Source organism: Chelonia mydas, chromosome 2 (assembly GCF_015237465.2).
Source record: "Chelonia mydas isolate rCheMyd1 chromosome 2, rCheMyd1.pri.v2, whole genome shotgun sequence".
In the NCBI taxonomy this organism is placed as follows: Eukaryota; Metazoa; Chordata; order Testudines; family Cheloniidae; genus Chelonia; species Chelonia mydas.
In genome coordinates this window covers 52,080,168-52,210,363 of record NC_057850.1, presented here as the reverse complement: position 1 = coordinate 52,210,363, position 130,196 = coordinate 52,080,168, and the positions used below count along the sequence as shown (strand labels likewise).

The 130,196-nt window shown below is 42.8% G+C and overlaps 1 protein-coding gene and 1 long non-coding RNA gene across 2 annotated transcripts; one reads left to right on the top strand and one right to left on the bottom strand.

The window, feature by feature from the left end:
- Positions 1-15,515: 15,515 nt before the first annotated feature.
- On the bottom strand, positions 15,516-34,051 carry IL7 (interleukin 7). The gene is given in 7 exon segments (XM_043539441.1): positions 15,516-15,813; positions 15,934-16,079; positions 18,449-18,604; positions 25,447-25,533; positions 28,089-28,228; positions 29,852-29,931; positions 33,416-34,051. Coding segments are annotated over 7 exon segments (822 nt in total). The 5' UTR covers positions 33,475-34,051; the 3' UTR covers positions 15,516-15,659.
- LOC122464445 lies at positions 32,976-127,907 on the top strand. The gene is made up of 3 exons (XR_006288475.1): positions 32,976-33,291; positions 52,084-52,139; positions 123,883-127,907. It is a non-coding gene; the product is annotated as an uncharacterized LOC122464445 (long non-coding RNA).
- The last annotated feature ends 2,289 nt before the right edge of the window (positions 127,908-130,196 follow it).

Genomic DNA, 130,196 nt, shown 5'->3' with positions numbered 1-130,196 from the left:
ATCCAAAGGAATTCATATCTTGGGTCCCTAAGTACATACAAATGTGGAGATCATGCAGTCATAGAAGATTAGGGTTGGAAAAGACCTCAGGAACAGCCTAGCTCCATCCTCTTTGGGACCCCCCTTCAGGTAGTTGAAGGCTGCTATCAAATCCCCCCTCACTCTTCTCTTCTGCAGACTAAATAAGCCCAGTTCCCTCAGCCTCTCCTCATAAGTCATGTGCCTCAGCCCCCTAATCATTTTTATTGCCCTCCACTGGGCTCTCTCCAATTTGTCCATATCCTTTCTGTAGATGAGATGAGAAGAACCTCTGCTTCTTACTAAGAGTACTCTGTTGTCCTCACCAATCAAGAGCCCAGAGGCCTAAAAATGAAAACAAGAAAACCAAGTACTTCCTTCTGAGGATCAAACACCCTCTTGCAACATATCCATAATGCTTGGGAAAGAAGACTAGTTTGACTGATTATTTCAGTGGCTTCCAATATATCAGCAAAAAGAAAAGGAGTACTTGTGGCACCTTAGAGACTAACAAATTTATTTGAGCATAAGCTTTCGTGAGCTACAGCTCACTTCATCGGATGCATTCAGTGGAAAATACAGTGGGGAGATTTATATACATAGAGAACATGTATATAAATCTCCCCACTGTATTTTCCACTGAATGCATCCGATGAAGTGAACTGTAGCTCACGAAAGCTTATGCTCAAATAAATTTGTTAGTCTCTAAGGTGCCACAAGTACTCCTTTTCTTTTTGCGAATACAGACTAACACGGCTGCTACTTTGAAACCTTCCAATATATCAGGTAAATATTTAGGTTTTATGGATATCAGGCTTTAATCTGATTAATAACATGAAGGCCACATTCTCCCATCTGGAGTGTCATCTGCTCTCTCTTCCGGAAGGACTAGGAGAAAAATTTGGGGAAAAACCTTTTCTTTTCTTGTTGGCTAAATCTTCTGTGATAAGTTGCTGCAAGAATGGTTGATCGGACTGTAAGGTTATGGAGTCTTGTTATCACAGGTCTTCGAGAGGTGTTTTCCTTAGAAATAAGTCCTGCAGTTGGTAAACCCTATCTATTTTGGTTTCCCCCCACCCTTGACCTTGAATACCAGAAACTTTGGGATCCAAAAGGAAAAACACTTAATCAGATCAGACTCCTGTGTCCTAGTTTATTGGTGTGAGAGAGCTCTGAGGCAGAGATTTGAGCAGGATTCAATATGGGATTAAATATGTGTATAGTTAACAGGAATATCCAGATTTAATCCATAAAAAACTGAAATGTCTGGTATTTCTGAGAACATAAATTCCATCGTGGATGGTAAAATTATGGTCAGGTTCTTGGATTATTCTAGTAGTAGTTACTGCTTGCTGTGGATCTTGAATTTTTCCCTTGTCTGACTCTGCTTTTCTGGAGTCCTATGTCTTTATTTGAGATTTTGTAGGGAATTTGTAGGGAATTTCCTTTTTGGAGATTAGTATGGACATTCTTACATCTTAGTCTGGGCAACTGATCTGCAAGAAGATCTTAAACTCTTGAAAAAAAAAGAAGTATTGGCTTGGAGTTAAAAGGATTTTTGAGGAGCAATTCCATTGGGATGAATCAGGAACTGACAAGTCTTTGAGTACCTTCTGCATATTTCCACTCTTGGGGATGTGCAGATCCAGTGCAGCTAGATGGTGGAACCTTCTCATAGTGGTGCTTATTAGACCTCCCTTGCCCTCCCTTTGTGTCCCTAGCACTTGTGACAGACATGGGGCTTGGCTATAAGAGTGTTGGCACTATTGCCGCCTCAATTCTTTCCAAAGGCTGCAGCATTAGGATGTGAATCACCTGCCATCTGCTTCTTTCTGCAATTAGTGCTGTAATCTAAACTCCCCAAAACACTCATATAATAAATAAATAGGATAGTGATCGTAATAATTTTATATGAGCAGTGTAGTAACTTAGTAGTTACATAATTAGTATAGTTTATAGTTTTAAAAAGAAATTTTTTCTTAATTAGATTAGATATAGATAACCGCTGTGATGGACATTAGCTTCAAGAAAAATGTGTTGTGTCCAGCAGTCTTTCCTTCCTCTGATGCGCAGATACAGTGCTTGAAATATTTGGGTGAAAATTACTCACCAGCATACTGCCAAATATGCAGCGCACTTGCCCCCGAGCCAGGAAGGGACACCCTGCCAGTGTTTCTGTTACAGGACATGTTAATTGCTATGCCTACAAGATCCAAGACTTCAAAGGGATCAGGCAGAAAAAGTAAGAGACTGGAGTCAGCTCAGTCTACTTCTGCATCCAAGAAGTCATCCGGATCCATGATAAGAGCTTCGGTGCCAGGCTCCTGTTCCAAGTCAACTGAGACTCTGTTGGTGAGATCCTCAACTTTGACCTCTGCCAAAATACAATCTACACCAACCCTGGATCCAAACAGGAGTTATCAGGATCTGTGAGTGGCTCACCAGTGGCTTCAGTGTCGGACCTGGGATTTGATCTGAGGTTGGAGTTAGAGCTGGATCTGGTATGGGTGTCAACTGGACAGTTGTTTCCTGGAAGACGTGTTCTAAGCAGGGATCCTGAATTTCCTGAGTATCCTTTGGAGACTGCTATATCAAACTGGTCAAGCTGGCAGGACTACCCTATACCTCCCCGGATGCCATGGCTGTATTGGCCACTCTTTCTCAATTTTCTTGGCATACTAGAAGATTGGACTTTGCAAGGGTAGAATAAATTCCACCATCTTCTATGGAACAGAGAGGTCAGGGATCGAAGACTGTGAGATCCTCCCCAGCCTGCAGAACAGGAGGTAACTTCAGAAGAGGAATACCAAGAGGGACTTCCATAAATTTCCTTATGATTCAGGAGAGTTGTAGAGCAGCTCATCTCCTGATGACAATGTTGGAATGACGACAGCCTTGTCTCCCGTTGAGGATGCAATTCCTTACTGTGAGTTAGTGGATAGGATTACATCGACCCTGAATTTACCATCAGTTGTTTTGGAGGAAACAGCAAATCCAATGTTCAATATTTAGGGTCAACAATGAAACTTAAAGTCTCTTTGCCCATAGTAGAAGGGTTATGGCAACTAGCTAAGTCCATTTGGTCCAAACCCTCTTCATGCCAACCAGTTTTCAAAAAGGCTGACAAGCTGCATCAAATCCCAGAATAGGGTTTCTCTTGTTTTCAAGTGCATCCTCTGTTCCCCTAAAAGCCAACCCAGGGTCACACTTTTATTAGTTTTATTACGATGCCGCTGTTGGGTCAGACAGAAAAGGGATGGAGCTTATTCATATATGCACACATTCACCGCATTCATACCCTCCTGCACCCACACACTTACACAGGCGGAGAGTTACCGAAGACAGCATGGGAAGCCAAGAAGCCAAAGCATGGTAGATCTGGTGTGTCCGCCTGCGGTCACGGATGCGGGCCGGTGAGCAGGTCAAGAAGAAGCAGGGGGCTTGTGTGCATGCCTATCGCCATGCTGGAACTGAGTGGCTCCTGTCACGTACACTGAGTTTTCCATCACCGAGAAGCATTCCCAGACCAGTTCATTTCATGCATACCAAGTTCTTATTTTCTTTACAGCACCCCATGATTGCCTTCTCAGGGAAGATTACATCAGACACACCTGTCTCCTGTTTCCAGACTCTTTTCTCCTTGCAGTTCCTCTCTGCCCAGTCCCACATTCACTCCCTTGTTCATACTCCCTTATCTCCCACACTCCCTTGTTCACACTCTCTCTGAATATTGGAAAGCTTGGAGGTTCATACAAATGGTAACTGAAAAGGTTACAAAGCTTGCAAAGGTTACAAAACTTAAAAGGCTATGCTAACAATAACAAGTTACAAAGTCTGCAAAAAGGCTGCAGAACTTAATGGTACAAGTTACAGATCTTACAATTGCATCTGAGTGGAGGCTTACGGCTTTGCATAACATCCTCAACTGAACTCCCTTGTCATAGCAGCTACAACACTTCAAAGACTGATATCTGGTTTCAACCTTCTATCCGCTGCCCTGCTCTCCCCTAGCTAAGCTACTCTCTGGAACTCTCTTGCAATAGCATTATCTCTTTGTAGACAAGCCTGGCTACATTTATCCTGTCTCCCACTAGGGACCAGGGCTAAAAAAGAAGACTTACCTTTTGAAGGAGATGGATTATTTAGCGTTCAGACAGATGATACATTGGGTAATTAAAGGAGACTCTGTCCACAGCTAGGTCTCTAGGACTTATGTCACTTTACAGAAGATCTTCTATCTCAGTGTTCCATTATCACAGGCAGTACATACCATCAACTTCGTCTGTGTGACGGAGTGGACTAGGCTCTGAGGCCTCCTCCTGGAGGCCATGTGGCCTTGCCACACCCAGCTCTAGAAAAGGACAGTAGAGAGGTCCTCCAGGCTGCCTAGAATGGCTGTGTGGGTAGCAACCAATCAGGGCCCAGCAGGCTAGTATAAGAAGAGCTGCAGGGCCAGACTGAGAGCAGTTTCTTGCTAGATCTGGAGGAGTACATAAGAACAGCCATACTGGGTCAGACCAAAGGTCCATCTAGCCCAGTATTCTGTCTTCCGACAGTGGCCAATGCCAGGTGCCCCAGAGGGAATGAACAGAACAGGTAATCATCAAGTGATCCATTTCCTGTCACCCATTACCAGCTTCTGGCAAACAGAGGCTAGGGACACCATCCCTGCCCATCCTGGCTAATAGCCATTGATGGACCTATCCTCCATGACCTTATCTAGGTTTTTTTGTTTGTTTTGTTTTTTGAACCCTGTTATAGTCTTGGCCTTCACAACATCCTCTGGCAAGAAGGTCCATAGGTTGACTCTGCATTGCATGAAAAAATACTTCCTTTTGTTTGTTTTAAACCTGCTGCCTATTAATTTCATTTGGTGACCCCAAGTTCTTGTGTTATGAGAAGGAGTAAATAACACTTCCTTATTTACTTTCTCCACACCAGTCATGATTTTATAGCCGTCTATCATATTCCCCCCTTAATTGTCTCTTTTCCAAGCTGAAAAGTCCCAGTCTTATTCATCTCTCCTCATATGTCAGCTGTTCCGTACCCCTAATAATTTTTGTTGCAATTTTCTGAACCTTTTCCAATTCTAATATATCTTTTTTGAAATGGGGCGACCACATCTGCACACAGTATTCAAGATGTGGGCATACCATGGATTTATATAGAGGCAATATGATATATTCTGTTTTATTAGCTATCCCTTTCTTAATGATTCCCAACATTTTGTTCACTTTTTTGACAGCCGCTGTACATTGAGTGGATGTTTTCTGAGAACTATCCACAGTGACTCCAAGATCTCTTTCTTGAGTGGTAACAGCTAATTTAGACCCCATCATTTTGTATCTATAGTTGGGGTTATTGTTTTCCAGTGTGAATCACTTTGCATTTATCCACATTGAATTTCATCTGCCATTTTGTCGCCCAGTCACCCAGTTTTGAGAGATCCTTTTGTAGCTCTTCGCAGTCTGCCTGGGACTTAACTATCTTGAGTAGTTTTATATCATCTGCAAACTTTGCCGCCTCACTGTTTGCCCCTTTTTCCAGATCATTTATGAATATGTTGAATAGGACTGGGCCCAGTACAGTCTCCTGGGGGACACCACTATTTACCTCTCTCCATTCTGAAAACTGACCATTTATTCCTACCATTTGTTTCCTATCTTTTAACCAGGTTTCAGAGTAGCAGCCGTGTTAGTCTGTATTCGCAAAAAGAAAAAGAGTACTAGTGGCACCTTAGAGACTAACCAATTTATTTGAGCATAAGCTTTCATGAGCTACAGCTCACTTCATCGGATGCATTCAGTGGAAAATACAGTGAGGAGATTTATATACACACAGAACAAGAAACAATGGGTGTTATCATACACACTGTAAGGAGAGTGATCACTTAAGATGAGCTATTACCAGCAGGAGAGCGTGGGGCGGGTGGTGTGTAAATGGCCCACCTTGATTATCACTACAAAAGGTTTTCTTTCCCCCCCATGCCCCGCTCTCCTGCTGGTAATAGCTCATCTTAAGTGATTACTCTCCTTACAGTGCGTATGATAACACCAAAGCATCCGATGAAGTGAGCTGTAGCTCACGAAAGCTTATGGTCAAATAAATTGGTTAGTCTCTAACGTGCCACTAGTACTCCTTTTCTTTTATCTTTTAACCAGTTACCAATCCATGAGAGGACCTTCCCTCTTATCCCATGACAGCTTACTTTGCTTAAGAGCCTTTGGTGAGGGACCATGTCAAAGGCTTTCTGAAAATCTAAGTACACTATATCGACTGGATCCCCCTTGTCCATATGCTTGTTGACCCCCTCAAAGAATTCTAGTAGATTGGTGAGGCATGATTTCCCTTTACAAAAACCATGTTGACTCTTCCTCAGCAAATTATGTTCATCTATGTGTCTGATAACTTTGTTCTATATGATAGTTTTGACAAGTTTGTCCAGTACTGAAATCAGGCTTACTGGCCTGTAATTGCCGGGATCACCTCTGGAGACCTTTTTAAAAATTGGCATCACATTAGCTATCCTCCTGTCATTTGGTACAGAAGCTGATTTAAATGATAGGTTACATACTACAGTTAGTAGTTCTGCAATTTCACATTTGAGTTCCTTCAGAACTCTTGGGTGAATACCATCTGGTCCTAGTGACTTATTACTGTTTGTTCCAAAACCTCCTCTAATGACACCTCAATCTGTGACAGTTCCTCAGCTTTGTCAACCAAAACAAATGGCTCAGGTTTGGGAATTTCCATCACATCCTCAGCCATGAAGACTGATGCAAAGAAATCATTTTGTTTCTCTGCAATGTTGTTTAGCAGGCTTCCTGCTTCTGATGTACTTAATTTTTTTTTTTTTTTGCTATTACTTTTTGAGCCTTTGGCCTTCCTAATTATATTTTTACACTTCATTTGCCAGACTTTGTGCTCCTTTCTATTTTCCTCACTAGGATTTAACTTCCACTTGTTAGAGGATGCCTTGTTGCCTCACTGCTTCTTTTACTTTGTTGATTAGCCACGGTGGCACTGTTTTGGTTCTCTTACTATGTTTTTTAGTTTGGGTTATACATTTAAGTTGAGCCTCTATTATGGTGCCTTTAAAAAGTTTCCATGCAGCTTACAGGGATTTCACTTTTGGCACTGAATCTTTTAACTTCTGTTTAACTAACTTCCTCGTTTTTGTGTAGTCCCCATTTCTGAAATTAAATACTACAGTGTTGGGCTGTTGTGGTGTTTTCCCCGCCACAGAGATGTTAAATTTTTATATTATAGTCACTATTACCAAGTGGTCCCGCTATATTCACCTCTTGGACCAGATCCTGTGCTCTACTTAGGACTAAATCAAAAATTCCTCTCCTCCTGCGGGTTCCAGGACTAGCTGCTCCAAGAAACAGTCATTTAAGGTGTCAAGAAACTTTATCTCTGCATGAGTGTGGATGGTGTGTGGCTGGCTGAGGGAGCTGCGGAACCCTGTACAGGGCAGTGCTGCCAGAAGTCAGGGAGAGCGAGAAGGATCTCTGAGCTGTTTGCTGGGACTGCATTCGGAAAAGGCCCCGAGGTAAGGGTGAAGACGCCACGGGAAAGTGGCCCAGGGAATTAGAGAAGCCATGTGACATAGTTAAAGGGACACAGCAGACAGCTGCTATCTACAGGGTCCCTGGGCTGGGACCCAGAGGAGTGGGCGGGCTGGGGTCTTCCCCAAGCCCCATAAACCACTGGGGTAAGTGGCCTGTACACTGAGGCACCCCCAGAGGGGGGAACTGAACTGCAGCGGCCCAGCTGGAGAGTTGTGGCTGGAAAGGCCCTAAGAGGGGGAAGACTGTCACCGGGGGGTGGCGGGAACCTGTGGCACTGCTCTAACCCAGAGCAGGGACAACTTGTGACAGACATTACAGGGGGCACTGAGAGAGACCCCGGTTGGACTTGTACCCTGGAAGGAGTTTTGCTTTGCTTTCCTTTCATCACACAGACAGACTGTGTGTGACTCGGCCAGAGGGCTGAGTCACCAAAGGCAGACCACAGATGGCGGGGGGACACTCGCAAGATGTGAGTGTGCCCCGTTACAGTCTGCCTCCTAGCAGAGGAGGCAACGATATCATCAGCACCAGGCCTACTTACAGACACGACAGGAAAAAACCCTTCAAACCTTGTAAGAGGACAAAGAATCCCTCAGCCACCCCTAGTTTGCCACAACTTGGACCTCAGATTTGACTAGTTAGTTAAGAGCTTTGAACCGGTCCTAGCAAACCAGTTTGGAGACACTGTGCAGATTTTATAATAGATGGACAGCTTTCACCTTGGTTCTAGGTTTTGGATATAATCAGAACTCTATACCGCCCAGTTCAGATAATTTCCCCCGTACACCCCCCCACACACATCACTCCCTCACTCTTTGGGGACCACTCTCATGAGAGACTGTTAGGAACAGAGGTACAAGCACTTCTGAACATGGGAGCTATAGAACAAGTTCCCATGACAGCCAGAAACAGAGGCCCTGAAAGCATTTCTTCCACAGATATGCAATTCAGTTATCCAAGCGGCCATAGAAAGCATGACTGCAGTTTATTATATGAACAAACAAATGGGACTCATTTGATCCACCTATGCAATGAAGTGATAGAGATATGGGATTTGGTGCATACATTACAACATTTACCTGATAGCTTTACACACTTCAGGAGAACATAACGAATTGGCGGATCGTCTCGGCAGACAATCATCAGATGCATGATTGGTCTCTAAAAACCGTGGAAATTCAGGTATCTTCAAACATTGGGGGTTCCCTACTCTAGATCTGTTTGCCACCAGTCTAAATACAAAATGCCCTTCCTTTTGCTCATGAGCAGGAGCAGACAGCCAATCTTTGACAGATGCTTTTCTCCTAAACTGTGGAATGGCTCTAAAGTATGCATTTCTCCCATTCACTTTGATTTCCAAAATTTTAAACAAAGTAAAGCAAGATTCGATCAGGATGATCTCAGTTGCTACAGAATGGACAAGACAACAGTGGAACACCAACCTACTCCACTTACCCAAGGGCAACCACTGGACTCTACCATGATTGACTGATCTTTTAAGACAGTACCAGGGGAAAGTGCTCCACCCACACCTCAAATCTCTACAATTAACAGCTTGGGCAATAGGACTTTGATGGAAGAGTTTCAGCAAATTCTTATTAATGCTAGAAGACACTCAACTAGAAGGTGTTATGTCTGCAAATGGAAAAGATTTACTATATTGGCAGGAAATAGGAATGAAAATCCAGTCTCAGCCCTGATTCAAATGATCTTAGAATATCTATTACACTTTTAAAAAGAGGGTCTATCTGAGTCATCTATTAGAATACACTTAGTGGCTATTTCATCGGTACACACGCAGCTTAGAGACAAACCCATTTTATCATATAACATGGTAAAGAAAATTTTGAAGGGTCTATTGAATCTTTATCCACCCACTAGAGATCCTGTCCCTTTGTGGAATTTAAATTTAGTATTGACTCAGTTAATTTCTGCCCCTTACGAGTCATTATGAGATTGCTCCCTTTTTCACCTTTCAGTAAAAACAGCTTTCATTATAGCAATCAATTCTGCTAGAAGAATATGTGAGTTGCATGCATTAATGGGTGATCCTCCCTATGCTATTTTTCATAGGTACAAGATGGTCCTTAGGTCATGTCCCAGATTAATTCAAAAGGTTGTCTCCAATTTTCATGTAAATCAATATATAAACCTGTATTTTTCCCAAAACCTCATATACATAAGCGAGATGCTAGATCACATTCCTTATAGGAAAAAGAGTTCTCTCATATTACCTGGATATAATGAAGGTCTTGAGATGTTCTTCTAAACTGTTTGTCTCTTTACTGGTTCTTCAAAGAGTAGGGCCCTTTCAGCTCAGTCACTATCTAGATGGGTCAGACTTGGTATTGAGGAGTGTTAAAGGTGAACTTCACTTTCCCTTCCTTCTTCTCTTAGAGCTTACAGTACTGGGGGGTGGCCATATCTACAGCATTTCGCAGACATGTTCCTATTGTGTTTTGCAAGGCCATTACGTGGGCTCAATATGTACTAGATTTAGAATTTGTGTCCAGTGCTTGTTTTGGTAGGGCAGTACTTCAATGGTTGTTAAATTAGGGCTCCACCCCTCCTTCCTTATAAAGGTACTGCTCGCCAAACTTTCCCAAGAATAGGAATATTCAGACGGCACTGGAAGAAGAAATGGAGGTTACTTGTAACTGGAGTACTTTGAGATGCACTCTGCATATTCACACTCCCTGCCCACATTCTCTACTTCTGCAAAGTCCTAATTGTATCTTTACTTGGTATTCTGCATTAGCATTTGGAAGGAACTGAGGCAGCAATGGCACCAATGCCTGTCCTGTAGCCACATCCCAGCTCTGATGCGAACTCTAGGGACAGAAAGTGAGGGGCAAGGTTTCTCTAATAGGCACTGTTACTAGAAGGTTCCACCATCCTTGCTGCACTGGATCGGCACATCCCCAAGAGTATGAATAGACAGAGTGCATCTTGAAGAACTCCAGTTACTAGTAACAGGTTTCAGAGTGGTAGCCGTGTTAGTCTGTATCAGCAAAAAGAATGAGGAGTACTTGTGGCACCTTAGAGACTAACAAATTTATTTGGGCATAAGCTTCCATGGGCTAAAACCCACTTCTCTAAGGTGCCACAAGTAACTAGTAAGTACCTTCCATTTCCTATGACCACCCTTCAAGCTGGATCAGGCTGTAGATGTGATATATCTTGATTTTAATAAGGCTTTTGACACAATTCTACAACATACTCAAAAGGAAACTTGGGAAATGTGGTCTAGGTTAAATTACTATGCTATATACTCAGTGCTTATCAGTGATTCATTGTCAAACTGGGAGGGTGTATCTAATGGGGTCACGCACAGGTCAGTCCTGGGTCTGACACTATTCAGTATTTTCATTAATGACTTGGATAATGGAGTGGAGAATATGCTTATAAAATTTACAGATGAAACCAAGTTGGGAGGAGTTGTAAGGACTTTGGAAGAGAGGATTAAAATACAAAACAATTTTAATAAATCAGACGGTCTAAAATCAACAAGATGAAATTAAATTAAGTGAAAGGAAGGAAAAATCAAAAGCATATATACAGAATGGGGAACAACTTTGTAGGCAGTAGTACTGCTGAAAAGGATCAGGGATTATAGTGGATCACAAATTGAATATGAGTCAATAATATGCTGTTGCTAAAAAGGCTAATATCATTCTGAGGTGTATTAACAGGAATGTCTTATATAGGACACAGGAGATAATTCTCCTGCACTACTTAGCTGTAAGTTTCGATTTCCAAATAGTTCTAGGTTTACAACAGCTTAATTTATAGAGCACTATGATGATTCATACTTCCTGCAATAGGCTATGAAGGCAATGTTGCCAATTATTGCCTGTATTCTGTATACATTGGCCAGATGGAAAGATTATGCTTTGGTGAAGCTGGCGCCATGGAATCCCTTCTTAGACACTCTGCAACCCTGAAAAAGTAGGAGTATCTTACAAAGCAATCAGAATAGTCCAAATTTTGCAAGTCAGTGAAGGCTCATGCAGTTTTATGGAAGTACCAGCTCTTAGTCACATATTGTGGCCTGTATAATTTTTAAAGGTGAGTTTGTAGGTGACTTATTTTTATTACATAATGAACACCCAAAAAACCTACAGTAGAAGAAGGTTAAGATTCTGAAGGCAAGCACTCAAAAGTTAAGAAATTCTGGAATGTGCATGTTTAATTCCACATGCATATGCATTATATTTGTGTTTAATGACATGATCACACACTATTTTTTCCATGGGACCCCTGCTCATCAATGAATGAGTAGTTCTACAATATTTTATGTTTATCCGCCTATTTCAAAGTGTGCCCCCAGACCTTATTTTACTGCCACCATCCCAATGCTGCCCTGAATACAGCATTATTCACTTCTTCAGGGACATTTCCATCGTCCTCTTGAAATAGGAACCGAGTGCTTCACATACAATAATGAATTTGTCTTCACATCTCCTCTGTAAGATTTGGTAATAGTATTATATCCCCATTTTATAGCTGCATAACTGAGATAAATTAAGGCCAGATGTCCTTATTGGGGATGCCCAATTTGTGGGAGACAGGGTCTAATTTTTCAAAGCCCTTAGCATTTGTATAGCACGTTACATGTTCAAAGCACAGCTCCAACTGACTTCAGTTGCAATTGTGTGTGCACTTCAGCACTTCTGTAAGCCAGATCCCAGGTGGGCCCTTAAAACAAGAAACACAACTAATGGCCAGCTGTAAAAATGTTGGTTTACTGACTTGTCCAGCATCACACAGGAACTCTGTGGCAGAGGCAGGTGTGGTGTTCAGACTGAAAATCATTCTGAGCCAAGGAATCTGACAGTGTTTCCACTTCATTCGGTGTCTGACTTCTAACTGACCAGCATTGCACATGAGCCTTCTGCATAACACAACTTGTTCCAATTAGCTCTTGCCAAACCCTCTTAAAGGTACACTTCCCCACAACAGGGATAGAATCCAGTTCTCCAGGGTGGCATTCAACTTCTATTACCATAAGACTATCCTTTCTCTTTTTACAGTCACCTGCCTCCTTCACTACATACCTTCCAACTTCTGCAACAAATGAGGCAGAGGTCCTACAGACAACAGCCTTTTTCATTACACAACCCTGATTTGTTCCTAGAGCACTATTTATCCTGTGCACTGAATGAGGCAGGGGTCCTGTGGAAAAATGTGTAATCATGTAATTAAAGACTGCATCATAATGCATATGCATAAGAAGGCTGAATTAATGTGCTCAGTCCCTGCATTCCTGGGCTGGAGCGTCCTCAGTGCAGATTGATCTTCTGATACTTTACCTGCCAAGTCTCTAATTAGGATGTGTAAACTGGAATATTTGAAGGCTTATATCTTGGATCCAATTTTCACAAGCATAACAAAAGGCACAACTCTGACCGCAGGGTGACCCACTTTGCCAAATTTCAAGCCCTTAAGAGCATAAGGGCTCCCATACTGGGTCAGACCAATGATCCATCCAGCTCAGTATCCTATCTCTGAGAATAGCCGCTACCAGAGCTTCAAGGGGAGTGTAAAGAACAGGGCAGCTGGAGTGATCCACCCTGTCTTCCCCTTCCAGCTTCTGGCAGTCAGAGGTTTAGGATTGCCCTGAGCATAGGGTTACACCCCTGACCATCTTGGCTAATAGCAATTGATGGACCTATCTTCCATGAATTTATTTAGTTCTTTTTTGAACCCAGTTATACTGTTAGCTATCACAACACCCCATGGCAATGAGTTCCACGGGTTAATTGTGCATTGTGTGAAAAATACTTCCTCTTGTTTGTATTAAACCTGCTGCTTATTAATTTCATTGGGTGACCCATGTTTTTTGTATTGTGGAAAAGAGTAAATAATACTTTTCTCTGCACCATTCATGATTTTATAGACTTCTATCATATCTCCTCTTAGTTGGGTGAACAGCCCTACACTTTTTAGTCTCTCCTTAGCTGGAAGCTGTTCCATACCTTTGATCATGTTTGTTGCCTTTCTCTGAAACTTCTCCAGTTCCACTGTATCCTTTATGGGATAGGGTGACCAGAAATGGACACAGTATTCAATGTGCGGGCACACCATGAGTTGTGGCATTATGCCATATAGTAGCATATATGTGCCATATAGTGGCATTATGATATTTTGTCTTATTTTCTATCCCTTTCCTAACAGTTCCTAACATTCTTGCTCTGGCGCATGGAATGCTAGAGTTTCTCAATGGAAAAGTTGCAATAATTTTTTTGAACAAGGGCAAAACAATGTAGGCTTCCCTAATCTTGTTCCTTGAAATAACTCAAGCTTCCAATAAATAAATATTAGCCTGAGATAGACACCTTGCATTGAAAATTTCAGCCTGAACAATGTGGAAAAGTTATAAGCAACTGAAAACAGGATCTTATAGTGGGAAGTGTGTGATGGGGTGTGCACCCTACATCAGTCCTGAAGAAACTGAATTAGGTGAGGTGGGCCCCTTCAGTCAGTTAAGCTGCAAATAGGGGAGATTTAGCTTGTGGGTAGGCCACTAATTCGAATGAAACTCACCTGTAAGGGAATAGGTGGGGCTTCTATAAAGTCAAGAAGCTGACAACGGTGTGGGAGGCTGCATGGAGGAAGCCTGTAGTCTCTCTCTCTGAGGTTTAGTGAAGTGGGGAGGATAGGAACCCTCTGAGTAAAGGATTTACTTAGTAGGCCTAAGAGAAAGGGGTCTGACTAGGAAGGCTGGAGAACAAAAAGCTTGGGAAAAGCACAGTAGGAAGTAGTCCACGGGTGAGAGTAATAAGGTTGGTGTAGCCAATTAACTGCTTGCTACAGGGCCCTGGGCTGGAACCCAGCATACAGGGTGGGCCAGGGTTCCCCTCATATCGATTGATAGAGCGGTGTTGCTTGGGGCAGTGAATGGGAAGACTGCCTGAGTCACTGCAGGATTGACATAGTCAGGGTAGTGGGCATGAGGACTGCCTGATGCTGCATGTGCAGAGACTTGGAAAGACTTCCTCTGAAGGGGAAATCGCAGTGTGGCTTGGCTGGAAGGCTGAGTCACAAAGCAGCCATGGTGTGACTCCATCAGTGGGAGGAGAACAGCAATGGTGGAAGAGAAGAAAAGGGGCACTGAACCAGGCGGAGCGAATTGCCAGAAGGAGGTGCCACACAACACTGAGTAGAACACATGTGACAGTCAGTTAACCTTAACTACAGGTGGCATTATCAGCTCTGTCTATGATATTCTCATATACCAAAAAACTAGAACAGAAGCAATGATACCAAAAGAGACACCATTTTGTAAGATATATTACAAGTGGGTTTTGTTACAAAAGGAGTAGTAATATCTAAGTAAGAAATTGTGAGGTATAAGCAACTAATAAATATTTATAAATTCATCAAAAATTAAATATGGACATATAATTAGTAAAATGCCAATATATTATTCTCTGAAAATACTCATACATATCTTAAGTCATGTCTGTTTTATGTTAAATACACTATGTAAAATATATACACTAAAGTCATCACAATTAATGTAAGCTATTCTAACTATTCCTGCAGCTAACTGTGATTACCAAATCCACAAAGCTAGTATTTTCTCCAGTCAGCTGATCTTCCTCAGGTTCAGGAGCTACCCTTTTCTGTATCCACAGGCCTTACTCTGTCTTGCCTCTAGCTACTTCAGCAGCATCTGTGCTAGATCCCTCCAAAACTGATACCTCTCCCTAGGCTGGGTAAAAATAATTCATTCCCATAGCTTTCTCTGGCAGAGACCTGGTTTCATTTTTTTGGCCTTAAAAGCAGCTTGCAGATCCCATCAGATACCAGTACTTCAAATATTATTGCATCAGCAGAACTGGCTCAGGAGCCATTCTTAACTAGCATAACTGTTAATTTTGATCCATGATGTGGCTACATAAAACATCCTATTAATTTGACATTTTTCTTTCCTTGCAGTTTCCAAGGCAGTAGGCATCGCAGTAGGCATCTAACAAGTTTCTTCTCACCTTAAAGTCATATAAAGGTACTCAAAAAAACATGACCAAGTACTTGTAGATAGCTACAGAATCTAAGTACTTTTCATTGTGTGAAGGTGGGGCTACAGCATTCTATTCTGTTTGTCTTTGCTTCCAATTGTATTGTTAGCTTCCACTTCTTGTACTTCAGCAGTTCAGTTTGTTGGTTTCCAATGGCTTTGTCCCCAGGAACAAGGTATAGGATCTTCTCATCAGGACTTTGGCAAAAAGTATTTATGTAAGCAGACAGATACACTTGAAGAATGCATGTAAAGTGCAAAGGTATGTAGCAATGGCACTTTGAAAAAACAGAAAGGACTGCATCTCAAGTTTTTTACCTAGCAATATCTTTTTCAAACTTATTCCAGCAGGATCTGAGACTAGATATAGTTTCCTTTAGTTCACATAATTCTTGGCAACATTTTTTCTTGGGGCCTTGTGCCCCTGTTGTGTCTTTGCTGGTTTGTGTAACCAATATGCAAACCTGTAAAAGAACAGTTTTTAAATTGTTAATCGAGATGAGCTTATGTTCCTTTCTGCAGAGAAATACTTTAAAACATAAAACAATCAATAAATATAATTAACCTAACTGAGCCAGAACACTGGGCTACTCACAATAAGGCCATAGAATCTTAGTCACTTGTGATCACAACCAGATCAAACCACTAGAGTAGGGCTGGGCAAACTTTTTGGCCTGAGGGCCACATTGGGGTTGTGAAACCATATGGAGGGCCGAGTAGGGAAGGCTGTGCCGCCACATACAGCCTGGCTCCCTGCCCCCTCCCACTTCCCGCCCCCTGACTGCCCCCCTCAGAACCCCTCACCCATCCAACTCCCCCTGCTTCTTGTCCCCTGACCGCCCTGAACCCCCTGCCTCTAACTGCCCTCCCAGGACCCCACCCCCTATCCAACCCCTTCTCCCTGTCTGTCCCCCTCCCGGGACCCTGCCACCCCTAACTGCCCCCCCTGCTCCCTGTCCCCTGACTGCCCCAACCCCTATCCACACCCCTGCCCCTGACAGGCCCCCCGGGACTCCCATGCCTATCCAACCCCCCCTGTTCCCCGTCCCCTGACCACCCCCACCACAGAACCTCCACCCCATCCAACCGCTCCCTGTCCCCTGGGACCCCCTGCCCCTTATCCAACCGTCCGCCGCTTACCATGCCGCTCAGATAGGCAGGACTGGAAGCTGCGCCACCCAGCCGGAGCCAGCTGCGCTGCCCACACAGCGAGCGGAGGCTGCGGGGCAGGGGGTCAGTGGGGGAGAGGCCGGGCAGGACGGTCCCACAGGCCGGATGTGGCCCATGGGCCGTAGTTTGCCCACCTCTGCACTAGAGGCACAGTGGCTCTTTACACCAAACCAGAAAACTCAGTTTTGACTCTGAAGAAAGCAAGCCACCTGCGGAACTACCAGCACACCTTCCTGTAGCATCCAGTGGTGCTCTGAAGGGTTCACATGCAAGTACTGAACTGGCCTAATCCTTGGTTAGTTAATGCATATAAAAACCCCAAATCCAATTACAGCAAAAGCTTTGTTATCCGGCATGTTGGGGGAATAGGGGGGTGCCAGTTAATCAAATATGCCGGTTAACTAAGAGTTATACATTACTAATTGTAGGGAGATGGGGTGTGGAAGGGGATATGGGCTCTGGGCTGGCGGTGTGGGGTCAGAAATTAGGGGTTCAGGGTGTGGGAGGGAGAGCCAGGCTGAGGACTGGGTGTGCGAAGGGATGAGGGCTCTGGCTGGGGGTGCAGGCTCTGGGGTGGGGCCAGGGCTGAGGGGTTTGGGCTGTAGGAGGGGGCTCCGGGCTGGGGCTATGGGGTTCAGGGTGTGGGTGGAAGAGGGGGTTGGGGTGGGGGGGCATGGGCTCTGGGAGGGAGTTTGGGTGCGGGAGGGAGCTCAGGGCAGGGGGTTGGAGCACGAGAGGGGTTTCAGGGTGCCAGATCTGTCCTGCACTCACCTGGGGCGGCTCCCCACAAGAGGCGACATGATGTCCCTGCTGCTCCTAGGCAGAGGCATGGCTGGGCGGCTATGGTAAGCACTAACACTTTTCAAAATAAGTACTGTGATAATATTTTTGAACCATAATTTTTCAGTTTCACCCTTTAATAGTACAGTAAAAGCTGAGCTATCTGGGACTTTACCCACCAGAAAGCTCTATAGATGTCTGATCGTCATTGAAAGTCTGGTTGGTATGGGGCCGTCAGGCTCCCTACCTGGCTCCGTGTAGCTCCCTGGAAGCAGAGACATGATATCCCTGCTGCTCCTAGGTGGAGGAATGGTCACAGGGACTCCGTGTGCTGCCTCCGCCCACAGCTCCTATTGGCCGCAGTTCCCAGCCAGTGGGAGCTGTGGAGCCAGCGAGTGGGCCAGGGGCAGTGCACGGAACCCCTGTGACCATTCCTCCACCTAGGAGCAGCAGGGATATCATGTCGCTGCTTCCAGGGAGCTACACGGAGCCAGGTAGGGAGCCTGACGGCCCCGCACCAACCGGACTTTCAATGATGATCAGAAATCTATAGAGCTTTCTGGTGGGTAAAGTGCCAGATAGTACAGTAAAAGCTGAGCTATTAAAGGGTGAAACTGAAAAATTAAGGTTCAAAAATATTATCAGAGTACTTATTTTGAAAAGCGTTAGTGCTTACCATAGAATCTTTCCATAGATGTCAATGGGCTTTACATCAGAGCCTTAAACTCTGTATCAAGGGGCATACTATATAGGATGAGTTTTATCATGTTTCATTTTGGTTGATGGTAGTAACCTTCTATTCTGAAGAGCCTTAGAGAGCAATGTACTTTCTTTTTTATGTAAAAATATGCAAGATAATTTGTAGGCTCTCCCAACAACTTACCTTTCTATTTTTGCTCCCCCTATCACATCTGCACTGTAGAATTTCTAATGTCATACATGAAACCACAGCAGTTTGCCATCTGAAATCTTTGTTGATCTTTTGTTTATTAAAGAACTTAAGCAAGTCACATGCCATATTCTGTAATGACCTTATTTCCTATGAAGAAAGAAATAAAGAAAAGAAGCCTTGAGTTTGAGTTCCCTTAGCTTTTACAGTTTCAGTAGGCATTAGCTTGTTTAGCTTGTTATGCTGTTCTCTTCCAATATATCATGTGACTAACCTGACTAAATTTTCAGATTCTTGTAGTGTATGAAGCATTACTAGATGTGTTGAATTCAGTCTGCAATTACAATTGACACTGGTGGGTTCTGACCTTGTCTAAAGCAAACTAATATATCAAATTTTAAAAAGTGATTCTGTGGTTATGACAATTACCTATGTGTGAATTTATAAATATTAGTATGTATAGTAATGAGATTTCCCCCCTACCCCCCATTAACAACTTTGGCTTCTACATGGGGACAATGTCTGCTACAACATTATTTTACAAATACTTCTTACTAGAAAGTGCAGATTATTTTGTAAAAGATGTCTTACATACATAGACTTAAAGATCAATATCTGAAGTGAAGGTTTAGTTGTATTGGTAACACCAGAAAAAATTCTGGTAGGAAAATAAAACAAAGCATTTGAAAGATTAACGTTTACTTGTTAGCTAACTGACACAAAGAAGGCATCCTGTTCTTCATTCCATATTGAATGAAAATATTTTTTAAAAATCAGTATTTTGATAAGTGAATATAATCTCTGTAGTATGAGATATTGGCTTCTTTGGATACAGAATTACTATTTAAAGATTCAAATAAAAATCAAGTAATTATGTGCAGTATGCATAAATTTTAGGCCCAGAAAAGATTAAAAGGAAATTATTTTATTAGCTTTTAGGAGCCCACTATGCTTGACTCTGTACAAACATGGAAAAAAAGATGGTCTCTGACCCAAAGAGTTTATAAGCTAAATATAAGAAACTGATGGAGACAGACTGACAGGGAGGAGGAGGAGTATAAGGAAACAATGAGACAATATTGGTCAATATGATAGGATGTGGCCTCAGCACACCAGCAGTCTAACCATTGCAAGTTTTAAAATGAACAGTTCTATAATACAAATTCTGAATACCAGGACTTGCTGTGATTACAACATAACAGTACCCATCAACAAAATTTGTTACACAGGGATTGGATTATACAGAAAAGAAATCTACAACACACAAGTGCAAGTAAACTCTGGGGGGAAAAAATGTACTAACCTTTCTGGAACTGTTATTCTTCGAGATGTGTTGCACATGTCCATTCCAATGTAGATGTGTGTGCACCCCGAGCACAGCTGCCAGAAATTTTTCCCTCAGTGGTATCCATCGGGTCGGCTCTGGTGTGTTCTAGGGCCATGTGTCCATAACATTGGTATACAGGGCACTGCCAACCCCATACCTCCTCAGTTCCTTCTTTCCAGCCAACTCCGATAAGATGGGTAGGAGGGTGGGTCTTGGAATGGACATGTGCAACACCTCTTGAACAAGTTACAGAAAAGTTTTCTTTTTTGAGTGATTGCACATGTCCATTCCAACATAGGAGATTCCCTAGCAGTTGTACAGGTGTCCCTAGCCTCTGTTTGCTGGAAGCTGGGAATGGACGACAGGGAACGTATCACATGATGTTTACCTATTCTGTTCATCCCTCTGGGGCACCTGGCATATGCCACTGTCAGAAGACAGGATACTGGGCTTTCTTATGCTCTTATGTAGGTGGACGGCTCAGAGTTTACTGATATGCTGACTGCAACGCAGCTTGGCTAAATCCAGCATTGTCCCTAGCCTGCTGAGTGACGGCATAATGAGAAGCAAATGTGTGCACCGATAACCAAGTTGCTGCGCTAAAAATGTCCTGAATAAGGACCTGTCCTCACAACGCTGCTGAAGACTCTTTGTGTCCTTGTTGAATGAGTGGTTAGGATGGGAACACCTGCTAGTTTGTTACACATGTGAACATGACATGATCCATAATGAAATTATCTGAGCTGAATGGAGAGACCTTTCACCCCGTTTGCAACCGCTACAAACATCTAGGTGGATTTCCGAAACTGTTTGGTCCTTTCTATGTAGAAAGCTAGTGCATACCTAACATCTAACGAGTGGAGCCTTTGCTCTTCCCTGTTTGTATGTGGCTTCGGATAGAAAACCAGTAGGAAGATAGCTTGATTGCTATGGACCCGGGAGACCACCTTTTGGAAGAAGAGCAGGGTGAGGACACAACTGCACCTTATCCTTAAAGAACACTGTGTACAGCGGCTCCAAAGTGAAGGCACAGATCTCTGAAACTCTTCTGGTTGAAGTAATGGCCACTAAGAAGGTCACCTTCCAGGAGAGGTACAGTAACAAGCAAGTTGCTCGTGGCTTGAACGGGGGACCTATAAGCTTTTATAAGACAAGGCTGAGGACTCTGGGGAGGGGGGACTGGCTGTTGCACCTGAGGGTACAACCTCTCAAAGCCCTTAAGGAAATGGTTAGAAAGATGGATCAGTCACCCAAGGGTGAAAAGCAGAGATTGCTGCCAGGCGGACTCTAATCGATGCCACGCTTAAACTCTAATCGACTGCAGTTTCAAGTGCAGTAAGTACTCTAGAATGAACGGCAGTGACGATCACATAGGCGAGACACCCTTCTGGGAAGACCAAATAGCAAACCACCTCCATTCTGCCAGGTAAGTCGCCCGGTGGAAGGCTTTCTGCTTTCTAGTACAACCTCAAGGACGTGCTTCAAGCAGGCTAGTTCTGTGGGGGTTAGCCATGGAGCATCCAGGTCATCAGGTGGAGGGACCCAAGGTTCAGGTGGAGCAGATGACCGTGGTCCTGAGAGATCAGGTCTGGATGTAGAAGTAGTGGGACTGGTGACGCCACTGAGAGGTCCAGCAGAGAGGCAAACCAATGCGGGCAGGGCCAAGCCGGAGCTATCAGAATGACCTGCACTTGGTCCCGCTTGATTTTCAACAGGACCTTGTGCACAAGTGGAATAGGAGGGAAAGTACAGAACAGGTGACCTGTCCATGGAAGAAGGAAAGCATCTGAAAGTGACTCGGGGCTGTGACGCAAAAGGGAGCAGAACTGGTGACACTTCCTGTTGTGCTTTGTAGCAAACAGATCTACTTGGGGAGTTCCCCACTGCTAGAAAATGACCCCAATATCTAGGCAAGGGATCACTCATGGTGATCGGACAAGGATCTGTTGAGGTGATCTACCAGCTCGTTTTGTGCTCCTGGTAGGTAGGAGGCTTCAAGATTAATCAAGTAGGTTATACAAAAATCCCACAACTGAACTGCCTCCCAACGCGGGGGGGAGGAAGGCATAGAACATGCCCACCATGTTGTCTGTTAGAACCAAAGCATTTTTGCCTGTAACATGAGGCAGGAATGCCCGACAAGCCACGAGGACTGCCCTGAGCTCTCTGATGTTGATGTGTAGAAAGAGCTCTTCTGGGGACCACAGGCCTTGAGTTCTCAGGGGACCCAAGTGAGTTCCCCAGCCCAGTGCTGATGATTCTGTGGCCAGGGATAGTGATGGATGGGGCCATGAAAATGAGATGCCCTTGCAAACCACCAGTGGGTCCTGCCACCGATCGAGTGAGTTGAGAACCAGGCGAGGAATTGTAAGGATCATATCCAGATGATGGCAGTTTGGTGAGTTCACCGAGGCCAGCTATGTTGGGAGAGGTCTGAGGTGTAGTCTCGCGTATGCACTACATAACTACATGTGGCCATATGACAACTCTGGGCCTCAGGCAACTCTGGGCCATCATCATTGGCCAATCCTTGAGGCATGCTATGAACTCCACGACCTTTTGAAAACACCTTTCTGGGAGGAAGGCTCTGGCCTGGACAGAGTTAAACACAGATCAGATAAACTCTATTCTCTGAAATGGGGTAAGGTTGGATCTCTGTGTATTTATAAGCAGACCCAGGTCCTGGAAAGTCAACTGGATGAGGTGGATGCTGGACTCCTCCTGAGCCCTGGTTTGGCCTCTGACCAGCCAGTCAGTGAGCTAAAGATACACCTGCACCCCTTGGATCCTCAAGAAGGCTGCTACTACTGCCATGCACTTTGTAAAAACTTGTGGGGTAGTTGACAGGCTGAACGGGAGAACTGCAAACTGGTAGTGCACATGATCCACTACCAATCTGAGGAACCTCCTATGTCCCTGAAAAGTTGGTGCGTGAAAATAGGCATCTCTCAAATCAAAGGCGATGTACCAATCCCCTAGATCCAGGGAGGGGATGGACTCCAAGGAGACCATACAGAACTTTAGCTTCTTGAGAGAACTTTTAACTGGCGCACGTCCAGGATAGGTATGAGATCCACCCCCCCCCCCCCCCCCCATATTTTTTCTGAATCCCAAAAGCCGGGAGTAGAATCCACAACCCTTAAATTCTGTGGAACCTCTTCCATGGCTCCCACCTGTAGAAGCGACTGCACCTCTTGGGCCAGAAGTTGCTTGTGAGAGGAGTCCCTGAAGAGGGATGGGGAGAGGGGTGAGGTGGGAGGGAAGAACTGAATTGAAGAGTATATCCCACTTCTATTGTGCTCAGTACCCAATGGTCTGTAGTAATATGGGACCATTGCCTGGAGGAAGTGGGACAAGCAGTCCGCAAACAAAGGGTAGGTTGGATCCAAAGTTTCTGTGACTGGTATGGTGTCCTTAAGTGCCACATCAAAAGGCCTACTTAGAGCCCCCTGAATATCTGGGAGGAGCGGGCACTGATGTTGAGGAGGACTGGGGTGAAAGCCTCTGCCTGAAGCCTTTACTCCTCTTTCTCTGAGAGTTCTGCAGGGCAGGCAGAGGGAAGAACCAGGAGGAATGTTGGGGCCTATTATGCTTCTCAAAGACACCAGGAGTGTAGAAGCCCAGGGACTTCAGAGTATCCCTGGAGTCCTTGAGATCATGAAGCTTGATGTCTGTCTGCTTTGAGAAGAGCGAAGTGCCCTCAAAGGGAAGGTCCTAGAGGGTCTACTGAACCTCATGTGGGAGGCCTGAGACTTGGAGCCAGGAACCCCTACACATGACCATTGTGGAGGCCATGGACCTGGTCTCTGAATCCTCAGCATCCAGGGCCACTTGTAAGGAAGCCCTTGCTACGAACTTCCCTTCCTCCACCAAAGAGGAGAATTCCCATTTGGTCTCTTGGGGCATCGAGTCCTTAAACTTTAACAAGGAGTCCCAAGTGTTAAAGTCACATCTGCTCAGGAGTGCTTTCGATTAGTGATCCTGAGCTGCAAACCCTCAGTTGAGTAGACTTTCCTCCCAAACAGGTCTAGGTTTTTTGTGTCTAGCTTTGGGGATCGCCCTTTGTAACCCCTGTCACTCTTGCTCATTGGCAGCAGAGACCACCAGGTATCCTGTGGAGGTGAGGTTGGGATGAGGATGCAAAAACTCATATTCTCTAGCCAGGACAAAGTACTTCTTTTTCAGCCTTCTTGGCCATGGGAAGTAGGGATACCAGGGTTTACTGTAGGGCTTTTATTGGGTCCATGATGGCTTCATTGAGGGGAAGGGTCACAAGATGTCCACCAAAGAGTGGGAGGACTCCTGAACCCCCTCCACCTGAATGCCCAGGTTTTGGGCCACTCTCTTAAGAAACTCCTGTTGGGCCTTATAGTCATCATGAGAGGGTGACATGTCAGTTCCTATCATGGCCTCATCAGGAGAAGAGGAGGAGGAGGCTTGCACTGGCAGGGAGCACTACAACTCTTTGCTTTTGGCACCAGCCAGGTCCCGTGATGTTGGCTCCTGGTACTTGGTACCAGAGCCTGGATCAGGCTCTGCTTGAAGAAGTGGCAGCACTCTACCCTCACAGGCCACTTCTTCAAGCACCTCCATCAAGGACCCTGCATAAAGGGAAATGCCAACAGGTTCCAGAAGGACCACTGTGCAGGCACCTGCCACTAGCCAGCAGGCCAAGAACTCGATGGTATGGCCTGGCCCAGGTCCATTGCAGGATAGTGCCGACTTGCCTATTGGGGCTGGCTCCTGTGGGAGATATATGACTCCACCTCCGACTCCAAGGACGAGAAGTCTCTATCCAGAGACCATGAAGGAGCAGTTCCCATCGGTGCCAGTGACCAGTGTCAAGGCAGGGAAGACTGGAACTGGGCCCTCATGGCCAGCTTCCCTTTATACAGTACCAAGGGCTATGGAGTGGCCCAGTGCAGGTCACACTCTGTTCTAGTCTCCATGCCTGGCCATTCTAGGGGTCGGGGAATGTCCTCTCTTGAGTGGCATCTTCTTTTGTTTTTTCCTCAGCACTGGAGATGCTGAATGGCGCTGACGTGCCCGGACAGCGGCAGGAGTGCTCCTCAGTGACACCAAGGTGCTTGGTGTTGAGTTTGAATGGCTTGGCTCCAGTTGAGGTCTGAGCACTGCTTCTATTAAGATGGACTTCAGCCTAGCATCCTGGTCATTTTTGATACAGGGCTTGAAGTCCTGCAACTCTTGCAGCGCTCCCAAAAGTAAGCTTCCCCTAAGCACTTAAGGCAACTGGAATGTGGGTAGGCCAGAGGCACAGCCTTGCTGCAGGAGCCACAAGGCTTGAAGCCCAGCCACCAAAGCATGCCTCAGTACCGGGAGCAGAGGAAACTAACTCTAACAACTACAAGAGAAACTATGAACAAAACTATATGTATATAAAGAGAGGAAACAAAGTCCACTGAGGAAGACTTGAAAGAGAAGGACAGAGCATTTCCAGCGACCGTCACAGGTGGTAAAAAGGAACTGAGAGGACGTGGTCAGCAGTGCCCTATATACCAACACTATGGATGTGTAGCACTACAGGGCACCAGAGCTGACTTGACAGATACCGATGAGGGAGTATTTTCTGGTGACAGTGCTCAGGGCGCGCACACACCTACATTGCAACGGACATATTCAATCATTCAAAGAAGTTGTCTTTTACCTGAGTATCATTGCAGAAAATTGCACTGGGGTTTTCATGTCTTTTATTCCTGCAGCACCTGTCACGATACTCTTCAGACATATTTTCCTATAATAGATCATATGTTAAATAATGTAACAGTGTTCTAATCAAGTTGCCTTGGTTTCTCTTTCAACAGTTCATGAGCTTTACTCCTTACACTGCTTTTTGGGATGGCATCAAAAGTAGCAGTGGAAATAGAGTGCTGAATTTTTTCTTGGCAAGTAAGCTAAGGAGGAAATAATTTAACTATAGTTTGCAAGGGTAGCTGTTTATAATTTTGAAACTACAGATTCCACTTAATTACTTGATTCTTAACAGTGGTTTTTTTGTTTTGTTTTTGTTTAAAGTTTATTCTCTTAAGAAATATATATAGGTTGAGATTTTCCAAGGCATCTAATGGGATTTTGGCATGCATCTTCTATTAACATGAAAAAAAAGTTGTGTCTAAATCCTCTAAATGTCTTCAGCAGTAAGTCTTTCCCCTTTGCTCCACCACTGTTTGTTCCCTTTGTTTCCTTCTTCATGTCACCCAGATGCTTGTAATACCTCTGGATCCCAATGGAAACACATTCTCTCTCACTCTTCTTTCTAACCCCCCTCTAAAGTCTCTCTGTACCTTGCAGAAGAAATGAGTTAATTCATATCAATAGTATGTCATCCTGTATTTTAAAAAATACAAGAAAGGTTTACTCATCTCCATCCTTTGGGTTTCCCTTTGTATTTTTGTTGTAACTTTGTCAGTGTTTCAGAAGCACATCTGAGCAAAACTGACTTCAAACTTTTGAAACAGTAGAAGTAGATTGTGTAAACAGGGAGGTACTCAACACAAAGCCCTGAAGAGTCAAATAGTCAAAGACATAAAACAATTAAGAGAGCATCAAACAGCTTTGTTTGCTGAAGTGCTGGAATTCCATTCTAGACAGAAGCCTCCGCCAGTCAGCAGCTCTGCCTGCCTTTTTTCAAATAGCTTCACAGTAATTGCTCTGGTTGGTAAGTAGGTAGGTATGGATGAAACCCTAGCCCCACTGGAATCCATGGCAAAACTCCCCTAGACTTCAAGGGGGCCAGGATATAACCCACTAGCTGCCTGTAGTTAATGTCTCCAGTCACCAGATATGGAACAAAATCACAATGAGCATTGCCACATATAACCTCTAATAGAAATCATAATTTACTCTTGCCATTCTTTTAAGCTCACCCATAATCTGGGGGGGAATGATCATGGGAACCTTGGTCCTTGAGAATTTAAGAAACACATACCATAGTTTGGGCGAGAAATCAACATTATTCTCTCTGTGGGGTGACATTGCTTATTGACAGTCAAAGTTTTTATTTTATTCTTTAATATTTTTGCTCTATGAACCACTGCATTTATAGAAATCTAGATCAAAGTTAGCCTTGAGCATAACCTTGCAAATCCTGCTCTGAGTCAGACTAGACAGAGATTAGTAACTAAAAGGAAAGTAACAATATCTTACACACACTTCAGCAGCATGGTACTTATCAGAAGTATTAATTATGGTGGCTTGGTGAGGATAAGGGGGTAAAGATCCTTCTGCCTCTAGATTCCAGGTTCAAACCAGAACATAGGTTTTGTAGTAATGGAAAGTTATTTGCTATCACTCTATGATCTCAGGCAAGAGGCCAGTGGACACCTTGTACCACACAAACAGTATTACTAACAGTTATTGCTGGTAATCTAAACAGACAGACAAGCACTGATTAGACATGGAGACTGAACTAACCTCTCCAGAGCTGGGGTAACACACATTGGCTGGGAAATGAGGGAATCTGCTTAATAGGTGCTCGTGCTACCCCTATTCTGTGAGATTTCAATATTCACAGTCCCATACCTTTCATGAGCACTAAATTCACAGCTCCTTAAATACAAGTTAAATAGCAAATACTTTAATTTTTCCCAGTCTCCTGTGGAATTCTAACAACTAGGAATGATTCACTTGATGTAGAGAGCTGTTGACTTCAGCATTCTATTTAATGTGCTGGCACAAAGATATAAAATACTAGGTTAATGGTCTGGGTATGTCAGTCTTCTGGACTGACTTTCACATGGCTTTCAAATATGATTATTATTTCCAAATGGGATCATTGTCAGCAATGAGAGGTAGAGATCAAGACTGAGGGCCAGTTTTTTAAATGTTGACTCCGGTTTGCGAATATATTCAACAGAGGGCATAAAACTTCAGGCAAAGGTATAAAGAGATGCAAATTATGGGTCAGATTATGTAGCTTCTATTCATATTGAATAGCATTTACAAACACAAGTAGTCTCAGTGACTTCACCACAACTATTGCATAAGTGCTCTCCAATGGGATTAGGTGTTACACAATCTAAACCTAAATGGTTTATATCTCTAACTATCTGTTGCAAGGACACAATCATCTGAGTCGTATCATTCGCACCTGCAAATAACTGCATCCATAGCTAGGTGTGAGTGCAAAATTAGAGGCTGCATCGTTATATCCCGTAAAAAGAACTGCACACCCATTTTAATGTGTGCCTTTAAATGTGACATTTAGCATGAATTAACCTTAAAATTATTCACAAAAAGAAGACTTTTACTTTTTAAAAAAATTTAAAACAAAAGAATATGACTACCTACCAGCAAATCAATATCGTGGCTTAGGATATTCTCATACTTTTCACGTATTACAGTTGTATTTTCCATCACACAAGTAGATGAATTTACTGGCAACAGAACTATGAACAGTGGCAGAATCCCAAACACAGACCTAAAAAAAACTAGATTACAACAACATCAATTAAGTATATATTTAATACTACGGAGTATGCTCGATTAACTGTTATATAATGAAGTCTCTTATAGTAGTTTATCTGGGATTTATTGTTCATCTCTACCAAATAACTGGTACATTACAGTCCATTTTGGGTATGAAATGTGAAAATGTCTTTAAACATACCTTGTCAGAAAAGTATCTTTTAAATGCGTTTTCAGAGTATGTTGCCCTTGGGGTATTAACATAAACTTCATTAATGCTAACAAAAACAATAACTATGTTGAGCGGACAATAATATCCTTTAGTGTATTGTTAGAAATCCTGAAGTACTACAGTATACAGCAGATGAAGTATACAAGTTTGAAAGTATAATTTTACTTTTAAAATATTTTGATTTGTGGGGGCGTTTTTTAAAGTAAAGTTAGTGCTCATGAAAGACACTGTCCTATTTGTCCTCGGTTGGGAAGGTTGGGCCCCTCAGAGTCATGCAGGCTGCCAGTCCTAGAAACTAAAATAGCCTCCATGTGCCAAATTTGCTTTGCATGAAGTCAATGCAGAAATCCAACTGAATTCAATGGGAATAGAGTTACAGCCATAGTCCATGTAACAGCTATTCTGCAACATACGTTTCGCCACAGCTCCCTGCCAATGGACCTTAATGCTGTCTTGGAAGGATTACCTCTAGGAATAAGAATATAGTTCAGTCTTCACGCCCCCTCAATCCCTCTCTGCTGATATTGTCAATTGTGTAGTGTTGATTGAGGATACTATAGAGTAGACAGCTACCCTGTAGAAACTGAATTGAGAAACTCTTTTCATCGCTGTTAGTCAAATTTCACAGTCTTTTCTTGGGCAAATTTCCCTTTGACTTTTAATGAGAGTTTTGCTTGAGTAACAGGCAAATTCTTTATCCCTGTCTTAGGTATTTCCAGGGCACCCATCACCAAAATCATAAGCCACTGAAGAGCCATCCAAGGGAAATAATTTATGGCCACTAACAGTCAGGGCTGGATTTAAACAAGCCAAATAAAGGTGACAGGCTCAATATCTCATGACACGTTCCCTGACCTAGTCAGGTCCTAAGAACGTATATACAAGAGCACATATAACACACATTGTAAAGGAAGCCTGGGCACCTAATTTAGGGCTGTGGATTACACTAGCTGGCAGGGTGCCTAAAAGTTAGGCATTGCAATACTGAGTCTAAGTCTCTTCAGTAGATCTAGCCCTAGGCACCTTTCTGCATCTTTAGGCTCCTAACTAACTTAGTCCAAAAGACCTGGTCCAAAGAGCTTTGTAATCCCTTGAGAGTAAAGACGTAAATATAAGGCTGTCAAAGCCTATAATTTATTAAGGCTGTACCTGCCATCTATGTATCACATAATATGTCCCTGATCCTGCACTTAAACCTCTGACTTCTACAGAGTCATAGAGTTTAAGGTCAGAGGGACCACTAAATCATCTAGTCTAACCTCCTGAATATCACAGGCCACCAACACTGCCCCACACTCTATTCTAAATTTGGTTGTAAGGCTTGAAGTTTTATAGCCCATAGGAAATTAGATGATTAGTATGCACCATTGGCAAAAGCCTTGTAATGGCAGGGAAATGATTAAGTGAGATGTACCCAGATAACCCTGGCAAGTGACTGGCACCCAGACTCTGCAGAGGAAGACAAAGGAAACACAAGGTTGCTACCAATCTGACCTGGGGAAAAATTCAGTTAGACTCTGAGCATGTGAGCAAGAACCAGCCAGGCAAGCACCCGAGAAACAGAATGCTCAGTGACACCCCAGAGCCCTGGCCCACTCCGTCCAGTGTCCAATCTCCAGCTGTAGCCATCTCTGATGCTTCAGAGGAAAGCGACCAAAACAGAATGAAAAGCCGCAGCAGGTGGCCAGCTGAAGCCCTGAAGCATGTGCTCTTAGGAACATGAGACATAAACTGGAAGTGAGCCCCAGGGCTGCTGAACCCTACCCCATCATACAATCACACTCACACATTGTCCAGCTCTCTCCTCAAACTAATTAAGTTGTTTGCTCCCACAACTCCTACTGAGAGGCTGTTCCAGAACTTCATCCCTCTGATGGTTAGAAACCTTCTCCTAATTTCCAGCCTCAATTTGTTCATGGCCAGTTTATATCCATTTGTTCTTGTGCCAACACTGTCCTAAAAAGCTCTTTACCTGCCTTAGTGTTTACCCCCCCTCTCCTCCCAATGTATTTATAGAGAGCAATCATATCCCCTCTTAGCCTTCTTTTTGCTAGGCCAAATGAGTCAAGCTCTTCCAGTCTTCTCTCATATGATAAGCCCTCCATTCCGTTCATCCTAGTAAATCTTCTCTGCACCCATTCCAGTTTGAATTCAACTTTCTTGAACATGTATGACAAGAACTGTACACCATATTCCAAATGAGGTCTTAATAGTACCTTATATGATATTAATACTTTTCTAGCTCTACCAGAATATATCCAAGGATTGCAGTTGCCTGTTTCAGGGCTGCATCACATTGCTGGCTCATAGTCATCCTGTGATCAAGGAACACAGCCAGGTCTCTCTCCTCATCTGTCACTTCCAACTAACGAACCCTCAGCTTGTAGCAGAAATTATTATTAGACCTTAGGTACATGACCCTTGCACTTTGTACTATTGAATTCCATCCCATTTCCGTTATTCTAGTCTTCAAGGTCATCCAAATCTTCCTGTATAATATTCCGATCTTCCTCTGTACTGACGTTGCCTCCCAACTTTGTATCCCCATCCAATTTCATTAGCATACCCCTACTTTCTGTGCCATGATCAGTAATAAAAATATTGAGTAAGATTAGTCCTAAAACCAATCCTTGAGGAATGCTACTAGTAACCTCCTTCCAGTCACTTTTTGGCACAATCTGTTACATTCTCCCCCTTTAACCAGTTCCTTATCCACCTTACAATTCTTATACTAATCCCCAGCTTCTCTAATATAACTAACAATTTCCCAGTTGTTTTATATTTCAAAAGACAAATAACAATGGTTTAAGTCTGTCATCTGTGCAACAAATTTCATCAGTAACCCCAAACAAGAATGGTTTCAGAGTGGTAGCCGTGTTAGTCTGTATCAGCAAAAACAACAAGGAGTCCTTGTGGCACCTCAGAGACTAACAAATTTATTTGGGCATAAGCTTTCGTGGGATAGAACCCACCCACGAAAGCTTATGCCCAAATAAATTTGTTAGTCTCTAAGGTGCCACAAGGACGCCTCACTTTTTTTTATTAAACAAGGATGAATCACATCCCTTACACATATCAGTATATGGCAACAACACTGTAGCCATAGACCCACTTAATCTAGCAGTTTGTGATTAAAGATAACCTGCAAAGGAAAAAGAGTTGGGCCTATACCATTATTATTATTATTTGCTTCTCTATGATCTATAAAGAAGGCCTGAAAGGTTTGTTGGGGTGTGTGTGTTTTTTTACATTAGTAAATTAGGTCCTAATAAACCCATAATACTGATACTATGAGAAGAGCTAAGAGAGAGCCAGATGATTGAGAAGGGAAAGGATTTTCTGTCAGATTGTTTATAATTAAAAAAAGTGAACATCTATTTATCTGCACTGACTCATTGCTACGCTGAAGGAAACAAAACTTTTAACAAAGTGAACATTCTGCTCTTCCAGTGAAAGTATATGAGTTCATAAATCCCAGTTCCCGAAATCCCCAGCCAGCAAGAGTTAACATTCATTGGAGTTTCAGGCAGAGGAAAAAGCCCGTATTTATCAAAAGCAAGCTTTAGTCCCTTCAGGGTACAAGAAGGGAGCCAGGCTGGCACACTATCAGTGTTATACCACCCAGGAGTAGGAGATCGCTTCTTATAATCACAATGTTATACCACCCTTGCAATATCTGTGGATTAAGCGACAGTAATGGAAAGCTACCAGGTTGTAGCATCCTTACATGCTATGCATCCGATGAAGTGAGCTGTAGCTCACGAAAGCTCATGCTCAAATAAACTGGTTAGTCTCTAAGGTGCCACAAGTACTCCCATCCTTACAGGGTTTCAATGCTTCCAAAAGCCTCCAATGGAGGCTGTTCAGAAGCACCAGCAGGTCCAGTCTGGGCTTTCCCTGCTGTGGCTCAGAGCACTGGGCTGTCAGGGTCAGCTGTGTCCCTCAGCCCCCCAAGCCATGGAAATGCCCCATTGGCCTGAAGGAGAGAAGAGCGTGTTACCTTTCTGCACCCAAAGCTTCCCAAAGCAGGAGCATGCGTGGGGGGGGGGGGGGCAAGCAGGGGCACTGCCCCCCTAATCAGTGGGGGCACAGTGGGGGGAGGGAAACAGCTCCTCTGGCCGCGCAGGGCAGTGCCCTTCCAAAAGCAGCCGAATTTTTATTCTTGCGCAGGCCCCTGCCCCAGAGCAGGAGTCTGCCAGAGCCTGCAAACCCAGGAGGCTTAATACATCTCCCTCCCCCTCGGCTGAGGTAGGGTGACCAGACAGCAAGTGTGAAAAATCGGGATACTTTTTTCCCCGGGGGATAGCTGCCTATATAAGACGAACCCCCTAATATTGGGACAGCTGGTCACCCTACGGCTGAGGAGCCGCTGGCCGGGCGCGTGGGGACCCTCCGAGACACCTGTTTGGTGCCTGCCTCAGCTTTGAGCGGGGGTCGGTGCAGCGTGCCTGCTTGCCCCCGGCTTGGCACGGCACGCCGCGGGCGAGGCGCACGCCGCGGGGAGGGGCGGCTATTCCCTGCAGGAGCCGAGGGGGGACGGGTGGCAGCGGACCACTCCCGGGAGGCCAGCCGCTGCCTGGGGGAGCCGGTTTCCCTGCGGGGCGTCCGCGGGCAGGGGTCTGCACCGGCCTTGAGAGGGGCGGCGGCGGCGCTCCCTTGCCCGCTCCCCAACTCCTGCAGTTCCCACCAACGCAATCCTGATTTCCCGACACCGGGCGGGCTGGGAACCGGGCGCTTCCACTTTCGCTCTGAAAAGCTGGGAAATTCCCGGCCGGGACAGGGGGGATAAAAGCACCGTCGCGGGCGCCGCTGCTCCACTGCGGGCGGTAGCTGCCAGGGAACCAGCGGAGCCGGGTGAGACGCGCGCCGCGGGGCAGCCTGGGCTGAGGTGCAAAATCCGCAGGGGCTGCGCGCCGGGAGGGCTGCAGAGTCGCCGGCTCCGGGGAGGGAGGGTCCCGCGCGCGCGCGCGCCCCTTACCATGGAACATTGTCCGCAGGGGGAGGTGGAGAGCGCTGCGCTGGTGGCTTCTCGGTCATGGTGGTGGCAGAGGCTTGTGCATGGTGCGAGGCTGGTGCAGAGCGCGAGGGGAGGCTCTGGGAGCGCAGAATCCGCCGGGCCAGGCTGCGCCACGCGCTGCTGTGCGAAGGAGCGGGAGTTCCCGGACTCACCAGCCCTCTGGCCGCATCTTCCTTGGGGGAGACCCGCTGGCTCCGCGGGGCTCTGCTTTTCCCATGGGACTTCCGCGTGCACAAGTTACTTTCACTTTCTGCTCTGCCTGTGTGGCCCCTGCTCTCTAGCCAAGGCTGCGGACTCAATGGCTGCACCGCGGCCAGGGGCCGAACGCGGGGCTGGGCAGGCGCTCGCGCGGGAGATTCCCCTCCCGGGCGCTCCGCCACGGAGCAGGTGGGACAGCGAAGTTAGCCCGCTTCCCCGCCCTCCGCGCAGAGAAGCGCCCCGCGCCCCGAAACCTGCCCAGTCAGGGGATCAGTCCGCGAGTCCACGGCGATAGCTAGAGCCTGCGGCTAGCGCGCGGCTGGGGGGGGGGGAGGGGGCGCCGAAGGGGGGAAAAGGCAGCGCGGCACTCCAAAGGCCAGAGCCCCACACAGAAGTGACAGCTGGAGGCGCTGCTTGTGGGGCTTGTCCCGGTCCGGGGAAGAGGAGGTGGGATCACACATGCCTTCCACGCCCAGTCCTTCAGAGATCCCACTGTGCGGGCAGAGGCAGAAGGATGTACCTTGGCAAGGCGCATGGAAAGAACCATTCATTAGGAATCAGAACATTGTGAAAGACTGGTTTTTGTTGTTGTTTGCTTGGGGTGGCCTTTTTATTTTTTTTGGTATGTTTGGGGTGGGTGGGCGTGCTGCCCGATCCCTGTGAGAGCCCCCCACCCACCTCGGGGGCTGCACCCACCCACTTTGCATCCAAAAGCATGTGATTGAAATATGGAACGTGCCGCCGGGTGGAGAATATCTGGGGACTTCCTTGACTCATTTTCAACGCTCCTGAAAGAGCGCGGGCCAATCTTTAGTTCAATTGAGTCTCCCGGGAAATTATCCACTAGTTTATCTGGGGGGGCGGGGGGTAAAGTTCACATGGTAGTAATGACTGGAGAGTAATTGCAACGTGGGGAAAACAGTACGGCAGGGGGGAATACACTCTGATCGATGTGAAAGGGTTTGAAATGTTACGTATCCATAAGCAATATCTCGGCCAGCCAGTCTGCTTTAGCAGAAAGGCCCGCCCAGGTCGTGCAAAGCGCTGTGCGTGCGTGGACTCTCACGGACATCTATGGAGCGTTGCCCAGTTCCAAACCTCAGCGGTCTGTTCACGTGGATCTCCATGCAGGATCGGGGCCTAACTTTGGTCGCTAGTTACATGGGTCTTGAATGTGAATGAGAATTTTGCCTAAAACTTCCAATATTTGGTCCTTAATTTGATCTGTTCATGAGGCTGCTGAATTCATCAACCGCTTTTTATTGGTTCTACTGGGCAAGCATGCCTTCCACCCCACCTATATCGAAATCTGCCATCCCCTTTGGTCTAAAGAAGCCTGACTTGGTTGATATTCAATTTAAGGCATGCTGCAGGGCTTCTTGATGGGGGGAAGCAGCTTGTAGGGGGGTTTTAGGAGGTTTAGTACAGGGCATGATTTAGGGTGTTACCTGGCCTGGCTGTATTTGAAGGGGGTGGGGATTACCTTGTTCATGATTTGTGATTCATTTTAAAGAACTGGGAACCCTTGGGTGGATGAAAACTTTTGCATTGTAAGGCCGGAGTCCTCCAAACACTTGTGCATGTGCTGAACTTTACTTACTGAAGTAGTCCTATTGACCTATGGTGGTACTACTTCTATGAGTCAAGGTAGGCATCTTTGTAAGTAAGTGATTGCAAAATCACAGCGAAAAGTTATACCAAAGTCATGTATGCATATGCTAGCAAACAGTTAGTATGTAAAACTTACAGGAGTACTTTATTTAGCTGGCTTTAGATGTTCTGGATAAAAACAACTAGAAAATCAGCATATCAAAAAGACACAGATATAAAATATAATAATTATTATTAATAAAACTTTCCGTAGTGTGACTCATTTAGTTACTGGGCTGTGTTCCTTTAATAGCCATTCTGAAACTGAGGGTTAAATCCTGAAGTCAAAGGGCATTTGGCTTATATGGCTCAATGTTTTTTTCTGTAGTCAGAGTGACAAGCAAACTAATAGCTTAGTCTGATCATTTTGGCGAGGGTCTTGCAATTAGATTCACGGGTATGCAACGGTTTACCAGTGTTGAAGGCCTTCCCAAGTAAAATATGAACAAATAAATACTTGAATGCCATCATCCACGGACATTATTTCACAAATGCTGCTTAATATGAAAACATCTCTCCGTAGTAGAAAAGCATCAAAAGTGTAAAGAAGTTTGGTTCCCAATGCATGTATATTTATTCAAAGTAGACTAGACAATGTAAACTTGTTTAATGGTCATGTAAAAAATATATGCAGTACTTCTTTCATCTCTGTAGTAGCTTCTCGTTTTTTAATATGGTCAAGTCATCTGTTAAAATTACTCAGATTATCCAAAGAGAAATAAGACTATTGTGAAATTAACTACTGTTTTATGACAGATTTATTCAGCAATAAAGCAGTCCGAATGTTAAAAGCAGCAGGGATTGAAAATTATGGTTGCGAAGACTAAATGTAAATCAACTCCATGTATTATGGGAATATCTCAGCATTCATGAGTTCTGGATGAAAGAATCATTGGAGGATCAATGATATTAAAAAGGCTAACTGATTTGACCCTAAACTAGTTTAATTAACTGATAAAAGAAGAGGAGTACTTGTAGCACCTTAGAGACTGACAAATTTATTTGAGCATAAGCTTTCGTGAGCTACAGCTCACTCCATCGGACGCATTCAGTGGAGTGAGCTGTAGCTTATGAAAGCTTATGCTCAAATAAATTTGTTAGTCTCTAAGGTGCCACAAGTACTCCTTTTCTTTTTGCGAATACAGACTAACATGGCTACTACTCTGAAATCTCTAATTAACTGATATCATTTTTCAAATTTTAGGAAACATGTTTGATATATAGGGCCCAACAGTGCTCTGAGTGAAGTCAATAGCAAAACTTATTCACTGGAATGGGACCAGGCTACGGTTAAACAGAAAAAATCTGAGGTCTTGATTCTGTCGTCTTTACTTGGGGGAAAACTTTAATTGACATCAGTGAAAATGTTGCCTGAGAAGTACTATAGGATTGGACACATTTATTGTATTGCCATACTAGACAGCTCCAAAAAAATCAAATATTTCAGTTTATTATTTATAATTTGACTAACTAAGCAAGAGTGGAGAATAGGTGGCTTTCCGAAAGATTTAGGTGATTCTTTCTGTACATATAGAATTTTTTGTCCGTTCCTGTCTGTAAATGCATATGTTTCCTGTGTTCATTCACTGATATATAACCTTGATTTCTTTCAAGCTTTGAAAAATAAGCAGAAATAACTTTGAAAAACAGAGAAAGCATTGAAGTTTGTATAGCAAAGAGTTACAAGATACCAGTAACATTCTCAATTTATGCATGATCATACTCCATGAGTTTAGTATATGAATTTGTGAAGATAAGTGCTGTTCATCTAAATTACCTTCAGTAGGTATTACTAGAATGACAGACTAGATTACTTTTTTTAAAGTAGACCTGATAATGTCCTAACTTTCTGCAACGATTAAAAATAAATAGCTAATAGGCAGCAATTACTGCAACATATTAGTTGGAAAAACATTTAAGGGCCCAGTCCTTCAAGCTTTCTCTTTAGCGGGACTATTCATGTGACTAATGCTGTGCTCATGCTGAAGTAGTTTTTAGGGTTGGGACTTAAAATATAACATGTAATTGCAATAACTGCTTTTCAGTCAATGATAACATCTTGTGTACATAAATGCATAAATTTAGATTATGGCCTATTATGTAAATCATATTTCTGCAGTATTGGTGAATGCTTAATTTAAAAAACTATGGTGTACTATCAAAATACATATGTAGCAGAAGAGCTCTTTTTAATTTTGTGGTAAAAAAGCTAAATGTTGTAGCTGAGATACATACTGACAGAATCCAATAAATTGGGGTTTCTGTTATTCATATCCTTATATTTTAAGTATAAATATGTGACTGGTGATAGACTTAATTGAATTTTCTCATTCTCCGCTTGTTGCAATTTAATGTTAAATATTCTAGGGGTTTTCTGTACATTACAAAAAGTCTTTGCTTACTTGGGATTCAATGTCAAATGCATGGGGCACCCAGAACTCCCATTGACATGGAGGTTTGGCCTTATTTTATAGTGCAGCTAGAACTAGGGTTCCAATCCTACAGTTACACCAAAACGTTCATTGACTTCTGTTGATGGATGATAGATACTTTTTTTCCCTGCATACAGTGATTGTGCTCTTTAGAGTTGTATGTTATAGGACAACAGGTGAAATGCCTGTTTTTTAAAATGCACTACTGCTCTAATTGAATGAAATGTATATTTTTATGTAAGAACTCCAGCATAGTCTATCTTCCCCCCTCCATCCCGCACCTTTGGAACTTGATCCTGTATTCCTTTTGCACCCCCAAATAGATTTCATTGGGCATTTAGCATTTAAGAGAAATTCAGGGCCTTTAGAATGGCCTTTTTTTCTTTCTCCCTGTCACCCACAAATGCTAGCTTTGAAAGAGTCTCTGAAGAAAATTTGTATTTTCATTATAGCCATAGTTGGACTTTAAAGCATAATTAAAAGAAAAAACAAAATAGTTGCTGTGGTGGTTTTTCATGGATCAAGCTAACTACACAGGACATAAACTATTACAAATTGCCATGCTAACATTCTGAATTGAATTAAATAGGGTTCCCTTTTAGTGGACACATTGTTTGGAACTACCTCTGCGTTTCAGAAGAGTAGGTACTTATATTATGTCTGCTGTCATTGTAATCTGAAAAAAGAAAATATATGCATTTCTTGTTTTTGTTTTTAAGTTGGAAGCATTTATATTTACTCAACTTGCATAGAAATATTTAAGTAAGAAAATCTGAAGGCTGTAGGATTGAGCCCTTTTGTGTTTTGGAAGGGGGAAAACAAGAATTTGTTTCTTATGAGCTTTTTTTGTTGGAATATTCTGCAACTGTGATGCATTTTGTAGTATGCAAAAGAAAATATATATGTTTAAAACTTTGTCAAAGTTCATTTTAAGAATATCTAAAAATAGGGTTTTGGAGACCTAATTAGGAGAAAAACTGTAAGGATAAAGAAACAAAACAATAGACGTAAACAACTTTCTTCAGGATTGTTACTGCTTTGACATTATGGAATATATTTTTTTATTAAAGCTATCTACATTTTGAAGTTCCTGTAATTCACATGTCCCTGAAGTCGTTAAAGTAATAAACTTTTTTTGAATTTTGGAACATGCCTAGATTTCTAAATCTTACGAGGAATGCCCTATATTGACTTTTTTATAAAAACTGTTGTGGCGAACAAAACATACATACTTATAGACTGTGTGTTGATATCATTTGGAGTTGACTGGACAAATCAGAACTCTTTCATAATGTCACATTTCTTATAAAAACATCAGGGTATAAGTACTATAACACTTCAAAGGCCAGAATAAACCTCACTTGTTAGTTGTACACAGCATAATTGTGCGGAAAGGATTGAGTTAGGACTGAAAAAAGTAGTGACCAAGCTTTTTAAAAACACGTGTTTTATTTTAAACTGGATTATTTGTGGAATATGAATTCTGACTAAAATCTTACTAATAACTTTCTGAAAAGGATCAAGCATGCCTTATTTGACTCTTCCTTTAGTGCATGACATAAAGGATACTGCAGCTTTATAATGAAAAGATATATTAAGTGTTTGCCCAGTTTTTTTAAATATTTTTTCAGTGAGCTCTCCATTGAACTCTGAAATTCATGCTTTACTGAAATATTTTCAGATAGGTTTTCTTTCCTGATTTGTATTTATTTCCTTTCCTATTCTCTAGAAGAAGTTTCCCGGAAAAGTGTATCATAATTTGTAAGGAGAGAAACTTCCCACATATTCTGTTAGACACAGAATGTATACGTACTTGGAAGTTGGGTCACAATTAATTGATTCAGCCAACTATTTCAAGTTGTTGATGGTGAGAAGCTTTATCTGATTTGTTTTGTCAACAGAACTGAAGTTTTAAAGAAGCACAAAAAGCATGTTTTTCTGTCAGATGGTGTTGGGTGCCTTACTCAAAACTGTCAGATGTGGTAGAAAATAGTATCTGAATATTCCAAAAGACACTTTCTGTGAAAACTCTGCAGCATGTTAAATTACTTTTACACTTCTTTTCCTAAAGTAACTATGTAGAAAAGTGTGTGTTCTTTGAACATGACTGATCTCATCTTTTTATGTACATTTCTCTGACTTTTTATTTGATTTAATTACTGACCTTCGGTAGTATTGGCACTTCCCTTCGTGCATGCACGCATGTTTCTTCTCATTTGGTTGTTTTTATGAAAGAGTCACTGCCTTCTGGTTTGGGGTCTTTTTTGCAAATTTTAAAAATTCTAAATGCCCTTCTACAACTTGTATTTCTACACTGTTGGTTGTAAAAATACATGATAGTGGTTATTTATGTTTTAAAATTGTTTGCCATCAGAGAATGATAGAATCAAGGGCTTGGCGAATAATAGCTGTAATATAGAAATGCTGGAACAGCCTGTTTTGAGGGAAGATCTTGTTTTTTAAACTGGGGGTTTATTCCCCTTCCTCACGGTTGTCTGCCCTAAGAAATATGGATACTTTATTTGTATTGACCTACAGTTACATTCTTTCTTAGTCCCTGATCCTGCAAAGACATGCAAGTTACTTAACTTTATACACTGGGTGAACTCCAGACTCCACTGAAATGTTGGAAGTTCTGCCAGGATTCCACTCTGAACAGTCTCACTGAAGTCACTGGGACAACTCAGTGTGTAAAGGTAAACATGTATGTACGCCTTTGTATGATCAGGGCCTGTAGGTCTTAAGTACTGTCAGCTCTTAAATCTTGTTGGTTTTTTGCTGTGTGGTCTCTTGCAATTTTCTGTAAACATGCACTATTACATCATTTATTGAGCGTAAAAAATGTATTCAAAAGCAATTTTGTATGAAATTTCAGCAAGCTTTAACTATAGGGGAAGATTTTGAAGTCGCTGTTATTGGGTTATTTAAAGTCATTCAGGACGAAAAGACTCCTGACAAAGGGTGTTAAATTTCTTGAGGGACCTATTTTTTAAATTAACGTTCACCTTATAAACTAAAAGATTTACCGAGTAAGTATTGTAATTTTGGGGAGGATAAGCAGTGTCTTTCATACATAACAAAGAGGGTGAATATCTGCTTTTGGTGCAAAATCAAACTCAACCTTACCTGTGCAACTACTATAATTTTGTAAATTTTAATTAGTTTAGTAAATTTGTCCTTTTTTTCCATTTTAACAATTTCTATTTGACTTGTCAAATTAATGGGCCAATCTTATATGTATCAAAACAGAAGCAAAAAGGGTCCATAAATGCAGCATTTTACTGGAGTGTAATAAATTGTCTTGAATAAAAAAACACATTTCTTCACCTTCTGGTAGATGTGAGTAAAAGCCAGTGTCACAGCAAGTCAGCCATTTTGAACTTAAAATTTAAAAATTATGGATCTGATCCTACCAACATTTAAATGCTTAACTTTACCTTTGACTTGAATGGGACTACTTATGTGTTTAAAGTTAAGGACGTCCATTAGTGTTCACAGATTTGGACTGGTGGGTAACTGCACTGAAAAGATGGACCATCTCTATTGTGACACTTTGATTTATTTTACTAAGTTTCCTAAGTGGTCCTTTTATTCTAAACCAAATATTTTATCTTCCTTTTTCTATGCAGTCTCATTTTAAAAGTCCTGGCTGTAAATCTTTAGTGCACTGGGGTGGCATTAACATAGACAGCTTTTTCCTTTCTCTACTCTGGTTTTGTTCTCCTTTCCATGATTGTTTTAATAATCAAAACATACTATATCAATAAAACTTACTGATATAAACATGAACTCCCCAAACCACATTGTGCAGTTACCAAATAATTAGATCTTGGTATGCACTAGTGCACAAAGGCCTAAAGTTTAAATACTTGAAGGTCTAACAATAAGGGCAAGATTGCAGTTAATACCCCAAAAAGATTTGTGAAACTTAAAAATGTGTTAGAATAAATAATCAGTAGTATCTAAGGTGTTGATTCTGCAATCTGATCCCACTGAAGTTAGTGAGGCTTTGTATGGGCATGGGAGTTCAGCTGTGTGAAACTTGCTGCAGAAATGGAGCATGAATTAGCTCAATTCATGCTGTGTCTGTCTTTTTTGGCATATTGGCATCATGTAAATCTAAAAGAAGTACTCTTCTGGTGTATAGCTTAATGAGGGGGAAAAAACCCAACTCTCCTATAATACAGGTTTGGTTTTTGTTTTTGTTTGACTTTTGGCTGAGATCTGCACCCCAGCTCTGGTCCCTTTATTCTGGGTCAATAAGCTGGAACCATGTAAAGAGCCCCTAAAAGTCCTGGCTGTGACCAGGGCAAGATACCTCTGGCACTGTGGAAGATAGCCGTAAGACTGCCTCCGGAGGACCCCATTACAAGCCCTTGCATATGGAGTGTGCCAGGGGATGGGGTGTGTTCGAGGTAGGTCTACAGCACTGTGGACATTCTGAGCAGGGCTGCAGCCCAAAGAGACACCTTTATCTTAGGTGTATCTTAGGGTATGTCCATCCTGCAGCTGAGAGTTGTAATTCCGAGCTCCAGCAGATGTACATGCATTAGCTTTGCTGAGTTAGCTCACTAAAAGTAGTGCTCTGGCTGTGGTGGTTCAGACGAGCCACCCAAGTGTGTTCCCATGGATTTGGGCAGCTGGCCAAGGCCATCACCAGCCTAGCTGCGACTATGCTGCTACTTTTGGCATGCTAGCTCAATCAAAGCGAGCACGTGTAAGTCTACCTAGGCCAGAAACCAGCGGCAGTGTAGTTTCTAAGATTGTATTGGGAAAAAGACGGGGGCAATGGAAAATCTTAACCTTTGGGTCAAACTGTTTTTGGTAAAGTCTTCTAAAATGAGGGTGAAAATACAAACTCACTGGAGTTCTTATTAAAGATAATATTCTGCTGTCTTGTAAAACAGAAACTCTGGAGAATATTGCAGCTACTAGAAAATGGTACCAGAGAGCATTCACTCAATTTTCCGTTATTCGTAGAAGAGATTTTGCATCAATAATTTGAGACACTTTAATACGTTTTAATATTATGTAATTACTTTTTAGATCTTGCCCCCAAGTTGCTCATTCTGACTCTCCACAACCTGAGAATCCATATTGTCATCTTCATATTTGATGCAAAAAGGAACATAAGGGTGCTTGGAGATGTGAAGGAGATCTTAAATATATACATGCTTTATTAAGGTTTTAGTCACTCCTGCAAAATCTGCTCATCTATACAAAAAGAAACTTGACTTCATAATCACAGTGAGACACCATGATGCATTTTTAGGAGGCACAGCCCAGAGCTCACAGTGCAGTAGACATCTAAGGTTGCTTTAATCCACCCTTGTACCTTCCTGACCACGGACTGCTCTGGCTTTTGCGAAGCACCTAGCATTGCCCCCATCTTCTTTCCAATACAATCTTAGAAACTAGTGAATCAAACCTTGATTTAAAGAAGTCAGTGAGGTTTGGAAATGTTCTGCAGAAAACACTGCTTTGAGTGACATATCCAGTCATTTTTTAAAGGAAGGCTTATAAAGAGATATCTTTAATCTGAAGGAACAGCAGTGTGAGCAGCTGCACGCAACTAATGCAGTCTGGGGAATGGAAGGACAGACCACCAAATCTTCCTCCCACGCAACATTTTCCTCTCATAGAAATTTCTGAAGTAACATACTGTAGCCAATGATTTTAGTTTATTATCCATTTATTGTGTGATGTTATGATTAATCATCTATTATATATATTCATTGTATGTTAATTAGAATGAATTTGTAGGATTATAAAAGTATAAGATTGATCAGTATTTAGAGGAACCAAGTATGAGGCATGAGTAAGACAAGCTGAAACAGAAGAACCTGTAGGTTGAGGCCTGCAAGACTTTAGTTTAGCTATTTTAGGCCTTGGAGACAAGAAATGATGATATAAGTGACCAGAAAATAATCCGATACACTAAGATTATGGAAAAAGAGGCACCAACTGGTAAAATAGCAAAAAATTACCCAGAAGATTAATATTAGATCATAAAAATAATGTAAAGGCGCATCTGTCTCCAACATGTGTCTTAAACACAGGATACTGGTTATGTGTCAATGCTAATGACAATAAAGGGAACTTACATAGCCTATAGAAAATTTAGGTCCCTTAAGTTTCCAGGGGACACAGACCAATAAGAGAAAAGAGAGTTGACATTTTTATGGACGTGCAGAATGTAGATATAGACAGAATCACATTATAAAAGGGGGATGCCCAGAACAGGAAAATTGAGCTCCATATGGGATACTCCAGCAGGAACCATCTCTCTACCGATGATCAAGCCATGAGAGGCCGATTAGACCTTAACACTATTGTTAAGAATGTGAATATAACTAAATTTGTTACTTGTGCATAGGTCTGTATAGAATTTCTATATGCTTGGGTAATCATAACTTTAATTGTAACTTTAATAAAACTCGTAAAACAGTCTAGACCAGTGGTTCTCAACCTATTTACGATTGTGGGCCGCATATGCAGCTCTCTGTGTTTTGTGGGCTGCATCCACACAATATATATACTACCTGTATGGCCCTGAGGATGTCACATGGGCCACAGCTGTGTGCTGATTGGGCTGCAAGCAGGCTGCGGGTTGAGGACCACTGGTCTAGACCTTGTACTTGTGAATGTATGTATAGTCACTACCTTTGGTCTTTATGTGTTCCCAGAGACTAACTCTGAAGCAAGTAGCAGAGGTGACTTTTACTCTGTTAAGCTTGAAACTGTAGCCACCAGAGCCGAACCCACTGTGGTGTAATACCATATTACAAAATTCACTTTAAATAAAATAAAAGGCTACAATACTGTTCTTCTCTGAGTCTGTCTCCTGCTTATTCTGTTGACTTCTCTTGGGAGACAACTTCTGAAAGAGGAAAAAATATTAAAGTAATAAAACATATAACATAAGTCCCTATCCAATTCACTAGAATGTTACTTAAAAAATACCATGCACACATAACAGCTGTTTATATAGTAGTAATTGCATCTTGTCCAACCCCAAAAGATTCTTAAGTGTGGTGTGCCACAGGTTTCCATGTTGCCAGACCTGTTATTTGGTTTTTATACAGGCCATGAGAAGTCATGAGGTGTGGAATTCTCAGTATGTGTGACATCCAGCATTGTCCCTTATCTCCTCAACCCACAGGATGAAGTTGAGTGCTTTGCCAATGCCGTGAGATTAGGGTGTACTTGTGAGTAAGCTAGCTAAAGGTCAGTCCAGGCAAAACTGAGATGGTGATGATCATTGGGGAAGCAGCTGCAGAGATAGCAGAGATAAGATTGGCCTCTTTGAGAGTAAATCCAGTATGAGCCTCCAAGTTCCTAACGTAAGGGTAATGTTAGATATACACTTGCTTTTAGACAATCATATGGCAGTGACCAGAATAACTTCCTCCCCGAACCTATTTGCATCTGGCCGGGAGATTGTGCCCTCTTCACTGGTTGCAGATCTTGCTTCACTACTGCAGTCCACTCTATTTGGGAGAGCTCAGAGGCACAATGTGAGCACATGATTGGATGCACAGAGCTTCTGACTTATTATCCTGGTTCTGAATCTGACTCCTGCTGGGCACTGGGGAAAATCACTCAACATCTTTGCCTCAACTTCTCCAGTTTTGAAAGTGGGATAATACTCATCTACTCAAAGGTGTTATAAGGATTATCAAATTTGTAAACAGCATTGAAGATGAGCTGTGCTATATAAATGCTAAGTATTTTATTTAAAAAAAATTATCTTTTTGGTTAGCTACAGATGCTACTCACAAAACTATCCAGTCCTCTTCAAAAAACAAAAATTCCACATTTGCTGGTAGGTTGCTCTGGTATAATTATAAAGACCAACACAGGATAAAGCCTGACTGTAAGGGCTTATCTACAGGGTGTGACAAAGTGTGCCAACGGAGTGTGATTTGTAAAGTGCTCTAAATGCTCCACAAAGACCTTGCTAGAATGCCCTAAAAGGTACATAGTTCACATGGATGCTAAATTAACTAGGTACCTTTTAGATCATGCCAGCAAGAAGAACATGCCTACCTGTGGGACAGTTAGAGTACAACATAGTAGAATACTTCACAAATTGCATCCCTCCAATGCGGTTTGCCAGCTCTGTGTAGACAAGCCATAAGCCCCACCTTTCAGATCCTTCTTTCTCCAATCCATTAATGCTTCAGTTTAGCTGGTGGTTTGTTTAATGTCTGGTTTTCTTTTCCTTATAGTACCTCTTCATCCTTGCTCCTCTTCATCAGATTTTGAGACTCACCTCTCTAGATCAGATACGTATTTTGGTTAACTTTATTGTTCATTCGAGATCAAATTGATGTTGATGTGGTGGCTTTCTCTTTAGAGTTAGTAGCTTTTCCTTTTTTATTCCCTTTTTAGGTCATCTAATCCCTTTTTATTGGCTACAAGACCAAAGGATTTCCAGCTGAGGTATGGAATTGGTAACCTGTAGTATGTACTTGCAGCATATATTGCAACTAATTAACTCAGGCATATTTCAGAATTCTAAATTGTATGTGCTTGTTTTGTATTTAACAAACTGAAGTGTTTCTTAAAAATAGAGCAGTGAAATAATCAATATAAAAGCAATATTTAACTGCAACACTTACACGGAGAGAACATAGAAATGAAGTTAAGCAAACCATAAGTGTCCTGTCCCGGAGATTCCTAATCACATAGCACATGTGCACTCAAAGGCTCTCTCCACACCAGGAGCATAATTGTGGTACCTGCAAAGTTGACTAAATCTGTTTATTGGTAGGATGCTAGCCTGGTTTTCCTGAGGATCACCTTGGGGCATTACTACCTAACGGCTTAAGGAACAGTGATAGAAACCTGCCAGCAATTATTTTGTTTTACCACAGTTGTAACTAACTGTATTCTGATTCTAGTGTGGACCAAGCCTAACGCACTCATCTTAAGAACTTATTGTTCGTTGATACAGCAATAGTGCTAAGACCCACATAAGCTGAAGAATTACAAAGGGTAGGAGAAAGGAAGAGTCATCCCCATTTTATAGTTGGGGTACAGAGTTATTAAATGACTTGGCCAGGCTCTCACAGGTAGTGTATAGAAGAGCTAGGAATTGAACATAGGTCTTGAAATCCCTATGCAGTGCCATTACTACAAGACCATCTTTCCTCTGATCTGTTATTCCTATGATATTTTACTCCAAACACTGGCATGACAACCACTTCTGTATTTTAAATATTCCCTTGTTTATTTTTAAAAAAAGCTTATAGAACAACTTTAGCTAATTTCTGAATCCTGCATTGAATGACCCAAGCTGTAATGTTACTGTAAAATACTGAAGGATGTTTTGAAAAATCTATCTAGGATTCACAGTATGTAGTAACTCTGTTGGAGACAACTATAACTTCATAATTAATTCTTCTCTTAGCCATTACTTTATGTAAACTCGTAAATAAAATCCTTTTATTATACTTATAACAGTTTTTGTCTTTGGTGCAAACTATTGTACTATATTTATAGAAATTCCATGAACACTTCCATTTTCCTCACATTTTGGACCCCCAGTGAGCAAGGGCACCCCAATTTCTTGGTGGAATCCAAGATATCCTAGGTTCTTTTGTGTGCTCCCATTCCCAAATACATTCATATAAATGCAGATTTGTAGTAAGGCAAGAATGCAGTAGCATTGGTAAAACTAGTAATTTCTAACAGTATTTCAGTCAGGAGTGATATGGGATACAAGATAGCTTTGGAGAAAAGGCATTTTTCTCTTCCTTTTTGTGCCATATGAAGTTCATTTTGCTTAGCCTGACCTTCTGGTTGCTTTTAACTTCTTAGATCTTCGTTTTCATGCTGAAATTTGGCATATTTGTTCTCAGTCTGGAAATAAATTTGTAAAGTTGAATAAATACAGTCATGTAATTTTTTTGAGAATTAAAACAATCAAAGGCTGCAGGGAGAGGAATACTTGTCTTATTACATTTAAATGTAACTTGTGAATAGCTGTAGTGCACGAGTGGTAGCAGTTTGGAAGGAGCATAGCCCCTAAATCACAGATATATTATTAATGTTCTGGTGAAAACTGGGTGTGATCTGTCAATGTTAGTAAATATATTTAGTAAATTAACACTTTTTTTGTGAATCAACTCACATTGGCTCTGCACATGCAGACCGACTGGCTAAGCAGCAGTTCTGCAGAAAAGGACCTGGGGATTACAGTGGACGAGAAGCTGGATATGAGTCAGCAGTGTGCCCTCGTTGCGAAGAAGGCCAACAGCATATTGGGCTGTATTAGAAGGAGCATTGCCAGCAGATCGAAGGAAGTGATTATTCCCCTCTATTCGACACTGGTGAGGGCACACCTGGAGTATTGCATCCAGTTTTGATCTCCCCACTACAGAAGGGATATGGACACATTGGAGAGAGTCCAGTGGAGAGCAACAAAAATGATTAGGGGGCTGGGGCACATGACTTACAAGGAGAGGCTGAGGGAACTGGAGTTATTTAGTCTGCAGAAGAGAAGAGTGAGGGGGGATTTGATAGCAGCCTTCAACTACCTGAAGGGGGGTTCCAAAGAGGATGGAGCTTGGCTGTTCTCAGTGGTGGCAGATGACAGAACAAGAAGCAATGGTCTCAAGTTGCAGTGGGGGAGGTCTAGGTTGGGTATTAGGAAACACTATTTCACTAGGAGGGTGGTGAAGAACTGGAGTGGGTTACCTAGGGAGGTAGTGGAATCTCCATCCTTAGAGGTTTTTAAGGCCCAGCTTCACAAAGCCTTGGCTGGGATGATTTAGTTGGTGTTGGTCCTGCTTTGAGCAGGGGATTGGACTAGATGGCCTCCTGAGGTCTCTTCCAACCCTAATCTTCTATGATTCTATGCATGCAAATGTTAAGAAGGTCTGTAGAGTCCTGTGTCCTTCCATATGACACTTGAAGCTGTGTAGGGAAAGGAAGTGCAGAAGGACCCCTGCCTGCATCCACACAATGAGAGGAGGTGGGTAGGAAATGAGATAGCTTTGAGCATCGGCCTGCTAAACCCAGGGTTATGAGGGGGCCATTTAGGGATCTAGTACAAAAAGTGGGGATTGGTCCTGCTTTGAGCAGGGGGTTGGACTAGATGACCTCCTGAGGTCCCTTCCAACCCTTGGATTCTATGATTTTCTTGCCATGCTGTATTAGGAGGAGAACATCACCCGACAGACATTTAAATTGTTTTATTTAACTAAAACAACAACGTTATGTATTCTGGATTTTTTTCTTCAACAGCAAACATATAATATTTTAACAAAAACAAGCATATCAATTTTTGAATTTAGTTAAACATTCAAGTTTTTTAAAATCAGGTTTGTTTTTGTTAAAATTGTTTTTAACTAAAATAGTTAAATGAAATACTTTAAAAAAAAACAAAAATTAAATTGACTATGTCAGCTAGGTCAACATGAGAAACTTAAAATATTGGCTTCAGTCGTCTTCACCTTCATTTTCCTGTTTGTTCATAATCTGGAAAAGAAAAACAAGCTTTCCTGCTTTTTCAGGTCCCAAATGATTTCTGTAGAAACCAACGTGGCAAGAGCTAGAAAACCAGGCCCCTGGAGTAGATGGGGTTACTGCCTGGACTCAGCTCTGCACTCTCCATTGTGTGCTGTGACTTTTTAAGCCCTGCCACTTGGTGCTAGGGACTCGCTGATGGGGAAACCAAGGTCAGTGGCTGGTTCCCAGAGGCAGTTTTAACGGGGCCTGGCTGTTCCTTCATGTGATCCAGAGGCTGATCTGATCTGTCCTCTGGCAGGTGATCTCCTCCGTCATTCCCAATGATGAATACATCAGATTTGAGCCTCTCAGGCCACAGAGACAGGGCTTTTACGAACCCAGTGTCAACGCTGTGCGGGCTTCAAAATGGATTCCTTGAGGACCTGCTCCATGATTTTGCCAGGGACTGAAGTGAGACTTCAAAAACAGACTCCAACGAGAGACTGCTGAATTGGAATTAATTTGCAAACTGGATACAATTAACTTAGGCTTGAGTAAAGACTGGGAGTGGATGAGTCATTACACAAAGTAAAACTATTTCCCCATGTTTATTCTCCCGCTTCCCCCCCCCCACTGTTCCTCAGATGTTCTTGTCAACTGCTAGAAATGGCCCACCTTGATTATCACTACAAAAGATTTCCCCCCACCCCCCGCTGTCCTGCTGGTAATAGCTCACCTTACCTGATCACTCTCATTACAGTGTGTATGGTAACACCCATTGTTTCATGTTCTCTGTGTATATAAATCTCCCCACTGTATTTTCCACTGAATGCATCCAATGAAGTGAGCTGTAGCTCACGAAAGCTTATGCTCAAATAAATTTGTTAGTCTCTAAGGTGCCACAAGTCCTCCTTTTATATTTTGTTTGTGACCTCAAATTGTACAGCTATCTTCAGCGTTGCTGACTCTTCTGATATTTTGGGTTTTCCTTAAAGCTCCAGTTTTTGGAGTCAGATATAATTATGTGAGAATATCGGCCTTAATTATTTTTTAAAAAGTTTCTAGTTTCCTTATGGCTGTGGAGAAAAGCTGAAAATGTGAATCCTAAAGGTTCACAGAGCCAATAAATAGAAACCAAAATTCATTATTGTTTCTTCTTCAGCTCTGTGTAAGCTCAAAAGTTTCTCTCTCTCACCAACAGAAGCTGGTCCAGTAAAAGATATTACCTCACCCACCTTGTCTCTCTAATATCCTGGGACTGACACAGCTACACCTACACTGCATATAACAACAACTACATCAGGGTCTCTGTCTGTACAATGTTGTTGTAGCTGTGTAGATCCCAGGATATTAGAGAGTCAAGGTGGGTGAGGTAATATCTTTTATTGGACCAACTTCTCTTGGTGAGAGAGAGACAAGCTTCTCTCTTACCAACAGAAGTTGGTTCAATAAAAGATATTACCTCACCCATAATTGTTGTTGTCAGTTAAAACGACTACATTTGTCACTGAAGAGTACTCCTGTTGAAATATTTGATTTCCTTGGCAGTCTGTTGGTTGCTCTGTAGGCTTCAGTGTTAGTTTAAAAATCTTATGTGTGTTAAGAAAATATGTACACTGTAGATGCAAATAGTCTATTTATTAATTAGATCACTGGCTCCCAAACTTCACAGCCACGGATTTAAGGTGCATTTGCTGATGGTCTGCAAAAAGCTGGTTGGTAACTTATTGGCAGCCCTCTTCCTTGTTTCCAGCTACTACATAACATTTGAGACAGCTAAACATTACATGAAGTGCTGTCCTACTATTGCATTTCCGTATAAGCAATTCTGTAGTTGCCACAGAGATGCCTTATAACTGTCTCACCAGCTACCTCCACTCCCATTTGCAGTCTCTCTATGGAGATACAAGCCATGTGATAAAAATGTTTTTGAGAACTCCTGAAATACAGTTAGGCATTGGATAGAAGGTTGAGTTTTAAAATCAATCAACTGACATGTTCAGTATGTCTGTAGTATGAAGCTATTTTTGAATGGAAATTTGACCCAATAACTAGTGTGGCAAGGCACCTCCTTTGCCTCATCTGCCTCAGTGATTCTTAGTGGTGGGGGGCCTAGAGTAAATCAGTCCTACTCTGGAGGTTTTTAATTCTTCACGGTTGTTTATTTTTCAGTATTTACAAGATGGGTCTCAGTGTAGGCCCAAGTAGTTCTCTTAAGCAAAACAAAACTCCCTAAACAAGAAATACCTTTCCCTGCCCCCTCTCCGGCGCGTTGCATTAGGATGCTGGTTTCTGATCACCACTCCTTCCCCACACATCTGTTAACTTGGTTGTTTCCCCTATAGGGAGGAGAGGAGCCTTCCACCCAGGCAAAACTTTTCTCTCTGCTGCAGCTTGTGTCTCATCTCTCTTCCCGCTCTCTCACTGGAAGAGGAGTTTTTAAAGGTCACTCGCCATTAATGCTGGAACGAGGGGCATTGGGGGTGCTGCTGCACCCCCTGGCTTGAAGTGGTTTTCATCATATACAGGGTTTACAGTGTGGTTCAATGGTTCTCAGCACCCCCGCCATACAAATTGTTCCAGCACCCTGTCACCAGCAGCCCTTAATTGGACTCAGGTGTCTCTAGTTAACCTGAGGTAACCTCTTTAACTCACAGGGAGAAGGGCTTTTACCATTCTAGGGCTGATATACCTGCCTTCCACCTGTCAGCTGTCAGGCCTCTCTTTGTCACATATTTCCCCCATCTCCCTCCACTCAACATGGTGGTGTTGGGCTAAGAAATGGTGTACCCTTAACAGGTCACCAGCGCTGACATATGTTGCACCCTGAAGTGGAAGGGTTGTAGTGACAGGAACCATCTTGTTATCTTTGCATTTTTTTCTTTGTTCCAGTGCATCAACTTCCGGGCGCCGTGGTCTGTAAGGAGGGTAAAGCGCCATCTGAGCAGGTAATACCAGCGGCTTTCCTTGGCCCATTTTACTGCAAGGCATTCCTTCTCCACTATGGTGTACTTTTGTTCTCTGGGAAGGCGTTTCCTACTGAGGTGCAAGACTGGGTGTTCTTCGTCTCCTACCATTTGAGAAAGTAGAGCTCCCAACCCTGCTTTGGAGGCATCTGTTTGTAGTATGAACTTTCACAAAGTCTGGGGCTACTAACACTGGATTACTGCAAAGGGCTGTCCTCAGATCTGCAAAAGCTTCTTCAGCTGCATCTGTACATTTTACTATGTTTGGGCCTCTGGCCTCAGATTCATCAAACGGTATGTTCAGGTGGCGAACGAACACAGCAGAAAGCAAGCTCTTGGCCAGATGGGGAATGAACTGCCTGTAATACCCCACTATCCCCAGAAATGCTCTGACCTGTTTCTTCCTGATTAATGAAGGCCAACTTGGTATCACCCTCTATCTTGTTCAGTTGGGGTTTCACTACACCTCTCCCCATGATGTACCAGAGATTTTTGGCTTCCACTAGTCCTATTGCATCTTTGGATGGATTAGTGGTGAGGCCTGCTTTCTCATATTCCACCTTTTCTAGGTGTCTCCCAGTCTTGGCTGTGTATGACCACATCATCCAAGTAAGTGGCTGCATACTTGGCACGTGGGTGTAATAGCTTATTGATGAGTTGTTAGAAGGTTGCTGGAGCCCCATGTAATCCAAAAGAGAGGATGGTATACTAGTGCAAGCTTTTTGGTGTAGAAAAGGCAGTCTTCTTTTTGGCCTCCTTTGCCAATACCCTTTGATCAGGTCAAGAATATACAAGAATCTTACTTTTACGAAATGGCCAGTCAGTTTGTCTATCCAAGGTATGGGATATGCATTGAATTGTGACACCTTGTTTAGTTTTCGGAAGTCACTGCAGAACCTCGTGGTACTGTCTGGTTTAGATACCAGAACGATTGGGCTGGATCATTGATTAATGGAATTCTTCAATGACTCCCAGCTTCAGAATTGTCTTAACTTCTGTACTGATCTCCTTCTTTTTAACCTACAGGATCCAACATGGTTTAATCTTCACCTGTACTCCAGGATTTATGATGATGGGGTGATGAGCTTCTGTGGTTCAGCTTGGCTTCTCTGAGAACACATCATGGTTCCATTCAATCATTTTGATGACCTCTCTAAATTGTGCAGGGGTCAATTCGGGAAATATTTTTACTTGTCCCTGAGGTCTATTTTCTTTGGGTGGTGTCTTTTGGGTGACTGTTGCTCCAGCTTTTGGCTATAAAATTGTGGAATTCGTAGAATCATAGAATCATAGAATATCAGGGTTGGAAGGGACCTCAGGAGGTCATCTAGTCCAACCCCCTGCTCAAAGCAGGACCAATCCCCAACTAAATCATCCCAGCCAGGGCTTTGTCAAGCCTGACCTTAAAAACTTCTAAGGAAGGAGATTCCACCACCTCCCTAAGTAACGCATTCCAGTGTTTCACCACCCTCCTAGTGAAAAAGTTTTTCCTAATATCCAACTAAACCTCCTCCACTGCAACTTGAGACCATTACTCCTCGTTCTGTCATCTGCTACCACTGAGAACAGTCTAGATCCATCCTGTTTGGAACCCCCTTTCAGGTAGTTGAAAGCAGCTATCAAACCCCCCCTCATTCTTCTCTTCCACAGACTAAACAATCCCAGTTCCCTCAGCCTCTCCTCATAAGTCATGTGTTCCAGTCCCCTAATCATTTTTGTTGCCCTCCGCTGGACGTTTTCCAATTTTTCCACATCCTTCTTGTAGTGTGGGGCCCAAAACTGGACACAGTACTCCAGATGAGGCCTCACCAATGTCGAATAGAGGGGAACGATCACGTCCCTCGATCTGCTGGCAATGCCCCTACTTACACATCCCAAAATGCCATTGGCCTTCTTGGCAACAACGGCACACTGTTGACTCATATCCAGCTTCTCGTCCACTGTAACCCCTAGGTCCTTTTCTGCAGAACTGCTACTGAGCCATTTGGTCCCTAGTCTGTAGCGGTGCATGGGATTCTTCCGTCCTAAGTGCAGGACTCTGCACTTGTCCTTGTTGAACCTCATCAGATTTCTTTTGGCCCAATCCTCTAATTTGTCTAGGTCCCTCTGTATCCTATCCCTACCCTCCAGCATATCTACCTCTCCTCCCAGTTTAGTGTCATCTGGAAACTTGCTGAGTGTGCAATCCACACCATCCTCCAGATCATTTGTGAAGATATTGAACAAAACCGGCCCCAGGACCGACCCTTGGGGCACTCCACTTGATACCGGCTGCCAACTAGACATGGAGCCATTGATCACTACCCGTTGAGCCCGACAATCTAGCCAACTTTCTATCCACCTTATAGTCCATTCATCCAGTCCATACTTCTTTAACTTGCTGGCAAGAATACTGTGGGAGACCGTGTCAAAAGCTTTGCTAAAGTCAAGGAACAACACATTCACTGCTTTCCCCTCATCCACAGAGCCAGTTATCTCGTCACAGAAGGCAATTAGATTAGTCAGGCGTGACTTGCCCTTGGTGAATCCATGCTGACTATTCCTGATCACTTTCCTCTCCTCTAAGTGCTTCAGAATTGATTCCTTGAGGACCTGCTCCATGATTTTTCCAGGGACTGAGGTGAGGCTGACTGGCCTGAAGTTCCCAGGATCCTCCTTCTTCCCTTTTTTAAAAATGGGCACTACATTAGCCTTTTTCCAGTCGTCTGGGACTTCCCCCGATCGCCGTGAGTTTTCAAAGATAATGGCCAATGGCTCTGCAATCACATCCGCCAACTCCTTTAGCACTCTCGGATGCAGCGCATCCGGCCCCATGGACTTGTGCTTGTCCAGCTTTTCTAAATAGTCCCAAACCACTTCTTTCTCCACAGAGGGCTGGTCACCTCCTCCCCATGCTGTGCTGCGCAGTGCAGTAGTCTGGGAGCTGACCTTGTTCGTGAAGGCAGAGACAAAAAAAGCATTGAGTACATTAGCTTTTTCCACATCCTCTGTCACTAGGTTGCCTCCCTCATTCAGTAAGGGGCCCACACTTTCCTTGACTTTCTTCTTGTTGCTAACATACCTGAAGAAACCCTTCTTGTTACTCTTAACATCTCTTGCTAGCTGCAACTCCAGGTGTGATTTGGCCTTCCTGATTTCACTCCTGCATGCCCGAGCAATATTTTTATACTCTTCCCTGGTCATTTGTCCAATCTTCCACTTCTTGTAAGCTTCTTTTTTGTGTTTAAGATCAGCAAGGATTTCACTGTTAAGCCAAGCTGGTCGCCTGCCATATATACTATTCTTTCTACGCATCGGGATGGTTTGTCCCTGTAACTTCAATAAGGATTCTTTAAAATACAGCCAGCTCTCCTGGTCTCCTTTCCCCCTCATGTTATTCTCCCAGGGGATCCTGCCCATCAGTTCTCTGAGGGAGTCAAAGTCTGCTTTTCTGAAGTCCAGGGTCCGTATTCTGCTGCTCTCCTTTCTTCCTTGTGTCAGGATCCTGAACTCGACCATCTCATGGTCACTGCCTCCCAGGTTCCCTTCCACTTTTGCTTCCCCTACTAATTCTTACCGGTTTGTGAGCAGCAGGTCAAGAAGAGCTCTGCCCCTAGTTGGTTCCTGCAGCACTTGCACCACGAAATTGTCCCCTACACTTTCCAAAAACTTCCTGGATTGTCTGTGCACCGCTGTATTGCTCTCCCAGCAGATATCAGGGTGATTGAAGTCTCCCATGAGAACCAGGGCCTGCGATCTAGTAACTTCCATGAGTTGCTGGAAGAAAGGCTCGTCCACCTCATCCCCCTGGTCCGGTGGTCTATAGCAGACTACCACCACGACATCACCCTTGTTGCTCACACTTCTAAACTTAATCCAGAGACTCTCAGGTTTTTCTGCAGTTTCATACTTGAGCTCTGAGCAGTCATACTGCTCCCTTACATACAATGCAACTCCCCCACCTTTTCTGCCCTGCCTGTCCTTCCTGAACAGTTTATATCCATCCATGACAGTACTCCAGTCATGTGAGTCATCCCACCAAGTCTCTGTTACTCCAATCACGTCATAATTCCTTGACTGTGCCAGGACTTCCAGTTCTCCCTGCTTGTTTCCCAGGCTTGCATTTGTGTATAGGCACTTGAGATAACTCGCTGATCGTCCCTCTTTCTCAGTATGAGGCAGGAGCCCTCCCCTCTCGCGTGCTCCTGCCCGTGCTTCCTCCTGGTATCCCACTTCCCCACTTACCTCAGGGCTTTGGTCTCCTTCCCCCGGTGAACCTAGTTTAAAGCCCTCCTCACTAGCTGCTCTAACAGCTTCTAATACTTCATATAGCCCCTGCCATCTGGCCAAGAGCTTGCTTTCTGCTGTGGGCATCAGCACCATTACCCAGTCCCCTGTCTGGAATTTCCAAACCTTTGCTTGACGATTGTAATAGGTCTTGTACTCTTTCCATGTATTCCCATACTATGGGGGTGACTTGAGCTGTATCACATATTCAATGACATTCCTTCCCTGGTTAGGCTGTTTTTCCTAATCCTCCTTGTATGGGCAGCGGGTGAACCCCCACTTTGGGGAGGCTAGCCTGCTGGCCCCTCCACTTCTGCCTGAAGCCCCACCCCCCTGCACACCGGAGCCTCCCCGCATGCCGAAGCCCCAGAACCTGCCCCCTCATAACAGAAGGAGCCCTGAGGGCCCCCTACCCATGACCAGAGGAGCCGCGGCTCACCACCCTAGCCTCCCTGGGCCAGCCCCTGCAGTACTGGGCTGAGCGCTGTGTCAGGCCGCTTCAAGCGCTGGACCAAGCGCCACGCCTGGCCGCTCCCCGGCCCGAGTGCCATGCCTGGCCTCAGTGCCTGGCTGATCTGCCTCACTCCCTCGCCCCCAACAGCAAGATATACTGGTGATATCATACACTTTGGCACTGACTTTCTTAGGCTGACATCTGCTCCTTGTCTGAAGACTTCAGTGGTGCACAGGCCCTTTGCCCAGGGGTGAATTTCCTTTAGATTTCAGTGGACTACAAGCCTTGACTAGATGTGCTTGTTAGGGCTGCTCTATGCACAAACTTGCCCCAACTGTGTCACTTTTATTCACACCTCTGGTTAACTGGGTGCAAGTCTGATTTTGGACACTTTTGGTTTGGAAGAAAAGCCTGGGACAAAGAAAATCAAATTAGAATACTTATTCCCAAATAAGAGATTTGCACTGAATCGGTGTGAATTAAAACTGATTTAGTTACTTTGGTGCAAGTTTGTGTGTAGAGCAGCCCTTAGGTGTTTAAAAGTGTTAGAGTTTCGGAAAAGTCTCTTTCTAGCCTGACTTTGTAAGTTCTATGAGGCAGGCTACCCTGGTTGGTGGTTGCATGGGCTGTAAGGCCTCTCTTCGGCCTCTGATTTTAGTGGAGATACTCGGTGGGTTTTTTGGATGTGGGTTGACTGATGGGGATGCAGTATTTTAAAGAGGGGTGTATGTGATTACCTTCATTCAGAAAACTGAGATGGGGGTAGGGAAAACAAAAGCAAGTGCCACAGAAGCATACTGATAAAATGGTTATTTTCTTCTATGAACTGTTAGTGTAAGCCTTATGTCATAATGTGCAATGTTCCTGTACCATGTTTCTCTTTTTGTTCCATGTTTCTTTTCACAGTCTCCATTATTGTATTAAAGGCTTGTGTGTACAGTGAATGGATCAAGAGACGCAGTATTACTCATTAGTTAAAAATGTATTTGTTAATTTTGGCTACATGCCTTTGGCTGACCTGTAGTGCAAACATAACAAACTTCTGTAGTCTATAACATTCAGGTATTCTTCCCTACAAAGTCAAGATCCATTTAGACTGAATAGCAAAGTCCCCTGTGCTTTCAGAGCCTCCATGCTGAAGACTATGGTAGTTTACTACAAAACATACCTTCAGATTCTGAAAACACAAACTAGAACCACTAGCCAAGTTTGGCTCCCATAACAACTTACCATGCAAACTCATCTACATTCAGCTGGTCTGCTTTTTAAAAAAAGGGCAGGGGAGAATGGTTTTAAGAACCATGGTAGGAATCTGAATGACAACAAGATCCATTTCTATATACCCTCATTCCCTGGACTCAACAACACCAGTGGTACAAACAAGCCTACACCAAACTGAAAAATACCCAAGATGCTAGATCAGCACTTAGAACTTCAATGCATGAAGCACTGTGAAGAACAAAGCAAAGACATAAGCAAGTTAGAATCCTGCAGATCCCTGCACAGAACTATTGTATTAGGAGACTCCCTTACTATGGCAAACATGTCCTGTAGTAGGGACCAATTTGAGAGATTTGACATGGGTAGCAGAAGTTGGGGCAGTGCATAATGGCAAATGTGTTAATAGGCTTTTCCAGACCAAAGTGCAGAGGCCCATTCCTCACCTCTCTCCAAACCTAGCATCTCTTCCTCTAGCACTTTGAGTCTTTAAATTCATGGGGGATTTAAATGGAAGATTACCAAAACCCGTACCGGATAATGGATCAACATGTGAGTGAAAGAGTACAATAAAAAGGTGCTCTCTTGTCTTCTTACCATCCAAATGCCTTTTTAGCTTTTATTCAAAGGGTCCAGGAACCCTTGAGAAGTTGTCAGTTTACTTTGCTTTCATTTCTTTTTTTAAAAACACCTGTGTGGGGGAAAGAGTTCCTTCCTGGGGCTGGGCTATTTGGGATCCCTGAATGAGGACCAGACTTCGCCGGGGCGCTGATTTGGGGCAGATTTTTTCCTGCACTGTATGGAGCTGGAGGAAACTGCATTGTGCTGAGCCTCCTGTTCCTCTCCTCCCCTTTTCAGAGGACAGATGGGCCTCTCAGGGAGAGTACAGAACAGCGGAAGAATCCATGGTTGATTTTGAAGAAGCAAGTGTGTCCCTGGAGCCAGTATAATTTTCATGAGAGGGAGGGGAACGGTAGTGGGCCCTGAACTAGTGTGCTCTTTAGTCTGTGGTTTTGTCTTCTTTCCCTTCACTGGTTCCTTCTCACTCTGTCTCTCTTCCTCCTCCCCTCCTTCCCTTGCCATTTATGTCATCCTCTTTTCAGACATCTGGAATATTTCTCCAGTCCTGACCCCACCCCCACATGTCTCCTCTAGATTGTGCTCTTACATAAAGGGCAGTATCTCCCTCCCTCCAATTGGGTTCCTACTGTCCCCTTCCCAGGTCAACCTCTCTCTGTCCTCTTCATTTCTTGACTTCACTCCCACTCAGTGATAAATTAAGGGCTCCAAGAGACAGGCTGAACTGCTACTGCTATGGGCTTGCAGCCTCATTAAGACACTGTTCCTTCTTTCCCTGTCCTCTCCTTCCAGCTCCTCTGCTCACATTTTCTAGTAGTGACAATCTACAGTCATTGTTCAGAGGGAGTGAGGGGAAGAGATCCTGACCCAGTGATCAACAGCACTAGCTGAGGCCATTAGTGCAGTGAGAAAGAAAGCTGGGTAAAGAAGAAGGCCACAGTAGCTGAGGGATTACTGGAATCAAGGTATCTAAGCGCCCCTCCCCGTGGCTCCTTTGTATTGTCTCACCATTCCTAGCACTGCGGATGTGGGACTTCAGCCCCTGCTGTCAGTGAACAAGTCACTTAATTCCCCCACCCACGTGCACACACGCCCATGAGTGCAATAGAAATGTCTGTAAGCAAAAAACTATTTTTAAAAGTGTGTGTCCTGACACCCTTCTCATTTACTCTAACCTGAGAAGTGTTTCATAAAGTTCTCTGATCTGGAGAAAAGATGTAAGGATCTGTAATAATAGGTGACTCCTAATTTAAGATCTTGACATGGACTATTCTCTAACAAGTTGAAAATTCTAATAAAACTTGCCAAAAATAGTGACTAATTGATCACAAATTTCAAGGTATAAAATTAATATTAGTTCACAGTAGACCCACGCACTTCAAGTCATTTTGTTGTGCTACTTTCTCACCTCTTGTATATCTGCAACCACAGATCTATAAAATACCTCTGAGGTCACTATTAAATCTCATGTAGAAGAATACGTATCTAATAATCTCTTTGCACTGAGAGTATTCTGAGAATCTAAGTTCTTTACAAACACAACTAACCCTCTTTAAACCCTTTGAGGTAGGTGATGTTATGCCCATTTTACAGACAGGTAAACTGAAAAGATTACGTGCCTTGTCACATAGTGAGGCAACTGCAGAGTTAGGAATAGAAGCCGGGAGACCTAAGGCACAGTCCCTTGTTCTAACTAGATATCACTGTATCTCAAACTATTATAATGTAAATGTGATAGAAAGCTTGTCTTCATTAAATCCATAATGAGTGGGAGCAACTGAAAGTTTATTTTTCAAAGGTGCTGAGCACTAGTTTTATTTCAACGTAAGTTGTGAGTGCTCAGCAGTGACCAAAAATAGCCACCTTAAAACAAAGTATTGTTTAATCTTAACAGTAGGAACAAAGCATAACATAACAGAAAAGGATTGTTAAAACAACAACGGATTTAGATGCATTGCTCTCTTACCTAGGGTCCTAGGCAGGTCTATCTTACCCCTAGATCCTTACCTTTGGAGTCTGGATCTTAGTTTGTTCCCCTTAGCTCTCCCAGGGCCTGTTTTTAAATCCAGCCAAACTTTTTTGTTCTCTTGGCTCACATGCTTCAACCTGCTGCCCAAAACCAGTTTGATGAGCTCTGCAGAGGCTCAGAGCCAAAGCATTAAAGTAAATGGCTCTTACCTTGTCTCCAAAGTGTTTGCTGGGAAATGTATATCTGATTCTTCCTCTTTCCTGCTCTCCCCCACCCCACAACTTCCTGGATGCATTTCCTAACAATCCGGCTACTGAAATAACTTATTGTGATGTCTACTGGATGCATATATTATCTACATCAGTGCATAATATTCAAAAATTATTACAGGCAACTTCAAATCCCTCATAACACCACAAATCACATTCTTTTATTGCATCCTCATTCAATTCCAGATAATCTCCTTGAAGATATTAAGTTACTCATATGTTGTCTTTGTAATAAAATCCTGACATAAAAATGACAGTCTCTGTTCTTGGGAGAATTTGAGTCCACAAATATTTACATTTCTCACAAAAAGTTTGTACAAGGGTAAAATATTCAATGTAGTGCAGAGTATAACTGTAAATAGTTAGGAACTGAAGAAAAATTGACTGACCATTGAATATATTTTCCTCTTTGAAACTTTTGTCTTATAATGAAACAAACCATTTGGTAGAGGAACATATCTGGTCCTTATGTTAGTGGAGCATTTAAGATCACTGTAACATAAGTTAAAATCACATCCATGTAGAACAGGATCACAATGGTCTGAAGAGAGTGTTTTGTAGAGTAACTGAGTCATGTCAAACATCAAAATTAGTGATACCATTCAGCAAATGGGTTTCACGTCTTTTGTGGATACATTTTAACAGCAGGTCCACCAATCAGAATAGAAATCAAAGGGAGGGGATAATATTAGGGTAAGATTTTCAGAAGTGTCTAAGTGACTTAGGTACCCCAGTCCCTTTTGAAACTGGAATGTAGGTGCTTTGGAAAATTTTACACTAGTCTACTCCAGCCATTTGTTAAGGAGAGGAACTCCAGTCCACCCGGCACGGGCTTTTCTCTGACATCCACACTTTGATATATGGTATCTTTAAATTTAATTATGAAGAAGGATTGAATTAACACCCCATCACTGTATTCTTCCTTGAACAACTTTTCATGCCCTGAGGAAGAGAATGTGATTCTTAGAAAAATTTGACCCACTTGTTTTAGGGAATTCACTACAAGGGATCATCAACATGCTTTTTAGTTTTACTTTATTCTTTGCCTCTCAGAATTGATTACTGAACTAAAAATTGATGGTTGCCTAGATACTAATGATCATAATAGAATTTCATTTGTTATGTGCAAATAGCATATCATCCTGACTAGTAATATATAAAAATACTTAAGCCTGGATCCACAAAGGTGCTTGGGTACCTAACTCCCAGCTTTAGGTGCTGCTGCAATCCACAGAAATCTAGCTCAGCTGCAGCTTAACCATGCAGGCACCTAAGACTTTGCTGTAAAATTTCTTTAGGCACCTCTGTTTCTGCCTCTGGACATGCACACTGCTGCCTCACTCTGTCCGGGCACCCATAGGCGCTGACTCCATGGATGCTCCAAGGCTGGAGCATCCACAGAAAAAAAATAGTGGGTGCTCAGCACCCACCAGCCACAGCTGTTTGGAGGAGCCCTCAGTCAGATGTTTGGCAGCGCCCACGATCCGCTAATTGGGGACACTGCCAAACAGCTTATCAAAGGTGCTGCCAAACAGCTGTTTGGCGGCTGGGGGAGGGGCTTGGGAGAGCGCGGAGATCGGCAGGCAGGCGTGGGCCTCATGGAGGGAGTGGAGTGGGGGGCGGGAAGAGGCAGAGCGAGAGCGGGCCCTTGAGGGAGGGGGTGGAGTTGGGGCAGGAAGAGGTGGAGTGAGGGTGGGGCCTTGGGGAGGGGTGAGGGAGGGGCAGGGCCTCAGGGTGGAGCACCCCAGGAAAAAGTAAAACTCAATGCCTATGTGGGCACCTATCTCCTGCCTAAGCCCCACCATGATTCACAAACTGTGGAAACATAGTCATGCACCTGGCTATTTTGCCTGCAGGACCTGATCTAGTAGGCATGCTCAGATACTGCCTAGCTCTACACAAAACAGCTGGGGAGAGGAGGAGGACCTCCCTTATAATCTTTAGCCCCATGGTTAGAGCACACACCAGAATGTGGGAGACCTCTGGTTCAAGTCCTCCCTCTCTCCCTGATAAGGCATTTGAGCAGGGTTCTGCTACTTCTCAGGTGAGTTATCTGGGAAAGTTACAAGGTGTTTGGTCCTGGTCTGCAAGTAATTACATGGAGAAAAGATTTCTGATTGTAGACCATTCTTTAATCTGGCAGAAAAAGGTATAATGAGATCCAATGGCTGGATGGTGAAGTTAGACTAATTTAGGCTAGTAATAAGGTGCAAATTTGTCAGTGATGGTAATTAACCATTGGAACAACTTACCTAGAGATGCTGTGCACTCTTCATCCCTTGAAGTGTTTAAATAGAAACTAAATACCTTTTAAAAAGAGATACTATTGCTCAAACAGAAGTTATGAGTGGAGAAATTACAGTATGAGGGTCTTCAGCCTGTATTATGCAAGAGGTCAGACTAGATGATGATCGTGGTTCCTTCTGGCCTTAATCTATACATGCATGAATTTCTATGTTGTGTTTAGAACAAACGTTGTCACATGCTGTATTAGCCACCAGAGGGAGCTCAAACTGTCTCTTGAAAGTGAAAATAAAGCCTGCTGAAATTGACAAAGAAAATCTAAGCATTTCAGGTTGAGATTACATTGTCCTCATAATGCAGTCCATATTTCATACCAAATTTATTGGTCACTTATTCAGTTTACTGACTGACTTGTTGATCAAACAAGAACGCCTCGTTTTTCTTTTGGCAGTACTGTACTTTTTAAAATAAATGAAAAATTTATGTACATTTTTGTGTGTGTATAAAATGTAAGAGTGAGTTGCTGCAGAGAAACAAAATGTATTGCCAGTACTTGAAATTATCAGGGAAATGCCACGTACGGAGAGAAAAATCACTAAATGTCTACCATGGGGTCTAATGGAATAATATTTATTCTATTATTTTACTATGAATAAATTTACATTTTAGGATCTTTCTGCAATCTATTTTCTGCAGAATCTAGTCTTGCTCTTTCTGATAAATTAAGCCTTTTGCCTCTTTTTGTTATGAAGCTGGATCTTACAATGAAACCATTATTCATTCAGTTGTCTTATGAATTAAGCCTTGAAGAGACCTGTCTCCAGCTAAGCAATACTAACAAAACTCCTACTCCTCTTTTTGGATGCATAGAAAAGGAATGGAGGGTTGGGCCCACCACGAGTGTATGCACGTGGGTGCAACTGAATGTACAATCAGTTCACTAGCCACAACCATCGTTAGATGAATGTTAGAATTTTCCTCTAAATATACATATAACTTGGTCAGTGGCAAATCAGAGCAGATTAATAGATCCCAAAGGCCAGAAGGGACCACTGTGATCATATAGTCTGACCTCCTGTATAGCACAGGCCATAGAAGTTCCCCAAAATAAATTTCTAGAGCGGATCTTTTAGGAAAACATGCAGTCTTGATTTAAAAATTGTCAGTGATGGAGAATCCACTACAATGTGTGGTAAATTGTTCCAGTGGTTAAATACTCTCACCAATACAAATTTCCCCCTTATAAATAAAGGGTGAGGGAGGATGTTGTTATATGGGCCAGTGGGACCTTTGCCTGATTACAGGCTGCAGGATTGGGCTCATTATTGCTATTTCTATAGCCATTATCATCAAGAGGCAGTAACGGAGGATCAAATTACAGTGAATGGAAAAATATGGCTTAGAGGTATGTTTAAAAAACATGATGGATAAAAGGAAATATTTATCTTGCTTTTCACTCATTAAGGATCGACTGAAGTTGCTGGCAGCTCTTAGCGCTGAGCTACAAAGTCACCCAGCTCTGTGGGAGAAAATATGGATTTATACCTCACTGCTCTCTCTAGGGGAACCTGGAAACCAGGCCCTACCTATCTAAAGCAGAACATCCAAAAACTGGCAACACCCAAAGCTAGAGGCTACTTTTGAAAATTTTGCCTAAATGACTTTTCCAAGGCCACCTAAAGAGCCTGTGGCAAAGTGGGATTAGAAGTCAAAAGTTCCTGGCTCCAAATAATCAAATCTTAGAACTTGAAGGGACCTTGAGAGGTCATCTAGTCCAGTCCCCTGCACTTGTGGCAGGTTTAAGTATTATCTCAACCAGTGGTGGGCAACCTGCGTCCCACGGGCCACACACGGCCCATCAGGGTAATTTGCTGGCGGGCCGCCAGATCATTGGTTTACATTTGCACGGCCACCTGCAGCTCCCAGTGGCCGCTGTTGGCTGTTCCCCGCCAATGGGCCACAGGTTGCCCATCACTGATCTAGACCATTCTTGACAGGTGTTTGTCTAACCTGCTTTTAAAAATCTCCAGTGATGGAGATTCCACAACCTCCCTAGGAAATTTATTCCAGTGCTCAACCACCCTCACAGTTAGGAATTTTTTCCTAATGTCCAACCTAAACCTCCTTTGCTGCAATTTAAGCCCATTGCTTCTTGTTCTATCCTCAGAGGTTAGGAAAAACAAATTTTCTCCCTTCTCCTTGTAACAACCTTTTACGGACTTGAAAACTGTTATCATGTCCCCTCTCAGTCTTCTCTTTTCCAGACTAAACAAACCCAATTTTTTCAATCTTCTCTCATAGGTCATGTTTTCTAGACCTTTAATCATTTGTGATGCTCTTCCCTTAACTTTCTCCAATTTGTCCACATCTTTCCTGAAATGTGACACCCAGAACTGGACACAATACTCCAGTTGAGGCCTAATCAGCACAGAGTAGAGCAAAAGAATTACTTCTTCTGTCTTGTTTACAACATTCCAGCTAATACATCCCAGAATGATGTTCGCTTATTTGCACGAGCATTACAATATTGACTCATATTTAGCTTGTGATCCACTGTGACCCCCCAGGTCCCTTTCCGCAGTACTCCTTCCTAGGCAGTCATTTCTTATTTTGTATGTGTGCAACTGATTGTTCCTTCCTAAGTGGAGTACTTTGCATTTGTCCTTATTGAATTTCATCCTATTTACTTGAGACCATTTCTCCAGTTTGTCCAGATCCTTTTGAATTTTAATCCTATCCTCCAATGCACTTGCAACACCTCTCAGCTTGATATTGTCCACAAACTTTAAAAGTATACTCTCTATGCCATTATCTAAATCACTGATGAAGATATTGAATTGAACCAGACCCAGAACTGATCCCTGCAGAACCCCTCTCGTTATGACCTTCCAGCATGACTGTGAACCACTGAAAACTACTCTCTGGGGATAGTTTTCCAATCAGTTTTGCACCCACCTTATAGTAGTTCCATCTAGGTTGCATTTCCCTAGTTTGTTTATGAGAAGGTCATGCTAGACAGTATCAAAAGCTTTACTAAAGTCAAGATATACCATGTCTACCGCTTCCTCCCTATCCACAACGCTTGTTACCATGTCAAAGAAAGCTATCGGGTTGGTTTGGCACGATTTGTTCTTGCCAAATCCATGCTGACTGTTACTTATCACCTTATTATCTTCAAATACTGTGCTCTGTCTATTAAACCATGCTACCTCTCTGCATCAGTCTTCCAACATCAGCTGGCTGTGATAACACAATACCTTAGAGAATTATCCTAACTATGCATATGGAGAATAATAGGGTGACATTTATACCTAGATACTGCTGCATTAAATTACACTAACATGAAGTTAAAAACTCAAGCCAGTTCAAATATAACAAATGCTATATAAATTATTTGATTGTTCTACAACAGTACACAATTCATCACTAGAGAGCACAGAAATAAAGTACAATATGTGGTCACCAATAATAATCAATCTTTTACATTTACATATCATAAAATGTAATAAAACTACTTGAAAATATTGCCTCTAATAATGTATTATTTGGAACTCACATATAAGCTATCCAAGTAAATTATTAGTTATGAAAAATTAACAAAAATAAATATTTCTCCCTATCCAGCTTACTGTAAACTTACTTATGACCTAGTATTGTAAAATTAACCTCTTATTTATTAGCAACCACACAGAAGAGAGAATTTGCGTTGGAGGAAGCATCTTACTTAGTAACTGTCTTAGTTGTTTGATAAATATATTTCCCTTAATTGTAGTGGGTCAGTGGAAAAAAGATTTGCCTTCTAAAAATGTGGTATTTTGGAGGTCACTACATAAATATAACAGATTGAAACCATAAAGAACATTTATTTTCCATGGGAAATGTTCTTTCTTTAATCTTTATTTGTTTCAAAGGAGAAATATTTCAGAACTCAAGTATCGGAGAGTCTAAAAATATATCATTTAAAAATGTAATAATTGAATGGTTTTGTGTACCTTCTCTTTGGCCTCTGGGAGAGGGACGCTGGGGTTCATTTTTAGGAAGGGAGAGTTCCAGATCAAAGGAGGCTGGGAGTGAATGGTTGGGAGTGATTTACATCTGGTTTTCATGAGAAATTCCGTCTGTTTTGTTCTGGGATGTAACAACTCTCCAGAGAGGAGTGGAGGGTAGTTGTGTGAAAATGCTTGATTTGCCTGTTTCCCTTGGTCTAGGGCAGTGAAAGGCTAGAAATTTTCAATCTGGTGTTCATAGAATCATAGAATATTAGGGTTGGAAGAGACCTCAGGAGGTCATCTAGTCCAATTCCCTGTTCAAAGCAGGACCAACACCAACTAAATTATCCCAGCCAAAGCTTTATCAAGCCGGGCCTTAAAAACCTCTAAGGATGGAGATTCCACCACCTCCCTAGATAACCCATTCCAGTGCTTCAGCACCCTCCTAGTGAAATAGTGTTTCCCAATATCCAACCTAGATCTCCCCCACTGCAACTTGAAACCATTGCTCCTTGTTCTGTCATCTGCCACCACTTTGAACAGCCAAGCTTCATCCTCTTTGGAACCCCCCTTCAGGTAGTTGAAGGCTGCTATCAAATCCCACCCCACTCTTCTCTTCTGTAGACTAAATAACCCCAGTTCCCTCAGCCTCTCCTGGTAACTCATGTGCCTCATCCCCCTAATATTTTTCGTTGCCCTCCGCTGGACTCTCTCCAGTGTGTCCAAATTCCTTCTGTAGTGGGGGGACCAAAACTGGATGCAGTACTCTAGGTGTGGCCTCACCAGTGCCAAATAGAGGGAATAATCACTTCCCCCGATCTGCTGGCAGTGCTCCTACTAATACAGCCCAGTAAGCTGTTGGCCTTCTTGGCAACGAGGGCACACTGCTGACTCATATCCAGCTTCTCGTCTACTGTAATTCCCAGGTCCTTTTCTGCAGAAAGCACTAAGGGGTGGGGTTGCATAGAGAAAAGATTAATCTAACCATCAGTGTCACAGAGGGGGGAAATCCAAGAAAAAATGGGATTTTGTCCAATGGAAAATATCCAGTTTGCAAGACAAATGTGGTATGAGATTTATAGCCATCTGTCTTGGATGTTTAGATACCACAAATCCGGAATCTTGGCAGAACCCCTCTTGTGGTCCCCTCTAACCCTGTGGTTCTATGATTCTATGTAGAAGAGCTTAAGATCTGCATTTATGATGCAGATTTTTGCATGAGTTTGGCATTTATCTGGCCTATCTTGGAGGTCCCCATTTGGAAGGATTTGGAAGGATGTCTCTCTTAATGGTAACTTTTTGGTGGTCAAGAGAGTGTAACAGTACTGCAGTGAATTGAATATATGGCAATCTGTGGGCAGGGGAGATTAGTTGTGGGGGTTTGTACACCTCAGTCCCTGGAGGCATAGGCTGAGAATATGGCATTTAATGTAGATCTCACTGGCCATGCTTGGAGTCTAGTCCGAGGATCATAGGAGGTCTTCAAATAACAACCCAGCTCTTTGATTCAGGCTGTTAAATGAAAGGTCAATGGTTAATAAAACAGTTACCATCCATGATTTGGTTAGAAGGCCCTGGCTTTATATATATATATATAACAAAGACCTGACTAGATGATGGTCTAGGTTGACTACGAATCCAGATGACTCCCGTCAACTACTTTGTTCAGCAAGAGCTCCGTGTAAGGGGGAATGACTCTGCTGTTTGCATCTACCCCTAAATGTAGGAGATGACACAACCCAAAATTGCATTTGATACACTGTAACTGTGAGTGTATAATGTGAGTCTTGGACTGTGCAAAGAACTGGCTCTTCTATACAAATCACCATAAAATACCTGTTTGCACTGACAAAGTTCATGTACAGTGTCATTGGCATAGCCTAGGCTAATCATTATTTAAATTAATTTAATATTTATATTGTAGTAGCACCTAGAGGCCTCAACCAGGTCTGAATGCCGCTGTGCTAGACACCGTACAAATCTATAGTAAATGACTGTCCGTGACTCAAAGAGTCTGCACATTCTGCGGAACTTCAAAGTCGGTGCCATTAGACAACCAGGAGTCAATCATGGGACTGTCCTGGACTGGATTTGTTTTTAGTATGATTCTGGTAATAACTGGTTAGGGAAGTATGCCCTTGTCATAGACTGACCATTTGAGGCAAGGTTCACCAGTTATTTTGAGGAAAGGATCTGATTAGATAGTCCATCTGAAGAGTCTAATAGAGACCAGTGTGTTTCAGGGGGCTTTGAGGAAGATTGTTGTCTTGCTAACAGTCATCTTTGTCAATAGTTTGGTGTGACATAAGAATACTATCATTAGCCATTGGTACACTAGCACTTCACAGGTCACTGTGGAATTCAGCTTACTTGTGAATGGTAAAGCATGAGGGAAAGATGGTTGGAATCAGTACTCCATCCTCCTTGACCTGTCAGCTGCCTTTGACAACATTGATGATGCTTGTCTTCTTGAAATCTTGTCCTCCCTAGGCTTCTTTACTGTCTTCTGGTTCTCCTCCTACCTCTTTAATCACTACTTCAGAGGATTCTCCTCACTCCCCGCACTTTTGGTGCAGGTTTCAAAGGGCTCTGTCTTCGGTGTCTTTCTCTTCTCATTTTACACCTTTTTTCTGGGTAATCTCATTCTCAAACACAAATTCAATTGCCATGTCCGTGCTGACAACTCACAGATCTGCCTCTCTATTCCAGACCTGTCTCCTTCCATCCAGACTGAAATCTCAGCCTGTCTTGCTTGACGTCTCATGGATGTCTAACCATCAGCTCCAGCTCAACTTGGCCAAAACAGAGCTATTAATCTCTCTCCTGCCCCCCTCAGAACCCTCCCTGTTACCTCCTTTTTCAATCACTATGGACAGGGCATCATTTTTTGACTTGGACTCTCTACATCCTCCCATCCAGGCTATGTCTAAATCTTGCGGATTCTTTCTGCATAACATATCTAAGATATGACCTTTCCTATTCACCCACACAGCTAAAACTTTCATCCAGACTCAGATAATTTTGCATCTCAATTTCTGGAACCTCTTTTTCTCTGGCCTTAACAAATGCAATCTTGTCCTGCTCATATCCATCCAGAATGCTGCTGCAAAGATCATGTTTCTAGCCTGTCACTTTGACTGTGTCACCCTTTACATCCCTGCACTGGCTCCTGCTTCTCTATTGCATCAGACGTAAGCTACTTGTCTTCACTTTTAAGGCCTTTTACAGCCTAGCCACTTTATCATCTTTCATTCACTACTGAGATGTCAATTCCCACCTCTGATCAGCTCATGATGCCAGCCTCCATCACTCATTTGTTAATCCAACCAGCAGTGACAGATTCTGCCTAAATGTGGGGGGAGGAGGATCCAACCCGCTTGTTCAAATAAGCCCCTTCATGCTTTCTATCATGCTGCCCCTCATGCTTGGGAGAAGCTCCTGCTAAATATCCACACAGCTACCTCATTATCCTCTTTCAAAACCCTCCTTAAAATTCTCCTTGGCCTTGATGCTTACAAAAAACTTGGCAATGGTTAGACCACTGGTGTGCTGAGACCCCTGCCTGTCACACTGACCAATAGTGTCTCATTGTTTCTTTGTACTCCCCTTTCTATCTATCTGTCTCCATCTGTTGTTTTTTGTCTTATCCTTAGATTATAATCTAGTTTGGGGGCAGGATGTTTCTTTTTTTTTTCTTTGTTTGTATAGTGCCTAGCACAATATGGTCCTTGTCTAGGACTAAGGCTCTTAGGTAGTATGGTAATGCAAATATTAACAATAATGGAAAGCCAGTGGCAGAAGAGTTGAACCAAATCAGATCAATAGCAGCATAAATATTTGTTTTTTGTATTTCATGTTTTTCCTGTATAGAAGACTAAGTAAAGGGGTTTTGGGGTTGTGGGTTTTTTTTGCCTCCATCATTGAATCTGCTGTAGTTTACTGCCATCTACTGGAATGCTGATGTAACTGCAGTGTTTATTTAAGCAAACTCAAAGTCGCTAGAAAGAGTGATGGAACCTCACACCCACACCATCATCGTCTGTATGGGCCAGAGTTTCTGCTTCCATCCATAATATTTTTTGTGTTTAGTTTATTAAATGCCACGTTTAGAGACTTTAGGCCCCATACTTCCTAGATAACACAACACGTCGGTGCTGAGAGATGGTTTTGGTAGTGATGGATAGGAAAGATGCAAACTAAATGTCTGAAAATTAATGGAGCTCATCCAATATGCAGAAAAAACATTGTGGTTGGATTATCCATGGACTGTATAAAACACTTAATAAGATGAAAGGAAAGAAATTTTCAACACTGTATGGGAGATGGTTTGCAAAGGATTTCCCCCAGTTTGCCACTTGAGGAAACAAAAGCAATCTTAAATGCTTTTGTTGCAGCACATAGAGATGTAATGGTGCAATTCAGACAGTGACTTCAAATAACTGATGAATTCATTGACTCTTCTATAAATGTATCCATGAAATTAGCCAAATACAGAACTATGAATTTAATACATTTGTATAATAAGACATGAGTGCATATGATCAAATTGTGAAGATCTGTGTTCATAAACCGCTCTGAGAAATCCTACAACAGAAGAGTTGATCCCAGAAAAGGGCCCATGTGACTGTATGAAGTACTACTGAAGAAACCAGAGTTTCTTCTTCGAGTGATTTCTCATATGCATTCCAATAGGTGTGTGCACGCCGTGTGCACAATCGTCGGAAGGTTTTTTCCCCTAGCGGTACCCGTCGGGTCGGCTGTGGAGACCCCTGGAGTGGCGCCTTCATGGCAGTGTATATAGGTCCCTGCCGACCCGCCGCCTGCTCAGTTCCTTCTTACCACCAGTGATGGTCATTGGAGCAGCTCAGTCTCTTGCATTCGCAAGTGCCTACCTAGTGGTTCCCTTTTCTTAGTTGTAAATACTTAATTGTTAGTTATATAGTAGTTTGGGGGGCTTTCCTCCTGCCCTAGTTTCCCCAGGCACCGGGGCATACCTTGGTCACAGGGGTTTAAGGTGTACGAGAGGTGTGCGAAATCTGTGCCCTCAGGCGATGTCTCAAGTGCCTAAGAGAAGGCCATCAGACAGACAAGTGCCCAATTTGCAGGAGCTTTAGACCCAGGACTAAGGGAGAGCGGGACTATCGTTTAGAGCTCCTCCTGATGGATTCGGCCCTCCGCCCCCAGCCGGCGCCGGAAACAGTACCGGCATCATCGGTGCGCAGCGCCCCAGCCTCGGTGCGGGATGTCCCGGCACCGAGAACGGACTCCTCCAAGGAGCATTGGCACTGCTCCCTGACTCGTAAGGCCAGTGCTACTGGGCAGCACTGTTCACAAACCCCAGTGCTACATAAGAAAAAGAAGGTGGACAGGGGTCATTCCACCGTTAAGAAGCTGCGAGGTGATTCCAGCAGGGTGTGTCCTCTAGTGGGACACCCACGGTCTGGGCCTCAAGACCCGGTACCATTGACAGGGCCCCGACCAGAGGCCCTTTGAGTCCAGTGCTGGTGGACTTCCTGACTCGGGAGGATTTGGAGGAAGAGCTCGACCTCCCCTCCACACCAGATACCTACGAGGTAGCGCGGGACCTTATTGCCATGACAGCGCAGTCCCCGGCCCCGCAGATGCGAGCTCTGGCACTGCAAGCGCAGGCACCATCAGCGGCACCCACAACGGCACTGTCCGCGGCATCTGTGGCGGCATCACATATGGCACCATCTCCGGCACCCTTTGCAGCACCAATGGCGGCATCGCCCCCGGTTCATCATCGCAGCAAGCCCACGATGTTACAGCGCTGCTCCCCATCACCCCAGCACTGTTGGGCTCCAGACTCAAGGTGAGGGCTCCAGGGCTGCATTGGTGGCATCTGCACTGTGTGCCCTCCCCCTCAGCAATCTCGGTGGCTTGCCACACCCCGGAGCACCTGAGGACCCTGCACGAGACAGGGACTCTGTGCTGTCATGCTCAGACGCAGTGCCTGAACCAGCACCACCAGTTATACTGGAGCCACCTCCAGTCGCAGGGATAGATCCGAGGCACCCGACCCAGCCTCCAGAGAGCCAGAAGGGCAGGAAGACCCAGTCCCACAGGTCTCCTCCTCACCGGACGAGGACCACCCCCATCCTACCGGCGATGGACACCAGGGGACACCAGGACCTTCTTAGGAGGGTGGCCCTAAACCTAAATCTCCGGGCAGAGGAGGTCATGGAGGAGTCAGACCCAGTGGTGGACATCCTTGCCCTGGAGGGTCCACCCAGGGTGGCCTTGCCCCTGATAAGAACGATTCAGAACACTACTAGGGTCTTCTGGCAGACTCCAGCCTCGATACCACATACTGCTAAAGCGATGGAGAGATGCTAACTTGTGTCGCAGAAAGGGTATGAACACCTTTTCACCCACCCCCAACCGGGGACTCTGTTGGTCGATGTGGCAAACCATACGGAGCGACGGGGCAGCCAGCTCCCGCCCCAAAGTCACAGGATGCTAAGAAGCTGGACCTTTTTGGCCGAAAGTTCTACTTGACCGGTGAGCTCCAGCTTCAAGTGGCCAACCAGCAAGTGGTACTCAGCCACTATTCTTTCAGTTCCTGGAGCACATTAGAAAATTCCAGGAGTTGCTCCCAACTGACTCATGCAGGGAATTTAGCACGTTCTTCAAGGAGGGCAGGGTGGTCTCAAGAACCTCCGTGCAGGCCGCGTTAGATGTGGCAGACTCGGCGGTTCGGACTATGGCCACTGCCATTGCAATGAGATGCAGCGCCTGAGATCCAGAACATAATCTAGGACCTGCCCTTTGACTGTGCAGGCTTGTTCCTCCAAAATACGGAATCTCGCTTCCACAGTCTTAAGGACTCGTGGGCAACTTTAAAGTCTTTGGAGATCCACACCCTTACACCCCAAAGAAAGCCATTCAAGCCTCAGCCCCTGTCCCACTTCTACTCTGGGCTCCCAAGGCAAGACTCATCCAGGAGACGGAGCAGGAATAATAGGAGGCACCCGCCACAGTCTTCCTCAGGCCAAGGCCAGGGTTCAGCCAAACAGCCCCTGGGCCTGAAGCCAAACTTTTGAAGATGCACCCGAGGATGGAGCACCACTACCAAACTTGTATCCTTACCTCCTCTTTGTGAATTGACTCTCCCACTTCTACTGTGCTTGGTCCCAGATCACATCAGATCGCTGTGGTGGACGTGGGAGCATGGTGGGCATGGGATATTCTGTCCAATTCTGTTCCCTCCCACCCTCCCACTCCCCTTCCCCATCCCTCTTCAGGGACTCTTCTCATGAACAACTCCTTCTGCAGGAGGTGCAATCGCTCCTTGCTCTAGGAGTAGTGGAGGAGGTTCCTCAGGAGTTCAGGGGCAAGGGGTTCTACTCCTGCTATTTCCTCATCCCCAAGGACTCCACACAGGCCAGGGCATTCCAAGCACTCAGGGACATTATCGAAAACCTTCGCCAATTCCTCACAAGTACGGGAAATTGCATGAAACTGTTGGGCCATATGGCAGCCTGCACATACATTGTTGGCCACGCCAGGTTGCGCCTTTGGCCCCTCCAGATGTGGATGGCGCGGGTGCACAGACTGGGCAGGGACCCACTGGACAGGAAAAGTTACCCTCCCCCCTCACATTCTCTAGGCTCTCTGCTGGTGGCTGCAGCCACGAGTGGTCTGTGTGGGAGTACCCTTTGCCAAACCCCAATCTACGCTATCGCTGGTCATGGACAACTCAGTGCTTGGTTGGGGAGCACATCTGGGCAATATCAGAACCCAAGGCCTATGGTCCCACGCAGAACTAGCGCTGCACATCAATGTAAGGGAGCTGAGGGCGGTTCTTCTGGCATGCCAAGTGTTCCAGGTCCGCCTGCAGGGCTCATGTGTGTCGGTGCTGACGGACAACACTGCAGCGATGTTCTATATAAACAAACAGGATGATGCTCGCTCCTCTCCCCTGTGCCAGGAAGCCCTCGAGCTGTGGGACTTTTGCATCGCCCACTTGATACACCTAGAGGCGTCACACCTTCTGGGAGCACAAAATGAGCTAGCCAATTGTCTCAGCCACTTGTTCCACGGTAACGAATGGTCCCTCAGGCCAGACATCGCATACTTGATTTTCCAGAGGTGGGGCTCTCCCCACATAGACCTGTTCGGGACATGGAGCAACAGGAAGTGCCAGTGGTTCTGCTCTTTCCTGAACCACTGCCCAGGCTCCATTGCGGACGCCTTTTACCTGTCATGGACAAGTCACCTGCTGTACACATTCCCGTCCTTCCCTCTCATACACACAGCTGCTCAAGACTTGCTGGGATTGGGCTTCCTTGATCCTCCTAGTGCCAGCGTGGCCCCACCAGCACTGGTTCACCATGCTGTTGAACCTCTCAGTGGACAGACCAGCCCTTCCTGTGTGCCCAACCCTAATCACACAGGACCATGGCCATCCCCAATCTGGAGTCCCTCCACCTCATAGTGTGGAAACTGCATGGCTGAATCCTCTTGAGCTTCAGTGTTCAGACTCAGTTAGGGAGGTTCTGCTGGGAAGTAGGAAACCCTCCACTCGTGCCACGTACCTGGTAAAGTGGAAGCTGTTTTCCATATGGTCTCTGCAGGGGGCACTGATCTGCAGCAAGCGCTAATTCCCCTTGTTTTGGACTACCCACTATACCTCAAGCAGCAGGGGTTAGCAATATCATCTCTCAGGGTACACCTGGCTGCCATTTCAGCCTTCCACCCAGTGGCACCTGGTAGGTCAGTCTTTGGCAATCCCATGGTGGGCCAGTTTCTCAAAGGCTTGGACAGACTTTATCCCCAGGTACGACAGCCTGTTTCCCAGTGGGACCTCAACCTAGTCCTGGCCACGCTCATGGGGCCCCCTTTTGAGCCCATGGTGACCTGCCCTCTGTCCTACCTTTCTTGGAAGGTGGCCTTTTTTCTGGCTGAGGTTATGGACACCAGGGTTTCCGAGCTCAGAACCCCCTATACAGTCTTTTATAAAGACAAGGTGCAGCTACACCCTCACCCCGCGTTTCTGCCAAAGATAGTCTCCCAGTTTCATGTGAACCAGGACATATTTCTACCTGTGTTCTTCCCTAAGCCACATGCCAGTAACAAAGAGCAAATGCTCCATTCCCTGGACATCAGGCGTGCCCTAGCATTCTACATTGAGTGCACAACGCCATTTCGTAAGTCACCACAGCTCTTTATTGCCATTCCAGAGAGGACGAAGGGGCTTCTGATCTTGTCCCAGTGCATTTCATCGTGGATCACATCTTGTATCAGGACATGTTATGACCTGGCTAAAATTCCAGCCCCTCCGCTGATGGTGCACTCCACGAGAGTGCAGGCTTCATCTGCAGCATTCCTGGCACAGGTCCCTATCCAGGAAATATGCAAGATAGCAACATGGTCCTCTGTCCACACCTTCACATCACTCTACACCATCACCCAACAGGTGAGGGATGTTGCAGCCTTTGGCATGGCAGTGTTGCATTCAGCAACCAGATGAACTCTGACCCCTCCTCCAGGGAAACTGCTTGGAAGTCACCTATTGGAATGCACATGAGCAATCACTCGAAGAAGAAAAAACGGTTACCTACCTCTCGTAACTGTTGTTCTTCGACATGTGTTGCTCATGTCCATTCCAAACCCCACCCACCACCCCTCTGTCTGAGTATTCCGGCAAGAAGGAACTGAGCAGGCGGCGGGTCAGCAGGGACCTTTATACACCGCCATGAAGGAGTCACTCCAGGAGTCTCCACAGCCAACCCAATCAGTACCGTTAGGGGAAAAACCTTCTGACGATCATGCACACGGCGCGCACACACCTATTGGAATGGACATGAGCAGCAGATCTTGAAGAACAAGTTACGAGAAGTAGGTAACCATTTTTCCCCAGGTATAATTGCAAGCAAAAACATTAAATTATTTTAACCTCACCCCATCCTAATAGTCACTTTAACGAGAAAAGTGAGGTTTCAGTCCAGGCTAAATTGATTGATGCTCCCAAATAAAAACATGAATGCCTGTCAAGGCTGTGGACTGACTACATATGCATGTGCCAAATATGAACCCAGGAATGCTGAAAACCTATGTATGGAAAACCTAGACACATAACTAGGGGTTTTGGTAGTAAGTAAGTAAAAAAAAAAACCTGAACAGAAAAATAGTAAAAAAGTAGTCCTCCAAAGAAGGTAGTATGAGTTCTTTTAGAGATCGAGACTAATGACTCAGTGTTGGATTAGTTTGTTTTAATGCATTAAAAGTAAGGGCTTGTTAATAGACAGAAATTGAAAAAGGTAATTGGTACGGAAGGTGAAAGAATCTTCAGTGGTGTTAATCTTATTAAGAAACTATTTCTACATAAGCAACAAGATATATTGCAATGCATGGTGGATTTTTTTCTTGCCTAATTGAGTTAAGTACAGATTAACTAGGTAACGTGTTGTGTGTGATGTTGTATGTTATTGATGGGAAAGTCAAACCCTGTTAGAGTAGAAAATCAATTTTTATCTCTATATACTACAAAGAGACGATGTAGTGAGTCCTAGAATATGGGTTGATAGGCTCATTCAGAAATATGCTTCTTTGTTTAAAGGCTTTACAAATTAAAGAATATTGTCACAAGGTTGCAACAGATGATGGGCCAAGCCAGAGTCATGATGTAAAGCTCACTTTTGCACTTCCCTGTGTTCATGGGGTTACTGTGTGAATGTGTGAATTAGACCAGCCCTTAGGCTGAAATTTCTCTTGGAGATTGGCGCAGGGTAAATTGAATTTCTGCTTTTAGTGCAAAACTCAACTCAGTTGTAACTATGGAGCCATGACCAGTGCTTCCATTTATATATATAAAATTATATTTTATATATATGATCATAATAATTTACACACAGAAGTAGTTTATGTTTATATTTGTATTTACTGTGGACTTACCTACAGTATATTGTGTTTTGAGTGAATGTGTTCATTTTTAAAATTAGTTATTGTAACATGATAAAATGTTTGAATGTGACAGATGTTGGGTTAGAATGCAACAAGAAGTTGTTTTATATGCACTTATAATCTTGAAACACTTTGAAAGGAGCTCAGGAGCTGGGATCTTTTGATATGGGCTTTTCATATTTGCATGTTAACTGTATGTGTTAACTATTCTGTTAACCTGAGATTTTTATTGTTAATGAAAGAGAGCCACATCCGAAACCTGGGGACGCCTGCATATAAAAATTAATACTTTTTGTGTTTTGTCATTTCATCATGAATTTTAAGGCCTTGGTGAGCTATTTAATTGGCTGAAATAATGTAGGATCTGTTCACTCCATAGTATTTGCACCATCCAAGGAGTAAATATCATGAGGAGATCTGATTCCATGTTATTTCAGGCCTATACATGACTCCAGGTACATTTTTTAAAGTGCCAGTGAAAAATTTCAAGATGTGTTTAAAAAATGTTTAAAATACAAATACAAAATGCCATGCATACAACACACAGAAAACTTTGAAGTCCCTGCATGATGGATTGCTGCTTTGTGATCTTAGAAGGAACTTGCCTAACTACGTCAAGATAATTTTTGAAATCTAGAATCTTAATCTTATATCTTTGTGTAATGAAATTTAATAGGCCATTTAAGAATTTCATACAGTGACCTGTTCTGCTTAGTGGAGTTGCTTTCTCTATTTCAATCACATTAAGCATGCCAAGAATAATAGCCTATTTTATTTGTGCAGTAGAATCTAGCCACACGTGCATAATGTTGAATTAGCAGAGTTTAAAACAATCTATAAACTGGATGAAAACTGCACTGATTGACTGAAGAAAATTCTGTAACTATGTAATTACATCCCTCATGCCAATATCATGCCTCAGTTCCTCCCCATCTCTGGTCCATTTGTCCCAAAAGGCAGTGGAACTGGTGTGTGTAACAGCAGCCACTGGCACCAGTCACCCTTGACCTCTGCAATGTGAAAGGGGGTATCACCGTCTGTAACCTTGAACCATGTCTTATGGCTGAGGCCAAGAAATAAAGAGCAGTCTCTTCCCAGCACTTCTGTTTGTCACACTCTCCGTGCATTGGAGGAGGCAAGTCCAAATTCCCCTGGGAGACTGAGTGCTCGTGGAAGCAAATGTGCATTCAGCAGGGAGTTTATAACTGCCACACATCCTACAGGACCCTGTGCAGTACCACCCTCCCTTCTGACTCTCAAAGTCTCTCTCACCTCCGGAGCCAGGAGCCAGTTGCAGAACCTTAGACAGATTACAGCCAGGCTAGAGTACAGGGGGATCAGTATGGCATTTACTTGGAAAGTTATTCTTGTTATTTAAATAAGTTTTCCTAAAATCTGTCTCAGTCATTCAAATCAGATGACAGTTGCCTCTCACAAGTGGTATGGAACAGGATGCCATTCCCCAAATCTGGATGCCCATGGCAGAAGGTTAAAGAGAAGTCTTCCCAGCTGTTGATGGGCTCTGGAATGCACAAATGTCATGGGATCATTCACTGCGGTTATGCTTCATAGTGGAGCCAGGCCACAGAGAGGAATAAAACACAGGGCCCCATAGGGGCCTCTCTTCACACCATTGTCCACTTTGAAGGGTGGTTGTAAGTAGTCCTGAGGAGGGGCAGGATCTATTGACTGCTGGCCCCCACCTGAGGGGAAACACAGCTATCTGAAGGCACTATTGCATCCTGCAGGAGGTTATCAAAATAGCTGTAGACTGGCTGCTCCATACCCTAGCTGTGAGTTGGGGGGAAGATTCTGTCCCCGCACCCTGTATTGCAGAGCCCATTTACTTAGGTTTCACATAGACATGAGACGTTCACACTTAATGAAGTGTGTGTGCACTGGGACTCTACCGTGTCTTCTCCAGATCATTATGCTACTCCACATATTTTTATAACTTTTTATTCTGTGCGTTTTATCTTTTTCATTTTTTCTCCACCCAGATGGAGACCTTTATAATTGATTCCTTAGAAGTTTTTAATGTAGGAGCTGCCTGCAGCCTGGACCTGCCCCCAGCTATAGGTGTCCACTGCTGCAATTTCGAGGTACGGAGTCTTTTGAGCCGAGTCTAAATTGCCTGCCTGGCCTGTTGTTGGTGTTTCCTTTTCAAATTACATTTAATTACATTTTTCCAGCTGCTCAGTTCAGTGCAGGGAACAGTTTTGTTTTTGATTAAGATTTTCTGCACAATCACAATAACAAATATTAAATAAAATGGTTTCATTTTTGTTAGATTATGTCATGCAATAAATTTAAAGAGATGAGAGCTAGGGTTTTTCAAACAATAGCTATACTTTGCAGTAGAACCATGTCAGCATCAAAGGCTTCCCTACAAAATGGAATGACCACAGTGGAACAGCTCTTTGACAAGGACATGGCACTGGCCTGTCAGATGTGGCTCAAATACTCCTCAAATACTTCAGGGTATCAGCGAGTGACATTGGAGCCTGTAGAATTCATTTAAAAGAGATCTGTGCGGAGCTTTGCATGCCTCCTTATGATAAAGCATTAGCAATCTTTTCAGGCCTTCACAAATCACATGATGCAGCTCCTGAGGTATCTGACCCTTATGAAGAAGGCCAGAATTTGAGATGTGGTAGGCTTCTAACTTTGTAAATATGCCACAAAATGTAAATATATATTTTAAAAAACTTAATGCCCAGGCCTTACTCTCTACCAACACTGAGGCTCTGATTTTCCTTCTGTTTACACTGATTTCACTGGAGTTACTCCTGAATTACATGGGTGTCAGAGAAAGCAGAATCAGGCCTTGCCCACTGCTGAACCTTGCCCAATGTATTACAGGTCCCTGTTTCCTCTGGATATATGCACCTGTGCCTGGCCCAAAACATTTTCGCTTTGTTGTCTTTTGACATAGCTATAAGTCACAACCTGTATGCCAGCAACTTGTCACATTTATTACAGCCTCTCATTCTCCACAGGTTTCTAAATGAATCTTTGTTCAGGAAACAGTTAGATAAGCAGGGTTGTTAAAGCAAAAATGGCAGTACTTTCTGAGGTAACGTGCAATGCCTGCCCACAGGCTGCTTGTTCCTAGCCAATGCTTAGTCCCTTAAGGTTTAAAGTTTTTTCTATAAAGCAGGTTTACAGTGGTAACATCATTTAAATATCCAGTTATCTTGGTAAGTTATACAATAGTTCTGTTTTACTCAGCTGAATTTCCACTGTATTTTGTGGCATACCACAAGATAACTCTTATCACAGTTGCACAGCATGTCAAAAATGGTAAGAGAAAAGTAAGCTTTCTACATGATCATCATTGACCTATGGATTTTTAACAATATATTGTTTGCTGATGACCATTTTTCTTTTGCTCAGTATTTCTGTTGCTTTAGCATCAGATTATTACACTTCAGACACAGAACAGAGATATTTGTTGTGTTGAATGACATCATCATCAAACGCACATAGTCTACTGTTGCGCTAATGAGAGTGACCACAGTTGATGGTGTCACACCTGGCATCATGTAATGAACTTCCTGTGAAGCCATGCATCTTTGGGGTGGCCCTGCGGGCAATGCCAGATACGGTCAGAGCATGCACCCCCTTCACACACTGATGCAGAGTTTGAGAGCACGGAATGCTGGGGTGGTTTTGTCCATCATGGTGACATGGCAGAAGAGCATGCAACGTCACTTTTGAATATAATGAGCATTCGGAGGAAGGGTCGATCTTTGTGAGATTATGACATTTCGCACAGAGTCAAACCCTGTTGAATGGTAACAGGCATTCTTGTGTTTCCAGTAGCTCAGCTCCGCTCAGGAAGTGGGCCCCGGGGCAAGTGGTGACAGCAGCTCAGTACAAAGCTGCAAGCAACACAGGTTTCTGGCTTCTTTTGTTTTGTTACAAGTTAATTTTAGTTGAAAGTTCCAACAGGAATGGTGTTTTATCCGCAACTAGCATTCTTCCTACCTAGGCATAAACACTTCAATATGTGCTGGGTCGGAGAGAGAGAGAGTGAGAATGACTCCATAGTTCAGTGACTAGTGCACTCCCTTGGGAGGTTGGAGATTCAGGTTCCAGTTCCCCCAATTTCAGTGCATGTTTAATTATGTATATACAGTGGAACAGCTTCAGTGGGAGAGACTGAGAGATACCCGCCCCAGAATACCCAGTAGCCTAGTGCAGGGGTTCTTAACTTTTTTCTTTCTGAGGCCCCCTCAACATGCTATAAAAACTCCATGGCCCACCTGTGCCACAATAATTGATTTTCTGCATATAAAAGCCAGGGCCGGTGATAGGGGATACCAAGCAGAGCAATTGCCTGGGGCCATATGCCACTGGGCCCCCGCAAAACTATATTGCTCATGCTTCTGCTTCAGCCCCGGGTGGCGGGGCTCAGGGCCCAGGCTTCAACCCCATGTGGTGGGGCTTCGGCTTACCACCCTGGGCCCCAGCGAGTCTAATGCTGTCCCTGGTTGGCAGCCCCCCCCCCCCCATGAAACCTGCTAGCGCCCCCCTAGAGGGCCTCGGACCCCTGGTTGAGAACCACTGGCCTAGTGGATAGAACACTGAGGTGGGAGACCCAGGGTCAAATCGTGTCTCTATGTGAGGTGGAGGGGGAAATTGAACCCTGGCCTCTCACATCCTCAGTGAGTGCCCTACAACTGGACCAAAAGCTACAAAGGGGATACCACCACCACCACATCCTCTGGCTGTTTGATGGGGGTTTAGACATGCCTAGAGGCTGCTTACCAGGTCCAGTCCCAGAGAGAAGATAGGGTAGGGAACACCTAGTTTGTGAGTTGCTGAGCCAAGTCAGGGTTGAGGCAGCTGTGCACATGCCCCTCCACTGAAATTTAGGCACCTTGGGGACTGTAACAGTGGAAGTGTAGGTGACTAAGGACTTTAGGTGCCTATAAGGCTAGACGGCAGCTGAGCAGGGGTTTTGTAGATGCCAGTGGTACCTAAATATTGGACTTAGGTGCATAAAATGGCAGTAAGGTCCTCATTTTCCCTTGAGACTACTGTATATATTTATTTCCATTCACTGAGAAAAATAAATGTTCATGTCTTCCTGTGAAGCACTCTGGACAGAAACAACTGAATGGTCACTCTACCAAAATGTCATTCTCATCTGCAGACAAGTTGGCATGTGTGAGTGTCTACTGTGGTGACTTAATACTAGTTCACTTGGCAAAATGTAGTATCCTCTAGGTAAATTCCCCCACCTCAGAGAGCAAGGAAGCAATTTCTGTCAATCACATGTTCTCTCAGATGAAGTCCCTTCTGCTCCTTTGGGGAAAGCAGCTGCTGCTGTTTAGTGTTCTCTGGAAAACTGCCTTGTGCTTTCCCACGCAGCAGCTCTTTCATTTAATTCTTTTCATACACATTCTCAGCATTTCCCGTTAGACCCTGTTGCATACCCCAATTCATGTTCTCGGATACACAGCATTTGGAAAGAGACAGTAACCCTTTGACCCTGCAGTGCTACATCAACGCTGCCAAGCCAATGCACAGTATTGTGCCTCTAGAAGGACAGGCTCTTTTAGTCTGCCAAATGCTTCATAAACAAAGTTGTCAGCTACAGTCCTAGGCCTGAGTCCAATATCTTTATTAGCAGTGATGCTGCATAAAGTGTAGAGACATATTGCCTGATTTTTCAGCTCCTAGGTTGAGGTGATAGTTAGAAAAATCATGTTGTGTCAGTCTTGGTCCTTGGGGCTCTTCAGGCTGCAGCACAAGGAAGGTTAAATACTGTAGCACAAAGGACATACTCCTCATTTTCTACCATGGAAGTACAACTGGTAACCGTGATGACTGTATAGCTCTATAGATGAGAAATGACCAGCCTGTGATGAGCAAACAACCCTGACAGGAAACACAAAAGCAGACACATAATTCACAAGCCAGACAATGAGAGATAAGACACTGAATACGAATAAGAGTGTGTGTGTGTGTGTGTATGTATGTGCGTGGGTATGAGAGAAAGAGAGAGAGAGAGAGACAGCGAGAGAGAGAGAGATGGGGGAGGGGATTCAACTGCTTTATTGAAAGGGCAATTATTTGAACAGCTCTTCCAACTGTATTTCATCTGCAGTTACTACCAGGTGACATAAAACTGTTAAAATCCTTTATCAAAATGGCAGACTTGCTTCTAGGCAAAATAAGTAACACAAGCAATTAAAAGCACTGATATATAACATCTGCCTTTTAAACTAATCCGCTTGGTTTCTGTTTTGTTCCTCAGAACATATGTTTTGGCTCAGAGCTGCAGAATTGTTATTATGCACTCAGCAGAGCCAGTAAACGTTGTGGCTAACTATGAGATGACTGTGCTAGGTGTCTCAGAAATACCTTTGGTTAGGTAGAAATATTGCTTCTTCTATTAGCTGCTGCTGATTAGTTTCTTCTATCGACTTTCCAAAAAAAAGAAGTCCATGGACATTAAATGAAAATTAAAAGTACCAATAACTATTGATTTTCATGAAGATAGGCTGTTCCAATGGATAATGAACCTTCTTATTGTTTGTTTAGCATTAACAGTGCATTCAAAGACGTGTACGGTAAATCAGATGTAGTTGAAGTAAAAATGAGGGGCACAGTGTTCCAGCTGGTGGGGGAAAAGCTGTGTATGTGGCAACAGGGGAAGAAGGAACCCATCAAGAACTACAAATGAACAGGTCCTGCTACCCGGGATTCAGTGATGAGAATGAGGCACTGGGAGTGAAATCCTGGCCTTATTGAAGCCAATGCAAAATTCCCATTGTCTTCAGTGGGTCCAGGATTTCACCCGAGAAGTCTTTCTCCAGGAATCCTGATGAATCATGCACCTTCCATAGAACTGTTGTCTGGCGGGAATGGGTCAGCAGCTTATCCGTCTGCACTGCTGTTGCTGAGTATCTTGTTCACCTACAAAACTTCCTCAGGCATTTGGGTTTCTTTCAGGATACTGTCTCTGGGGCTGATTCTGGCTCCTATGTGGTTCTCTGGTAGAATAAAAGGGCCTTAAAGGCACCATGACTGACTGGAGAATAGGACCTTAGACAGCCTAAAACTGCCTCCGTTTTTAGCCCCTGGTATAGAGCTCATATAGAGTCAAAAAGGGGCACATTAGGGACAAGAAGTGGGTGTCTCTCTAGCACTGGGTGCTCTGGAGATTCTGGTGGCCCCATGCAGTGGTGCAACCCTTAGGGAGCCCAGGTAAAGCTGCTGTAAATTAAAGCAGCCCCAGGGCTGCCATAATTTAGTACAGGGGCCTGCAACTGACTAGTGATGATGAGTGCCCTAATTTTTGGGTGCCTGGTTTGAGACTCTTTAAAGGGTTCTGATTCTCAGAAAGTGCAATCCTCTGAAAATCAAGCCCACATAAAGTGTCTCTGGTTGAGCACCCAAAATCATCACTCACATTTGAAAATCTTGGCCTTAATTTTTACCTGCTAAGTATTTTTATGATCTACCTTAGCCCCATGTGTATTACTTTCCCCACTGCAGCCAATCGCTCAGACAAAGAAGTTTGGTTACAATTTGCAGGAGATAATGCTGCTCATGTCTTGTTTACAATGTCACCTGAAAGTGAGAATAGGCAATCACATGGCACTGTTGTAGCTGGCATCGCAACATATTTATATGCCAGATGCTCTAAAGATTCATGTGTCCCTTCATGCTTCAAGCACCATTCCAGAAGACATGCGTCCATGCTGATGGTGGGTTCTGCTTAATAACGATTCAAAGCAGAGTGGACCAACGTATTTTCATTTTCATCATCGGAGTCAGATACCACCAGCAGAAGGTTGATTTTCTTTTTTGGTGGTTCAGGTTCTGTAGTTTCCACATTGGAGTATTGCTCTTTTAAGACATCTTAAAGCATTCTCCACACCTCGTCCTTCTCAGATTTTGGAAGGCACTTCAGTTCTTAAACCTTGGATCGAGTGCTGTATCTATCCTTGGAAATCTCACATTGGTACCTTCTTTGCATTTTGTCAAACCTGCTGTGAAAGTGTTCTTAAAATGAACATGTGCTGGGTCATCATCCGAGACTGCTATAAGATGAAATATATGGCAGAATGCAGGTAAAACAAAACAAGAGACATACAGTTCTCCCCCCGCAATGAATTCAGTCACAAATTTAATTAACACATTATTTTTTTAATGAGCATCATCAGCATGGAAGCATGTCCTCTGGAATGGTGGCTGAAGCATGAAGAGGCATATGAATGTTTAGCATATCTGGAAAGTAAATACCTTGCAATGCCAGCTACAAAGTGCCTGTTCTCACTTTCAGGTGACATTGTAAATAAGAAGCAGTCAGTAGTACCTCCCATAAATGTAAACAAACTTGTTTGTCTTAGCAATTGGCTGAATAAGAAGTAGGACTGAGTGGACTTGTAAGCTCTAAAGTTTTACATTGAATCATAGAATCATAGAACATCAGGGTTGGGAGGGACCTCAGGAGGTCATCTAGTCCAACCCCCTGCTCAAAGCAGGAACAGTCCCCAACTAAATCATCCCAGCCAGGGCTTTGTCAAGCCTGATCTTAAAAACTTTGAAGGAAGGAGATTCCACCACCTCCCTAGATAACGCATTCCAGTGCTTCACCACCGTCCTAGTGAAAAAGTTTTTCCTAATATCCAACCTAAACCTCCCCCACTGCAACTTGAGACCATTACTCCTTCTTCTGTCATCTTCTACCACTGAGAACTGTCTAGATCCATCCTCTTTGGAACCCCCTTTCAGGTAGTTGAAAGCAGCAATCAAATCCCCCTCATTCTTCTCTTCTGCAGACTAAATAATCCCAGTTCCCTCAGCCTCTCCTCATAAATTGTGCTCCAGCTCCCTAATCATTTTTGTTGCCCTCCGCAGGACTCTTTCCAATGTTTCCACATATTTCTTGTAGTGTGGGGCCCAAAACTGGACATAGTACTCCAGATGAGGCCTCACCAATGCCGAATAGAGGGGAATGATCACGTCCCTCAATCTGCTGGCAATGCTCCTACTTATACAGCCCCAAATGCCATTTGCCTTCTTGGCAACAAGGGCACACAGTTGACTCATATTCAGCTTCTCATCCACTGTAACCTCTACATCCTTTTCTGCAGAACTGCTGCCTAGCCATTCGGTCCCTGGTCTGTAGCGGTGCATGGGATTCTTCCATCCTAAGTGCAGGACTCTGCACTTGTCCTTGTTGAACCTCATCAGATTTCTTTTGGCCCAATCCTCTAATTTGTCTAGGTCTCTCTGTATCCTATCCCTACCCTCTAGCATATCTACCTCTCTTCCCAGTTTAGTGTCATCTGCAAACTTGCTGAGGATGCAATCCATGCCATCATTCAGATAATTAATGATTGTTTTGTTTCTGAGTGCAGTTATGTAACAAAAAAAAAATCAAATCTACATTTGTAAATTACACTTTCACAATAAGAGATTGCACTACAGTACTTATATGAGGTGAATTGAAAAATACTATTTCTTTTGTTTATCATTTTTACAGTGCAAATATTTGTAATAAAAATAATATAAAGTGAGCAGTGTACACTTTGTGTTCTGTGTTGTAATAGAAATCAATATATTTGAAAATGTAGAAAAACATGCACAATATTTAATTTCAATTGGTATTATATTGTTTAACAGTGCAATTAATTGCAGTTAATTTTTTTGAGTTAATCGTGTGAGTTAACTGCGATTAATCGACAGCCCTAAATAGAACACAATTTGCATTTACAGTGCCTTGGACACTGGGGGCCCTAAGCATGACAGTAATGCAAATAATTTTCCCCATCTCTACATTGATTATACTTGTGAAAAATTCACAGGTTCTTGGTAAATGAATTCCCCTTTGTGTCCCCCTCTACATTTTTCATGTTTCCCCTTTCCACCTGTGAAGAATGCTAAGTACTGAGATACTATATGCGTGCATTGCATCCAGTTAGGATGCTTATGACTTTTTCATTTTGGGATGCTGCCAACAGATTTTTAGATAAAATGTTTTGCATGCTCCTTTCAAGAGGTGAATACACAGTGGCATTTATTTCTTCCATCTTGACTACTTGAATTCTTACAGTTATTTACAGGTACCACTCTAGTAACCGAAGTTTGTGTAGGGTGAGATTGTGATACCCCTACTGATTTTGAGTAGAACCTTACTCTGCAGGCAGCTCCATTGATTTCCAGGGGATTGCTTGAGGAGTAAGATACTACTCCCTCACTGTAAGGTATCAGAATTGAGCCAATAGAATTTAGCACATACCGTATCTTAGTCGCTCTTCATTAACATTGAGAGCTTCATTACTGTAGCATTTAGAAAAAACTGAGGTTTGATTTTATGTTTCACAGCAAAAATTCACAGGCCTTCTATGACTCGATGCTTTTTCCTTTAAGTAACATCCAGGTAATGTAAAATTTCAGCGTCCAAATGTTGCATCTCTTTATACCAAGCAAAAAGCTGCATTTTAGAATATGCTTCCTATGGGGCAAATCCCCTCCCCTTCTCTGTGGCTATGGCAGAAATTGTGTCGTTCCTCTGCACAGCTGTACTCATTCGGTGATGTGGAACCCAGCTGTACAGGAGTTCTCTTCTCTTCCCAGCATAGTGGGATATAGCAGTGGTGCAGGGCCAAACCAGGGTGGTGCCAGTGAATCCCTCTCCATTGTGTGGCTGGCTACAGTAACACAAGGGCTGCAGTAGCATCTTTGGGGTGGAGGGTTTGTTATACATTTTCTCTCCCAGTGAACTTTCTGTGCAGAGCCTGGCTACTTGGGCCTGGGGCCAGCATGAGGATTTAGTGTAATTTCAGATTCACTGCCCAGTCCAAGCCTTAAGTGCAATTGAGTGTATGTATTTTATACCAACTTTCACTAGCAGTCCAGGGTGATACACAATTGCAATTAAGAAATTTAAATTCCATTAGCTGACTAAATAATTTATCAACAAATACAGTAGAGGTTAATTAATGGCAGCGTTGCTTCTTTGGATGTTAGAATCACTTAATGTTTTTGACATGCTGATTAAGGCATTCCAACAGCTAGAGTCTGTTTTTTGCAAGTCAGCCAGAGAGTAATGCAGATATTTATCATTTTAAATATGCTATGAAACCATTTTGATTCTCCTTCACTTTTGGCACCAAATAGCTCTACTTTTCTAATGGGAAATGGTATTTTGTCACACTGAATGGCACCAAAAGACCAATTTTTCAATTCACCTCATCACATTAAACCTTGAGGAAAAGATACAATTGGGGCTTGATATAAGGCAATGGTACAAAAGCATCTCATTCAGGCTGGGAACATGAAAAATACCTTATAATAACTCTATATACATAATTCTAAGTTGATTTGAGTACATAACAATACATCAATCTTATAGGCCCAACTCAGCAAAGCCCTAAGGTCCATGCTTAATTTTAAGCACGAGTATTCCCATTGACGCCAGTGGTGACAGTCACATGCTTAAGTGCTTTCTGAATGAGGGTCATATATCACCTCCAAACTGTAGATCTCAAAGTATGTTACCAAGGAAGATAATTATCACTATCTCCATTTTACAAATGCACAGAGAAGCCAAGTGGCTTGGCTAGGTTACACAGCAAATCAATGACAGAGTCAGGAATAGAACCCAGGTCTCCAGTCCATGTACAGTGCTCTATACACTGCACAACATTACTTCCTGGCATACAATACCTATAGCTATAAGTGAAACTCATGTGCAAATAATGAATTACCTGCTGTTCCAAACAACCTGTAAAAATGCATTTTATGAAATATTATCACAGTACCTTTACAATACTTAGAGCTTGTTGCAAGTTTGAACAAGCATATAGAAAACATTTTAAAATGTTTTGCTTTCAAACAGTTTTGCTTCTGTGGGCAGGAATGCTCCTAGCCAGCAGCTATTAACCACTTTGCTCAATTATAATCATGGGGAAAAACACTTCCAACAAGGAGTGTTTTTCTAATAATATGCTCGATAAAATGTCAGTGATGATGATCTTTTGATTATTCTCTTTGCAATTTTTTCTCTTCTAAAATTAAAATGTACTTGCTAATACTTACAGATAATTTAAGAAGTTATTATCTTAATTTTCTAGGTTAGGATTTGTAGAAAAGTTGCATAATAAACATCATAATACTTGCCAGTTAAATAGCACCTTTCTGCTGAAAATCTGAAAAGCACCGTATAAATACAAATTACCTAATCCACGCATCTCCCCTGCACTCCAGGAAAGTATCCCCATTTTGCAGGTGGGCAAAGTGAGGGGACAGATAGTGTAAGTATGGTGGGTGGTACAGACACGTCAGGACCCAAAAGCAGCCCCTTGTCGTGGTTTCCCCAAATCCCAGTTTCCTTAGTCAAAGAAGGCAGTGCCTATGTGAGAAGCTTGGACTTAGACAAGTTGACCAAAAGCTCAAAGCGAAGTAGTTAGGACAGATACATCCAATTACACCCACCATGTGTAAATGCTTTTTTCCAATCTGATCTTTTGAAGGGGTTTAACTTAGCTTGCACCATTGCTCACTATTTCCTCTCTGATTTCTTTGCCTAAATACTTCCAATTTTATACTGAACCTGTGTTTGATTATCACCTTGGGATATTAGCACACACCCTTCCTTCTGTCCTTTGTCCCAACCATGTTATTTTCCCCTCTGGGTAATTGACTGCACCCCAGAAACATTGTGTAGAGTGAGTTTATGTGAAAGAGATGGGTCCCAGGTAAAGCAATAAGATTTGTCTAGGTAAATATTTTCACTATAAATAGTGAGTATAATCAATTTCTTGATTGTATGTTTTAAATATAACCATGGATTACAGAAGATCAAAATATCCATGTATAATATCCATTGTACTAATGTATTCATTCTAGTAGCTGTGTAAAAGTCTTTATTCTATATTGGCCAAGCACCCTGCCAGGTTCCATAATAAGATTCTGAAGGATCTGGACCTTTTAAGATGATTAGGCCATCAGATGAATAAATGGAATTCAGTGTAGATACAAATAATTAGTCTGAGAGCAAGGAAGTAAGCTAGGAACTATATATGTTAAATTAAATGATATAGTAGCAGTATTTAGAGTTCTTATGGAAAAATCATTCAAACCAACAACCTTGTCTATATAACATTAATTTTAATAAACAAATTTAAATAAACAAAAGCTGCTAGCTTGTATTAGTAAAGGGATAGAACAGAAAATGAATACGGTGATAACAATACTGTGTACATCACTCTTTGAAAGACTGTAAGGATAAGACAAAAACATGATGTCAGGCTTGAAGAATCTAAATTTTGGGGAAAAGTGAGAGGTATTGGGGTCACTGTCATTGTCTAATTTGGAAACGAAGAAGTGAGGGGTGTGTAAAGGATCTGATTAAAATGGGACGTTCTGAAACAATTTAAAACTCAGAAGACTTAGATTAAATGCATGACAGGATGTTTACACTAAAATATATAGAAGATGGGAAGGATTTCCAAAAGAGCCTGAGGGCTAGATTTTCAAAGGTATTTAGGGGCCTAAAGATGCAGAAAAGTGCCTAGTGGGATTTTCAAAAGCACCAAAGCTGGTTAGTCTCCTAACTCCCATTGATTTTCAACAGAACTTGTGCTTGTAAGTCACTTTTGAAACTACCACCCTATGTTCCCATGGAGCAAAGGGTGTAAATGAGCTCAGAGCTCCAGTAGCTATGTTTGTACAAGAGAGGATTAAGTGAGGAGCTGAAAATGCAAGATGGTGGGAATTAGATTTGTTTAAAAAAGCACAGGTGATTGAGCTGGACTGTCTTCTTCTTTCCTTAAATATTTTTGGGGGAGGGGCATGAACACTGTTTCTATAAAGGAAATGAATGCTATTCTAAAAAAACCCAAACCCATCAACAGGTCATGTGTTTTCAACAAACCAGCCCAGCTTGAAAATTAAACAAAAGCAAGACACTGATTAGCAAGTAAAAATCTCATCCAGGATAAAGCTACATTTAAAAGCCAAGAGTATAGAATTTTTCTAATAAGATAAAGGAAAAAAATCACTAAATTTGGTCCCCATTCATATTACCTTTATTTATATTTAGTCACTTTGATACATTAGAAGGAAAGGAAATTGGGAAACAAATGCTATCATCATTTTAGAGAGACAAGGTGGGTTAGGTAATATCTTTTATTGGACCAACTTCTGTTGGTGAGAGAGACAAGCTTTCAAGCTACAGAGAGCTCTTCTTCAGATGAATTTGGTCCATTAAAAGATATTATTGCACTCTAGGGTTGCCAACTTTCTAATTGCTGAAAACCAAACACCCTTGTCCCACCCTTTCTCCGCCCCTTTCCCCAAGACTCCGTCCCACGCTCACTCCTCTCCCCCCTCCCTCTGTCACTTACTCTCCACCCCTCCTCACTCACTTCCACCTCTCCTGGGACTCACCTGCTGCCTGCAGAACCAGGCTGGGAGGAGCTGACACAGAGCCAGCCCAATCAGGGCACAGCAGGGGTCAGTCTCTGGAGCCAGGGCTGGGGCAATCGGGGCACAGTGGAGCAGAAGGGGGGTGGTCAGGATCCCCACCCACCCTAGGTCGCGGTACCTACCTCTTGATGCCCGGTCTGGAAGCCATCCAGGTCCTTCCCCCTAGTGGTGGAGGTCAGATACTGATCGGATGCTGCTAGGTTCCCTTTTCGACCGGACATTCCCATAAAAAAACGGACACCTGGCAACCCTACTGCACTCACCCTTGTCTCTTGGGACCAACATAGCTAAAGCAATGTCATAGTTGTTCTAGAGGTTGATAGTTTTCTGTCTTATTGCATCCCTTTCTTGATGATTCCCAACATTCTGTTCACTTTTTTGACTGCCACTGCACATTGAGTGGATGATTTCAGAGAACTATCCACAATAACTCCAAGATCTCTTTCTTGAGTGGTAACAGCTAATTTAGACCTCATCATTGGATATGTATAGTTGGGATTATGTTTTCCAATGTGCATTACTTTGCATTTATCAACATTAAATTTCATCTACCATTTTGTTGCCCAGTCACCCAGTTTTGTGAGATCCTTTTGTAGCTCTTCACAGTCTGCCTGGGACTTAACTATCTTGCATAGTTTTGTATCATCTGCAAATTTTGCCAACTCACTGTTTACCCCTTTTTCCAGGTCATTTATGAATATGTTAAATAGGACTGGGCCCAGTATAGATTCCTGGGGGACACCACTATTTACCTCTCTCCATTCTGAAAACTGACCATTTATTCCTACAGTTTGTTTCCTATCTTTTAACCAGTTACCAATCCATGAGAGGACCTTCCCTCTTATCCCATGACTGCTTATTTTGCTTAAGAGCCTTTGGTGAGGGACCTTGTCAGAGGCTTTCTGAAAATCTAAATACACTATATCTACTGGATCTCCTTTGTCCACATGCTTGTTGACCCCCTCAAAGAATTTGAACATTTGCCCTATTTTAAAATGGACCACCTTTCATCTGTACTAAATCAAAATACCCATACTAAATCTTTAGTATTCTCCTTCTTTGTGAAGTGTAGTAGCTGGTAGAGGTGCTCTATACAGATTTAAAAGGCTTTTCGGGCCTGTCTGTACAGTAGATCAGTGTGTGCTATTAATTATTAGAGACAAAAATGACCAATGCACCTATCTTAATTCATTCACACCTCTGGGATTAGTTTGATGTTTTATAGAACTAATCAGTAATGTTTGCATTCAATCAGGTTTTACTTACATCTCCAACTGTGTGGTTGGTAATAAAATCTATTGTTTGCAGAATGCATCCAATATTCACATGAACAGTGTGTAGTCTCTTCAAGGGTCAAAGCTGTGTCATGTCCTTCATAGAGAGCAGGGAAAAGTTACGAGAAAAACAGATGGGGCTTGTACTCCGGGTGATCAGTAGCAGTGAAAGGATACTAATGGCTGCATTTTCAAACATCTATACATAAGTAGCACCTACAAAATATGGATGCAATCAGATATTGTGCAAGTAAATGTATAAGTACTTATGAGTAAAAGGACTAATAGCATATTTAAATATAAAATTTGCATGTGCAAGGGTCTAGTTTTGCATATAATTTCCCATATTGTATGTGCAAGTTGTATGTTGCAATATTGTATGTGCCAGTTGGTACCTGAGCATGCATATTTTACAGATGTAACTCAGAACTGATGTTTGAAAATTTGGTCCAAAATATACAACTATGTCTGACATACATATTACTGACATTCAGAATACTAGCTTTGGGAATACAATATTCAGTATCCCCAATTTTTCTTCTGGAACACTAGTATAAACCACATCAAATAATTAGAAATGACATTGGAGGTGCCTATCAACACTGATATCTTAATTCTCTGAAGAAAATCTGTCTTCACTTAAAGAAACAAAATAATTCACTAATAGAAGGCAACAAACAGAATTTTCTTGATTAAAATAAACAGAAAACTAGATATGCTACAATATATAAAAATTATCCAACTAATCAACTGGAAACTTGTTCATGGCTGCATGAGAAGTACAATCAATCAATTCCAAATGTAAGAATGCAATTAATTATAGTAATAGTAACCATCAGATTTGTATTGACTATGCCGAGTTTAATTTCCAATTCTGTAAATCACTGAGAAGTCTCATAAACATGCTGAATATAAGAGATGTGAATAATCAGTTTTGATAAATATGCTGATAGTGAATCCCCAGTTTTAAACAGTGAACACACCAAAACACTCACAGGTTCGAGAAAATAATTGGAAGTGGAATCAACAATTAAAGGGCTTCATGGTATTCAATAGGCGTGCAATTCACTCTTTTCTCTTTCAGAGTGAGTAAAATGGCTTTCTGCAGGGTGCTAAACTGAGACTGCCTTTTAATTGACAACTCCCATTATACCCACCCAATGTGTGACCAACCTTCATAAGCTGAAACGTGCATGGTCTGAAATAGTGGCTGCTGTTACTCTGCACCTTACTTTTAGCACCAATTTACCTCCTTCCCCCAACCAGTTGAGATCAGCATGGTTGACTGGTGAACTACATTAGATAAAGCACACAGAGAGGGACTGTAACTTTGGTGGCATAAAACCTGCTCTGAATCTTTCCAACAATAGTGCATAGGTTTCCTTCAGGACTATACCACCACAGCAAACAAAATGAACAATATCGTGTTCTCTTTTGCCATCTCAGTCGCAAAATTACGACAGTCGGAATTATCAATAGCAAACTGGGTGATTAACCCGGACTGAATAATCTCAACTCGGAACTCAAGCACCAGTCAGAGCTAAATTTCAGAAAGGGACCATTTAAAAATGTTTCCTTTGCAAAAGTTTGTATGTAACAAAAAATAATACAATGGAAAATTATAATGGAATATACAATATGATGGAAAATTCAAGTGTCCTCTGAAGAATTGTGTGAAATTTTGAACCTAAATGTAATAATTAAAGTGTGAACTTATGAGATTTTAGCCCTGCTTTAACTGTAAATCTTAGCAAGGAGTCATTACTGATGTTTCTATGATAATTTCATAGATATGAATCTTGTTTTCACAAGATGAAATAAGGCAGTTAAGTAAACTTCAGCATTCCTAAATATAAAGGAGTAACCTATATTCGTCTTACCCTGACTATAGGGGGTTTATTATCCGAACAGTGCACTGTTAATGTATACTATAAAGACTATGGGCTACATCGATTTTGTATGTGTAATCTTTTCTGCAGTATTTCTGAACATTCACTGTAATGTCTAATAAATGTCTCTCAATAAAATGTCTTTGCTCATTAGTTGCACTATTGCCATATTCTAATAGTAAACATATCAGTGAGGCATAACTAAGATTCACAGTGCTGGAACCTTGCAGGACAAAGTACCATGTTGTGGCAGACAGTCAATTATCGCGTACAAGGAAGAGTCATACACAAGTGATGTTATTTGCTAATGGCTCCTAAAATACTCAACAACAAAAGAAAGTGTCATTGAACTATGGAGTGGCCGTAGCTTTTCTGTCAGCTCAGCCTGTATAATGTCATAGATTAGTGGCATTGTAAGGGCAAACATTTCACTTCACAGCGATAGGAAAGGTAAAAGCCAGCCCCAGAAAAACAAGCTCAATAAAGCCTACATGCATGCTTTCTGCTGATGGATTAGCTCTTATTGTCAGCTCTTGGTGTACATGAGGTTTTCAGTGAATACTGAATTGGGAAGACATGTAAGCTGCTAAAATAGTGATAATTTCTATCTGGCGGCCCTCTAATTCCTTGGAGTGCTGAGATCTCCAGTATTTCCCTGCTTTATCCTCTGCTCTTGATCCCCACCTCCCACTGCATATGAACTGCACAAGAGCCTTTTTCACTAAAATCCTGTCACACAATAGACCTTTCTGTCTTTCTCTTCTGTTAACCCTAATGATTGATCATAATGGTCCCTTCTGACCTAAATATCTATGAATCTATGAATCTATGTTACTATGTTATTATTAGTTATCATTGCTATTTTGGTAACACATTGAGGACCGGATTACGCAGGGATCATGCCCTATTGTGCTAAGTGCTTTATACATTTAATAAAAGAGATAGTCCCTGCCCCAAAGAACTCATGATCCATCCATATAAGAAATCAAGAGGTGGCCAAAACAGGTAAGTGATTTTAGTGGGAGGAGGAGAAGGTAAACAGAGAAACAATCCTGATTAGTAAGTGTTAGCCCACCAACTGCTTATGGTTACAGTTCTATGTTGAACTCTGAGGACAAACCACAGTGAGCACTAAAACAAAGTTTCACGTACAACCACTTAACATTTGACAGTTCCAGGAAACTCACTGACAGAAAATCTTCTCCGTCAGTTTTCTGTGATGGCCCCTCCCTGTGCCCTTCTCTCTTCCTTCCCCCGCCAGTGGTGCCAACATCTCACTAAACAGCCCTTCCTACTAGCCCTTCCCATGTTGCTTTGCTCATTGTGCTCCTAGCATGTTGGCTGGCCATCTCACACACACACTTCTGTGATTGCTATGCATGAAGGCTTGAATTTAGGCAAACAAAGGGATAGAGGCCTGGCCTTATTTCTGGTGGGCAGGAATCTGGCTAGAGGTCTGTGACTGACTTCACATAGTACAGTGCAAAACCTAGGGCCTGCCTGCTTCAAATAAGACTCTAATTTGGGTTTAAATAGAAAGACAGACAAACATTATGTTATTGTTTGCAGTGTTGCAGTCATGGTGGTCCTAGGATATGAGAGAGACAAGATGGCTGAGGTAGTATCCCTTTTTGGACCAACTTCTATTGGTGGAAGAGACAAGCTTTCGAGAGCCACAGATCTCTTCTTGCTCTCAAAAGCTTTTTTCTTTCATCGACAGAAGATGTTCCAATAAAAAACATTACATTATGAAGACTTCTTTTTCTCTGGGCTCAAGTCTCTTCCCTGATATAATGACATCACAGGTATGATTCATCTTGTGCCATTCTTCACACAATCCATTCCAAATTAACTCTGAAGTCACATGAACATTTTAATGAACTACGTTTAATCTTATCTTCGATCAGCTGCTATACTATAGTATCTGAGGGGAACAAAAAAAGATTACTGTCTGAAGGCTCCAATAGGCATAGGTTAAATTAGTCCCTTTTCTCATTCCTACCACGATGCTTGTCAGAATAGATTAATGTTGTACCATTTTCCTGTTCTCATTACAGTCTTTGTTATGGTCATGAGATGTCTGAATCTTAATACTTTGAGTATGTACTGGTGTCCTCTACAGTTCTGATCTTTTTCATATTTTATAGTTTTATAGTTGAAATAATTTCATCATCTCCCTTTGACAAGGAGCTGCACGGCCATCCATGCTAAACCATTTGCTCTAACTTTTGTCTCTCACTACCCTTGTTATGCTAAATACCAGACTCTCTACTGAGTCTTGTAGTCCTGGAGCAATCAGTGTTCCCACAATACAGAGGCACAGGCAAGGAGGCAACTTATAGAGCTGATTTACAAATGGAATCACTACAAAGAAAGGCCTTTGTTACTTAATAGCACAGGATCTTTAAATAGGAGATGGAAAAGGCCTAGTACATTCTTTAATTCAGCCACCTGATAATGCAGGATTGCACCTAAAGTATATTAACCAACTGTTCAGTCCATGCTTAATAGCCTCAAGAGCTAGGGCTCACATTTCTGTATGGGAAACTATTGTGCAGCTGACTAGACCTCACTGTTCGGACATTTTTTCTGCTCTTTTGCTTAAATCTTGCTTTGCAAAATTCTATCCCATTACTTCTACACATTGTCATACTCTCTTGGACCACTATATACGCCTTCTCACTCCTTCATGGTTATACTTTTCATATCCTTTATTGCTACCCATTTAGCAATCATTTAAGCTAATCTCTGTGTATTCCCTGAAGAGAGTGAAAAATTGTAGGAGATGAGTTGGACTGCTGCAGAATCGATGGAAACATGAAGAGTAGGGTGTACATAAATGTGATGCAAGCTTGTCTGAGATGAATGCTTAGAAATCCCTTGAAATAAATACATAATGTGACCCTGAGGTACAGATTTCTGCACATCGTGAACTACTGCTGCCTTGAGGAGTATGGAATAATGATCTCTTTTCTATAGTCAGTTAAGTATGCAGTTTGGTTTTCCCAGATGAGTCTCACGTGAACATAGGCCACATTCCTTTGAGCACTGAATGCTGTGCTTTTGGAGACCTTCTGTGTGGGCTGATGTTGTAGTCCTTGGCAGCACACAAAGTTCAAGAGTGTAGTTGCTTCTAGACTTTCAAATTAGGTTTTGCAATAATTTGTAATTTGCAGTAAAATGGAGTGATTTTCTCCACTCAGTAATATAGAAGCACTGGAAACATATGGCCCTAAACCAACACACATTCTTTGCAATCAGATGGATTTCTGGTTAACTACGGAATGCTAGCCATCCACTCATGTGTGTATATATTCTCAAAAGTACTAATGATCACATGATAAGGCAAATGTGACAAAGATGATATACCAGGAAGACATACAGACAGAATGGGAGAATAACAAATTTGGTGAATGATTAAAAAAATAAAGGCTTCTGAGAAAAAACTAAAGGAACTAAGTATGTTTATTGCAGTATTGTTGTAACTGTGTTGGTCCCAGGATACTGGAGAGACAAGGTGGGTCAGGTAATATCTTTTATTGGACCAACTTCTGTTGTGAGAGAGACAAGCTTTCAAACTTAAATAGAGCCTTTCTTCAGATCTGGGAAAGGTGCTCAGAGTGTGGAACAGATTGTTTAGCATGAGGAATTAACTTGTTGTAAGACACCATTCAAGACGAAGCAGGCAATTAACATCTCTGCAGTCATAGGGCAACGGAGAGTTGGTAGATTATAGATTGTTGTAATGAGACATAAATCCAGTGTCTTTACTGAGTCCATGATTTTTAGTGCCTAACAAAGTTACGAATTTAAGCTCCCAGGCTCATCTTTTGAAGGTGTTGTGCAGGTATCCTTGGAGGCTGAGAACAGAGAGGTCAGAAATGGAGTGAGCATTTTGTGAAAAAGTGTAACCTCAGGTGATATGTTGTTTTTGTCTTTCATCATTTTTCTGTGTGAATTCGTTTGTGACTGTAGTGATTGTCTGGTTTCAACCACATCGTAGTTACTGGAGCATTTAGTGTATTGGATGAAGACACCACATGTTGTGGCAGGTATGTGTAGGACCCATGGTTCATAAAAGGTGTGTTATGGGGGGTATTGATAATCATAGCAGTGGAGATATATCTCCAGGTTTTGCATCTGTTTTTATGGCAGCGTCTGGTGCTGCTTTGAGAAGGTGGGTCCTGGTCTGTGGGGAGCTTACCTCTGATAGTGAACTTGGTGAAGTTGGGGGGGGTGTTGTTTGAAGGGCAGTAGAGGCAGTTCAGAAAAGATATCTTTCAGGATGTGGTCCTCATCGACTATGGGTTGTAATTGTTTAATGATAATATGGGATTCTGTGTGGGGTGGTAGGTGACAACTAGAGGTATGAGGTCAAAGTTGTTTTCTTCCCATATTGAAGCAAGTTTTCTTGGGGTATTTGGGTAATCCATTCCATGATGAGATCTACTTCCCTGGTAAAAAGAAAAGGAGTACTTGTGGCACCTTAGAGACTAACCCTGGTAAAGTGTCCTTGTTTGGTGAAGGAGGTTTTAAGCGTGCTAAAGTGTGTTTCCTGAACTTTGTCCTTGGAACATATTCTGTGGCATCTGAGTGCCTGGCCATGGATAATAGATTTCTTGGTATGTTTGGAGTAGTTACTGAATCTGTGAAGGTAGGTGTGGTGATCTGCAGGTTTCTTGTCTACAGCTGTCTGGAGGGTTCCATTGCTGAAGCTAATTGTGGTGGCTAGGAAATTGATGTTGGTGTGAGAGTGTTCTAGAGAGAGTTCAATGGATGGATGGTAGTGGTTGAAGTTCTGGTGGAAATCTATGAGGGAATTTAGTCATCTGTCCAGAGGATGAAAATATAATTAATGTATCTCAAAGATATCATTGGTTTCATGGTGCATTTGTCCAGAATTCCTTCCTCAAGGTGACACATGTCTGTTTTCATAGTTTGGAAAGTGTTTGTTGTTGAATGAAAAGTGTTATGGATGAGGATAAAATGGATGAGTTTGTATTTGGGGTGGATAGCTGAGTGTAGAGAAGTTTGAGGGGACACCAAACTTTGTGCAAATACCTAAGTTGAATTTATAAAGAGTTAGGGTATTCATTATCCTCATTGTTCACTGAAAAAAGAATAATAGAAATAATGGGTTTTATACTGCAACAGGGCCAATGTAGGTTATGTATTCTAATAATAGGTAAGCAATACAGAAAGCATTCTGCTGGGACTGTAGAATGTCCATAATTGGTGATATTCAGCTCTAAAGATTAGATATAAGATTTTCAAAACCATCTAGGGAATTTAGCCATACAGTCCCATTAATTTAAATTAGAATTGTGTAGCTAAATCCCCTTTTCATCTTGGAAAATCTCAGCATATACACCCTTCTCTTAAGGATAGTATATATATAAGAATCAGTCCACAAGACAGGAATTAGGTCTAAGACAATAATGATGAACCTTCCTTGCTTTCATCTTGCATGATAAATTTAATTGTTTTTTATTTAATTTTGTTTTGCTGGGTTTTTTAAAATGTTCTATCTTCTGTAAACTTTGTATATTACCATATAACATTCTGGTTACAAACAGTCCAGAAAATAATTTATTTCCAAACATTTCTCATTTGTATACCTACATTTAATGACTATAGCCATAAATTGCGTCCTAGTGTGTGCGCACAATCTATTATGCAGCCAGCTGACCACTTAAGAACACATACAGTACCTGGTTTGTATGCATAATAATGGGCCTTGTATGTACATGCAGGGAAAGTATGCACAGGTCCATCTTCCTTGTTTTTCTTTTTCCACTTATTTCTTTTTTGGTTTTGTTTACATTTAAATTTTCTTCTGTATCTTCCTTTCTTCACCATAACAATGCAGATTCTTGTCTGATACAAGAGGCATATACAGGGACACACAGTGTATGGTGTCCCTCTCAGCCAAGTTTCTGGATGAATGCTTTGAAAAATAAGATGCATTCCTAACACAGAGGATGTAATCCTGAGCAAAACTGTACAATCCATCAGTTCTGCATAAAGCTTATAATGTAAAAGGAGTGGAGGTTTGCAGTTAACAAACAGGGAAGCAGAATTGTAAATGGCCCATAAATAATATTAAACCCCATTAGCTTTTCCAGTTTGATATTTGTGAACTGTGATATGTATGATTTAGTCCCATTTTGGCCGCTGTCATATCACTGGTAGAGAGTGATAGCCTGGCACGGAAAATCATGGGTAATGACTCAACTCCAAACTGGAAAGAAAAAAAAAAAAGAGTACCATTACTAAATATACAAGTCTAAACTGGGTGGAGAACTTGGGATATTTATGTGTGTGTGTGTGTGTGTGTTACAGACTCCCCAGTGAAACAACATATTGAAGTGGGGGGCAGGAGCAAAGACAAAATAGGTGCCTTTCTTCAGTTTTCATTCACTTACTTTAGGAAAAAAGCAAACTATGGCATAAATCTGCATTTACTGAAAAATATGCTTATAAATCTTGATATGAATGAGGAAATATACTTTATTTGGACTTTAGACTTCCTGTATCTAGGTTTGGAAGAATTCAACTTTAATCTGTAAATGTTAATAATTGTTTTTTCTCCTCCATTCAACATAAAAAAACATTTCCATGGTTATTACTGAGATTAACATAAAAGGAAAGTTAAACACTTGTTAAAATCACACAGGGGCTAATAGGGGTCCCATTACAAAGTATAGCCCAATTCAGTAAGGCACTCAAGAACGTGCTTATATGCTATTAATATTTTGCTGAATTGAAGCCAGAAACCTGAATTGGTCAAAGCTGATGAGTATAAATACATGTATCTTTTTATTAGGTTAGTGGGACTCTACATACGCTCAGTATCTCTTTGTTTTCATTGTGTGATACTGGCTGGAGATCACATACACAATATTAAGACATTTATATTATAAAATGTTAGGATATAGATATTCAGGCCTGTCTGTAAAGGCCTATACTCTAAGAATTTAGGTGTATTCTTATCACTTGGCTAGTTATAGAGGTATAAAAGAAAGAATCAAAATCACTATCTGCCGGTGTAAGGTCTTTCTCTTACTGTGACAGTCTGAGGCCCTGTTCTTAGGCTAAGGCCTTTGGCTAAGCAACAGAGGCAGCCATAAGCTGAGAAGTGAACGGTCACCTCCTCACATTCCAAACTAGTCACATTGAAATAAGGTGCTATTGGGCTGTTAGGAATCCTGTCCTGATAATGCCTATCGCCTTCAGAGAAAGGGAAGTGCCTAGAAAATGTAAAAGGAAACTTCGTTTGATAGCATCCTGTCTGGAAAGAACTCACTTATCAATAGCTGGGATGTGAAATCCTCACATCTGTATTGTTTTGTCATTATAGTTCCCACTTTGCTATTGTTTGTCTGTATAATCTCTGTCTGGTTCTGTGATTGTTCCTGTCTGCTGTATAATTAATTTTGCTGGGTGTAAACTAATTAAGGTGGTGGGATATAACTGGTTACATAATCATGTTACAATATGTTAGGATTGGTTAGTTAAATTTCAGTAAAATGATTGGTTAAGGTATAGCTAAGCAGAACTCAAGTTTTACTATATAGTCTGCAGTCAATCAGGGTGTGGGTGTGGGGAGGGGAAATGGGAACAGGGTATGGGGGTAAGGAAATTGGAATCATGTTTGGCTAAGGGCAGGAATGGGAACAGGGACACAGGTGTAAGGCTCTGTGGTGTCAGAGCTGGGAAGGGGGACACTAAGGAAGGAAATTGGAATCATGCTTGCTGGAAGTTCACCCCAATAAACATCGAGTTGTTTGCACCTTTGGACTTCGGGTATTGTTGCTCTCTGTTCATGCGAGAAGGACCAGGGAAGTAAGCGGGTGAAGGAATAAGCCCCCTAACATAAAATATCAAACATGATTTTATTTCTGAATGTTTTTAATCCAGACTTCTACCCTAATTACACTTTCAATAACAGACTCACTGTGGTTTTTATTCCCTGATACTGCAAGAAATTAATGTCAACAAAAACGCTACATGGAAATAATTTTTTGGAAGCAGTAATTAGTGTGGACGCAATCATGGCTGCAGCCCAGAGCAGTACTTTGTTACACTCTTTCTGGAGCAGACCAGAAGAGAGTATCAATATGCCTTTTGAGTTCACCTTTGGAGGGGCATGTACCATGGTCCACTTTCCCTGCTGCAGTTTTGCTAGCTGTGGGTTTGCAGTGGGTGACTGAGCCAGGACTCTGCCCACTTTCCACGTGCACTAGGGCATGGAGCCTGCTCTCCTCCCTGCATTGCTAGCTGCATTCCAGGTGGCTGGCAAAAGCTGAGAGGAGCTTGGTGCAGTTGATTGTAGAGGAGATAGAAGGAAGGGAGGCTGGGCCTTAGCTTGTGCAGCTGTCCTGCAGCCTTCTCCTCCAGCCACCCCTGCTAACTCCTGGCTGGCTGTTCCTGGCCCTGATGCAGAGATAGAAAGGACAGGACAGGACACCTCTGGCTTCCTGCTCAGCAGGTACTATGGCTCCCTTTAGGGGCCAAAAGGCAGAGCTTCAGCCAAATACCTGCAGCCAACCAGCTACGAATGCATGACAGGGCTACCACATGTGAAGATAAGGAGACTGTGCTGCATTCCTCACACGTCTGCCTCTCTGGAGAGATGCGTTTGTGTTGTGATAGTTCTTTCTCACGTACATGAAAATGAGGGTTGGAGGCTGGGGCGTAGTGTAGCCTGGGTCACCTGATTATGATTCTATTGAGGGCTCTAGAATGTGAGCTCACTTGTGCCTGCCCCCCAGAGAGGGCAAAACTTATGCAGGACTAGCACTGCTGCTGAGGCCTAGATTCAGAGGCGCTAAGAGACACGGAGATGGAATGAGCTCATAGTTCTATCTCCCAACCTTTGCACATTGTCAAAGAGGGACATGATGTATGTGCTTCTCCTGTGCTCCTGGAAGCATTGACCGCGCACTCAGAGGCTCTTTCTGGGGCAGTGCAGCTCTGCCTGGTCCTCTACCATAGGCTGTGCCTTTAAGGCATGATGGAGCCCTGAGTTTGCCAGTTATTTCTGTCATGTCTTGTGATTCAGACTCAATGAATCCTTGTACATTTGCAACACAAAATCATCCCAAAGTATTCGGTACAGTCAAATAAATAGAAACAACCTCCCTCCCACCATCTCTGTAATGACACAAAATATAATATGCAACATAAAATGGGTTGATCATGACATTTTCTATACGGACAGATTGTGTCTAGAAGCTTATTACCAGGGATTCTGTAAATCCCTATCACATAAATGTTAACGATTTATATTCATATGATGATATAGAAAATTCATATTTTCATTGTCAAAATTCTCTAATATTTCCACTACCTACATGGATCTAAATCGAATCTCCGTGAAGACTAATTTCAGCCCTGCAATTAATTACCCATTATCTGTTGTAATTTTCATTAATATTTATCTTAACTATTTTCATCTGCATAATATAGAAATTAAGGTCCTGATGTTGATCTCATGCTAATTTTACATCATTGTTACTCTTCACTTCACCATAGATGAGATCACAATGGGGAGGGGGCTCATTTTTCCAAAGCAGGGGAGAAAAAATTGATCTGAAGTATCTCTTATGTCCAAAAATGCTAAGCTAGAAAAGAAGCAAGTATAAGCATTTCCTCTTTGTTTTATTTCTTCCAGTGCTGTCTAACTCATGCAAAATTCTCACGTCTCAGCTTTGCTGCCAGCAGGAAAGCTTTTACACAGGCAGACAATCATTCTAATGCCCTCCTCCAGGACCTTACTTTAATGTAGATAATAATCACTATTAGCTTGAGGACTATCAAATGCATTAGAGCTTTTTGCATCCTCATGTATGGTGCAAAGCAAGACTGTTTTCTACAGCTAGCAAAACAGGGCAGGCAAGCAACAAACCATTGGAGTGGTTGAAAGTATATGTGTGGATGTGACAGGCAGTCCAGTCTCCTTGGTTCTACTCCTGGTTCTGGGATGGACTGCACTCTAATGACTGGAGCAGGGCACTGGTGCTTAGAACTCCTGAATTCTCTTCCTAGCAATGAGTAGCTGAGTGTCTAGTGCAGTCAACTTGGGGGGGTCTCGACCCTTGGGTTTTATGCTCAGTCCTGTAAGGAAGTGTTGCTTACTGTTAGAGTAGTGGGGCCTGGGAGTCAGGCAGAAATGACTGACTTCACAGGGAGATTTGGTTGGACAAAGACTGCAGGATTAGGCATTAGATTTTTAACTGTACGTGACAACCGTAGCATTTAGCAAATTCTGTGTTTGGTGCGGTACCAGTTGCATTACAAACTGTCCTCTGTGGTTTTAATATTTTATTAAATATACTGCTGAGTGCTGACAATGAAGTGGAAACTCCTTCCCCTTCATATGCACAACTAAAGGTGCAGGCATATTGATGCTTCTCTATTACTATATAGAAAAGCACCATGGGCTAGGTGGCCAGGATCTAGCTTCTTTTTCTTTGTACAAATTGATCTGTACAGGCTGTCAATATGGAATTGATATAGCCCACTCTAATGCAGTTAAAAGAAGTCTGTAAAAGACATGGTGATTCAGTTTTGATGAAAAACATGTTATCTAATCATTAACATACACGATAATCACTAACATGCATGCTTTGACAAATAGGCTTCGGGCTAATTTGGATCTCTTTGTTTCAATATTTAGTAACGAGTATGCACTTTTGTAACAACTTATCCAGAAAACAGTTAATTGAATACTAGACCTGGATTCTTAACTCTAAGTAGTATTACACAAAAACAACTACATTAAAAGAACATTAAGTTTGCAAAGTTCAGGCACTCAAAAGTTAGAAAATGCTAGAGTTAAGGTTGCCTGTGCCTTAATTCAACCCCTTTGTGTATATGCGTTATGCTACAGTTTTTAATTATATGATCACATGCTATTTTTTCTACAGGAACCATCATCCCAGGCTCCTGCCTTCTTATCCCAGTTTCTTCACCTAGCCGCTCACAGTCTCCACATTCCTGGGCTCCTCATCTGAATTTCAGTCTCTACTTCTGGGGTCTTGTTTAATTCCCAATCTCCCGCTTTTAGCTCCTTGTCAAAGTCCCAGTTTTTCCCCCACCCTGGCTTCCAGTCCGAGTCTTTCTTCCCTCAAGCACTCCCCTTTCTGGCCCCTCAGAGCCCTGCAGGTGCATTGCCATCAGAGCCTGCTCAGGTTCTCTCAGTCAGTTACTCAGACCAGATTTGTTCAAAGCACATACCCCCTTCATGGGTGTTTGGTTTATTAATTCTTTCCACAGACAGTAGCTCACTTTTTTCCATCACTCAAGTTTACACCCATTCTGGGTTCATATAAAAGTCCTGGTAAGTTTTTCATGTCTCTGTTCAGGAGTCCCCTAACCCCCTTCCTGGAGCTGTGGTTGTATTTTAAACAGTCACTCTCTCAAGAGTGGAGTCCACAGATCTCCTCTGTGACCTGGATTATAACTTATCAGCCCCTCCATTTCTCCTGAAGGCAGGAATCCCCAGCTCTTGTTCCTGGAGCTGGGTTGTAGTTTAACCAGCTGTAAGGCCTTAGGCAGTTTCTCCTTCCGCTGGCTTGTTTCTGCAATTAGTCCTAATGCTCAGAGCGTTCAGCAGGCCCACCTTCTCCTGCTGGTGTCTCTCGTGCTATGAGGGAAGAAGCAGCATATATGCTGGTCCCCTTCCTTAAACCTCATCCCAATTGTTTGGGAACCTTGTCCCACCCACTCTGCAAGGCTCCTGGACCTGCCCCCTTAAAATACAGTGATCAAACTTCCTCCCAACACCACTTATTCCTGGGACCACTTCTTCTCTATCAATATCTCCTATGTCCTTGTGTCTATCAGACCTTCCAAAATCTTAAAAGGCCATGCCATGTGACTGGGATGGGTTGACCACTAGGCACCACTGCCCTCAAGGATGCAGACTATCCCATCACACTCCCCCTTCATAGTGCCTTATCTGATTTCTGTCTCCCTCCTCCTCCAGCTCCCAGTCTTCCCTCCAGGCCCCTTGTTCCAACCTACTCTCTCCCCAGGGCTGACACCTCATCCCTCTGCCTTTCAGTCTATTTCTCAGTGTTGCTAGCTCTCGCAACTGCATCATGAGTAACACAGTTTTGGCCTCTGCTGAAGCCAGTCTCACAATGACTCAAAAAGTTCCAGCCCTCATGTGATTTCCAGCCTGGGTCAGCAGAAAGCCCACTGTGATTGGCTGCCTTCTTCACTACTCTACCTCTTACACAGGAACATAGGACTGGAAAGGACCCCCTAGGTCATCATGTCTAGCCCCCAGCTATCGCAGGCAATCCTGTCATATAATCTCATTCATAAATGTAGCAAGCTGCACCTTAAAGTTAATTAGGTTGTTTTCTCTCCATTGCTCCCATTGGACCACTGTTCTGGATCTTCACTCCTCTGATGGTTTAGATTTATCAATTCCAAGGTCAGAAGGGACCATTGTAGTCTTCTAGTCTGATGTCCTCCATAACACAGGCCATAGAACGTCCCCCAAATAATTCCTGAAGCATATCTTTTAGAAAAACATCCAGTCTTTATTGACTTGGAAAGTAGCCATATCTCTTCATCAGCAAATGAGAAGGGACATGGCTATTGTGCATCTACAATCTGGCAATTCCTGGCCGGTGAGCATAGTTTACTAGTATTGATTAGAACAGTGACTCCCAAAGTTTTTACTAAGATGACCCACCAACTACATTTTGTCTTTTTTGTAGAGCCACCATTACAGAGATAGGTTTCAGAGTAACAGCCGTGTTAGTCTGTATTCGCAAAAAGAAAAGGAGTATTTGTGGCACCTTAGAGACTAACCAATTTATTTGAGCATGAGCTTTCGTGAGTGAGCTGTAGCTCACGAAAGCTCATGCTCAAATAAATTGGTTAGTCTCTCAGGTGCCACAAGTACTCCTTTTCTTATTACAGAGATACTGTGTGCATGTCTATATAAAAGTTACTATTGCTTGCTAGGAGCTGGCATACAGGACTGTAGAGGGCCATTTAAAGTGGGGGCACCCTCCAACCCCCTTCTCAGCTACCCCCTAGACTCCTTGCATTCACTCTCCCAGTACTATCCCCTCTGATACTTCCGCTACTGCCAGTAACCCTGTCCTTACAGACCCTTGTTGAGGTGATCTCCAAGCTGTTTCCTTGGGGCCTTGCAGCTGGTTATTATCTCCGCTCCTCAGAAATGACTATCCACTTGCTGGCTCCAGCCATTTCCTCTGCGCCGCTCCCCACTTCATTGCCTGCTGCCCCAGCCCTGCGGAAGTGAGAACATGTATGTGTTTGTGGGGAGTGCTTCCAGGGCATGTGCGGGGCAAGGAACAATGTGAGGGGCAATGACAGGTGATTCACCTCGACCATTCTTGACCCACTGGTGGATTGGGGCCTACCATTTGAGAAACACTGGATTAGAGTAGCCGTGAGTCTGCTGTAAAACTGGCCAACTGGGCCCCATAGGTACTCAGTGTAGATGAGAATGTATGCCTGGAGCCTTAAGTAGGAGGAAGATGAATAGTAAATGCTGAATAACAAATAACTCGCTTTCTGTATGAATTTAGGGACGAACAACCATGCTAAAATATGTGACAATTTTCAGAATCACAAATATTTTTGGAAATATCCAGCAGGCATCACAATGACTGCAAATATGTAATATGACCCCACAAATAATAGCAGAGTGAAGCTGGTCCCTTAATTCTTGAATATATGTATAAATCTATTTTTTTTTATTATTCATCCAGCAGTACTGAATACAATGTGCAGTAAGATAAACTTTTATATGAAGAAATTCAGATGAGTGACATGCATTCCTTTGGTAATGACATGAGCTGATTGCCCTGTTATCAGGATGTAAGATGATGATAATTACTTAGGCTAACTAGTTTGTGAGTGGGTGGCTGGATGTGGAACAATAGAATTGACCCAACGCTGGTTCTGATGCTGAACTGAACTCTGTCACTTTAGAAGGTTTGGCCTAGTTCTGATAGTATCCTCACAGCTTGATCAAACATGACTTTTGGATTCTACCTATAAAATCCATCAAGGCAAGTCAGCTGTGCCAGCTGATGTCTTACTATACCATGTGCTATGGGGTTTCAATACGATCAGAATTATGCAATCCATTTTTGGGCATTTCTGGACCTAGAAACCCTCATGCTATGATCCCCATCCTGTTAGACTTCACAATCTAAACAGAATTGGGATGGATCTGTGTGTGAGTGGGATACCTTTAGTGATCACCTAAGTGCTGCAGGCAGTAATGTTGGTGATTCAGGAGATGGAATTCATCCCTCCAAAGCCTTGAATCTATGAACACTTGTACGTATTCTTACATAAAGAGTCTCACTGACATCAAAAGAACTGCTCACATACAAGAGTGTTTGCAGGATTGGGGCCTACATCAGCACTAACCTATGCCTAGCACAATGTTAAATGGAACCATGCTGCTAGAGGTGCTGCCTTTTAGATAAGATGTACAATGATGGCCATGAATACTTCTGCGTATTAAAGATACCAAGATTCTTTTTTCATAGGAGTAGGAATGTTTGACACTGGTGTGATGGCCAGGTTCTACCTCAGATGATAACAGTCTGTCTGTGTAAATTCCCTGTGGAGCATCACTTGGATACAATAGTCTTCTTCACATTGTGCCCCAAACTGTTGTGCATTATTGCTGCACTTTGTTAAACAGCTGCCATGTTTCACACCCAGACTTCAGTAGTGGATGAAGTGATCCCATATTTAGTTCATGTCTCAGTTGTGGGTTTGTAAAGCACGTTGAGATTGTTTAGCACAAAAGATGCTATCAGATATTAAGTACTGTTGTAGCAGATGGCCCAGAGTCTGCTAGACCTGCTGAAACTCTACACTGCGTCTGATGTGATGCTGGAAAATGTAACAGAGCCACTTGGGGTAATGAAAGAAGAATCAGGGGAGTCTACAAGCAAGAAACAGGGAACAAGTTCTGGCCAAAGGAGTTGGAGCAGAGATGGGGAAAGGAAGGATAGGGTCCCTCAGAGGAGGAGAAAAAGGTCTGGGTGCGTGGAGAGAAGAAAAATCTAATTCAGTACTTTCCATAGCACAGTAAAAGCACCATATATATTCTGAGTGCCAGATTTAGACACAGATTAAATGTTCATATAAGGGAGTAAGAATGGCCCTAATGTTCCTATGTAGGCTACCTCAAGCTTGGGTCTGAGAAAATGGGACTACTAGCCCTATTTATTCCTTCTCTGCAGAAGGTGGGTGGGTAAATGGGTGGAGCCTTGACTCTACGCTCTCCACTCAGTGGCTTGAGTAGCTGAGCAGTGAAAGGATATAATAATTCACTGCTGGTATAGGGCACCAGTAGATGACTATCCCCGTAAAGCAAGGTGGAACCTGGTAGGATGCCTCCTTGGGCTATTCCTGAGTTGCAGCAGCTTTCATACCACCCCTTGTCCTAGGCTGTGCTAAAGTCACAACCTAAGATCTCTAAATCAATAGGAGATGAGTGGGGAAAGACCCAAAAGGGGTCAAAGAAGACCGAAAACCTGTGGGTGTCTGACTCAACGGCTCACTTGTTGGGATATGACCAGCTTCAGTTTCCATCACTTCTGGTGAAGCAAATGCTATATCGGATGTCATGAAGAAAAATAAAGAGTGAGTGCAAAACACAGAAGTGTGTGTGTGCGCACGTGCATGTGAGAGAGAGAGAGAGAGAGAAACTCTAGCCCTTTTCCTGCACATGTTGTACACCATAGTGAGAGCTGTACTGCATTTGTATTCTACTTCTGCAAAGAAAAGATATTGCTTCAAAATAAGGTGTTACCGTCTATCAATAGTGAGTTTTCTTCGGCCAGACAGACTGATTTATCAGGGCATTGTGATTTCTTATTGATCTATGAATAAATCAGTGACCACTTTTGCTCTGATTTAAAGTTGTGACAGGTCACCATGGAATCCAATGCACTGAATTAATGGTAACTAATCTATTGAAAAGATTGCTTCACAAAGCATTAATATTTTATCTAATACTTTTTAAAAACAAATTGTTGTTTCCCATTCACTTCACGTCATTAGTTTTTCAATAACACCATACTGTGTGATTAGCACACCATACTGTAGTTCCTCTGAATCACACGTGAATAAAATCTCTTTTCCCGCGCACAGGCAGTCCATCAGGCTGGAATACAAAATTTTCTGCCACAGGCACTCACTGAATGAAAGTTTTGATGCACAGCTGTTCTGTCAGGAATCATGTCATGAGCCCACTTTTCTGCCTCTGGATGGCAGGAGAAGCTCACTGTGCTCTCTTCTAGATTTACTAAGGGGCAGTCTCAGAGTTGGGTCATGCAGGTAGATGATCTCTTCATCACCTCCTCCTTCCTGTTCCCCATGTCCTCTTTACTCCCCTGGCAGGCTTTAGACCAGCAGATATCAACAGAGGATGTTTTGAGAGAGAGACAAGTGTGGCTGGGTCTGTTCGTGAACATGTTTTCTCCTCAGGCTACAAGACACACCCTTCTTACTGGACCTTGGGGGAGTAAGGTCAATAAGCATAAATTTATAGCGGTGAGAATAATTAACCATTGGAACAATTTATCAAGAATTGTGGTGGATTCTCCATCACTGATAATTTTTAAATCAAGATTGGCTGCTTTTCTAAAAGATCTGCTCTAGGAATTATTCTGGAAAAGTTCTATGGCCTGTTATAAGGAGGTCAGACTAAATGATCATAATGGTCCCTTCCTTGGAATCTGTGAATCTATCCGTGGGATTAGTGGCCTTCATTAGCCCAGGAAGTGGTGGTTTGGGAGTCTGTGGACACTGGGACACCTTAGCATGACATGTTCTCTCACTATTTGACCCAAATGTTATTAGAGTTGGACAACAACTTGCTGAATAATAGTCAACAACCACATGAGTGCTCCAAAGAAGAGACAAAATGGACTCATAAGAACTTGAGACACGCATTCCAAAAAAAGTCTGGAACAAGAGAATAAGAGGTAAATAGCCTGTGCATGCAGCTCATGTATATATTAGCCTGTTCTGCACCTATTTATTACAAAGGGCCATTACCCCTTTGTCACAGGGCTGGAGCAGCAAGACATCCAAATTGAGGACAACTGAATTGATATTTTTCTTCATCTCTTTCTGGTTTCTAATGTCAAATGTATTGTACATGTGGTAAACCTCATTTTCGGTATGGAGGTTGTCCTTTATCTTAGGTGGCTGCTGTGGAAAGCAAGGAAGCTCCCCTCTAGTCCCCCTTCATTCCTGTATGTGGTTTAGCTGGATCACTGGGTACTGTGAGGACTGCTCCTTTCCCACCCCAGGGGTGCTGGGGAATGGGAAGAGCCTTGGCTCATTCTCCCTCTCCCCGTCAAATCACTGGCCAGCAGATGTGAGGAGACATGGGGGGAGAAGTTACATGCAGTTGGCAAAGGAATGGTACAGATTACTTCCTTTCCTGGTTTCAGAGTGGTAGCTGTGTTAGTCTGTATCAGCAAAAACAACGAGGAGTCCTTGTGGCACCTTAACATATGATCAAAACACAGTACACTCCGTTATATATCACATTTTGTCTTCAAACTGCCTTACAAGTATTAAAAAATGTAACCTCATAAAACAGCTGTGTGGGAGACACCATAGAAAATTAGTAATGTCATAAGACTAAAAATTATGAAAAATAAGAACAAAACCAAACTTCCTGTGGGGGTAAAGTTTAGACCAGGAGTCGGCAACCTGTGGCACGCGTGCCAAAGGTGACGCACGAGCTGATTTTTACTGGCACGCTGCTGCCAGCCGGGGTCCCGGCCGCCGGCCCCACTCAGCCCACTGCCAGCCTGGGTGAATGGAACCCCAGACCAGCAGCGGGCTGAGCCGCTCAACCCCCTGCCGGTCTGGGGTTCTGTCCGCCGTCCCCGCTCAGCCCGCTGCCAGCCTGGGATTCTGTCCGCCGGCCCCTTGCCAGCCAGGGTCCCAGTCATTGGCCCCGCTCAGCCCACTGCCGGCCTGGGTGAACAGAACCCCCGGCCGTCAGCGGGCTGAGCGGAGCCAGCGACCGGGACCCCGGCTGGCAGAAGCTGGCGGAACCCCAGACCGGCAGCGGGTGAGCCACTGCCAGTCTGGGGTTCTGTTCACCACCCAGCTCAGCCCATGGACGGTCTGGGGTTCCGGCTGCCCACCCCTTGCCAGCCTGGGTCCCTGCCATCGGCCCCGCTTAGCCTGCTGCTGACCTGGGATACTAGCCACTGGCCCCGCTATCCTCGCGGCTGGTTTGGGGTTCCAGCCGCCCAGCCCCCTGCCAGCCGGGGTCCAGGCCTCCGGCCCTGCTCAGCCCTCCTGCCAGCTTGGGTACCAGCAGCCAGCCCAGGGCTCTGCTCCTGGCCTGGGCCCAGCGCTCTGCAGCCCTTATAAAAAATTACACTACAATCAGCTTAAAAACTGGAAAACCTAAAAACTTTGTGTATTACAATAATCGTTAAAAATGTATAATCTTAATAAATACATAGGTTTGATGACACAAAGTAGTTGCACTTATGTGCCTGTTCTTAATTTGTGTTTTCGATGATTTACCTTTTAAAAAAACCTTGCTTGTCTCACACCCCCCAGAAAGGGCATCTCTAACCTCCAGAGGGTGCGTGCACCCCAGGTTAAGAACCACTGCACTAAACGGATAAGATCTGCATTTTAATTTAATTTTAAATGAAGCTTCTTAAACATTTTAAAAACCTTGTTTACTTTACATACAACAATAGTTTAGTTATATAATATAGACTTATTGAGCGAGACCTTCTAAAAACGTTAAAATGTATTACCTGCACGCGAAACCTTAAATTAGAGTGAATAAATGAAGACTCGGCACACCAGTTCTGAAAGGTTGCTGACCCCTGGTTAAGACAAATATCAAAAGCACTGGCCTCAATAGGAAAAATCTGTATTTTACAATTAGAAGTTGTAAAAACTAGAATGATTTAATCTGAAAGGAACAGAATTAGAGGGGACTTGATTAAGGTATACAAAGCGATTGAACACTGATCAATTCCTTCTTTTTAGCTTGACATATCATGGTAATGCTTGCTGAAATTAAAGGGCATGTTTTATTCAGCACATATATTCAAGCTGCAGCATTCTGTGCCACACAAGATAATCAAGATGCATGTTATGGGTGGTTTTAAAAAGGATTGGAAAACTTTGACCACAGATAACATTTGCAGCTATCCTGTTTCTTTTCTTTCCTCTGACATCACGTATTGGTTTCCATCAGAATCACAGTACCAAATCAGATGGGAAAATGGGTTGATCCAGTATGGCATACCCTATATCCATATAATATAAAAGCAGGAAGGAGATTTGTTGAGAATCCGTCCTTAATAAATCCTAATTCTATATTAGTATTAATTTGTAATATATACATTTAGGGAGAAAAACAGCTTACTTCACTTTAATCATGGGGCACATGACTTACGAGGAGAGGCTGAGGCAACTGGGGTTATTTAGTCTGCAGGAGAGAAGAGTGAGGGGGGATTTGATAGCAGCCTTCAACTAGCTGAAGGGGGGTTCCAAAGAGGGTGGAGCTCGGCTGTTCTCAGTGGTGGCAGATGACAGAACAAGGAGTAATGGTCTCAAGTTGCAGTGGGGGAGGTCTAGGTTGTATAATAGGAAACACTATTTCACTAGGAGGGTGGTGAAGCACTGGAATGGGTTACCTACGGAGGTGGTGGAATCTCCATCCTTAGAGGTTTTTAAGGCCTGGCTTGCCAAAGCCCTGGCTGGGATGATTTAGTTGGTTTGGTCCTGCTTTGAGCAGGGGATTGGACTAGATGCCCTCCTAAGGTCTCTTCCAACCCTAATCTTCTATGATTCCATGAATCAAAATTACTAGTTAAGTTTGTCACAGCTGAAGAGGCTATAACTGACAATTTGGCACATATCCAGAAAAAGAGAGACGTTTTGGCAGGCAATATATTTGGTGGCAAGGAGAAGGGGACCTACAAGAACTGCCATCTGTGCTGTTTGAACAATTTATTAATTACAAAGTTAGCCTTTTTTAAGATTAGAAAATTGTAAGCTCTTTGGGTCAATCGACTCTCTGACTGTGTGAGTATGGCACATACTTCCAACAGAGCCCCGAACTTGGCTAGTGCATCCAGGTGCTACTGTAATACAAAAAAAAAAAAAAAATTATAGCTACATACAACCTGACCCATTCTTTTTAGGTGACAAATCTGAGGAAATGCCCCATATTGAGATGTCAATAAAGGAGGTTTTGGAACAAACTGATCAATTAAACAGTAATAAATCACCAGGACTAGGTGGTGGTCACCTAAGAGTTCTGAAGGAACTCAAATGGGAAATTGCAGAACTACTGTACTTACTAACTGTGGTATGTAACTTATCACTTTAAATCAGTCTCTTTGACAGATAGCTAATGGAGGATAGCTAATATAATACCAATTTTAAAAAAAGGCTCAATAGATGATCCTGGCAATTATAGGTCAGTAAGCCTAACCTTAGTACCAAGCAAATTGGTTGAAACTATAGTAAAGAACAGAATGATCAGACATAGATGTAAAAACAAAACAAAAAAACCCAACAACTAATGGAGTGTTAGGAACCATTAGGAAAGGGATAGATAATAAAACAGAAACTACCGTAATGCCAGTATATAAATCTATGGTATGCCCATGCTTTGAATACCGTGTGAAGTTCTGGTCACCCCATCTCAAAAAAGATGTTTTAGATTTGGACAAAGTAAAGAGAAGGGCAGCAAAAATGCTTAGGGCTATGGAACAGCTTCCATATGAGGAGAGATTAAAAGGATTGGGACTGCTCATTTTAGAAAAGAGATAACAAAGGGGGAGCTATGATGGAGGTCTATAAAATCATGAATGGTGTGAAGAAAGTGCATATTTACCCCTTCACATAACACAAGGACCAAGGGTCACCCAAAGAAGTTAATAGGCAGCAAGTTTAAAACAAACATAAGGCAGTACTTCACACAACACATTGTCAGCCTGTGCAACTTGCTACCAGGGCATGCTGTGAATGCCAAAAGTACAACTGGGTTCAACAAAGAATTAGAAAAGTTCTTGCTCTGGATATCCCTAAATCTGACTGTCAGAAGCTGGAACTGGATGACAGGGGATGAATTACCCAATAATTGCTCTGTTCTGTTTATTCCCCCTGAAGCATCTGGTAGCAACCACTGTCACTTTCGTTATAGTGGGTATGGCAACACCTATTTATTCATGTTCTCTGTGTGTATATATATCTTCCTACTGTATTTTCCACTGCATGCATCTGATGAAGTGGGTTTTAGCCCACGAAACCCTATGCTCAGATAAATTTGTTAGTCTCTAAGGTGCCACAAGAACTCCTTGTTCTTTTTGCTGATAAAGACTAACATGGCTACCACTTTGAAACCTGTCAGAACGTAGGATACTGGGCTAGATGGACCATTGGTCTGACTCAGTATGGACATTCTTATGTTATGTACAAGTTCTCAGGCTGAAAATGTGCAGGATTTCAACCAAAACAACTAGGAATTAAATATCTACTTTACATGTACATCTCAAAAGCAATAATTAGGCTTGGCAGAATTAGATTTTTGTAAATAGTTTTGATTAATAATATCAATGTTTATTTTTAAGCATTTTTCATTTTTATTGACTTAAATTTTCACAGTTGTGGGAAATTATGAAGGCATCAGACAATAATTATTTAGCTATTCTGACAGTAGGTTGAGATTCAAAAAGGTAAAGCTTTCCAACTTTTAAAACACAAATTGTATATTTTGACATGTGGTGTTGACAAAGTAAATAGCCTTAAATCAAACTCCACTAGGTACTCAAGGAACATTTTTCTTACTTTGCCTATTTGCAAATTTCAGTTATTTTTGATGCAAATATTGTTTCATCAGTTTGCTTGTGTAGGGTGAAACTGACATTTATCTATAAAAAAATCTAATCATTGTAAGCCTAGTCATCATAAGGTCTAGAGCAGCCCTTTTCAAACTAAGCTCTGATTCTGTAAGCACCAAGGGTAAAAATTGAAAAAGCCTCTAAATCCTGGATTTACAAAGGTAGCTAGGCAACTAAAGGTGCAGAGAGAAAGCTGATAGGATTTACACAAGCGCCTGAGCAGATTAGATGTCTAGTTCCCACTGAAAGTCAATGGCAGATAAGCACATAATTCACTAGGCACGTGTGTAAATCCCACCAGGCGCTTCTCTGCACCGTTAGGTGCCTAAATACTTTTTGTAAATCTGGCCCTAAGGCCTAGATCTTCAAAGGTATTTAGGTTCTATAACTCTCCTTGAAATCAACAGGAGTAAGGTGCCTAAATACCTTTAAGGATCTGGGCATAAGTCACTTTTAAGAATGTGGATTTGACTTTTAAGTCACGTAGGTGCTTTTGAAAATTGTACCTTATGATTCCATGGGAGGATCATGGGGTAAATCATTCTGATTTTCAAATGCAACATATTTCTAAATTAATTTCTCGATCAAAAATACATTTCAGCCTTTAAGGAAATTGTTAATTATCACTGGTAAGAAGCAGTGTTCTCGTCACACCATTTTTTTTTCTCCTTTGAGCACTAACAATGAAGGAGTCTTACAGCAACAGTCTTTTTTTAAAAAGTGGGCCTGATCCTGCAGCCTCACCATACGTGGAGGATTCTTTGACTTTAATGGGCGTTCCACAAAAAAAGGGCAGCTTCTAGATCAGACCCCGGTGCTAAGAAAGTTACATTGGTTCATTTGCTCCGCCCACTTCCATATGTGGGAAATAACTAAAATGGAAGCTCATGTTTTGCGAAATGTACTGGTTCATAAGATGGTGGTGGAGAGCTGTGTGCACATGTGTGTATCAGATGGGCGGGAGGGCTCCCAGAGCTCTGGCTGCAGCCTGAGCCATAATATCTACACGGCAATTAAAAAGCCCCACAGCCTGAGCCCTGGGAGCCAGCTGGCCTGGGCCTGCCATGGGTGTCTAACTGCAGTGTAGATATACCCTGAGAGGGAGACCAAAAGCAGGCAGAGAGACTGGAAAAGGATCAGGAATCAGTCCAACCACACATGTTTTGTAATTTTTCTAAATTCTTGGACAAATGCACTATGTAAATTAGAGCTGTGTCCAGCTCTAAATTAAGCTACAAGCATTTATTCTTCAGCTCATTGTTGATCCTGTTGCCCTTGGCAACATTACAAGAGGTGCTCAAAAAGCATGCTTCGCAGAATGTGTGTGAGAGAGAGAGAGAGAGAGAGAGAGGGTGCTTTTAGGAGATTGTGGGATATCCTTCTTTGGGCATTTGCAAAAAGTTTTCCACTTGGTGTAATCTTGTGCATTTCAAAGGCCAAAAACAAAGCAAAAAAAGAGGGGAAGGGCTCTGCTCTACAGAAGTCTCTTCAGGAACCATGGACAAGCATCATCCCAGACAGTGATTGTTTAGCTGTATCGAGAGTTGTGGATGATCTTTCTCCCTCCCCTCCCATGAATTTCCATCCTGAGTTTGAAGGCTGATTAAAAGAAACCTGGTCTCACATGAATACATTGTTCTTGAATAACTCTTCAAACCTGGACACAAGCAGACTTCCTATTTGGTGTCAACAATGACAGGGGTTTTTTCTTTTCACCTTTCTGTGAATCTTCAGAAGGCATATTTATTGTGATCATAATAGGGAAATTGTCCATTGATGTTCAGCTAATTTCCCTTTTAATTTGCTGTGAAGTAATGGTGGAACCTGCACTTGTAGTGTCTTTATATCTTAAAGTGTGTAAAGGGGCATGACTCACCACCATGGTGCCTCCTGCTGGCTGTCCTGTGAATTAACTCTCATTTCACCAGAGAGCCCTCATCTAGTGGTGTCTTGCATGTTGTCATTCTTGCCTCTACCTCTAGGACCCATGTCGCTCCCCGGACTGCAGCATCCTCTTCTGGATACAGCCCTCCATCTGTGCCCCCCTCGGCTCTCCCCTACCTTCCAGAGGACTCGACAGTCCTCAGTCCTGCCACTTGCCTCGGTGGCAAACTGCAGTCCATGCACTGCCATTCCCCTCAGTGGCAAGTGGAGGGGCAAAGGATGGGGACACCCAGGCTTGCCTGCCACTCCGGGTCCCAGGCCAGGGACCCTATAGCCAGCAGCCACATAGTGCCCTTCCTCCTACTCTGCCATCTGTTTCCCTGGGCCACTTTCCCACAGTCACTTCCCCACCTTCTCTGCCCTTGTATCAGGGCCTCAGTCTGACAGCCATCAGGCTGGAGCTCCCTCTTGCTCCCCTGACTCCACCCAGCACTGCTCTGTCCATGGTACTGTCTCTCTCAACCCTCCTACAGGGCAGCCAGTCCACCTCCCTTGGCCTCCCAGGAGAGACTACCTCTGTTCTGCTCAGCAGCCCTTCTTATAGGCCAACCTGGCCTGATTGGCTGCACCACTAAGCCTTCTCCCTATTGGCTGGCTCAATAAGCCCTCTTCCAGTTGGCTGGGTTCTGCGCAGCCTCCCCAAGGCTGCTTTAACCCTTCTTCTGCCAGTGTGGGGCAGCCGCCCCACCACAAAGTGTCTTTAAAGACGTAAAGCAATTAGATGTGTGCATCAATGCTTATGAACTTTAGTAGCTCTTTTGGGGGGGATATGAATTTGTCATTACCATTTTGGAAAGCAAATATTTTTATGTTGCATCTCTCAAGTGCTTGGATACCAGAAGCAGAAACATACAATGTTTCTAATAGTTGTTTCACTTTGTGAGTGTACATGTGAATTCTTTAGCGTCTTTTCCAAAGATGCATTTTGGCAACACTGATCCTGCATTCCTTACATAACCAGAATTTCCAATGAGATTTTCTTTTCTCATTCAAATTGATACAGTGCCCCAAAAGCATTAGTTATACATTAATGCTCATTCCTGTTAGTGATGGTGTTACAGTTGGAGTGGTTATATGGCATTGACAGCTGTTGATACTTTCACTAATAATTTAGACAATCAGAAGCTGAATACAAATGGACTAGATTGTGAAACGCTTACTCACAATGAGTACCTTACTACACAAATAATCCCATTAATTATTAGGATTAATTATAAAGTACTATCAATGGGAGTGAGGCGGACAGAATTTGACCCTTTTATTCAAAATTGCCAATCATTCTCTTGAATTCCCCCTGCCAACCCCCCACCCCCACCCCAAGAGAACGATTTTGGATTATCAAAAATAATTATGTTTCACGTTAGCTGATACCAAAGATAATGTTTCCAAATTGTATTTTGAGGAGGTAAAGAGGAGGTAGCTGTTATTTATCAATATGTGACTATATTAATTAATAAGGCTAGTTGCTCAGAGTAGTTTGGTTATTCAAGATTATTTAAGTAAAGATACTAATCATCACAGTAATATGACATGGAATTCTTGCCATTACCTTTCCTATCATTTTAAAGTTAATAGGCATTTCATTCTGTGCCCAATGCTATATCATGCCCGCACAATCTATGCAACCAGATGATTCCTTGTGGTAGAATATTTACAGTATACAGCAAATCTATTCCCTGCATAAACTTTTCATTGCACAAATTCTCCTAAAACACAAAATTGGAGCTAATTTGCCTTTCCTTAAGTGACCATTATGAGATAATTGTTCAGGCAATTAATTCAAATTAAAAAGAGAAGTTCACAATTGAGAATTGGCTTCTGTTAGCAAATTCTTACTCTACTGGAAGTAGAATGCATAAGAGAGAGATGGGTGGAGCTGGCCTCACACAGACTTTTGTTGCCTGAATGGTGTGCCGGAATGCGTACATTCCTTTTGCAGGGGAAGAGGGGGATATTACACCTGTTTCCAGGTGCCAACCACAATTCTGCCCCAATTATTTTTAAAATGTCATAGAACAGAAATTAGAGATGGGAAGGAACTATTAGATCATCCTGTCCATCCCCACATGGTAAGGAATTATGTCCTACAGTGGGCTGTCTAGTGCTTTGCCTATTATCAAGGGATTCATCTGATGGGGCTTTTACCACTTGTGATAGATATTGGGGAAGCCATGTCACAGTCTATCAGACATCACTCCTAAGAATTTTTTCCTTATAACTGACCTAAATTTTCTCTTGTCCAACTTCATCCCATTAGTCACACTGGGTAAGCCCCTTTGGCAATACTCTAAATATTCATTTCGCCCTCTTTATACCTTTCAGAAAATGGGGAGAAAATGCAACACAATCAGGAACTGAATGAAACATCTTTGAAATATAATGTAGATAGCAATATCCATTATGCTACACGGTATTTGGGTTTTCAACCCCAGAAATGTCCCATCTGTTTAGTGGCAGACAGTATATGTAAGTCCTATATATAAATTGTGGGTCTCCAGAAATAGCGCACGGGGGCGGGGGGGAAACAATCTTACAGAACATAACATTCCAACAAATACTGCTAAAATAAACTCTTGGATTAATTTCAGATACCATTCTTGAGATAAACTTGTTCCAACTAGAACAGACAGATTGAATATGCTTAAACAGGGCTTAGAAACAATTCCCACTATAGCCAGCACAGAGTGGAAGGAATTCCTACAGTCAAGTATTCTCATTGGTCCCACAGCTTTGGACCTGTACCCCTATGGCTGCTGGATCTGCAGCCCACTGCCATTCTTGCTCCTGACACCCAGATTTGAGCAGCGATTCAGTTTTGGCTTCTGGCAAGTTGGGAGTAGCTATTAAAATCAACCAAACTATAGCTACCCAGGGTTTTTGAACACCCATTATTGGCTACGTAAAAAGCATCCAAGGTCATAAGAAATCCATTGCCTGCTAAACTGGGGAAAAGGAGCTATGAATACTGCAGTCTAATTAAACTCTTAATAGGGTATTGTCAAGTCGGAAAGAGCTTGAATGAAGCTTTCAAAAATCTTCCATTATTGTCCTGTACTATTGGACATTTTCTCATCTTGTCTTATCTCAGGAAGAAATTCACTTTATCAGCTCTTGCTCTCTGGCCTCAAATGATTTATGGTACTATTCAAACATGCCACCAAAGCCTGTAGTGACAGTGAAACAGGATAATAGGTTAACCGTACTCCATTACCTTTATTGAAATTGAATTCAATTAGTTTTTTGTATAGTGTTGGATAAAAATTGGTCTAGTTCAATGTGTGACAACCATAGGATTTGGCTTTGTGCATTTTTTTAAAAAGTTTTCTAATGTTTTGAAAAGCAATATCCTTTAATAAAACAAAACCTTTCTAAACAAGTTTGACAGGGAAATACAATTCAGATTAGCTTAGTTCTGTGGGAGCTGGGACATAGCTCACCTTTTAAATATAGGCTACTCTATGCTTTATGGTTATATTTAGTTCATAACCTTACAACTTTATGTTTGGCTAGACTGCATTGCCTTCAGCAAAATGTATCTGTCCAGAAAGAATAGCCTCCAAAAGATCATTTATATACCTGATAAGGAGGGAGAGATGGCCTAGCACTGACCCCTGTGGAAACCCATATATTACTTCTCTGAACCCTGAACCACTGCCTTCTAAAATGATGTCTGTTTCCTGTTCTTGAATCAATTTCTTAATCAATTCTAATAGCTCTCTTCTTATATTGTACTCGCTGACTTGGTAAACCTATTTGTTGCATGGCAGAAGCTATCCTGAAATCCAAATAAATATCTTCTTTTGTCTCCCCATTACATATTTATGCACAAAGAACTATAGTGAATTTATCAGTTATGTTTTTACCTTCAGAAATTCATGCCCACTGTTTATTGCTTCATTTTACGTTTCTAAATAGTATGTTCTCTTTCTTACTCTGCATGTTTCCACACAGGAGGTCAGGCAAACAGGTAGTGTATATACAGTAGTTTGCATGATTTTTCTTTGATCTATGCTTAGCTATTCAGTGATATTTCCTTATTCTGTACTGAGCTATTAACAAATCTTTGCCAAAGGGTTTTTCTCTGCACCCTTTGCTTCTTTCTTCAAAATTCTAGTATGTAATTCACCAGGAGTTAGTGCTATTTGCACTTGATATTGTATATCTGACTACCTTTCTATTAGGATTGGACAAACTTTTGTAGTTTAAAATATGATCGGACCCAAACCTTTGTTTGCCTCTCAGTCCAAATGGAACCTGATCCTTTTCTGTGGTTCACAAAATTATTAGGTAACAACAAATTTTTGATTCTCCTTCCTAGCACTGACCAACAATCGCCACAGTGGGATATACCAAGCAGCAAGAACCCATCCCAGGGACGGTAAGCAATTTTAAGAACTTGGTCCATTTTAGGAGCCCAGAATTTTGAGACATCTTATTTAGAAACTGTAGCAGAAGTGCTGAACTTTCTTATTACCTTGAGATAGGAACAAGTCCATCCCAAAGAGATGAGCTATCATTAGGAAAGCATTTTGGCTGCGATTCCACTCTATTTAGTCTGTTCTACTATTAGTTTATCTGTTCTGCTGCTTTTCTCTTTCTTTGAAGAGTTAAAAGAATTATAATTTGTTTTTTCTGTCCACATGACATGAAGCAAACTCCATCCTTGTGGAGTTGGTTCCTCCCTATTGGTTGATATTTGCTATTGATATTCTATTACCTGTCATGCTCAGAATGGGCTGGAGATGTGTTTCCTTCCGAATTCCTTCTGTCATTCAAGTGAGCTTTCCATCCAATAGACAGGTATTCATAGCAATACTATCCTCAGAGGTTCCTCTAATGGAGTGGTTTTCAAACTGCTGGGTCGTGGAATGTAAGGCATTGGGTCATGGCAGCTCTGGTCAGCACCGCCGAGTGGGCCATTAAAAGTCCCATCAGTGGTGCTGCCCAGCTAAGGCAGGCTACTCCCTACCTGTTCTGACACTGCGCTGTGCCCCTGGAAGCGGCCAGCAGCAGGGCCAGCTCCTAGATGGGGGGGCCATGGGGCTCCACATGCTGCCCCACCATGAGCACCAGCTCCACACTCCCATTGGCTAGGAGCTGCGGGGAGCAGTGCCTGAGGGCGAGAGCCGCACAAAGCTGCTTGAGCGCTTCCACCTAGGAGCTGGACCTGCTGTGGTTTGCGGTGCCAGGACAGGCAGGAAGCCTGCCTTAGCACCCCCACTGTGACACTGACTAGGAGCCACCTGAGGTAAGCCCACACACCAATCCCCTGCCCCAGCCCTGAGCCCCCCAAACCCAGAGCCCCCTCCTGCACCCCAAACCCCTCATCCCCAGCTCCACCCCAGAGCCTGCATCCCCAGTCCAGAGCCCTGACCCCCTCCTGCACCTCAAGCCCCTGCCACAGCCCAGACCCCCCTTGTACACCCTGAACCCTTCATTCCCAGCCCCACCCCACAGCCCTCACCCCCACACCCCAACCCTCTGCCCCAGCCATGAGCCCCTCTCACACTCCTCCCACACTCTGCTGGGACGTGGGCATACATTTCTTCAACTGGGTTGCCAGAAAAAAAAGTTTGAAAACCACTGCTCTAATGGAAATCTTTACCCAAACGGATGAAAACCCTACTTAAGTGATGTGGCCCCCTTCCTTTAGAACTGCCACCCTGTTTGATGCTATTCTGAGATGTAGAGACAGAATAAAGGCTTGAAAGGAACGCATGGAATCTTACCTATGCCATCAGGTAGATGCAGGATATCAGCATTCCAAGGAAGTTCATAAGGCATTTTGATACTTTGGTTGTTGGATACTTAGTGAATTGTGGATGTAACCTTCCCTTCTTCCAGAATAGATACACTAAGAAACTGCTCGGGACCTGAGGAACATTATGATTTATACCAGCTGAAGGTGGCTCTTCTCATGTTCATAATGTTGGGCTGTTTGTAGATCCCCAACTGCTGTTAGCTGATCATATTTCAGAAGTGACCAGGAAGGTATTTCTCACTTGCATCTGATCAGAAGGTTGCAACCATTTGTTCAGCTGCTGTCACCAATGGCTTTGTCACATTGAGTTAGATTACTATGGTGTGCTCTACACAGAGCTAACCCTTCAACCTATTCAGAAAACTGAAGCTGGTGCAGAAAGTGACAGCTTGCTAGTTATCACTAATTCTGATTCTGAAAAAAGAAAAGGAGTACTTGTGACACCTTAGAGACTAACAACTTTATTTGAGCATAAGCTTTCGTGCATCCAATGAAGTGAGCTGCAGCTCACGAAAGCTTATGCTCAGATAAATTGGTTAGTCTCTAAGGTGCCACAAGTACTCCTTTTCTTTTTGCGAATACAGACTAACACGGCTGCTACTCTGAAATCTGATTTTGAAAGTCGCTTTGACACAGTATTTGTCACAGTGGGGACTGAATTCTCCATTTCCGTACATTGGCTATTGATGATGACAGTGCTGGCACACTCGCTCCCGATATATATTGGCTTTGTTTGCTTGGGAGTGATGGTGTTGGGAAGTAGTTCAAAAGCCAGTGATTACAGCACAAATGAAACAGAAATCACTGGCCGTTGTTAGCTAGTGCAGCAGTGAAGACAAATGGGAGCTGGAATGGGTGAGTTATGCTGTAGCAGACAGATTCCTTTCCTGGAGACACTTTGAACAAGTTCCAGCACTATAACACGGAACAAGGCGTCTACAGCAGGGTACGGGAATGACTGAGTGCGGGGGGAGGGGGGAAGGGGAGGGGAGAGGAGTTCTCTGTTGGTGGAAATTGGCACAGCCTCATTGACTTCAAAGGAGTCTTTTTGGAAAAGAATCATCCAGGAAGCCTGCAGCTGCATTGAGGATGCTTGAAGGTGGAAAACACTGAGATCCGGAACAATTTCAAGACTCTGATAGAGATACAAAAACAATACAGGAACAAATGGAAAAATAGAAATATCTCAAATGTAGCCTTTCCTGAAAGCCCTTTTATGTTGAAAATTTCGATGTAAAAAAGACATTTGTTTTGAAAATAATTAATGCACATTAAATGTAACATACTAATATGTAGACTGCTTTAACACACACAGTGCAAATGATAACCAAAACACATTTCACTCGAAGCAATGACAGAAAATGAATTATCCTAAGAAAAAAGTGCCTTAAAATCTACAATTAACTTACTTCAAATATTATTAATATGTCATTCCCTGATCAATGCAAAGAGTTCAATATTTCCTGTCTGTAACATACTGTACCCCATATAACACTGTAACGAAGACTTTCGAATCACCACCATGGCGCTTTCTGCTGGCTGTCCTGGGAATTGGCTCGGGGTTGCCAGTGTGCCCTCCTCAGGTGGTGTGTCACCTGTCATCGCTTCTGTCTCCACCTCCAGGATCACTTGCCTCAGTGGCAATCTGCAGCCCAGGTTCTAGCTGCTCGTCCCAGTGGCAGCAGTCTATACACTGGCCACTCCCCTCAGTGGCAATTGGGGGCAAAGTGCGGGGGACCCAGGCCCGGCTGCTACTCCGGGTCCTGCCCCAGTGACCCTATAGCCGGCAGCCACCTGCTGCCCCTCCTCCAACTCCTTTATCTCCTTCCCTGGGCCACTTCCCCACAGTCCCAGCACCCTTGTATCAGGGCCTCAGTCAGGCAGCCATCAGCCTGGAGCTTCCTCATACTCTGTACAAAGTATGCCTTGTGCAATATCATTTGAAAACTCATAATCTACTGAACATTATTGTCCTTTAAAATGTGTGTATCAACATTGTATATGGAGCTATGAGATTTTACTTATGATTGTTACTGAAATATACTGTAGTTCTGGGTATCACCCTCAGATCATTTTCTGAAAGACACTGGCACACCAGCTAGATCCTAAAAAGCCATTACCTGGGGAGTTGTAAACAAGAAATTTACAGTTCACCTGAAGGTCGGTTGGCAGCTTACATACACCATGGAACTGCCTGACCCCAGGACCCAGCAGAGACTTGTCTAGTACAAAGGGTCAGAATATAAGAAAGGGAAAAAAGACCTCTTACCACCTCTCCTCTTCACCTTACATCTCTCTGCTCATAACATCAATGAATATCTGAAGGACACTGAACTAAGGGGAATGGTCCGAGGCTGAAAGGAAATCCAGCCTGTGAACTAAGAACTGTGAACTGCCTGCAGCATCTGGTGGGGTGAGAAAGTTGTTCTTTTCAAATCTTACTGAGCTTGGTAAAGTTTAGAAATTAGATTTAATGTTTATCTTTTATTTCTTTTGTAATCAGTTCTGATCTGTATGCCTTATCACTTGTAATCACTTAAAATGTATATTTCTCTAGTTAATAAACTTGTTTTATTGTTTTATCTAAACCAGTGTGTTTTGGTTGAAGTGTTTGGGAGAATCTCTATGCACTCTATTGCATAATCATTTAATTTGATGAAATGACGGATTATTAATGCGCTTGCATTGTTTAGTAATGTGCTGGACAGTACAAGATGCACAGTTCTTGGGGTGCAAGGCTGGGGCTAAGCATTTGTGGGTGTCATCCTGTATGTAGTTCACGAGCAGCTGGGAGAGGATTCATGTAACTTTGCTGGGAGTGACTTTACATGCTAATGGCTGTGAGTGAGCAGAGCTTGGAGAGGCTGCTTTTCACTAGCAAAGCAGTGAAAAAGGCACCCTGGACTGGAGAGCTAAAGAGACACAACAGTTCAACAGGCCACTTTGTACCCTGGGGGCTTTCATACTGTCATTTAATGCAGGTATGCTGTCCCCCAGATTCCCCTGCAGAGTAAATGGAAATGAACTAATCCAGAAATCTGTTCCTGTTAACACACCATGACCTCCCTTTCATCTGTAAAATGGTGGTTTGTTTCCTTTGACATGTACCTTATGCCCATAACGTATTTAATGCTGACAGGTTACAAAGATGTTTAAACAGTCAGTGTACACTCACCGAAATCACTACGACAATAATAAAGCTAGTCCAGTCATGATTGCCTTATTTGGGAGGTAGGGGCATGCACAAGGGGCGCAAGCAGGGGGCACCCCCAAATCTCCATGTGTTCCTGAAGCCCAGAGTGGGAAGGGAGGAATCAGCAGCGCGGCTGGCTGCTGGCTGAGCTCCTTCTCCCCCCATCCCTGTAACTGCAGCCTGCTGCTTCTCCTTCCCTGCTCCTGGAGTCCCACGAGTGCCTCTGCCTCCAGCCCCTGACTCACCTCAGTGGGCAAAGCAGGTAAAAGCTCAGGGACTCCAACAGCAGGGAAGGAGAAGCAGCAGCTGTAGGGGTTGGGGAGGAGCTCAGCCAGCTGCCAGCCACCCTGCTGCTTCCTCCCTACCTGGGCTGCAGGGACAGGAAGAGCACTGCTGCCAGGGGGAGCCACTGCCTCATTGCTGCTGGGCATCTCCGGCAGAGGTGCCCTGAGATATCTGGGGGCAGGGGGTCACGCAAACCTTTCATTTATGTGTTTTACATGCCCCTCCAAAAACCAAATTTAAATTTCTGCTCACGCCCCTGTTGGGAGGGTTATTTCTTCATGAGTGATACTCTTCCTGCTGAGTCTCATTTGCTGCTGGCAGTATAAATGACACCTGGAGTTCAGAGATGGTAATTAATACAAACCCTGACATGGAGTAGGAAATGACATTTTAATCAAGCCAAGAAAATTCATCTCTGCTGTCCAGGCACAATGTATTTTAGTGTCTTTCTGAACCAAACTGTTTCTCACCTTTTTGCAGGATTTGAAAATGTTTCAAGTATATGTTTTCAAGACTAAAGGTAAATGAGGAGTCTTTTACATTGTTTGGTACTGTATATTTATGTGGGCTAAATCCCGAGCTACTCACTCAGGGAAAAACCCATTAGCTTCAATGATTGCAGGAGTAAGGACTGACTAAAATAAGTTAGGATCTCAGCATTTGGCTCTATAAAGCTAATGTATAACTTCTCATAGGTTTGATGGAAGCTCTTAATGACCATTGTTGTTATTTGTAATGTAATAGCATCCAGGGGCCCAGTCAAGGGTCCCATTATGTTAGGAGCTGTACACACACACCACAAAGAAGGTTTTTCCATGGTATCCGGGAACCCTTTTCCCCAGGAAAGCAAACCAAAGAACATCTAAAGAATGGAAAGTTTTCTCATAGAGATTCATTGTAGTTGATAACATAGAGAAGATTAACTATCAATTGAGCCCAGCATCTGCCATTATTGTACAACCTGGATGAAGGAGCATCTTACATCTCATCTAGAATATAATCAAGCTGGAGAACAGTGATTTGCATAATCCTCACCTCCTCTTAACTCTCACTCATTGGGGTGAGTGGTAAAAAATGTTTTGTCCCACTTTTTAATATTTCTATTTTAAGACAAAAAAAAAGATTTCCTTTTTTTCAAGCAGAGGTTGTATGGTTTATACAGTAAACTTTTAAAGTTTCACTTGTTCCATCATGTCACATTTGAAACTCTAAGCTACTGAAAGCACTGACATTTCTGAGATAATTATATTGTAATCGGACTGAGGTTATAAAAAAAAATCCAAGGATATGCTCCAGCACCATAAATGACTATTTTGGTTTTATCGTTTAATCCTTGATAAAGGAAAATTGCTTGTTTGAAGGTCAAAAGTCCAATCTATAGTTATTTCATGTA